This window comes from Lichenostomus cassidix, chromosome 8, assembly GCF_008360975.1.
Source record: "Lichenostomus cassidix isolate B80296 chromosome 8, HeHo_3.0, whole genome shotgun sequence".
Lineage (NCBI taxonomy): Eukaryota > Metazoa > Chordata > Aves > Passeriformes > Meliphagidae > Lichenostomus > Lichenostomus cassidix.
The window spans coordinates 1,511,582-1,635,390 of record NC_139489.1 but is presented as its reverse complement, the minus strand read 5'-3'; the positions used below and the strand labels follow the sequence as shown (position 1 = coordinate 1,635,390).

General features: G+C 45.6%; 1 protein-coding gene and 2 long non-coding RNA genes across 6 annotated transcripts; 2 read left to right on the top strand and 1 right to left on the bottom strand.

Annotated features, from left to right (window-relative positions):
* Positions 1 to 9,895: 9,895 nt before the first annotated feature.
* Positions 9,896 to 11,614, top strand: LOC146433616 (uncharacterized). 2 transcript variants are annotated; one of them, XR_014853598.1, is made up of 3 exons: positions 9,896 to 10,024; positions 10,946 to 11,055; positions 11,469 to 11,614. It is a non-coding gene; the product is annotated as an uncharacterized LOC146433616 (long non-coding RNA). The 2 variants fall into 2 exon arrangements; XR_014853597.1 differs by lacking the exon at positions 9,896 to 10,024 and adding an exon at positions 10,035 to 10,201.
* Positions 11,615 to 30,659: 19,045 nt separating this feature from the next.
* On the bottom strand, positions 30,660 to 32,234 carry LOC146433615 (uncharacterized). The gene is made up of 2 exons (XR_014853596.1): positions 31,990 to 32,234; positions 30,660 to 30,918 (listed from the first exon to the last, which is right to left on the bottom strand). It is a non-coding gene; the product is annotated as an uncharacterized LOC146433615 (long non-coding RNA).
* A 496-nt stretch (positions 32,235 to 32,730) lies between these two features.
* On the top strand, positions 32,731 to 115,474 carry CACHD1 (cache domain containing 1). 3 transcript variants are annotated; one of them, XR_014853651.1, is made up of 28 exons: positions 32,734 to 33,093; positions 60,117 to 60,179; positions 67,931 to 68,079; positions 79,503 to 79,609; positions 86,547 to 86,673; positions 88,750 to 88,894; positions 90,349 to 90,565; positions 92,731 to 92,880; positions 93,937 to 94,170; positions 95,097 to 95,246; positions 95,774 to 95,897; positions 96,371 to 96,488; positions 97,329 to 97,497; positions 99,838 to 99,980; positions 100,564 to 100,745; positions 102,005 to 102,115; positions 104,852 to 104,974; positions 106,792 to 106,891; positions 106,992 to 107,108; positions 108,268 to 108,428; positions 109,012 to 109,098; positions 109,278 to 109,394; positions 109,988 to 110,139; positions 110,487 to 110,648; positions 111,564 to 111,641; positions 112,430 to 112,531; positions 114,955 to 115,292; positions 115,334 to 115,474. XR_014853651.1 is itself a non-coding variant. In XM_085067398.1 (27 exons), exons 1-27 carry the CDS (start codon positions 32,887 to 32,889, stop codon positions 115,191 to 115,193), a joined length of 3,834 nt encoding a protein of 1,277 aa, XP_084923524.1. In that variant the 5' UTR covers positions 32,734 to 32,886; the 3' UTR covers positions 115,194 to 115,336. The 3 variants fall into 3 exon arrangements, 2 of the variants coding, with proteins under 2 accessions (XP_084923525.1, XP_084923524.1); XM_085067398.1 differs by having other exon boundaries at positions 114,955 to 115,336; XM_085067399.1 differs by lacking the exon at positions 111,564 to 111,641 and having other exon boundaries at positions 32,731 to 33,093; positions 114,955 to 115,337.
* Positions 115,475 to 123,809: the final 8,335 nt, after the last annotated feature.

Sequence of the window (123,809 nt, the reverse complement as noted above, 5' to 3'; positions counted from 1 at the left end):
TGCTGAACCCACAAATGTGAATGTTGAGTTCATTGTGATGAACAAGAAGTGGAGTTTTGAAAGCAGAAGTTGCAGTGGGGAATGAGACCCAGCATGCTGGAGGGATCCTAAAACTGAGACAAAACAGGGATTTGGGAAATGCTGAATTTCCTCCCTGACACCCCAGGGTTCTCCAGCCCAGCCCAGCACAGCCACTCCAGAAACCTGGCTGGATGTCAAGGGAACAAACACAAAATATATTTTTCATGTTCATGTTTCTTGCAACTTTTATTTTTGCTGTGGGGAAAACAGTCCCAGGGATCCTCTGCTGGGAAAGGAGGAAGTTCCTCCTGTGGGACAAAAGCAGCACAGCTCCTCTGAGCAGAACTCCTTCAAATCAGCAGGATCTGGGTGAGAAATCCTCCACAGCCCCTGGTTTAGCTATTTATAAATATTTATAAATATTTATAAATATTTTTATATATTTTTATATTAATATTTATATATATTGATATTGATATTTATTTTTATTTTTAATTTTATTTTTATTTATATTTAATTTATATTGTGGGGTTTCCTGGGATTGGCAAGGACTCTGCTTCTCCTCAAAGATCTCCTCCAGGGGCAAAATCCCAACAAAATTTCTGCTCCACATCAGAACCCCAGCCTGACTCCAGGAGCTTTGAGGCTCTTTGGTGCACCAAAGAGAGCAATTCTTTTCTTTCTCCTGCTAGTGAATATTCCCAATTATTTCATTTCCTACACAGACCTTTGGCAATATTCCCTCCCCAGCTCCTGCCAGCAGCTCTTGTTCCCAAAAGGAACAGTTCCTTGGCCTGGCAGGAGCACAGCCAGAGAATTTGTCATCATTGGGCAGAGTGAGATTTTCATTTGCCCTAATCAATGACATTTATTTTGGGCAGGAGAAAGATGTCATTTATTTAATTCCCCATTTCAGGGCTGTTTGTTAGATTAATGAGCAGCACTGGGGGAATTCAGTGGGAGAAAAACAAACCCCTGGGTCACTTTCTGCTGCATTTCTCTGTGAGAGCAGCAGGGAAATGTTCTTGGGGAATGAACTTCCCAAAGGAGCAAATGGAGTCAAATTCCCTGTCCTGGTTCAGCTGCCTTTGCTCCCCTCTGGACTGTGGCAATCCTGCCCTGCTGGCAGTTTGCTTTGGGACCACAATTTCCCAGCCCTTGCAAAGGGACATCTCTTCAAGAGCCTTTATGACATCCTGAGCTGCAGGGAGGACCTTCTGGCCACTGCAGAATTTATTAATTAGGCTCTTGGATAACTTGCACTGCAGATAACAATCAATGAAGCTGATCTAAAGCCCTAAACAATTTAAATATTAACATTATTAAGAGCTGAATAGTGGCAGAAAGAAAAAGGTGCACAAAACTCCCCAAACCCAAGGGGAATGGTTTCCCCAAGGAATTTCTCTCTGTTCATTGCTGCTGAGAAAAGCAAAAACAAAAATTATTTTAATATTCCTCCCTTCCCTCCTCCTCCAAGGAAAATCAAATTTTGGTTGGGAGGTTGAGGAGAACATCTTGGCCCTGCTGGAGCTAAATCCTAATTCCCACTGCTGGAAATGGGATTTCAGTGTAGGATTTTTGCTCAGGTGGGGAATGAGATTCAGTGCAAACCCCAAATAGCTCCAGTTTGTCCCCAAAGCTGCTTGGCCTCGGGTGGTTTTGGTGCTCAGGTGAAACTTCCAGAGCTTTCCTCACCAGTTCCAGAGGGAAATGGAGATCTGTGATGGAATTTTTTCTTTTTTTGGACTCAGCTTTCAATTTTGCTCAAAGCAAAGGCTTCTGCCTTTCCCTGGGAATTCCTTAGGGATGAGGGACAGCAAGGAGATCCCAGGGATTTTGGGACTCAGCCAGGGGTGATTCCAGGCTTTTTAGGGATCAAACAGAGTTGGCCCAAAATGTTTTCTTTGCACTTCAATCTGCCCCAAATCCGTGATTTTTACAGAGCAGGAGTGGTGAGGAGCAGACAGGCAGAGCCTCCATAAAATCCCTGCTGATTCCAAAGCTCATTTCCAAAAATATTTCAACAGCAATGCCACACACAAAAGGAAAGTTGTTCTCCCCCTTTTTAAATTCCCTCCAAAGACTGGAAAGAGCTCTAAAGTCACCCCAGAACTTCTCTTTTCTTCATTTATTTCCCATGCTTGTGCAGTCACTGAAAGCCAGGCCAAATCTCCTGCAAAAATACCAATTTGGATCTCACAAAACTCGACCTCATGGCAAAAATATGTCTTCCCTTGGCTCTGCTTGGCTTAATGAATGATTTTAAACAGTATTTGATTTTCCTTGGAGGAGGAGGGAAGGGTGGGATATTAAAATAATTTTTGTTTTTGCTTTTCATGGCAGCAATGAACAGACAGAGATTCCTTGGGGAAATCACTCCCCTTGCGTTTGGGGAGTTTTGTGCACCTTTTTCTTTCTGCCACTATTCAGCTCTTAATAATGTTAATATTTAAATTGTTTGGGGCTTTAGATCAGCTTCATTGATTGTTATCTGCAGTGCAAGTTATCCAAGAGCCTGTGTTAATGAATCAATTCTGCAGTGGCCAGAAGCTCCTCCCTCCAGCTCAGGATGTGATAAATGTTCTTCAATTTTCCTCCTGGAGTCTCCTGTGGCTCAGCAAGTGGGAAAAAAATGAGGGAATTTGCCAATCCAGGCTACTGCCTCGTGTTTCAGAGGAGTTTTCCTCCTTATTCCTTAGGTGCTAACAGTTTAAAAAGTCCTTTTCCCTCTGAATCCCATTGCTTTTCAGCATCCAGCAGGATGGGTTATTCCATTGGATTTCAAGGACAGCAAGCCCTGAGTCAAAACCCTCTCGAAAAATTGTGTTTTTCCCTCTGCCAAGGCAAAAGAGGGTTCAAATGCTCAGGTTAATTCCTTGGCTGTGTCCCTGAACAGAACCCTTGGTGAGATGTCTCTGGGATTGTTTCCTGCTGCAATTCCAGCACCCTCTGGGTGTCTCTCCTTGTGCTCAGCAGCTCGGGAATTCTGGATCTCCATCCTGGGTGCCTCAGGGGTTATCTGCTTCCCCCACTCGTTCATCTGAACCGCAGAGGAAATCACAACTTTCTGGATTTTGGGGAAAAAGCCATTCGCTGGTGCTGGGGATGGGAACATCCCGGAGCCACCTGGCGGCAGCAGATCCCGGGATTTGGGGGGTTTTGGGGGATTTGGGGGATTTTGGGGATTCCTGGGAGCACAGAGGGATCGCAGGCAGTGCAGGCTGAGGGTTCAAACCCGGGGGGAGTTTTGGGGTTGTTTTCAATCACAAACAGCTCCCAAAACCAGGCTGGGCTGCCCAAAGCTGCTCAAACTCCTGGCAGGGGATGGGAGAGCAGAGAGAGCAAAAATGTGCTGCCGGAAGAGCAGCAGCAGCAATGTGTGCTCAGGACTGCAGCGAGGAGGAGCTTTGAGCTCAGATGGGTTTTCCTCGGGAAATGAAAGCTCTAAATGCCATTATTTCTGCGAGAGATGTTGGAAATCCAGCGTGGTTTGGGGTAAAACACTCCTCACCTTCCTGAGAGCGCCAGGAGAGTTCACACCTTCATTAATTACACCAACTCCGGTTTTAATTAGTGCCAACCTTGTGCTGGTGGGAGTTTGTCAGCAGCTTGTTGCACATCATCCTCGGGAAAGGCTGTTAAAGGAATGATGGTGAAAGCAGGGAAATGAATGGGGATGTGGTTTTCACCTGGGGAGATCCCAAAACCCCGGGATGGGAAGGGCAGGAGGTGTGGGATCAGCACTGGGATCTCCCAGGGGAGAGGGGAGTTTGGGGTCTGATGGGAGTTTGGGGTTTGATGGGAGTTTGGGGTCTGATGGGAGTTTGGGGTCTGATGGGAGTTTGGGGTTTGATGGGAGTTTGGGGTCTGATGGGAGTTTGGGGTTTGATGGGAGTTTGGGGTTTGAAGGGACTTAGGGGTTTGATGGTGAGGAGCAGAAATGGGGATGAATTTCACATTTGCTGAGAGCTCCTTGAACACACGGAAGGCCTGCAGAGCCAGGAGGAGAGAATGGCTTTCCAGTGGCACAGGGCAGGGATGGGTGGGACGCTGGGCAGGAATTCCTGGCTGGGAAGGAGGTGACAAGGAGGTGACACCCTGGCACAGCTGCCCAGAGAAGCTGTGGCTGCCCTGAACCCCTGGAAGTGCCCAAACCACTTGCACTCTGAGCCATTCCCAGCTCCCGGATCTCCTCCCTGACCCCACGGAAATTCGGGAAGCACAGCCAGGTTGGATTTCCCGTGGGTTTGGAGCTCTCAGGCCCTGAGCTGCTGGGTTCTTCTGATGCTCGAAGCTCTTTTGCCATCTCGTGGCTGCCGAGGGAAGGAGAATCCTCCATCCCGAGCACTCCCTGCTTTCCTTCGGGAGATGGACTCAAACACCAGCGAACTTAAACATCAGGAACTGCTTCCCTCCGCTGGAAAAGTGAATATTCCAGGGAGCAGGAGCATGGGAAATACCCTCGGGAAGCTCAGGCAGGGACAGCCCTGCAATCTCAGGGTGGTTTGGGTTGGAATTTGGGATTTAAAGCCACCCAGTGGCACCCCAGGACACTTTCCCCTATCCCAAAATTCCCAAAATTCCAGCCTGGCCTGGGCACTGCCAGCAGCAGCTGGGGTGGCATTATGTAAAATTGCCTGGAAGAATTGTCTGCTGAAGGATTGGATCCACCAAGGCCTGGGTTTGTTGGCAGCTGCTCCCATTTTCCAGGAAAACTCGCAGGATTGCTGGAAATGAGGAGAACAGGATGGAGAAGCTCCATCCCCAGCAGAGCCAGAGCCACAGCAGCTCCTCTCTTCTAGGAACACAAATTACATTATTTCCCCTTTCCTTCACCACTGTAAATCTGCCACAACCTCATTGTCTTTCAGGGCTGTTGGGAGGTTTGAATCAAATATTTTAATGTTGTCATTGGTGGATTTTAATGTGCTTCACCCAGGGAAAAAATGCTGCTGGAAATGATGGAGAGATCCAGACACTGGAACAAAACTCAGAGTTGTTCCAAATCCCTGTGCAGCTCCCGGGATGTTCCTGATGGTCACAGGTTGTTTTCTGGGATATTCAGAAGGGAAAATGGGAACAATTCATTCCCTTTTCTGCAGGGAGAATTGCACTGCTCTGACCCAGGCACTGCATCTTGCTTTGGCTGCAGTTTGGATTTTTCCCTACTGACCAAAAGAAATTGGGATCAACTTGAAAATCTAGAAGTTTTGCCTAAACTGAAATTATCTCAATGGAAGAAGAATTGGGTTCTGCATGTCTCAAGTTGGAGGGTGATTTACACACTTTAATAATTTACTTTTAAATTTTATTTCATTTTTTTTTCTGAAGGAGAAGAAATAACAGATGCAAAGTCATGGAGAGAATCTGTTGGATCACAGCAGTTACACTTTGATTTTAAATATTCCTCACTTCCTGGGAGCACTGGAAATGCCTCCCTAAAATTTATCCTTGTCCCCAGAGAAGGGAATTCTCCTGGAATTCCTGCTGGGAGTTTACTTTGACCCAAACCAAAGGGTTATAAAATATAAACCCAAAGAGCATCATGTTGGTTTGCTTCAAATGATTCTGTGTCTAAATCAGGGAAGGAAAAATCTAAAAAAGGGAATTTTGGCAGCAGGTTTTCCCCTCGAGAGTTAGACCTGGAGGAGAACTTGAACCTCAACACAGTGAGGGGAAAATCTTCTTTTTTTTTTTTTTTTTTTTTTTGCCAAAACCATGGGGAATGTGGGATGTCTTTGGGAGATCCCAAGGGAGCAGAGCTGAGGTGGAACTGGGAGAACTGGAGGAAGCCCAGGAGGCACCAGAGAGCTGCAGCTTCTTATGTGATCTCCTGAAAAATGGAGCAGAAAGGCTGAAACGTGTGAAATCCTGGCCAGGAAATCCCTTCCTGCTCTGGAGCAGGAGCAGGGAGGCCAGCAGAGGGGAGGCTGGGCATGGACAGCTCACCACACTTGGTTTCACTGTCCTCCACTGCTTTTTCCCTTAAAATCTGGTTTTGTTGGGAACAGGTGACAATGAAAATGATTTGTCAGCACCTTAAGGAGAGACTTGGAACTAAATAATCTTTGAGGTCATTTCCACCCCAAACCTACAAAGCTCCCCACAACCCCTCAGGCTGTTGTTTCATAAGCTGAACCATTCCAGCCACATGTGAAAAATACAAATTTCCACAGTTCTTTTCTTTCCCCCTCACTGCAGTACACAAAGCAAGAGTTTGGTGGTTTGGAGAATTGGGATTTTCTGACATTCGAGGTCCATGACATCACCAACTGGCTGCCAATGAGTCAGAAACCCCATTTAAAAATAGCCCTATTTCCCCCACAGCTCTGTGCCCTGTTTGTGCTGCAGCATCTGGGCTCACTTAGCCCAAAAAACCCAAAAATTGCAGCTCTGTCAGCCACAGCCATAACAGAGCAAATGGGGATGCTGCTGGCAGGATGGGGAATATTGAGAATTGTGGATGTTGATAATGCTGGCAGGGAGATTTCATCCTTGTGGAGTGTCAGGCAGAGCCCTGGGAAGGGTAAAAATCAACCAGCCAGGGGAGTTTGGGAGAAAAGTTCAAATGGATTAATGTGCAGATTTGAGGCAGAACTGTCAGACAGATGAAAAACATAATTTATTACATTATTCTGCAACTTGTTATGCAAATATTTCCCTATTTATAGCCCGTGTGAGGCTGATGTTCCTCTGTGCTCCCAACAGCTGCAGCTCCGTGGATCATGACAAATTTGGGGCTGCATTTAAAATGGAAAAATGGTTTGGCTTGGTTTGGGATCCTTGGTTTAGGATCATCCATTCCCCTTTCCCCTGCTGATCCTCCTGGTTTCAAAGCACCACTGGGATGTGCCTGAGATCCTCTGGGGAAGGCAAAGATCCCACGAGGATCATGCAATGGGAATATTGCACTGCAGCCAAGCAGCAGCATCAGAATTTACCAAGAAATCCACTTTTCCAGGTGAATTCGGGAGGAGTTTTTGCATTTTGAGTGTTTTGTTGTCTCTGCTGGGTGGTGATGCCTTGGGTGGGGTGAGGAGCAGGGGGTGAGCTGCATCCTGAGCTGGATGGACACCTGGAAAATGGAATAACCTGTGCCTGGACACCTGGAAAAAGGAATAACCTCTGGATGGACACCTGGGAAATGGAATAACCTCTGGATGGATATCTGGAAAAGGGAAAAACCTCTGGATGGACACCTGGAAAAGGGAATAACTGCAGGGCAGGAGGGCAGCACCCCCTGGATAGGCTCTGGAAGGAATCCCAGCCGGGAGCACCAAGAACCCCCAGGCCAGGGGAGCTGGGCTGAGCTCAGCCTGGAGCAGGGCACATCCCTCCCTGCCATCCATGGGAATCATCCCCAGCTGGAAACTCCCAGCGGCTTTTCCAGGGATGGAACCCAGCTCCGGATTTTCCCGAGCGCAGGGAGATGGACACGGAGCTGAACTTTGGATTTCACACCTCTTTACGAGCTTTTATCTGTGCCCTTTGCTCTGCCGAGCCTGTCCCGGGCACAGCCGCTCCCTGGGAAGGGCTGTCCCCGGGTGACATCCAGGGACAATTCCCACCCCCGGTTAACCAATCCCTGTGGAAAAACCTCCCAGCCGCAGCTTCTCTCTGGACTTGGCTCTGCTTTTGTCGCTGGGGTTGAGGAGAGGTTTGGAACCTCTCCGGGTGCTGCAGGTGCCACTGGGGCTGCAGGGGTGGCTGAGAGAGCTCCTGACTTCTCCTTCTCCTTCTCCTTCTCCCTCTCTCCTTGTCCTTCTGCTTGTCCTTCTCATTCTCCTTCTCCCCTTTTCTTCTCTCCTCCTTCTCTCCTTTTCCTTCTCTCCTTCTCCTCTCCTCTTTCTCTGCTTTTCCTTCTGTCCTTTTCCTTCTCTCCTTCTCTCCTTCTCTCCTTCTCTCCTTCTCTCCTCTCTTTCTCTCCTTCTCTTCTTCTCCTCTTCTCCTTCGCCCTCTCCTTTCCCTTCTCCTCTCCTCCTCCTTCTCTCCTCCTCCTTCTCTCACTTTCCTTCGCTCCTTCTCTCTTCTCCATCTCTCCCCTTCTTCTCCTTTTCCTTCTCTCCTCCTCCTCCCCGTTCCCCTCTAGGTGGCCCTGTGTCCCTGCCGTGTCCCTGCCGTGTCCCTGCCGTGTGTCCCTGCCGTGTCCCTGCCGTGTCCCTGCCGTGTCCCTGCTGTGTGTCCCTGCTGTGTGTCCCTGCCGTGTCCCTGCCGTGTCCCTGCTGTGTCCCTGCTGTGTGTCCCTGCTGTGTCCCTGCCGTGTCCCTGCTGTGTGTCCCTGCCGTGTCCCTGCCGTGTCCCTGCCGTGTCCCTGCCCGGGTCTCGCCGCTGCAGGAGGGAAGGAGGGGAGGATGCTCTCTGCTCTCGGGAGATCATCCTCGGAAAAAGGTTTAGTTCTGCTTTGACCAGCCTGGGGAATGACAGAACCACGGAACTGTTTGGGTGGGAAAAGACCTTTATGGTCACCGAGTGTCCCCCAGCACTGCCAAGGCCAGCACTGCCCTGTGTCCCCAAGCGCCACATCCACAGGGATCTGAAACCCCTGCAGGCATAGGGACTCAGCACTGCCCTGGGCAGCTGGGACAGGGATGCACAGCCATTTCCATGACAAAATTCTCCCTAAAATCCTATTTAAGCCCCACCTAAACCTCCCCCCAGGAAAGCTCCTCGGCTTTTCACAGGGGAAGGTGAAGGAGAAGCTCATTCAAAAGACAGTGACATTTCCTATTAAAGACAGGTTTAAAAATCATTTGGAGGAGTTAATTAGGTAGAGCAGAGCTTGTTCACAGTGCAGGAAGGCAAGGAAAGGTTTGTTCAGCAGCTCCCAGGGCAGTGTTTGCCGCACAGGTGCCTCTGAGCTGCTCACCTTAACCTGCTCCTTCCCACATTCCTGATTTTCCCAGCACTGCGATGGAAAAGTTTCCAGCACTGGGATGGAAAAGCTGGCCACGAGCTCAGGTGACTTCAAAGCGCTTCCTGCAGCTCCTGTCCCCACCGGGTGTCCCTGTCCCTGTCCCCCCTAGGGTGTCTCTGTTCCCCCCGGGTGTCCCTGTCCCCAGAGGGTGTCCCTGTCCCCAGAGGGTGTCCCTGTCCCCAGAGGGTGTCCCTGTCCCCCCAGGGTGTCCCTGTCCCCAGAGGGTGTCCCTGTCCCCAGAGGGTGTCCCTGTCCCCACACCCCCCGGGAGGATCAAAGGGATGCAGGAGCAGCACCACCTCTGCCCCACCGAGGGGGAGAGAGATCACTTTTATCCAGGCTGTAACTGTAAAATATGTAAATAATTCAGAGCGTCCAAGGACAAAGAGATAGCGCTTGACAGGGAGGTGAGAGTACCGTGAGGGTTTTATGGGGCTGTTTGGGGAGCGAGGAAATCAAACAAACCTTTCGTTTGGCTCCAGCAGGAGAAAGAGGTGTGAAGCAATTCGGGATGAGATTGACGCCCAAGGCAAAGTGCTTTGTGCTGGAGTTGGGCTGCCTGCCTCTTTGGTCTTTGGCTTTCTTTTTTCCTTTTTTTTTTTTATTTTTTATTTATTTAATTTTAATTTTTTTATTTATTTAAATAAAAAATGAAACAAGGAATGACTGAATGATTTTGAAATCCCGGCACCAACTCCCTTGTTTGGCTGTGGAGGCTCTGCCAGCAGCCCTGAGCAGTGTCAGGGAGTTTAGAATCTCCTGCAGCTCTGAGAGAACCAGGAATTCTCCTGGGATGCTCCACAGGGATTTCTTGCAGAGCCCCAAATTTGGGGGCATGACAGGGAAGCAGTTTGCTGTTTGATTTTGTTTTCCTGAGAATAATTCCCTGTTCTCCTGACAGCAATAACTCACTGATGTCCCAGCTGGCATCCTAAATGGATTTTTTAGGTCCCCAGCCACCCCAACACCTCCCACAGGTGTCCCTTCTGCAGCAGATTGGCTCTGAGCCTTTAAATCTGACCAGCTGAGCAGCTCTGAGCACACAATGCAGAAGCACTTTTTACAAAATACCGTTTTTTGGTGTGCTGGGTGAGTTCAGAGCAATTTTACAATTTCTTTACCTTCTGCCTGTACTGAATCCTCCCCTGGGTGGAGACAGTGCTGTTCTCTCAGTGTATTCGAGTGCAGCAGTTTGCACAACCCCAAATCTGGATGGATTCCCTTCCCCTGGATCAGGAACAAGGAGCATCAGCAAATATCCCACAGGTACTTTGTCCTGAAGTTGGGATAACCCTGAATAAAGCAGGGAGAGGCTGTTGGATCAACCCCAGCCGGGCAGATGAGCCTCACAACTCCCTGGGAATGGCTAAATGGCAATTGATGTGGCAGGAAATGTGTGCTGGTGCCACATGAAAGCCCTGCTGATTCCCCACCGTTAATTGCAGCAGGAATAGCCAGTGAATTATTGACTGGGCTCCAGCAGCACAGCAGCTGGCTGTCATTACCCCTGGTGGGTCTGGTGACTCTTCCCCTTGTCATTCCCTGATGGATCACCAGCTACATTCCCACTGGGAGCAGAAAACAATTTTCCTGGTTTTAGGGGTTCCATGAGGAGGTGGGAAAGTTTAGAGGAGATTTGGACTAAATTATTGAGTAATATTTAGTATATTTTTGAGGATTGAGGAATTCGCCTGCCCTGGGAGGATGTTGGTCAGCACAGAGGGCACAAGCACAATTCCAGTTTTTATTTGCAGGTGAATGTGAATAAATGTGAATTGCCATTCCTGGTGCTCCTTGCCAATGGGCAGAGCTGTGGAGTCACCACAGAGACATTAAAGAGCAATTCCACTCCCTGGAATCTGATCAGCTGAGGGCCAGGGAGGAAGGAAAAGATAATGGGAAAAAAGGACAACACCTGGATCCCCTCCATGGCCATTCCCATTGATCCTGGGAACGATCCCAGTGCTGAATCTATCAGAGTTCACCATTGTAAATTGATTTTAATTGCAGCTTTATTAATTCCTGCGAGCCCCAAACGAAAGGGAAATCTGGAATTTCCAGTGGAAATGCACAGGGAAATGCTGGATGCTTCACTGAGGAAAATATCATCTCCAAAGGAGGTGAGTTAATTTATGGGGTCTGGAAAAAGAGATAGAATCCCAAAAATGCTGCAGAATGGGCTGTGCCAGCGATGGTGCCAAATTTGTCCTTGTAAAACCCAGAGGAACCTCTCAGGATTGCTTTTTGGGTGACAGAAAAGCTTAAAAACCCCTCAAAATTCAATGTTGTTACAAGAGGTAACATTCTGACCCGCAGTGAAAATAAAGGTGAAGGAAAATTCCCACACAAGTGATGATTTTGCTGGGAATTGCCATTGCAGCTGAACCCAGAGGGTTGGTAAATCTGCATTAAATAGGGATTGCAGCCACTTTGCTGTGGAGCTGCTGAGGAGCTGCCAGGCTGCCACACTCCAGCTGGGGATAAACAGAATAACATAATTTATTAATTATTATAAATGATATTATACCTTCAGCTCCAGCAGGGCTCTTGGTGGCAAATCCTCTCCAGGAAAGTTTGGCCACAGACACCAACCTGCTGCAAACTTTGTCATTCAGCTCTGCCCTGAGTGCAAGTTGATTTTATGAAGCATTTAATTAATGAAGATTTTGATTCACTTGTGACATCTCACTGGTTAATTCAGTGTATGTGGTTTTGATTTACCGTGACAGCTTAATTTAGTGAAGAAGAAAATCTCAGTCTCTCAGTAACTTTTCCCTTCCTGGGCAAGATTTAAAAAAAAAAAAAGGAGGAAATAAAATATTTAAATCTCTCCATCTTTTATACATTTTGTACATTTTACTGTGGTTTATTTTTAATTATGGATCAAAAAAAAATTAAAATTTGGAGATCTTATTTATTTTATTAAATCCTATTAATTTAAACAATAATTAAAGCCATCAGTTCTGGCAGTGAAGTTCTGCTCTGTAGCTCTGCCTTTTGGGTTTTACTGATTATACACTGAATTACCTGCGAAGCAAACTGACTTCTGTGGGTTTTCTCACTTGTGAATCAAAGTTTGTTGTGATAAATAGTGAAATATGACAAAATAAGTTGATAGCAGCTCATACAAAGGCAGATTAGGTCTGATATAATAGTTGGACCAAGTTGAGGTTATCAGTTTTATCTCACTGCCTCCACTGCTCACCCAACAGCAGCTATTCAAAATTTCATTATTTTATTCAAAATTTCTCTCTCTGATCCATTTCTATTCCTGAATGGATCTGTACACCTGGGGTATAAAGAATATTTTGGCTTTTTTTTTTTTCAGAAGAAACACAGAAATCACCCTTCAGTGAAGTTCCTCCTGCACTTTTGGATGAGTTCCTCCCTCCTTTGAATCCTGCACTGGCTGTGCAGAGAAATCCAACCAAAATCAGGAATATCTGAAGGGTTTGGTGCTGCAGGAGCTTTGTCCATGGATTACTGCTGGCATTGTCTGCCCTGCCAGCCCAGCCTGTGGCAGAGATATTAGGGGAAAAATGTCTGCAGTGAAAAACTGCCATTAGGCTGCTCGTCTGTGGAGCAGTTTCAACAGTATCATTCCAGGCTGAATGTGTAATTTGGCATTAAAATCTCCTAACAGGATTAGCCCATCACTCACTCACAGAGCCCTGCAAGAACAATTTCCAAGGAAGTTATTTATGTGGAGCAGCCAAGGCACTTGTGCTTTTTGCAGGCAGATAATGGGGGCTGCAGGATGATTTATGCCAAATGGAAACAATTCCTCATAATTGCTCCGAGGGCTTAATATTCCATCTCCGCCCCGCGAGCAGGAAACTGTCTGGCTTCCAATTGATGGTTAATTTGTAATAATCAGGCACTAAATCTATCATGTGGGGAATCAAATGGAGCCTTTTCCCCCCGGGAGTCTCCTTGCCAAGCCTTGCTCACTCCTTGCTGTCAGTAGCACGACTCCCTTTCCCCACTTGGTGTGTCTCTAGCCAGCCAGGAATTGTGCATTTAATTCTGATTATATTAGGAAATAAAATCCCTGCATTCCCATCCCCAGCAGCACGAGAATTCCTGGATACTCACAGCCCAGGAGGGGAAAATATTTTGTGTTTCAAGCTGGGAATAGCAGCAAATACAGAGCAGGGCAACAGGATCCTCTGCCAGTGGGATTTTGGGGTTTTGTCAGAGCAGGAGGGGCTGGATGTGGAGCACAAAGAGCCTGGAAAGGTGCAACTTCCCCAAAAATCCACTCTGGAGAATTTCAGCTCTGGGAAGGTGCAGCTTCCCCAAAAATCCACCCTGGAGAATTCCAGCTCTGGGAAGGTGCAGCTTCCCCAAAAATCCACTGGGATTTCTGTCTGCAGCACTGCTGCCAGAGGAATTTCCCAGGGCATGGCTGAGGTTACAGGACATGTTGGTTTGCTGAAGCTCAAGGACTTGGCTTGGGCTCTGCCTGCAATCCCACAAGCTTTCATTCAGTGGGATGGCCTGCAGTGGGGACTGTGCCCTGGAGCAGCCCTGACATCAACCAGCTTCCCAACATTGTAATTTCGACCTGAATTGCTGCCCGAGAGGGTGAGGAGCTGATTTTGGAGGCTGCAGGAATGTAAATAGTCAGAAATAGCAGAGCTGGAAATGCACAGGTTGGGTTCATCCCTAGGGGGGAAAAAACCTCACAGGCTGGCAGTGAGGTCTGTGGATTTATCTTGATTTTCACCAGTGGAGGAAGGAAGGAAAAGCCAAGATTGTTGCAGTGAGATGTGACAATTCCAAGCCCTGGGAGCTCTGCAGAACCCAAACCCAACCTGCTGTGTCCCCAGGCTGCTCAGGGACTCGTGTGGGATATTCCTGCAGGCTCCAAACAAGACCCTGGGTGTTTATTCCAAACCAAGTCTGGAAAAACCAAAATTCCTCCCTCCCTGCAGAGCAGAGCTCAGTCCTGCCCAGGGAGGGTGCAGGGAAAGGGTTAAAGTGGAAGAGTTCAGGGGAAGGTCTGAGCAAACAACAAACCCTTTGTTCCCGGGCAGGAGAAACCCAAAGCTGCAGCAGGGCACTGGGCTGGTCCATCCTCCAGCACCTGGGGTGGGATCATCCTGGTGGGATCATCCTGGTGGGGAGGTGATGATCCATGGATGGAACAACTTGGGTTCTCATTTTTCCTCAAACAGCTGCTGGGAATGTCCTGATCATTGCTAAAATGCATGGAAATCAAATTAACCATCCATAGAGCCTGACGGATATATATATATATATAGATATAGATATCTATATAGAGATACATAATATTATATAGTATATTATCATACATTATTATATGATATCTTTTATATATTGTATTTATATATTTTTATATATTTATATACAGGTATGTGTTTATATATATATAAATTATATATCATTATATATATTATATATAGAATAGAGTATAATATAATATACTGTAGTATAGTATGAGTATAGTATAGTATAGTATGTTATATATATACTATATATAATAGTATAATATAGTATAGTATAATATAGTATAATATCGTATGGTATAATATAATTTTTTTTGGTGGAGTTTGGGAAGAAAAAGGGCAACTCTGAATAAACCACAATTTACAAGTGACTCTGGCAGAAGCCAGCACAAAACAACCCCAGAGTTCTGCTGCATAGCTAAATGTGACAAATCTCTGCCTTACCTTGGTTTTTCTAGGTCACACAAACACAGGCTGAGATCTGAAAGGTCATTCCTAAATATCCCTAGGAAACTCCAGGCAGGGAGAATGTGCTTGGCCACAGTCAGAGAAGTGATTTGGCTTTACCAGTGAGTTCTCTGAGCCCAAAAATGTCTGTATTATTCATAATCCCCGTGCAATCTAACTGGGTTGAGAAATATTCTCCTGTCATCTTTGGATTCTCCCCAGGAAGACACTTCCCAGCCGTTTGAGCAGATTTGGAGGATGCCAGCTAGCTGCAATCCAGGAGTCACTGCTAACTCTGCAGGGCTGCTTGATTTCAGGAAATATCCGAAGGAACTTTTTACAATCCAGCAAATCTCCTCGCTTTTTCTTGGATTGATGGAATACCTGGAAAAAGCAGCTTGGCAGCCATGAGCCCTGTGGCTGTCTGCAGTTTCTCCAGGCTTTTCCTGCATGCCAGCAGTGAGCTGGGGCTTGGGGCAGGATGTGTTTGATACTGGATTGCACTGGGATTGGCAAAGGCAAGAGTGGCAGAGGAATGTCATGGAAAAGAGCTGGAGATGCAGCTGGATTGAGCTCCATGGTTCTGTAGCTGCATGTTGTAATTCCATTTGCCAGGAGGCTGGGAGGAAGTTTCTCCCCAAGCACAGAAACAGTGGAAGAGGATGGTTTGCAGTGGGAGTGTGAGGATCAGGAATCAAACCCCAGGAGCCTGGCAGCTTCCTTTTATTATTTATTTTATTTCTTTCTCATTTTCTTTATTTATGTATTTTTTATTTTATTTATTTATGTATTATTTATTTTATTTCTCTGATCCCTGCAGCACTCCCCAGGCACAGCAGGGATGGATCTGCACTGCTGATCCCCTGGGGCACAGAGCCTCATCTGCACAGCCTGGATCCAGCAGGAATCCAGCAGGAATCACAAAATCCTCCTCCTTTTCCCTCTGCTGCTCCCTCAGTGATTTTCCAGCCGGGCTGATCCCAACTCCATCCATCTGTTTTTCCCAAAGGAGCCTCTCAGCCTGGCTGTCCCTGCAAGGGAAGAGCTGAACACAAGATCCAGCTGTTGGCAGCCACGAGGAATGGGAATTTAACTTCTCCCAGATGTTCTGCCATATTTCCCAGCTCCTGCCCTTTTTCAGATGTTCCTCCTCTTTCCCACTCTGCCCATTCCCCAGCCCTTCCACCCTGCTGCTGGGCTCTCCCCTCCTGGATGTGGACAGGGAATGGCAAAAGGAGAGATCCACCCCTGGGCTGGAATTTTAATGGTTCCAAGGCATGCAGACAGCCCTACACTAGGGGAGCATCTGGAAAAAATAATAATCTGAGGTTTGGGGGCTGCTCAGCATCTTCCAGGCAGGTGGGAGCACTGGTGGGATGGAGAAATTGGCCTTTCATTTTCAGCTGCTCTTGGAGGTTTTCTGGTAGAGCCTGGCTGGCCAAAGGGCCTCCCAAATAGCTGGGGAAGCTGCTGAGGGGTTTAGCTCCTCCTGAGGGAGTGAAAGGAAAGCTGGGAGTGGGAGTCAATCCTATTATTTTGCTGATTTATGTTTTTCCATAACGTGTGCAGGAGCAGTTGCTACAACAAAGGGCTGTGTTTATAAATGACGAAAATTGAATTATACAGGCATGCACATGTAGCTGATCATGTCATACATCGGGTTTGGATTAATGGATTAGGGGATATTATAGGCCAGCATGTCTGCAGGGATTTCTAGGAACAAATTCCACCCCGGGAGGGTTTGAGGCCCTGGCACAGGGTGCCCAGAGGGGCTGTGGTGCCCCTGGATCCCTGGAATGCCCCAGGCCAGGCTGGATGGAGCTTGGAGCAGCCTGGGATGGTGGGAGCAGGGACAGGACTGGGGAGGGAGAGGCTGGAGCTGGGCAGGGCAGGGTGAGGGTGGATTTTGGGAAAAGGTTCTTCCCCTGGGCACTGAACAGATGCCCAGGGAATGGGGACAGCCTGAGGCTGCCAGAGCTCCAGGAGGGTTTGGCCAGCACTGCCAGGGATGCCCAGGGTGGGATTGTTGGGGAATCTGCAGGGCAGCAGTTGGATCAATGATCCTGTGGGTCCATCCAGCTCAGGAGATTCTGTGATCCTTGCAGTGTTCCCTGAGCTCTCCTCACATTTCCCAGAGCTCCTGCCCTACCCCAGCAGGATCTCAGGGAGATCCCAGCTCAATCCCCCTGGCAATGCTCTGATTTCTCCACAGGCAGTACCACTGAGAGCTGGGATTGTGGAGCTTCCCTCACCCTCATCTCCTGGAGAAATTCTCTTCCCCACGAAGATCCTGGCTGATCCCATCCTGCCCCATCCCCAGCCTCCTCCCCAAGTGCAGCCAAACATCCCAGGGAGCTGCCCTGTGCTCCTCTCTGCAGCTTTTTGGCAGATGCAGCCAGCCCCCAATGTGAGCTCAATTCCTGGTGTCATCGTCCAGGACAGTTGTGATCCATCACCCAGAGCTGTTCTCCTGCACATCAGAACTCCTCCAGAGCAGGAAAGCTGCACATCTGGCAGCAGAGCAGGATCCTCACCCCAGCAAAAAACAGAGCTCAGTTCCTTCCCTCTAACAAAGCCATTTGCTAAAAGGGGCTGGGAGTGCTGGGAGGGAGTTGTGTTGCTGTGGGATTCCCCAAATATTCCTGTTTTTAGGGTCTGTGTTAGAGACTGGGCTGAAATACGAGCTGTGGCTCATATGCATAAATATATTTAATTTATTATTATATAGTAAATTAAATATAAAAGTGGCCTTAAAGTGTCACACAAGTGGCTTTAAGGGGACAAGTTGGAGCTTAAAGCCCTCCCTGGATGCAGAGGGTGATTTCTCTGGGCACAGTTTAAAACTCCAACAATTGCAGCTCGACTAGAACTGCTGTGAATCTACTTGGATAAATAACGACCATTTTAATGGATTTAAAAAAAAAAGACCTAAAAAATCCCAATGACCTAAAACCAAATCCCAGTCCTGGGCTGTTTTCTAAGAGCTGGAGTTTGTGAAGGTCTGGCTGGCCAAACTCAAGTTGTTTCCAGCCAGCTCCACGTTCCTTTCCTGCAGATCCTGAGATCCTTGGGAAGGGAAGGGAAGGGAAGGGAAGGGAAGGGAACAGAGCATCCAACAAAAATTCCTAACAATGGAGTTCAGAGCTGTGTGGGATTGCCTCTGTCAAAATTAAGATTTTGACCCAGGGACTTTCCTTGTTGTGGAGACCCAGCTGGGAAACCCCCAGCAGCCCTTTCCTCGTGGCATTGGGAAAAAAACCCTGAATATTATGGAGTAATCCTGGCTTTGTGGTGTCAGCTCAGATCCAGGGTTCAGAAATGGATTGGCTCTGCTTTCCAAAGGCATTTCTTAAAGAAGGTGTTGCCCCAGCTGACAAAACCCCAAATGAGCAGTTTGGAGCTCTGGGGAATAGGGCAGCCCAAAACAGAGCACCAACCCAGCCACAGCCAGACAGAAATAACCCCAGCCTCCTCCTCCACAGGCACTAACTCCCCCCAAAACCACCCCAAGCTCCTGCTTTCCTAAAGTTTGGACTTTCCAAAGTTCTCCACACCCCAGCTCTGCACTGGGCTTGCCTTGGGATAGTGCATGATTTTTAAAAAAATTTTTTTTTTGCATGATTTTCTTTGCATGTAGGATTTTATTTTCATTGTGTGAGTGATTTAATTTATTTGTGTGTATGATTTTTTTCTGTGCATGTATGTTGTTTTGGTTTTTTTTTGGTGCGTATGATTTTTATTTGTGTGTATAATTTTTTTATCTGGGTGTTTGGGGTTTTTTTTAATTTGTTGCAATGGAAACACAGGAATGGGGGTCTGGACCACAGGGGTTGAGGTTCCCTCAGCTCAGGGTTTTGCAAGGATCACCTCACCCAGCTTTTCTCACATTATCCATTATTTTGGGAGAATATTCCAAACCTCCTTGAGGTTTCTCCTCCTGCCCCAGCTGTCTTTGCCCATTTTTTCCCCAGGATCTTGGTGCCAGCCTTGTTCCCAAACACCAAGAGCTCTTCTCTCCTGCTCCTGATGCCTTCCTGGGGTGTCTCCTTCCAGATGTTCTCCCTATTTTTAATCTATTTTTATCTCCCTATTTTATAAAATCTTTTTATTTTTGGCCTCATGCAAGTCAGCACTGAGGATTTCCAATGCAATTCCAGCACCTGCCTGTGATGTTTGAGGAATTTCCAGGCTCTCCTGACCTGATCCTGATGGGAAGCACATCTGCAGCTTTTCTCCCTTCCCATGGCCCTATCAGCTCCTTGCCATCATTCCAACCTTGTGGGTTTTTTTTTTTCCATGTGAAAATGGCACCAGTTTGTCTGAGGCTGCAGTGCAGAACTGGCCAACCTGACCACAGCACGGAGGTGACCCCAGGGGGGCTTTTTCCTCCCCAAAACACAGCAGGGCCAGGGCTTTGAAGCTGCCAAACTCTCCAAACGCAGAGTTCATTTTAATGAAATTATATCATCCTCTGCTCTCCATCCCTCTAAAGGTTTGGGACTTTATTAATGTCGTTTTCAATGGATTTTTTCCCCCCCTGTGTGGGGCTGCTGACCTCCCCCAGCATATTGCCTCCAGATGTCCAGGAGGGAGCAGGGCAGGCAATCCTGGTGCATCCTGTCCCTCTGGAAAATGCTGGAAAAGCACTTTTCCTCTGGAAAAGTCCCTCTTGCTGTGCTGTATTTCCAGTGGGATTGAATGAGCATCACCACAGCCTCACAGGTCAGTGCTCCTTCCCCACCTCCCCTGAACCATCCTGGGGAACTGAGCAGGATTTAAATCCCTTTTCTCAAAAAGCTGAACCCAGAGGGGTTGTCTGATCAGGGTCTGGGTCCCCGAGTGGCCTCAGGGTGGTGGCAGCACCAGGAGCACACTGCCCCATGTCCTCATGGCCTCCAGAGCTGCAGGGAGCAGGAGAAATGCTGGCTGGGGGTCAGAAACTTTTCAAAAAGGTTTCAAAAAGCAAGGAAAACCTGCAGTCCAGCAGGTGGGAGAGCCCTGTGCAGCATCCCAGCTCTCCCCACCACATCCCAGCTTTTCCATGGGCTCTTTATCCACATCAGTATTCCTGGCTGCTTTCTGATTTCCTCCAGATGGGCTGCAATGGTTTCCTATCTTCCTTCCTTCTTTGGTCTTTTTTTATCTTTTATTTCAATCTAAACGGTTTTCCCCTCTGCTGCCAAGGTCTCTATTGTATCACATTCCTCTCTCCTTCAGACACAATACCCTCCTTGACCCAGCCTGGCCCATCTCCACCTGCCCCGTTGGGTTCCTTCCACAGATCCTAATTCCAGCCCTAAAAGCAAACCCAGAGGGCTGTGATATCCTCTTGTCCATTCTCCCAGTTATACAAAGCATCCCTCAGACAAATTCCCATTCCCTAAAGCTCTCCAGCTGCCCAGGAGGGCTGGATTTGGGAAGGTCCCTCCACTTTGGGTGCATATTTTTGGGAAGCAGCATCCCTTTTCCGTGACTCACCTGCTCGCAGGTACACCCAGCTCTCTGCCAGCTTGGCTCCTGCAGTTGTGTTCAGCTGCACGTGCCAAAAAGCACATTTCCAATTTCTAAATTGGGGCTGCTGAGCAAGTCAGGGCAGTGTTTAATTGCATGGCTGCACCTCTCTCTCCCTTGGCTGGAGAGAAAATGGCTGAAATATTTGGGTCTGTTTGTGTTTTCTCAGCTTTAATGGTTAGGAATGAAGATGGTTTTGGAGACCCTTTTGGGTATTTCTATGCATTTCTTCGATTTTTTTCAGTGTCACCTCTGCATAAGTCAGTGTTTTGGGGTAAAGCTGAGGATAAACTGCTAATTTAAGGGTGGAAGATTGGCTCTGGGCTCCCCTGGATCCCTGGCAGTGCCCAAGGCCAGGCTGGATGGGACTTGGAGCAGCCTGGGATAGTGGAAGAACAAAAGGAATAACCTGCTTTCTGTTGTTTTTTAAATGTATTTGACTTGGGAACCCCAAGACAGAAATTAAAAACAAGCAAAACATTCTAATAAATCCACCAAAAAAATAAAAAGAGAAATTTTTCTACTGCTGAGTTCAAACCAATTTGACCCATAAACCAAAACTGATGGAAGCAAATCACAGCTCTGGGGTAATTTAATCTAATTTAGAATAATTTCAAAGTGAGTGCAAAGTTGCCTTGGAGTAGCAGATCTGATCCACAGGCTTGTGAGGGCTTTTCTAGAGATAAATGAGGTGTGAGGAGGAAGATCCTGGTTTGATTCTTGATAAATATGCATATGAATGAGTTAGCACTGGTATAATTTGGCCAATGTAAAATAAAAATATATCCTTAATACAGAGATAGTTACTCTGGTTGAAAAAGCACTCAAACTATTCCTTTTTATATAATTATTTAAAATATTTTTACTTTGCACAAACTACAATTTTTCTTTTTTCTTTTCAGGGAAGAGCCTTTTTCACCTGGGATCATTTGGGTCTGTTCAGAATGAAGGGAAATATTTCCACACTGCTGTCTGAGCACCTTTGGCTCGAGGCTCCATTTGAACAGCAACTCTTCCCCCAAGAGAAAAGCAATTGCAATTTGCTTAATTGCTGCATAATAGATAAGAAAAGGGCAAGAACAAGTGCCTTTCTAGCGGCAGGCTCAGAGGGGAGGCAGCTGAAGGATGGGCTGTGATGTGAGGCTGGGCAATCTGTGCCCCATCTCCACTTGTCACTCCCAGCAAGGCCACCAAAGGCTCTGCTGGGAGATTTCCCATCACTGCTGCTCCCAAAGGCCTTTTTCCTGGCAGGCTGGTGGTCTCTGCCTTGCTGCTGGCAGGTTGGGAATATCCACTTGGATCAAAGCAGGGCAGAATCCCTGCAGAGCTCGAGTGTGGATCCACCCAGGGCAGTGAGCAGAGCACTCTGAGCTCCCAATTTGAGCTGCAGGGGTTTGTAACAGGCTGCTGGGCTCACACAGGCTCTGCAGGGCTTGGGGTTTGGCTGATAAGGCTATCAGAACATTCTATCCCCGACAGGGATTGCTCATGGCTTTGATGAATCATTAGCAAGAGGCTCTCTGGGGCAAGTCCCCACCAGTTCCCACACTGCAGGGATATTTATTTGCTGGTTTCTGTTGGGAGGCAGAGGCAGGCCCTGGACACTGCCCACTCCTCGTGACTCACAGCAGAGAAATCCCTTTTTTTTGGTTGGATTGGGATGAAAATCACCTCCAGGAATGGATGGAGAGTGCTGCCTCATTCAGCTCATCATTCCCTGCATGGAATCAGGTGATTTTCCAGGAGACAAACCCACAGCCATTCTGCACCTCGTGGTTGCCACAAGGCCACTCCACACCTGTGGTGGCCACACTCTGCAGATGGACCCTCGGGGCTGCAAAATGTGCAATGTTGGCACTGGGATTGACCAAATGCTCCAGGGGTTGCTGGAAATGCTGAGCCTGTGGAGAATTGCAGGATGGGTTGGGATGGAAATGACATTGAAAAGTCCATGGCAGAGACACCTTCCACTGTCCCAGGCTGCTCCAAGTGTCCAGCCTGGCCTTGGACACTGCCAGGGATCCAGGGGCAGCCACAGCTTCTCTGGGAATTCCATCCCAGCCAGGAATTCCTCCCCAATCTCCCATCCATCCCTGCCCTCTGGCAGTGGGAAGCCATTCCCTGTGTTCTGTCCCTCCATGCCTTGTCCCCAGTCCCTCTCCAGCTCTCCTGGAGCTCCTTTAGGCCCTGGCAGGAGCTCTGAGCTCTCCCTGGAGCTTCTCCTCTCCAGGTGAACATTCCCAGCTCTCCCAGCCTGGCTCCAGCCCTGCAGCAGCTCCAGGATCTCCTTTGGTCTCATTCCATCACTTCCACGTCCTCCCTGTGCTGAGGATCCCAGAGCAGGTGGATATTCCCAGAGGATCCCCTGCAGGAATGCCAAAGGTTCTCCTAAACAACAGCAAACCAGGGAAGCACTCCCTGTGGATTTTGACCTCGTTATTCCTTGTGCAACATTCCTTTAAACTTCCTCTTGCTGCAACAAAGGCATGGAAAATCTGTAGATGAATTCAGTCACTTATTAACTGAGGATTCCTTATAAAGGCTCAGTTTTCTCCTCAATGCCACGGAGGACCTTTGCATTTTCACCAGGATTTTTTTCCAACCTCCACGATGAATAACTGGGGAAAAAAAAGAAGTTCTATTTCTTCACCACATCCAGCTGTTTGTTAGGTGGTGGAGCAGAAATCTGTGATAAGAATCAGAAGGCAGAGCCAAACTGATAAATATTGTAATCCTGATGATGGAGAAAGAAAAGCAGCTGGGATTTTTCTCTCCTCGTTTCTTTAATTAAGTCTAGACTACACGTGCTGTGCAGCTCGGAAATAGCTGGAAATATTTCCCAAATTGCATTCTGATTATGATGTCAATGATCAAGTGAAAAGAATGAGCAGAGATTTAATTCTGGATGGAAAAGAAATATCTGATTTGCAGCTCCACGTTGCTTAAGAGAACAGCACTGAACTTCAAAGACAGAAATGTTGTTTGCTCCCAGTTGGTAAAATTTAATCTCACCAGAACCACTTGTGGTTGCCATGAAATGAGAATTTTACATCCCCAACTCCAGGACAGTGATGGGGGTGAGGAGATTTCACTTCTTGCCCTCTTGGCTTTCCATTTAAAAACCAGAACACCCATCTCAGCCTTCCAAAGGATTTCTCCAGCAAACCTCAAAGAGTGCAAGAAAAAAAATCAACTCACAAGTTGTATGGTCTCTGCTCTGGGATTTTAATCTTCAAGGATTGTCCACAATTTCAGTTTATTCCTACATTTTTTCTTTTAAATCCCATCTTTAATGAGACAACTGAGGCTTCAAGCCTCTAATGACTTCTGGCTGTGCCTAAATTTGGTTTGGAGGAGAATTCCAGGTGAGGATCTCAGGGTTTGCTCCTCTCTCCACTCCCTGCTTGGCTGCAGCATTTCAAACAACACCCAGAGGAGCAGGAGCCAAATTCCAGAGCAGGATGGCTGGGAGTCCTGTCTGCCATCAGAGCTAATTAAAATATCAGGGACATTTTCTGCCTCTTCAGGGAAATGTTTGAGGAGCAGGGAAGGGACTGGATCCCCTGGATTCATCCCAGAGAGGCATGTTGGGGCTGTTGTTTAACCAGCCTGCAAATGAGCTGCTTAATTAGCAGGTAGGCCAAGCAATTTAGGAGAGACAATTATATTTTGAATACAGACGTCAAAACCACTTTCTCCTGTGGCTGGGTTTGTTTGGGGGTTTTTTTCAGTTCAGGGATACTTATTTATTTGATCCGTCTAAATTAAGAATGTTCTTATCTCTTATTTTCCATCAAATCTGGAAAATCCAGATTGGAAAAATATCTCTATTTTTTTTTAACCTTGTAACATTACAAAAATCACAGATTCAGGTGCATTCCCACCTTTCCATTGGCAGATCTCGCTGTTACTTTAAAACATAACAAAAATCACAGATTCAGGTGCATTCCAACCTTTCTCTTGGCAGATCTCGCTGTTACTGGCAATAAAATTAATTACTGTGTTTAAAAGTGGTCCTGATTCCACAGAGTTCTTGCCACAGGAGAGTTTGGAGGGATAACACAGGACTAAAAAATTGCAGGAATAAATTCAACTAAGGAAAGTATGTGTCTAAAAAAATGACAAAAAAAGAGATAAATATATTGATTTTTTTAGTTTGGGTATTTGTTTACAGCCTGTCACTGATCCACTCTGATAGCATCCCCCAGAATAAGGCAAATCCTACCTTTACAGTCAGATCTTGCAAGATAAAAATATTCAAAACAGTGCTTTTTTTTTGGCTAATATGCATTTTATTTCCTTCTGCAGGTCCTAATGAGTGGTGAAATTCCAAACCACCGAGCTGGATACACTGAGAAGGTAACTACCTGCAGATTGTGTCACTCAAGCATTCATTTAGGTGCACATTAGGTATTCTTAAAAATGTAATAAAAGGAAATTCCACTCGCTGGCTGCCTAATTTCAGAGGCTGTAACCAGCTCAAGGTGTTCCCCAGGCTCTGCTGTGGATCCTGTTGCAGCCTGGCTGCTGAAGGCTAAGGAATTCCAGATGTGCTGGGGCAGGGAGGAGGAGGAGGATGGGGAGGATGTGATGCCAGGAGGGTGTTCATGGGGCAGGGAAGAGCCCTGGATTGTGGCCTTGGGTTTGGGATTGTGGCCTTGGGTTTGGGATTGTGGCCTTGGGTTTGGGATTGTGGCCTTGGGTTTGGGATTGTGGCCTTGGTTTTGGGACTGTGGCCTTGGTTTTGGGACTGTGGCCTTGGGTTTGGGATTGTGGCCTTGGGTTTGGGATTGTGTTTGGAGTGATGCTGAATGGGAAGTGCAGAGGAGGGGAGCAGGGCTTGCTGTCCAGGTTTGGGAATTTGGGCTTGCTGTCCAGGTTTGGGAATTTGGCTGCTGAGGGATGCACCCCATGGACAAAGGTGTGTCCTGGGGAGATGGTGATGCCCCAGTGTGGTGAGGGGAGCTGCAGAACTTCCCAAAGGACTTCCCAGGATGACTGAGATGGAAACAGAGGCTCAGGAGGTGCTGAACACACAACCCCAGGGCTCTCCTCACCAGCTCCTCCATGCTCAGCCCCATCCCCAGCCAGCCCGGCTGGTGGAACCTGTCAGACCACACGCTCTCCCTGCCTGCTCCCAGCTCTTCCCAAGCTTTGTTGCCGTGCTGGAGCTGCGAGTTTTGGATTCCAAGTGCGTGGGGAAGGCCAGGGCAGCTCTGGGGCACAGCCTGCTCTCCCAGGAACGCTCCATCCTCTGCCTCATTCCACAGCGTGCCCTGGGAGACAGGGATCTCTCCAGGCTGCCTCCAGAGTGCTCCTCAAGCCATATCAGGAGCTCCAGCAGGAGTCATTCCTGTCCCCACGCGGCAGGCCCTGGGTGACAGGGATATTAATAGCAGCAATATCGTGACTGGAGTGGCTGCTCAGCAAGGGGAGGACATTCAGCCCAGGCACCTCAAGGAATTCCCGTGCCGGGGACAGCTGGGATAGATTCAGTTTCCCAGGAGAGGGATGGGTGGCTCTCACGTCCTCCCTGTCACCACTGAAATGCCCAAAGGGACACTGCCAGGCTCCTGATGCCCTTAGAAGGTTCTGGTGGCTCTGCTGGTGTCCCATCCCCTGGCAGGACGTGGTCCCCAGCCCAGGAAAGGAGAAACACCTCACCCCACGTCCAGCATGGAAGGCACTCCAGGCTTTATCCCAATCACAAAAATGAAGCTGTTCCAATTTCCAGCGTGAAGCCAAAAGGAAAAAAGAAAAAGGGGGAAAAAAAAAATGGTGCCATGAATTCCATGGCATCAAGGTGAAGATGAAAGCAGAGATGCAGCAGGAAGATAAAGAGATTAGAGTATCAGAATTATTACAAATCTTGCCCGTAGCAGTGCCTGTTCCCAAGGCTGCCTGCCATTTCCCAACGATAAGATCCAGGGTTGCAGGCTGGGTAGTGTTTCTTTTTCCCCTATTTGTGCTGGAAAGCTCCGAGCTATTTTTCACTTCAGGCTCCAAGATGTTTGTGCTGAAAGGTTCAGCCGTTTCTACAACTGAGGTTATAGAAAACAAAACAAAACAACCGAAAAAAAGCCGAAGTTGTTTTGTTGAGAAAAGAGAAAAGCTGAGATTGGTTAAGTTTTGCCACACTGGCCAAGAAAGTGTCCTTTGAAACACCTGTGAAAATCCAAATATAGCCAAATTATGAGTTTCTGGACAGCTATTGCTCACATGTAATCAGGTTTCACGTGTGGTTCCTGAGTATCTGCTGCTGAGGGAGATGTGCCCTCAGTCCAGTGCAGGGTACAACATGACACTGGAATTGAAAACAAGTTTTATATTTAAAAAAAAAAGAAGGGATTTAATGCTATTTTTAGAAACATTTTACAAATTATCCTATAATTAAAGAAGTGCAAGTAACCAGTGTTTTGATTTGAGCAATAATCTCACTGACAGCATCTTCCTAATTGTGTTTGCTCTTTCCAGTACCTGTTTTTATGTCTGTACTCCTTATAAGTGCCCAGGAATAGCTAAAATATCACTCAGAATGAGAAGAACCATGGAAGAATGAAGAGATCAGGGAATGGGAATTAGAGATTTGTATTCTTTGTTTCACAGCATGGGCCTGTCCATTCACCCAAAAGCATGAAAATAGTGCTCAACAATCCATATGGTCTTGATTCAGGAAAGAAAATATGTTCTCTCGCAGGGAATTATGGCATTGCAGAAAGGTCAGGGCTTAGAAATTGCCAGGACTAGTGGTTTAAAAATCCCATCTGCTTTTAGGGTCATCAGAATCCCAAACTGCTGGGCTGCAGCTTTCCTATGCTGTGATAAATTGGGTCTGTTCTATGAATATATCCTTGTGCCATCCTGTGATTGTATCCTTCTGACATTCTGTGATTATTTTTTCATGAACTTCTGCTTTAACACCACTCTCCCACAGGGGTTTTATTTTTCCAGGAGAAAGAGATGTTCTTGTGCCCAGACCCCAAACAACTAACAGGTAAGAAAATGCCTTTCAATTCCTTACTGGAGCAGCAGAAATCTCTATGTTTTCTGGTTTTGTGTCTCACTTTCTCTCTCTGGGACCTGCAGGAGCAGCAATCCAAGACCCTCAGGCTCTTCCAGCAGCTTCCAGCACCCAACCCAGCCTTTCCTCATGGCAGGGATGCCTCTGCCTCTCCCTGTGTTTAACACTTCCTTCACCATTTCACCCCTGCAATGCCAAGACTTCAAACCCCACGAGTTTGTTTTCTCCCTCCCATCACCTCTGGCACATTTAGGATAAAATTCAGCATAAACCTGGAGCCCCCAGCAGCCATTCTGTGCTGCAGCCCTGCTGCTCCCACCAGGCTCTCCGTGCAGCTGGGCACAATGCTCACTTTGAAATCCCACACCACACACGTGATGGCTTTCATTAAATATATTATCTGGTGATGATGGGGCTGTGGAAAGAACGCTCTCACAGGCAAGCTGGCCGGGCAGGGAGGAGGCCTAGGAGTTTTTTCCATTTTCATTGCTGGTTGTAATCTGCAGGGGGATGACTGATTAAGTGGGCAGATGTTGCTCTATGAGATAAAACTTGGAGTTTGGAGTTTTAAAGGTCCTGGCACGTGGTACTTGTGAAAACGGGTGCTTAAAAGGGTGCAGATCTGAAAATAGAGTTATAGAAATGCTCTCCCCATCAGGAATTAATTAAATTCCCCCAAGGAACTGTTATTTCTGATGTGTAACACGGTTTGTCATCTGCATGGAAGAAAACAAGGTCTTCCAGATGCATAAATCCATTGCTACTCGAAAAATTCCACCCTAAATCCAAGAATGAGAGTTGCTACCCTTGGCTTAATGCAGAGTGCAACTTGTAACTCTCAGGAGGGAGCAAAGATCAAAACTTATTGGGAAGGCAAGAATTGCAGCCAAAACTAACACCAAACTGTAACTTCCAGAGGAAATATTTAGAGGCATAATGAGAGGGATGGGAAACTCAACATGAAAATCAACATGGGGAAATGAAGCCCTCAGACTTGGCCTGTGTGCTGATGACCACAATCAAATTAAGGCAAATTGAAAAAGTGTCATATGAGAAAATAAAATAAAATAAAGCACTTGAACTGGGAGATACAGGACAAGAATTGCAGCGAAGCAAAAAGGAGTAGCCTTATGCAAACTTCCATTTTCTCTATTTTTATTCTGGATTTATACCAAAAGATTAAATTTAGCCTCCGCTTTGTGGTTAGAGATGAGATCCACAAAGAGTTCCTCAGTTCCTGTCTTGGTGAGGCTCTGGGTGTTGCTCCATCCCTGCAGGGTTTCTGGATGTGCAGTTTGTAAATGAGCAGTCAGGGAAGGGCTATGAACTGGGAGAGAGGATTGGGCAGAAAGTAGAAGATTGGCCTTCCAAACTATTTTATTACTCCACACTATCTTGTTATTCCAAACTGTCTTATATTGCCTCATAACCCTTTGGAGTGTACATGGTATTGCTAGCAGGCCTGAAGATCAGTGTCATAAAAGGAGTGCCACTTTCAGGGGGATTTTCCAATGGTCAGACCATGTTTTTTTAATGTGTGGTGCTCCCAATTTTCTGGAACAGTGCAGGGATGTGCCAGGGAGTGAAGGAAGCACAGCAGAAGAGACCTCTGTATTTACAGTTAGCTTCCAGTTTTCAGAGCAGAAATGAAGTATTTCTCTGCAGAGCAACTGGAGAAGATCTATCAGCAATGTCCTGATCCCTGCAGAGGGGATACCCCATTAAGCAGCCCTGTTGAGTCATTCCCTACAGGAACAGGGCTTTTCTCCTGAGCCATCCCACTTGTTGAGTTTCCCCACTGACCTGCTAGGCATCTGCCCATGCTGCTGGCAGAGCAGCTTCACTCCCACCACGGGGCTGGGATTGATTTCTGACATGTGTTCCTCCTCTTCCCATCCTCCAGCACTGACCTCCAGCTCTCTCTTTCCATGCTCTCTGAAAGAAAAGGGAGGTTTTTCAACTGTGGTCTTGATTTTACAAATCAGAGGGGCTGCATTATTGATGCTTTCAGCAGAGCAGAACCTTCAGCTCTCCATCCTCCAGCTCCTTTCCCTCTCCACACACTCCAATTTTGGGTGCCACAATCCTAGCAAGGGTGATCCTCCTCTTCTCCAGGGCTTATTGCAAAGAAAAACAACAGGATGAGAGGAAATGGCTTCAGATTGCACCAGGGAAGGTTAGGTTAGATAGCAGGAAAAATTTCTTCATGGATTTCTTCTTCAGTGTTGGAGTCAGCATTCCTGGAATTGTCCAAAAAACACATGGATATGGCACTGGAGGACATGGTGCTGCTTGATGGTTGGACTTGATGATCTTAGAGGTCTTTTCCAGCCTTAACAATTCCATGATTCTATGATTTGAGGAGACAGATTTCATCCACAGACCTGAAAGACCAGCCCTGGTCATCATCAAATTGTTGGAATTGGCAGCTTTAATGCGTGTGTCCTGTGACTACAAAGATCATCTGAATTTTGGGGTCTTTTATTTACCTCTTTCCCCCATGGCATTTTGGAGAGAGATTTTTCTTCTCTTTCACTCCATATTTTGAAGCTGTGTAAAACCAATTTAGAAGCAGTCCCACTGGTGGATGCCTGGGTTGGAATTCTGCACCAGGGCTGATTCCCACATCCCAGAGCAGCTCCCCATGCAGGCTGGAGGGAAGGGCTGCTCCTGCTGCTGTGCTGGAGGCTGCACTGCTCCTCCAGGAGCCATTGGAGCAGGTAGGAAGCACATGGGAACTCCAGGAGGAGCCCAGCTTTGCCTCCAGGGCTGTGGAGTCAACGAGTTTTGGTTGTATGGGAAAATGGGAAACCTGTTCTGTCGGTTGCCTCACCACCAGCACGATCCTTTGGAAGCAGAAGGACAATTGCCTCGTTCATTTCCTGGGGCTGGTTTATGAAAAAAAGTCTATTTGTAGTGTTAACGTTGTGTTGGGGTGCAGGAATGGGATCACTTGGGAATCCTTGGAGCTCCCAATGCAAATGGTTACTGACTCAGCTGCAGCTGTGACCTTGATTTCATAATTAATTGTGTAACAAAGTTTAGAGATGTTAAACTCTGTAACCAGAGTTTAGAGATGATATTTTCAAACACGCAGCCATCATTAGAAATAAAATAAAATTTTTAAAAAGTGTGGTTTAGCTAAGGTATTGAAAAACCATTTGGCTTTTCACTGCAATTTAAAACCTTTCTGTCCTACACTGGTGAATCTAATAACATAAAATGTAATAAGAAAATGACCACTGCTAAGAGTGAATTTGGCTCCGGTTTGCCTCTCATTTGGGCCCAGGGAAAATATTCCAGCAGAATATTCCAACAAGTCCAGAGGCTTCACCATGATGGAAAGAAAAATCCTTGACTTTCAGGTAGCAAATGCTGCTTCAGCAATGGAAAAACAAGGTGCCAATTAGGGCAGCTTTGAGAGGCGTAATTGGGGTTTGGATTGCTTTAGCTAAACCAGAGTTCTCAGGAATATTGAGTAAAAATACATGCATATGTATAAATAAAATTATATTAGCCTCATAAATCACCTCAATCAACAAAAGCCAAGGATAAGCTGATGCAGCTTTTGCATAGTAAGAATTATATTTCATTTATTAAAATCAGATGAGAGAGAGTTTTGCTGATGTCCCTCGGAGATGCCACTGGGTGCTGCTGGACCACAGCACTGTCCTGCAGGAGGAGGATTTTGGGTCTGATCCACTTCCCATCCTTGACAAAGTGAGATGGGAAATTACTGCTGGCATCAGTGCCTGGGAGAAGTCAAAAAATCAACCATTGAAGCAGATAGAAACCACATTTCAAGCAAACAGGATGCGATTATAGTAAATAATACGTTGTATTAATGCTGGTAGTAAATAATACATTGCATTAATGCTTGGATGAATTGTTAACTCCTGGAATTTACTGCTGCAGGACACAAGTGACTCTGGTAGGACTCTGTTAGCAATTTAACAGTCAAGTGGGGTTTGAAGCCATTGTGTCTCTACAGGCCATATTTATTTAAACATTATCTACACCTCCACAATTATAGCATAAAGTGTTAATTAACGAAGAGGAGATCTAGAGGGTGTGTGTTTTGTGTGTGCATGGTGTTTGGCTTCTTGGGCTTGTTGATTGCTGGGCAGGAAAAGCTTCCAGGTGCTGCACAATGGGAATTCTGCTTTCACTCCCACCATTTATTCCTTGTTTGGGTTTTCCCAAGACAACCCAATATTGTAGCTTCTGTTCCCAATGGTCAGGAGGGAAGGTGTGAGGAAGGCAAGGGCAGCTATGGAATCCCATCACTGGAAGTGTTCAAAAGGGGTGTGGATGTGGCTCCTGGGGACATGGTTTGGTGGGGCTGCGTTAATGGGTGGATTTGATGCCCTTGGAGGTCTTTTCCAACTCAGTGATTCTGTGATTCTAGGATTTCAACCTGCTGCTATGTGTCACTGGGTGCAGGGATTTTGTGTGCTTGTCCACATGGCACCAACACGGCTTGTTACAAGGGCACAGGGATAAGAGGAAGGGGGAATGACTTTACACTGAAGGAGATAAGGTTTAGATTAGAAATGAGGAGTAAACTGTTCCCTGGGAGGGTTTGAGGCCCTGGCACAGGCTGCCCAGAGAAGCTGTGGCTGCCCCTGGATCCCTGGCAGTGTCCAAGGCCAGGCTGGATGGAGCTTGGAGCAGCCTGGGATAGTGCAAGGTGTCCCTGCCATGGCAGAGGATGGGACACGATGGATTTTAAGGTCTCTCCAACCAAAACCATTCTGTGATTCCTTGACCCTCCTGCCCCAAAGGGGATGATGCTTCTCCAGGTATCTTGGCTTGTGTCTCACCCGTGCTGCTCTTCCAGGGAGTGCAGCTGTGTGTGCCACGGGGTGGGTTCGGCTCTGCCGGCGCTCCTGCCACTCATTTATTTGTTTATTGCCCACGTCCGTTTCACTGCAAACATTTCCTCCAGGCTCGCTGCTCGACACGAGGCCGTGCTGGGCGGCGGCGGGTGGCTCCGCTCGGGGCTGCGGAAGGAGGCGTCCAACACTGATAAAACAAAATAAAATAAAATAAAACAAAATAAAATAAAATAAAATAAAACAAAATAAAATAAAATAAAATATAAAATAAAATAAATAAAATAAATAAAATAAAATTGTGGGGGGAGGAAAAGTTTTAAAATAGTTAAAAAAAAACCAAACAGGATGCGGCAGAGGGGTGACTTCTCGGAACGCGCGGAGGGCAGACCCAACCTGCCCGCTCCGTGTCCCCGCTCCGTGCCCCCGCTCCGTGTCCCGTGTCCCCGCTCCGTGTCCCCGCTCCGTGTCCCCGCTCCGTGTCCCGTGCCCCCGCTCCGTGTCCCCGCTCCGTGTCCCCGCTCCGTGTCCCCGCTCCGTATCCCCGCTCCGTGTCCCCGCTCTCCCCGCCCGCCGGGGGCACGGCTCTCCGCGGGGCGGGGCGGGGCTGGCTGGGTGCCCTGCCCGCCCCCTGCCCGCTCTCCCCGCCCGCAGCGCGGCCCCAGCGCCTCCCCCTGCCCGCGGCGCCTCCGCTCGGCCCGCCGCTCCCGCTCCTCCTCCGCGCCGCACTTTGCGTCTCTCCGCCGCCGCCGCTCGCCGCCAGCGCGGGGCCCGCGGAGCGCCGAGAGCGCGGAGCCGGGCAGGGGAGCGCCCGCCGCCGTCCCCTGCATGGCGGGCGGCCCGCGGCGCTGAGGGGCGGGCGCGGCCCGCGGCGCTGCCGGCAGCATGGCGAGGGGCGGCGGGCGGCTGCAGCCCCGCGCCGCCGCTGCCCCGGGCCGGGGGGAACGGGGGCCGCTCGGCCTCCTGTGCCTGGCGCTGCTGTGCGCGCTGGGCGCCGCCGAGGCGGAGTTCTCCATCCTGGACGAGGCGCAAGTCCTGGCCAGCCAGATGAGGAAACTCGCCACCGAGGAGCTGAGGGTCGTCACCATGCAGGTACGGCCCGGCCCGGCCCGCGCCTCGCCTGGTTTTCCCTCCTTCCCTCCCTCCTCCACACGCTCTTCCCGATTCCTGCCTTGCCCTTTCTCTCTCCGTTCCTTTCTTTCTTTCTTCCCCCTCCCTCCCTCGGTTCTTTTCTTCTTCGCAAACTTTCCCTCGCCCTGCCCGGCTCGCCCCGGCCGCGCTCCCTCAGCCGACCCCGCTTCCCTCACAGAGCCGCCCGCCCGCCGGGCAGCGGGGCACCGGCAGCCTCTTGTTTTATTTGCAATTTACACAATAGAAGCGGCCAAAACCGCCTCCCACCGCCGCGGAGGGGTCCGAGGCCGGGCTCGGGGCTGGGCTGGCCGTGCCCCGGGGCGGCTCCGGGCTGGGCTCGGCAGTGAGCCGGTGTCGCCGAGCATCCCGCGGGCAGAGCTGCGGGCAGCCCGGAGCTGCCGTCGGGGACAGCGCTGCTGCCCGGCCCCACGGGTTTATTCCCATGCCCGGTTCCCGGCGGGGCTCGGGGAAGGTTGTTCCCGTCGCCGGGAGCTGTGTGTTGTTGGCGGTGCTCTGCGGGGATCGCGGGCAGTGTTGGTACCTGCGCTCCAGCCCACCCTCTCCGGGGGGAAAAAGTGAAATCGGATCCCAGGCGGCTTTCAGGGCAAGGTATGGTCAGTAGCAAACGCAGTTTTAAAAGCCTCCCAAATTGAAAAGGAGACACTTTCATAGGATCAGCGGGGGTCTCTACCCAAATGGCCTTTTATCTTCTCTAAACTGGCTGCATTCTCTCACCTCTGGAGCATCATTGTGCCGGGCGGCCTCCTAGGGCTCGTTTTGTCCGGGAGAACACTGAGCTGCCTCTTGTCCTTGATGCTAAGAAGACGCGGATTTAAATGACTTCACTTAACAAGGTACATTATTGATGCACTGAATTCAAGGAAGTCACTTTTTTTTTTTCCTTCTGCCGTGCATATGCATGTATGTGTTTCCCCTCAAAAGATACCAGCATAATCCTTTGCTTTGGTGGAGTCTCTGTTAATGCAAATTAAGTCAGTGTAATTGCATGCTAAAGCCGTTTCTGGCATTAAAAAAAACTATAATACGATCACCTCGACGCATCTTGTGTTTAAAAAGCAGCTCATAAAAATATACGTTGTTACACGAATTAACCATAGGATGAGCCAGGTTTTCTTTCCAAGCATTGTACTGATGATCCGAGCTCGAGAACAATCTGGATGCCAGTGCATGGGGATGCAAATAATGTTAAAACTCTGTTTACTATTAATTGGATATTTAAGGCCCCGGAGTAGTTTAATGTGGTGAAACTGGTAGTTAAACTGAAACCTCTTTTCATAGTGAGCTCTATTTTTATATGCTTCAGATTTTGGCTGTCTCGACTCCCATCACGCTAATGCCCAGCCTGTCCTTTGCTCCCCCCTGGAGCATTATTACAGCTGTTTAAGATTAAAAACCGGTGGGAACAAAACCTCCCCAGATTTTAGGAGCTTCTCTGCTGACCTCCTACAGCAGAACAAAAAACGTTATGACATGTGTCACTGCAGCCCGTGCTTCGTACTTGGTTTTTAGGGCTGTAATTTCCAAAGCCTGCTCGGGCAGGGCCGGGTGTAGCTGGCACAGAATTCCCTTTTCCCCCTTGTTCAGGGCTGTTGGTGAGTGCTGGTGGCTCGGTGGGCACCCGGTGCCAGGTGAGGGGCGCTTGGGATGATGCAAACAGGTTGTGCCTGGCAGAAGAGAGAGCTGCGGCATTTTGGAAGGAGAGTGAGAACGCTTCTATGCTTTAAATGGATACAAATCCAAGGGTGCTGTCCTGGTTTAGAGGATGACATGGAGGCAGGCCCCAAATCAGGAGCAGCGAGGGGAAGCTGCGGTAGCAGGAGGAAGGGTTGATACCCAGCCATTAGCGAGCTGCGGTTTTATTTGGTTTCAAAAACCATAGAGGAGGAAGTGGCAGGATTTAATGTTTCCCTTGCGTGCTCTCCCATGCTCTGGTCCTTGCCAGCTGTGGCTCCCACATCTGCACATCCTGGCGATAGGCAGGAGGTGGTGTCACCAGAGGGCTTTGCAGGAAGGGTAGGTCTGAGCTGGAGGTGGGGAGGAACCATCCAATGAGCAGGTGGAAATGCTTCAGTAGAGGGAAGGTGAGAGGTTGGTTGGGTGTGTTTTGAGTCTGGGAAAAGAGGAAAATGTGGACGGAGCCTCCAGAAGTGCAGGAAGGCAGGATGAGATGGAATCTCCAGAGCGGACACTCGAGGAGCAAGTGGAAGAGGTAAGAGGAGAACCACGGAATCTGTGAGCCTGAAATGCCTGTGAGAAGGGGCAGGGAGTGATGAACGTGGAAGTTGTGTGATAGGAAATACATGGGATTTCTGTGGGAGCACTGTCAGCGCTCCAAACGAGCTCTGTCTCCTTCCTGGGAATCATTCTCCTTCTACCTGTGCTTCGTGGCATTGCTCCAACAGCAGCGAGGACCCAGTGTTTTCTCAGAAAATCCCATTATTTTGCACTGTTGAGAGGAGCAAGGTACAGCTGGAATAGAGGCTGAAGCTACAGGCAGACTAAGGGGGAGAGAGGTTGCTGGTGGCAGCATCAGTGTGACAGTTGATTCTGGCTCTGACACCACGGCTTTCTATTTACAGAGACTTGCATGAGGGCAGCATCTGACTGTTACCTTTGGGCAGTGCTTTGTTTCCTCGCCCATGCAAGTGCTCTGGTTTCATTTATAAATTTATTCCTTCAATGGTGCTGTGCAGAGCAGCTGAGGATCATGTAGTGTAGGTGACAACTCGTGAGTTGCATCATTTGCTGAGCGTGTTGAGCAGCAGTTTAATAGTTTCTGATTTAAATTTCCGATTGGAATTTACATGTTTGTGCCATACCAAGGATTCCCTTAGTGAGAGCACGTGTTGGGCTCTGCAGTGTGTATGGGTTCCTGTGTGTTATCATCCTGTGTGTTATTTCTCCAGGAGTGGTTAAATATAGAAAGTTCATCAGTTGTCTGATTTTTTTTCTGTTGCTCTGATTAATTATTGTTCTCTGTTTGACAGTTCTGCCAAACCCCCTGTTAATGACATTGCTGTGTCTTAATATTCTGTGTATTTCCACACATTGGGGTATGGGTGGTGTGTACATACACATCCTTACAGGGATTCTTGCCCTGAGCAGCAGAGCTGGTCTGTTTATGGTTCTCCCCAAGGTGATTTCCCAAATCAACCCGGAACAGCCTCACCACAATCTCTTCTCTTCCCTCTCCCTCCTGCAGGACGGAGGATGCTGGAGAAGCCTCTGGATTGTGGGTTGTGCTGCACCTACAGCCACCTGAACCGTTCCCTTGTTTTTTCAGTAGCCAGAGCACATGTTGGCAGCTCCCCTGGCATTCCAGGGAACACTTCTGGCATCCTTGGGAGGCAGTGTGCAATCCCAGCTCCACTTGCTGCTCCGTGTTCCTTGTCATTCCTCAGCAACTGCATCCTAAATAGCCCATGGCATCTCTTGCCAAGGGCTGCAGCTTGGTCAATGAGTAGCTTGTGTGACAGTCCTGTAATGTATTCTCCCGGGCAGAGCTGCCACTCTGCACTAATGAAAAGTTAAGAGCCCTTTTATACTAAAATTATAACTAAATTGGTGGTGGTGGCAGGAGCTGATCTGCGGGTGGAGTTTTACCATCCCTGTTACCTGGCTGGTCTGATCCTGGCTGAAATTACAGGGTAGCTTGTTGGCTGAAACAACTGAAATTCTTTAGCTGGGAGGTGAAGGCAGGAAAAGAATAAATCAGAACTTTAGTGAGGGTTTTGGTTGGTTTTGGTGAGGTTTAACCCTCTAAATCTGCACGGGGTGCCCAAGCTGAGAGATGTTTTTTGGTAGTGTGGGTCAAGGTAACGTTTCCATCTCCAAACCAGGGATATAATGCTTGCAGCCAGAGCTGAAAGGAATAAGAAATGCTTTGAAGATGAAAAGCATTAAATGCCTCTGTAACTCTCAAAATGCATGCTGATGTTTCCATCCAGACAGTAACAAAAGTTGTAGGCCCAGAGGGGCTCGAGTGTTTCTGAAGGCAGCTTTACCATCCTAATCCTTTACTCTCGCTCTGTGAAGGAAGCACAGCCCTTTCTCATTGTCTGTCACTGATTTGGGAGGCTGGAATCAAAAAAATGCATTTTGAGTCTGCAAAAAACGCAAAATGTTTTTTTTTTCAGTCATGTTTTTCCTGTTTATTTTTAATATTAATATTGTATATATTATAATATATTAATACATCAGGTGATGGCAGTGATGTGTAAAATAACAAACAGCTTAGTACAGGCTTCTCCTGGTTGATAGGAAAGCATATTATTTATTTATTTATCCACCTTCCTAATAGCTTGTCTGGCCATATGTTTTTCAAGAAAAACAGATTGTGCTCAGACAAGCACAACACAGAGACAGGGAGATGTCCAGGGGTTTAGATGGGCTGAAAATTCACATTCTTTGAGGATTTCTGGGTGATGGCAAAGAGCTGGAGTCACCAGAACTGTCCATTTATTTAATCTCTCTGAAAATGAGCGCTGACAGAATGCAGTATTATTTATTTTTTTCTAATGGGATTGTCTTGTGGCTAATGGATTTACTACTTAGAAGAGATAAATCCCATTCTGAGCTGGCCAATTGGAATGCCAGAACTGTGGTTCTCCATCTCTGAAATCAGGGGTTTCGCACATTTCTGCACTTATTTTGATGGATCTTTGTAAATAAATCTGTGGTGGCTGTGAGGTACTTGCACAGCAAGTGATGTAAAACTGCTTGCTTTTTTTTCCCTATTATTTTCAGCTTGTGAAGTTGAAATACCAAAAAAAAAAAAAAAAAGCATAAGTAGGGAAGGCTGTGAAGGCTGCTAAGTGTTTGATTGTACATTTTTGGGTTATTTTAATATTATTTGGCAGCAGTGTGTGCTGTAGTAATAATTACGGAGCAGAAACCAGTGGAGCAAAACCTCATCTGTTTTACATGATCATGCCTTAGTTTGAGTCCTGCTACAGCAGCTTTATTCGAGGCTCTCTGACAGCCAAGACTGCAGCAGTTTTTCATCCTTTTCCACACAGATTCCTTTTTTCCCCCAACATGAAACACTTCCAACAGACAGCGAGAGGTCCTGGTGGAAGGGCAGCAGCAATGCTGCTGGGGGGAGAGACCAAATCTGAATTTTTAATTAGCCTTTGAGTTGTTTCTTCAAAGGCTCAGGCCATCCTCAGTGCTGTGCCATCAGCACAGGCTGACATTGCACTTCAAACAGCAGGAAAGCAGCTGGCCAGGGCAGATAAAAGTTGGGAGTGTGGAGCAGCAAGGTGGGCTGGCAGATAATGAGCTGTGCCCAAAAATCCCAGCCTGGGTCACGGGGTTGGGACAGCAGGAATTCAAATACCCTGCGAAGGGATTGGGAATGTCAGCTGGGGCAGGGCTGATAACACAGGAAGGCACACGAGGAAATGCAGCTGTGGTTGCACAGCTTTCTCCCACTTTTTCTTGGAGTGGTTGGTGCCCGAGCTGAGCATGGCATAGAAGCTGCTCTGCTGCACTGGGGAGAAAAAACCGAATTTTTGTTGTCAAACAACGTGGATAAATTCCCTTCTTTCAGAGAGGCAAGTTGGAGAATGAAAAAAAATTTTTTTTTTTGTGTGTTTGTTTCCCAGTTATTCTTTTATATCTGTGTATTAAAAGGGAGAAATAAATATAAACAGATTTTTTTTTGTTGTTGTTTACAGTTGTTGATTTTGTTTGCCAGTTACTGGGGAGAAACTGGCTGAGAAATGCTTGGAGCCTTGTCAGTTCCACCCTCCTGTGTGGAAGTGCCCAGCTCTAGGGAAATGCTGCACATTTTGGTATTTCCAGTGTCAGGGCACTGCTCAGATGGAGCTGGGATTCAGGGCTACCTGAGCCTGAGCCTGGCTCTCTGTGAAACCTGGAAATGGCAACACTGATTTGTTTTTATGCAGTTGAATAGGAAAATACTATTTTTTTTCCCTACATGAATAATATAACTTAATAATCGAAATTTTAGTAACTTACCTGATATATCAGCCTTTGTTTTGTATGTCAGAACTTTTGCTGAGGCTTTGACTAATAGCTCTTGCACTGTAGGTTTAATGCAGAAAGCAGTGTAAAAATACAGAGAGCCTGCATTCCTCAGTCGTTATTTTCCTGGAGCTTATTGTTGTTCAGTACCATGTGGGGTTAATGAAATCTGAAAGGATATCCTTGTGTTCTCTTCTCCATGGAAAACAGAGTATAAAAACATCAGTGCTTATGCAACGTCTGTTGTGGAGACTTTTCCTTTCTGATACAAAATATAAGCCAAGTCATGGCTTGAATCTTGTGCTCCATGTGTTCTTCCCTGTGCAGAAATCTGGATGGAATTACGTGTCTGATTGAGCAGTGAAAATCTGAGCTGACTTTTGAAATAATCCTGGTGCCACAAATCAGTCCCACTCATTTCCAATCCCAGGAAAAGTGTTAATGGAGTCACTTTATCAACTGCCTCGAAGGACTCTAGAGAGTCTCCCAAGTGATTTTGCAAAAGTATATTTGCACAATTACAATAATTAGTAAAAGCAAACTATTACATCTCCCTTTAGCAGCTTCCCAGCCAGGAGCAGCTGATAAAAGCAGCTTTTTGTGGTGCTGTTTCCCCTTGAGCTCACGGATTTGCACAACTTGGACTGTGTGATTTGAACCCCATTCCACCTTTTGGGTAAAAAACTGTAATTTTCCTTTCAACATGTCTGCAGAACTGTCTAGCCAGTGCTCCCTGTCCGGTTTTGACCTTCTTTTGCACATATTCCTGTGATGCTGTAGGAATTTCTGGCTATATGTAGGATTGTCACAGGTGGGAATGAGGCCAGGGTGGGGAAAAAAAGCTTTAAAATAGACACATCTGGAAGTTGCTATAAAGGTTTCTGGGAGCTGGAACTCCTTAAGCAGAATTTCTTGTGTGTTCGCCCTGGTAGGGTTATTTTGGTGCTGGTTTTTTTTGTGGATTTCACACCAAATTGCACATGGAGATGAATTCAGCTTGACAGAGATGATGTGAAGGTGCCACACCAAAAGCTGAGGTGCTGCTGTGACCTCCCAGTCCTGGCTCAGTCCCTGCTCTTCTCCCTTTCAGCAAGGGAAGAATCAGAAACATTTCCTTTTGAGCTCTACTTTCACCTCAGGACTTGTATCAAACAAAACCTGGGGAGCTGTTTGTGGTGATGGGCTGGGGGGAGAGGGGACAAACTCCCAAAAATAGCTCTGGTGGGAGCCTGTTTGCCTGGAGCAGGAGCAGGCTCTGAGCCAGGCTTGGAAAGAGCTTCCAGGAGAGCCCTTTGCCTTTCATTTGTTGGAAAAGAAAGGAACCCCAAACGGTGTGGAGCAGCAGTGTCAGAGCAGCATCTGCCACTGAAATGGATGGTGAGCTAGCAAGAGGTCTGGGATTTACCCAAATCAGAACTTTGCCAGAAGCTGTGTGAGCACAGGGATCAGCTGTGTGATTCCCCCTGCCAGGGATTATTCCTTGTCCTTCCCTCTCCATGTGACACAGATGAGAGCACTGGAAATTGGTCAAGCAGTGCTGCAGCTGCAGGACAGGGGTGGGGTGACAGCAGAGCTGTTCCTGGCCAGAGACCATTCCTGCTGGGATTGCTCCAGCCTGGGATGGCTCAGCTCCTGATGATTCCCAAATCCCTGGGAACAGGAGGGAGCTCCAGTCCTCAACAGAATCTGCTCATGTTTGATGTGTTCTGGGAAGAGAAAAATGAGTGGTGTGGGGCTTTTTGGGCTGAAGGAGCTGCTGAGGTGTTGGATCTGGAAGCATCAGGCAAGGAGAGCTTTTTGGGAACACCCTACTCCTTGGTGTGGGCATGGAATTGTGCATTTTGTGGGAGCAGAAGGAAGTTTTCCCAAAATGTTTGCTTTCAGTGGGAGCCTGTGCATTGCAAAGCAGCACAGGGAAAGATGCTGATGGAAAATTGGTACAGAAGAAAGTCACATCCAGGATATTTTCATTGCCTTGTTCATGGTCAGTGAATTAGCACATTGTTTTTCCTCTTCTTTCTCAGTATTGAAATCACATGGGATTTCTGACTTTTGCTCCACACTGTTGGGAGGATAAGAAAGAAGCAGGATTTTTCATCATTGCAAGGAGTGTGAAATGAGGAGGAAAAGCCACTTCCACTCCATGGATCCTAAATTGCAGTTCTGATTTTGTTCAAGGAGGCTGAAGCTGGTCCATGACCTGCAGGTTCATCTTACAGCTGGCAACACTCCAGCCAAGCTTCATGGAAGGGTGTATTCCAGAGGGGCTAAACCAGCATTTTGGAGACAGGATTTTTCTGTTGTGCAGAAGGCATTGAAGGATAAAAATAGAAGGGTTTTTTAATTTGAGGATAATAGTTAGCAGTTTGAACAATGAAAGGATATTTCATTTAAATAAGCTACAGCTGCAGTGTAGGTAGTTCGACTTCTTGGGGTACATTGTTTGCCCAAGGAATTGTCTATAATACGAATTTCACAGTTGTCTTTCATTCCTTTTGCCAGTGGCTCTCCAGGACTGCCAGGTGTGATGTGGGATTTATTCCCTTGGTCTGGCTTGGTGGAGTCGAGCTGCACACAGCAGTTTGCAGGGAAAACTGCACTTTCTGGTGCAGGCAGGAGGGCAGGGATAAGCACTGAGGATGCTTGTTTGGCACATGATGCAGCTGTGGTCAGGAAGCTGGTTTTAAACTGTAAATTTTAGCCTTTGATCTGTTTGATTAAAATTAGAAAATGTTATTCCTGGGTACACAGTCTTGTGCATTCCTTGAAGGAGGTTGTGATTCAAAAAATGGAAGAAAATTAATATTCACATACGTTGCAGGAGGAGGATGAAAACTGCAAACTTGTCAGAGTTTTTAGCTCAAGGTGAGCTTCACCAAGGGGGAGGTTGAAAATACAACCCTGAGGGCACTCAGTAGCCACCCTTCTCTTGTAGTTACTGCTCAGTAGTGTAGTTAGGGGAAAAAGGAATCTTACTTCTCATTTTTTGTTTTTGACTGAAATGAAACTACAATTTAAAATTATATTTTAGCTCTTCCTTTTGAATTCTGCTGCTGTTTTGCAATCCCTAGATCATTTCAGTAGCTGCTCTGCTGGTCTTGAAGCTGTTAAATTCAGTTCACTGATGATCCAGCTGTTCTTGGCAGAGGAACCTCTGCTGTGCTGAGCTCACCGCTGGGAGCACAGGATTTGATTCCAAAAGTTATGTTTGGTTTCTAAAATTTTAAATACTGACATACTGGTGATGCTGTATTTCCATTAAAACTATTAAATGCAAAGCCAAAATTAAAATAAGCCCAACGCAGCCATGATAGGAGATAACTTGTGAAATAGAAATAGAAATGACCAGTTGTTTATTTCTGTTTGGTAAGAAATTCAATCTCATGAATTTTAAAATATTGACTTACTGTGATGTCACATAAATAGAATTTTGCCTCCCCCTTCATATTTATGTATTCATTCAACAAGTGGTTGGCTGAAAGGCTAGAAATACATTTTAAAAAAGTTCTGGTAATTGCAACCTCAGACTTTGAAACGCTGCTTTTTTCCTACATTTCCAAGAATAGCAACTCAGCCTCCAAAAATAAATGAAACCCAACATCCATCGCCATGGTTTTCAGTGCTTGGAATGGTGGGTTTCTCTTTGAGGAGCAAAGGTGCAGCAGCTATTTTGGGAAGGGAAGATGTGGAGCTGGGATGAAATGAATGCAGAGCTGCTCTGGGGAGGCTCGTTTGAAACGTCAGAGCTGCTGAGCACTTTCTCTGCTTCGTGTGTGTCGTCTGGAGGCCTGAAAAGTCATGGTAAAGAAGAGGAAAAAGCAGCAGATCAAAAGGGATAATAGTCATTAAGATATTTAGGGAAGGAATGCGTTAATCTGGGATTCTTTGGAATTGCAGAGAAAGCTGTTGTTCTCCACGTTCATATAGTGCAGGTGCACACTGTGTAGGTGAGCCTCATTCCAGGCTCTTCCCTGGTTTTTATTAATCCACATCTCCCTGCACCTTTGATGCAGAAATGTCACTGCTTGATGGAGCCCTTTGATCCCAAGCCGTGGCTCCTCGGGAAACTCTGTGGAGTTGTACATCAAACTCCTGTGCAGGGGGAAGGAGCAGCAGGGCTGCATTCCTGCTCTCTCCCCGTGTCACTCCACCATCTCCTGGCCTCTCCTTTGCTTGGCTCGTGTGGTTTTTGCCAATCCCTGTTTGCCATTCCCTGTCTCCTTGCTTGCCAGGTGCACAGCAGGGCTGAGGTGGCCTGGTGGCACCTCTGGGGTGGCAGGGACCTCTCCAACAGTGCAGGGGATAAGGTGATTGCAACAGATCCCCTGGAATTCTGTGCGTGATGGGAGATATCCCTGAGGGACTTTTGATAAGGGCATGGAGTGATAGGAGAGGGGGGAATGGCTTGAGGCTGAAAGAGAGCAGGGATGGCTGGGATGTTGGGAAGGAATTGTTCCCTGTGAGGGGGGGAGGCCCTGGGATGGATTTTCCAGAGAAGCTGTATCTGCCCCTGGATCCCTGGAAGTGCACACGGTTGGACAGGGCTTGGAGCAGCCTGAGATGGTGGAAGCTGTCCTTGCCATGGCAAGGAGTGGAATGGGATGGGCTTTAAATCCTTCCAAACCAAACAAGTCTGGGGTGCTCTATGCTGGCAGGAGTCTGGATGGATGGATGTGCAGAGCTGCCATGGTCTGCAGAACAAACCCCAGCAGTTCTGCACCCATCTGCTCTTCCTCCCTGTCCACAAGGAGCTCAACTGGAGTTCTGCTGCTGAGAGAGGATGTTTCACTTCAGCCCTGAAAATAGATTCACAGCCTGGTTGGGATCCTTTCTGGGATCCTTGCTCAGAAACGAAGTTAGAGCCAGTGTCAGCATTGGGCCCTAAGTCTAAAAATATATTTAAAATATGGAAACCTTGGTATAGCAAGGCTGTGGTTTGCACAGGCCGGAATGCAGAGCTGGCCCACAGCCATACCCACACTGGGGAGGATTCTCAACTTCTGGCCTTGCTTTGATGATGCAAAAAGAAAAAAGACAGATTTTTTGGTTAATTTTTAATTTTTTTTTTTTGGTGGACAGAAGGTAACTCGCTTTCTCACAGGGCTGGCAGTCTATACCTGCCTTAGTTATTCAAAATCTCAGGAAATGCTGAGCCCCTGTGGGCAAAGGAAAGGGAGGGGAAAGATGGAGAAAGAGGATAAAAGGGGCTGTTTACTGCCTTGGTGCTGATAAGAGCAGGCGTGGCAGCTCCCCAGTTCATCCTGATCATGGCCTCAGAGCAGGATCTGACCTATTATTTGTATTATTTATTAACTTTCTGTTTCCAGCCTGTCAGAGCAGCAGTTCCACTGTCCTCTGAGCATCATGTTTGGTGCAGCAACACTGTCAGGGCTTGAATCCTCCTTTCCATGTCATCCTGAACAGTGTGAGGAGCCTGGGTGTCACCAAATAAAGAAATGAAAGCATTAAAACACGGAAAATCCACATTCAGCTGTCGCAGTGGTACCAAACCCGAGTGTTACTCCCAGGAGTTGTGCAGCATTCCCAGCTCATTCCACATCCCAGTTTTCCAGTGACAGACTTAAAAATCTCATTGTGCAGCTGAGTTAGTGAGTGAGCTTCACTTTATAATCACTTTATAAACCGTATGCACATTACCAGGCCGTGTTTAATGGACACACGGCCCAGATGAAAGGGCTCTTTGTGGCAGGAGCCTTTTGTGCCTTCCTGGATCTCTCAGCAATTCCTGCCGAGCTTCCCAAGTCTGGCTGCCACGGAGGAAAAGCCCTTGTGGCTTTCAGCTTGAGTGGAGAATAATGGGGAGCAGGATGGCAGTGGGGGAGGGCTCTGAGCTCTGCAGTTCCTCCCAGCCCAGCTGGGGCTTTGCATTCCCAATGAGCTCAGCCTGCCTGGGGAGGGATTGGGGCAGCAGCAGCACCTTCCACACCTGGGCACTCTGGGACAACTTTTCTCAGTCCCTTTATCTCTCAGGTCTACCACAACAGCATCTGATTTATTTATTATTTTTTAGATTGAGATCCGGTGTTGTCTTTCATCTTCTGTTTAATCTCTCAGATACATTTTGTTTCCTGCCTGTGGTTCTTAAAAAAAGCTTTTTCTAACCTTGCCTTTTTTCCTGAAGAAAGTAAGGCTCCAGGGTCATGGATGTGTTCAGTTTGACCTGGCAATAATCTTCACAAGAATGAGAATTTAGTGGACATGTATTTAACTTTCCATTAGCAAAAAGAGCAAAACTTCAGGAGAAAAAAAAAAAAAATCCTGGAGTTGTCTGATAAAGACATCTCCTTTTGCGTTGTTGCTAATTCATGTGGTGCTCTGTGGGGTTACAAGCAGAGAAAGCTTCAGCTCCTGCAAAGACCTCAGGAAATTTATTCCAGTATGGAAATTGCTGAGTAAAAGAGAAGAGAAGACTATTAATGCAAAAAAAAAAAAAAAAAAAAAGGTGGGGGAACATACAGAAGAGAAGCCACATATTTAATTAAATTATAAATTGGAGAGATGTGATTGGGGTCCTTTGGAGTGGGGTTTCTGGTTTGGTCAGATCCCAGAATAATTAAGGTTGGAAAAGCCCTCCAAGCCCATGGAGTCCAAGCTGTGCCCAGTGCCCTCCTTGTCCCCACCCAGAGCACTGAGTGCCACCGCCAGGGATGGGGACTGCAAACCTCCCTGGGCAGCTCCTGCCAATCCTGACCACCCTTTCCATGAGGAAATTCCTGCTGATACCCACCCTGAGCCTGCCCTGCTGTGTCCCTGGTGGGAAAGGTTGGTATCCTCTGTAGGTGTGCAAGCACTGCTCCTGTATTCCCAAGAAAACATCCTGGTGAGGAAGATCTGGGGGCTGCTGGTGCTTGGGCAGCTCCAGCCTGATATGTGTGCTTGTGATGAACCTCACCTTGCTGCTTGCCTGGGGCATCCATCTCCATCTGATTCCAGGTGTTTGCCCATGCTTTTCCAGCTGGAGACTCCATCAGGAGAGAGACAGAGTTGGTCCATGTCTGGCTAGATTGAGCATCTGCAGGTTCTCTAAGGTTGTGTGGTGGCTGAGGATGAAAGCTGAAGGGTGGCTACACCCAGGGACCTGCAAAGGGATGGGAAGGGAATTCAGCTGGAAAATGCTGCCAGAGGAATGTGCATGGCTGAGGTGAACAGGGATGGTGAAAGGGCTGGGCTGTGTGCTCACCTGGGACTTGAAAGCACTGCTTGTCTCTGGATCAACCAAGGTGTTCTGCATTGATGTCATGGAGCTGAGCAAGAACTGCATTCATAATAGGGAAAAGCTTCAGCCAAGATGTTCTGCATTGATGGCATGGAGCTGAGCAAGAATTGCAGCTTCAGAATTGGGAAAAGCTTCCACCAAGATGTTCTGCATTGATGGCACTGAGCTGAGTGAGAATTGCATTCAGAACTGGGAAAAGCTTCCACCAAGGTGTTCTGCATTGATGGCACTGAGCTCAGTGAGAATTGCATTCAGAACTGGGAAGAGCTTCAGCCAAGATGTTGTGCATTGATGGCATGGAGCTGAGCAAGAGTTGCATTCATAATTGGGAAAAGCTTCCACCAAGGTGTTCTGCATTGATGTCATGGAGCTGAGCTAGAATTGCAGCTTCAGAATTGGGAAAAGCTTCCATCAAGGTGTTCTGCATAGATGGCACTGAGCTGAGTGAGAATTGCAGCTTCATAACTGGGAAATGCTTTCAGAGACAAAGCACTCAAAGCCTTTTTGCCAACATGAGCTTGCAGGACTTTTTGTATAAACCAAATGAGGACCTTTGAAGGTGGGATCATAAATGGATGTGTTCCAGGTGTTCCTCAATCTCCTCTCACAGAAGTGAGATCTGTGATTGAATTCCTCCTCTAAAAGGAGCTCTCTCCCTTTCCCTGTTATCCCCCCACTTAACTCTGTGGTTAAAAAAATCTGTTATCTGGGAATGTGTGCAAATTTATGGTGTCTTTTGTCTCTCTCTCTTTTTTTCCTCAAAATAGAAGAAAATCTGGCAAAGGACTAAGGTGTTCTTAAGCCACAGAGTGATTTTTATATATTTTTAATTACCTCTATTTATGACTCATCATAAATACAAAAGCTCCTGCTTCGTGAACCTTTGCATTTTTTATTTTTGATTTTATTTTTTAGTTTTGAGTACTGTCCTTAGTTCATTAGCTGGAATCTCCTATATAATTATCTATACTTTTCTATCCCACTTGCTCAGTGAAATACTGAGAGAAACACACACTCTCTGGATGTACTGTGAGCTGGGCTTTTAATTTTAAATTCTTCATTAATTTCACTGCAAGTTTTGTCTTCTGCACATGTAATCTTCAGGTTTTTAGGAGAAAGTTGAACATGAATTGAAATCACTTTCTGCTTTGTCAGATGAAGATTTCTCATGAAAAATAATGAATTTTTCCTTTTCACGCAGCTACTGCTTTGCAAGCTGGGATAACAAATATAGATTTTTTTATAATCAGAAAAAAATCCCACTCTTATTGTTACTGCAATTTTATATTTTCGGTGCCTGAAAAAACTGCAACAGGAAGTGACCCCAGCCACAGTTTCCATGACACCCTCTCACTCGAATCCAGTTTTCAAGCAGATGAAAGGCCCAAGCAGCCTTTTGATAGTGAGCAGCTAATTGGGTGCCTGATAGAGGCAGGTTGTTCTCTGGGAAAAAAATAAAGGAGCAAAGAAGTGGAACAGCTGTGTTTTGGTACATATGTATAATCCCAGATAAAACTCCCCAAGGACAAGGAAATACAGTAATACCTCGCTGAAAGGAAAATGAAGAATCTTTGGAAGCCTAAATGTGGGGATTTTTGGGGGAGCTTGTGTTTAAAATAAAAATCTGCTGGAATGGATGTGTTTATAAATAATGGAGTTGTAAAATCAGAGCAGAACCTCTCATTCTGTGAGATGTGGTGCAGGTTTTTTTGTTTCTGTCTAGGCAAGAAAATGGCAATTTGGGGATGTTTTTTGTGTGTTTGCTTTGCTCAGTGAGTTCCTACCTGAACAAAGGAGTGGTTGGAGGCTGTTTGCAGCTCTTGTGCTCTCAGATGAGCTGCAGCTCATGGACTCCTCACCTCTGACCATGGCTGGGGCTCCTCCTCCACCAGGGTGTGTAAAAAAATGCCTCTGTGGAGAGGGACAAGGTAGAAATTGCTCTTTTGGGTGGGTAAATTGAAATATCTGAGCAGCCTCTTCTGGTGGGATGTTAACCTGCATGTAACCTCTGTGGTGAACAATCTTCCAAGGCTTGGCAAAGGAGAGAAATATTTCAAATAGAGAGAAATACTTACCATCAGGACTTTTTCTGGATAAAGGCTTTGAATCTCAGGTCTGGCTTTGATTTAAAGGATAAATCCAGAAGGAATCCTCTGAAGGGGAGTTGTAGAGTGAGCTGTGACTTTTTGAGTCAGGTGTTTGCTCCTGCTGGAGCTTTGGGTTTTGTCTGATGTGTTTCTTGTCACTGTGTTTGGATTCCCTTGGTTTGCCTGGCAAAACCAGGAATTTTGTTTTCCCAAATTTTCAGGGTTTGGAAACCCTGGAGGGGAAGGTTGTAGGAACAGTCTGAGCTGGGGACTTCGTGTGCTCTCCATGAGTGGTTCCAGCTGCTCAGTGCTATTTCCATGTTGTGTTTTCTCCTCCTGAAGTTTCCATGGAGAATATTTCATCTTCAAACTAAGTGAAATAGTCTGGGTTTTATCTCCTGAATATGGCTTGGAGCAACCTGGTCTGGTGGAAGATGTTCTGCCCATGGCAGGGGGTGGAACTGGATTAATTTTAAGGTCTGTTCCACCCCAAACCAGTCTGGGATTCCAGGAATATCAAACAAGCTTTTTTTTTATTGAATGCAGAGGTGTAAAAGCAATGTGAAATGAATCTTCAGAGCAGGTGGAACAATAAGTGCTTAATGGTGTTCAATGCAGCTTTGGGGTTTTTTTTAAACCAGGATTTGTGTTTTCATTAGGATTTTGTCAGCAGGTGAACCTTGCAGGTTGGATTTTGTTGTTTTGTCTGGGGATGGTTTGGTTTTGTCTTTTAGTGCTTGAACAGGACATGGCAAACTTTTAAAGTAAAACTAATTTTTTACCTTGTGAACTTGAAACGGCATTGACATTGTAAAAACCACTTGTCGCATTTTGAGGGTATCAGCAATTTATTAAAGTTAAAATTTCTGCCTTAATTTGTGAAGATAAATTATCACTATCAGCATAATGAAAATTTTTCAGCCCATTAAATCTTTTTTTTCTTTCCCCCTCCACTTCCTGACAGTCAAATCCTGATACCAGTGTAGGAGTAACTGAGACAACAGGAATATTCACTCCCTGAGTAGCATTAATCTACTTCCATTCTCCATTCAAAGCAGTGTTAATGCCTTTATTTCTCCTTGGAGCCTGAACTGGCTAATCCCGATCCCAAAGTGGATTATGGTGTCGTTGCTGCGTGTTCAGACCGACGTGCAACACTCAGATAATTGCACAGAAAGGCAAAAGAAAGGGAATTTCTTTAGTTGCTGAGCTGGAGGTGGTCTCTATCCAGCCTTAAATCCTTAATTCAATTTCAGGTTTGCCACTCAGGCCTGTTGGCCTCGTGCTCTGAGTGATTTCTAATTGGAAAACTGCTTGAACTGATCCATGTTTTATGTGCATTGAAGCATCCTCGAGAATTAAATATGAATGAATGTTAGGAAACGTTGAAATCTTATGGAACATCTTAATTTCAAGTGCAAATATCTGCCTAGGGATTCTTGATTATTTTTAATGAAGGTGACACTGATCAGCACAAGTGCTTCTCAAATAAGAGAGTTCATAAAAGTGGCATCACTGAAGGAAATCACAGCAGAGATTTGTTTGGAGTAAACGAGCAGCCTTCTCTCCAGAGATTCCAAAATATTTTATTTAGACAAAGTTAAACATGACTCGAGATGAAAAAAGAGGTCAAATAATTCTCTCCTGTTTTGAGAGAGAAATTGATTTAATTGTGTTCATTTACCAGGAGCGGTGGAGTTTGCTTCGTAGTTTGTAAATGTTTTGTGAAAAAGCAGCTTGTAATAATATTTATAGAGGGAGTGAAAAATAGTAATTGCCTCTGTCACTGCTTGAACTTGAACAATGTGAGTGCACATGAGGCCTTTTTGATCTTTTTAATGGGTACAGCCCTACTGGCAATGACATCACATCAGGAAAGGAATTAATACTACCACTGTCAGCTTCCTGGATTGGGTTGTTTTCTTCTGAAAAGCTGCTTCTCTCCAATTTAAATTCCTTTTTTTACAGTGGAAATCTGCTCCCACATCTTGCTGTCTGCCCTGTCCTCGTGATGTTGTGCTCTGTTGGCCAGAAATTACAATGCAGTGTGGATGGGCAGGGACCCAGGACTGGGCTTGGAGGTTTGTAGCAATATCTGGTGTGATTTAGGTTGCAAAACATCAATCTGATATCAATTTGAGAGATTATTTCTGTCCTCCACAGCTGGCATTGTGCAGTTGGCAGTCCAGTCTGTTCCTGGACTTGGAAGGTTGCACTGGGGAGGTAAAAACAACTCAGAATAGAGGAAAAAACAATCTTCCAAATGAACCCAGGCTGTTTCTAAACATCCTGAAAGCTGTTTTCTTTTTCCTCTTTTCTCTTTGCTCTGCAGCTCTTTCACATTGATTTTCCTCACATGTTTTCCTGTATCTTTGATTAGCAACACCAACCTTATAAAAAGCCCCAAATGGGCAGTTTTTCCAGGCAGAGCTGCAGCTGCAGGTAATGCATTTCTCCCATGAAAACTTGCAGATAACCAGTGAGAAATCTGGGATAACCCAGCAGAACTCTCCTCCTGCAGTGACTCCAGGGATGCATGGCTTGAATTTGTGGCAATCTGGAGCCAAGAGCATCTCTGGCATTGAAATAGCTGCAAAAAGCTCCTCCCCTGGCTGAGGAGGAGATGCCTGAGTGGAAACTGAAAAAATCCTGCGTTGTAACCTGAGGGGTTGTGTTTGCACAGGTGAAATGCCTTTAGGGAGATTTTTGGGGGGGGCAGTTCTTACAAATTTCAGCTGCTCATTTGAGGCATCGATGTTCAGACTCACAGATCATTCCAAGTTGTTCATCACAGCTCCTCAGAAGAGCACACTCTTTGATTTGTAAATCCCAGTCGAGTGTAACTTCTTGCTGCTTAGTGTTTGAAAGGTAAATGTATTTATCATCGTTTCAGCTAATTTTTAGAAGGCTGGGATCGTGATCTTTCTTTAGGATAAACCATATTTCAGCAAACCCTCTCCATCCCAGAGCCAGGACCCTGAAGCTCCCACCCCTGGCTTGTTTGGAAAACAATGAGGGGGCAGCAGTAAAGGGCTCTGCTTTGCACAACATCTGATGATTTTTTGCTCCCAAAGGCTGGATGTAGAAATTCCTGTGGGATGGCTTGGCAGGAGTGCTGCAGAATGCACTGAGGCGAGTTCTGCTGCTCTCCAGCGCCTTCCCTCATTAAATCTGCAGCTTTCTCTCCCTTTGCTGGGTTGGAATCCACTCTGTGCTTGATTAACACTGGAGGTTTTGTTGGAGTTTTGGTTGTTGGTTGTTTTTTGGTTTTTTTTACTCCCCCCTCTTTCATGTAAATGATGTCTTGCTATTTTGCTTGCTTTTCCCCTTTTTTAATTAGAAGAATAAATGCTTGCATTCATGCACAAATTGCTTTGAAGTGCTGTAAGAATTCAATTCATGAGCTTCCTCCAGTCTCAATCTTTTTATTTTTTTTTTTTTTTTGCCAACTGATAACATCTAATGGCTGTGCTCTTTCCAGAAGATTACATTTGTTTTCTGCAGGCTGCTCTGCCTCCTCCTGTGTCCCGAGATAACGAGTTCAACACGAGGGAGAAGTTAATCAGCCAGCTAACTCCCAGCCAGCATTCCCAAGCTTTTGTGACTTGTGCTGAGCTGCAGCTCCCTGAGAAAATGAGGGAAAAACAGTTCTGGGGGCTAAGTGGGACCTCTGGATGCCGTGGGGCAGCTCAGCTCCCTGCAAAAGTGAGATTTCCTTCCAGAGATTACCTTCTTTGCTTTGCTGACATAGGAAAGATTTTCTGCTTTGCACCTGTCTGGTATTTTTTGGGCTGCAGGACAAACTTTGCTGGTGCTGTTGGTGTATTTAGTGGTGTTGGTGGCTCCAGGTGGAATTCTGGCTCATGGAATACCAAGCTGTCAGATCCATCACTGTGCTCACTGTCTTGAGTTCATTCCAGCCCTGTTTTGGGAGCAGAGGGAAAATATCCATTTCCAGTGCTGCTGGATGAGTAATTCTCTTTTCATTAGCACTGAAGTGTGGCAAAATGGTGTTTCCTGAGGCCCACAGAGACTCCAGGGGATTGCCAGTCCCAAGGTCAGATGAGTGCAGCTTGAATGGACTTTTCTGAGCTTCTGTGTGTGTTTGGTGAGTGACCCCCTGGGAAATGGGGGGTCACAGCCCTGGGCTGGCCTGGTGTCCCCAGCTGAGGTGGGACAACTCCTCCTGAGCTCCTCTTGGCCAGAGCACCTCTGCTGCTGTGTCTGCAGTCAGCTTGGAATGGAACAGCTGCTTGAAAATAACTTTACACCCAGCTTGGAGGGAATCATTGATGTAATTAATGCAAATTGTTTCTCTTCTGGAGTTATCTTCTTTAAGTTCTTGTAAAATTCAAGTGAGAAATTAAGAACTTAAAATGGCACAGAATTGCTCCCACTCCTTTCTGCTCAAATGTAAACAATATACAAATAATCATATAAAAATGATGCAGATGAGGTATTTAAACAGACAACCTTAAAACTTCTGTACTTACTAATTAATACAACTAATACTATAAATGAGAGCAACCTTGTAGTGTTTATTACAGACACTGACTCACAGGTCTGTAATTATGTACTGCCAGTCTTTTTCAGGTTACTACTCATCCATGATTCATCTCTTGACAAAAGTGGGGCTGTTTTGGTGGAATCACCAGCAACATGGACTGCACTCTGTGTTAAACTTTAAATTTGGGTGTCTCTGAGTGCAGGCTCTGGGAGAGAGCTCCAGTTCCAAAGAGGTTGTAGGGAAGGCTTTTGGGATATTTATCCTGTGTATGCTGATGGGTCCTGCTGAGAGATCCTGAAAAATGAGACTCTTGGACATTTAAAGCAAACAGTTCTGTAATTAGGTTGCCATCAGCTCATTCATTTAGTGCACAGAAGTTCAGTGCAGTGATTTATGACCTTTAAATCCCTGGATTTAAGATCCTCTTCTTGGGTATTGTTTTTTTCTGATTCAAATAAAGTTCCTGTGCTGCAGCATTTCTCCAAGCAAACCCCATCAGCCTCTGCCTCAATTCTGTAAAACTGATCAGGAAACAAGCACATCTCTTGCTGTGCGTGTTTCCCTTTGCACTTTGGGTTTTTTCCCTGACTTTACTGTAAAATTACACAATCCTGGCTGCAATGTTATATAAATTGATCCATGGTTTTTCTGCATTCTTGCTGTACATTGAATTCATGGCCAAATTGGACAAGCACAGTAATTACACTGAAGTGATATCAAGCCCCTCTGGCTCTAGGATTGCAGCTATTTACCAGTCTTGGGCTGCTGCTTAAATTTTTCCCAATTTTTAGTCAATGAGCTTGAAAGCAAATAGAAAAATGAAATGTCCCAGAGATCTCCCAACAGAAAGAAGGCTCAGGTCAATTTTGCTGCTGGTAAATGCTCAATTTTAGGTTCTCTTAATGAGAAAAGGACCAATAAAATGCAGCAAGGTGAAAGCAGTTCACTAATCAAAAAGTTCTCGACCTGAAAAAAAAATAGAAGTATTTTAAATTTTACATCCTAGAGGCTGGAAGGCGGAATAAGTGCAGGGAGGAAAAATGCAATGCCATTGAGAAGCCCATCTGCTTTGTGTTTCAGGGTTGGGCAGCATGACTTTCTTTTTTCCTGCCATATACATTGTCAGGAGAATAACCTTAGTCAGGTTACATTGGCTAAATGAATAATCTCTTTAACATGTGGAACTCATTTTCTTGGGGTATTTTCCCCTCTCACTCTTTCCCCTTCCTCTTCTCTGGTCCCTTGAAAAAGAAGACCAAAAAACCTGCTGGTTCCTGATTGCATTTTTGGCAGTTGCTCAGTTTTCCATCGCTTTCTCTCCTTGCAAATGCCTGGAGTTTACCAAGGAAACAAATTCATAAGAATTGTGCTCTGCTTTGCTCCTTTTCTGTGTTGTGCCTTCTCAGCATCTCCCCTCTGAGGGCTGGAATGACCCCATGGGCTTTGACCTCCCCCAGTTGATCTGGAAATGTTAACTGAGATGATTTCTGCCATCAAAATTAAAATGGAGCTCAAATCCCAGTTCTCCTGTGTTGTCCAAAATATGTTGCAGTGCTGGTGGAAGGTGGTGGGAGCTTGAGTCTTAAATAGGGAGCTGGTGAGCAATCTTCATTAAGAGAAAAATGGGGAAGTGAGATTTTTTCCCACTTAAAACCTAAAATAATGGGGAATTTGTGCACCATGGAGGTGTGTTATGAGCATGTGGAGATTCTGCAGTATTCATTGGTTTTTAACTTGCATAATTCTCTCAATATTCTATCCTCTATTGGTTATTGATTTCTTAAGTCTCATAATTAGTCCACATTTTTCAGTCTTTTTAATATCTTTTTTCCCAGACAGGAAGTTTCCAGCATGTGCTGATTGTCTTTGTTAGGTTCTACTTTACCTTCTGCTTTCTGCAACATTTCCTTGGAGGACCATAAATTCTGCATTCTGGGTATTCAGCTTTATCTCCCCTAGGTCTTATTAATTGAAGTTTATCAAGGTTAGTTCAGCAAAACTTGAAATTTCAGTGATTTTCCAATCAAACTCCAATAATACCAGTCTGAGAAGAAAGGTAGCTAAAGTGGAAATCACACTGCTTAAGATTCATACAGTGCTTGTGATAAATGAAAACAAGTGATTTAAAAAGTGAATGAAAGGCATTAATTAGAAAAATGGATTAGGAGAATTGTGTCATTTCCAAGAACCTGCAAAGCACTGCCTCACCTGAGCTCAGCATCACTTTGCTCTCTGATTCAGGTGTGTGTTGCTGCTCTCCAAATAATGGAATGAGAAATTAATTAGTTAAATCCCTTCTGAAAACATGTTTGGGTCTCAAACCCACAGGAAGAGAAAGGCATTTGCAGGGAGGTGTTGGGATATTCCTTTCAGACCTGTAGCTGCTGCCATCAGTTCTCCCATCCCCCTGGATTTGCCTTTCCCTGTGTTTTCCTCCAATTTACCTCACCTTCCTCCATGTCTTTATTGTAAATTCCCAGAGGCAAACACGGAGCATGTCCCTGATCTCCTGGGAAGCCACTATTTAATGTTCCTTGGTTTTAGAAAATGGTAACAAAACAGAACCTGATCTGGCTTCAGACACTGCAAAAATAAACTCCAGGCAGAAGCCCCAAGTTCCCTCGAAAACAACCAGAAAAAGGATTTCTTGGGTTTGCTCACCACTTTTTAAAACATTACCCTTTCAACTAGGAACCTGGTTAGTGGCTGCTTGAAGTTTAGAAAGTATCACAGCCCTGCTGAGCTAATTCTGTATTTTATACACTTAATATACATTTTGCTGTTCTGCATAACCTTTTAAATATTATTTTTTGTCATCGAGTCCTTACCCAGATATGACAGGTAACTGCAGTCCATACCCTAAACCTGCTGAAAGCTGGTTTTTTTTGTCTTTTTTAATTGGCTTAGAGTATAGATGGCAGAGCAGCTTCAATGTATTTACAGCTCAGTGGCTGTTTTACTAATCCTGTGTTTGTTTTCCCTCATTCTGTTGGTCTCCAAAAATGTTATTTTTGTTGTCAGGGAGATGGATTCGTGTCTTGTCTGGCAGATAAAGTGATGTGCAAATGGGTGAGTGCTCTGCAGAGCAGTTGGTGCTCGTGTTTGGCTGGGGACCTCAGAGATTTGGGGTTGGTGGCTTTTTCTGTTGGTTTTGATGCTGTGCTGACAGACTGGGGCTTCTGCAAGGGTTTTTCTCACCACAATGCATTTTAATCTCGAGGAACTAAGGGAATGAGCCAGTTAATATTTTACTTTTTGTACTGTCCTTGGTGTAGAGTGTTCTCTCAGATTTAAACCAGAGTTGCCTTCAGTTTCAGATGAATAAAAGTCTCTTGAGCCCTGTTTTGGGACACCACAAAGCTAAACTCAAGCTTATCTCTGGCTTGGTGGGAAACCTGACTCCATCCTGCCGAGATGTGGTTTGTGTGTTTGGCTCATCCATCACTGTCAGACCCTCCATCACTGTCAGACCCCACCTGTGCCAGGCAGGAGACAATGGTGGCCCAAATCCTCCCTGTCCCTGGATCCTCTCATTGCTTCCTGATTTATCTCACTGTCACATATTTGTCCTGATAAAAGCCAAAAGTCAGGCAGTTCAGGTCATTAAAGGATGTATGGAGGTACCTCAGAAGAATCTTCCCCAGGAAGTTGCAATTGCTTGGACTCAGCCAGGTCATTAAAGAGCTTAAGAAAGCAAGAAGTTGATGCTTTGGAAATGTGTGTTTGGAAAACAAACACAGCTTTCTCAGCCTCCATCCAGGGCATCCCCTGCAGGCTCCCAGGGCTCACCTCCCAGCTTTCCTGAGGAGCTGTCATGGATCCCCAGGAGTCCTGCAGTGCTCCCTGCAGATACCACGAGTTTCTCAGTCTGGGCTGGTGTTTGTGTAGCTGAGCAGGAGGATTGGGAGCAGCAGTGATGTGCCCAGGATTTGGGTGTTGCTGGAGGCCCCAGGGAGGGTTCAGGGTCACCACTGAGCCTCAGCCTGAGCAGAGAGCTGCAGGTACAGCCAGGCAGTGCTATTGCTCCCCAAGGTTTGAATCATCCCAAAAGAATCTTTGCAAAGATTATAAGTTTTGAAATGGTAGAATAAAGAATTGTCAAAGATGGAAAAGACTTTTAAGATCAGTGAGGCCAACTGTCAAACCACCATCACTGATATCACTAAACCACATATCCCAGCTCCAGATCCAGAACACCTCCAGGGATGGGGACTCCACCACCTCCCTGAACAACCTATTCCAATGCCTGACCTCCCAAAAACAGTGAGACTTTTTTACTACTATCTAATATGAATTTCCCATCTCAGCTTAAGACCATTTCCACTTGTTCTCTCACTGCTGTGGAAAGTGTCATGATAAATCAAACTCTCCAACACTGTAATTTTAGTAAAAAAAATTGGAAAAATTTTGCCTACTTTGGAAGAATTTGGAAAAAAATGCCTACTATTGGAAAGTAGGCATTGCTTCAGTCACAATGCTGGGATGGCTCCACTGGGATGTAGAAGTAAAGGGATTTTTCCCAGTTAATTACTACCTACAAAGGCAAATGAAAGAAAATAAGATGAGATACTGTTTGAGGGCTTGAGGTGGTGTGTGATGAGATGTTGGGAGTGATGGTGGGGATGGAGAACCTTCGTGGGGAAGGGATGGATGCTGATCCAGAGGAAAGGATGGATGCTGAGCTAGGAAGGGGATGGATGCTGATGCAGAGAAAGGGATGGATGCTGATCCAGAGGAAAGGATGGATGCTGATGCAGAGAAAGGGATGGATGCTGATGCAGAGAAAGGGATGGATGCTGATCCAGAGAAAGGGATGGATGCTGACCCAGCACAGCATTCCCGCGCTGGGAGAGCGAGTGGTGATGGCTTATGGCAAATAATCCCAGGCAAGCATCTCATTAAGCACGTGTGTGATTGTTGTGTGCAGGGAGCTGAGCCTGCTGCCATCTGCTCCACAGATCCAATTAAACCAGAGGGGTGGGAAGAATAAAGTACAGATGCTAATGGGCTGTGTAAACTGCAGGGCAAGCTCTCCTAAATATTTGGACTGTTTTTCTGAGGTGGTGTGTGGAGCTGATTTTCTCTCTGCTCTGTGAAGTTCCCTAAACTTCATTTGAGGTTCCCACTTAGTTCTGATTTTCATCTTAAAGTTAGGTCCCTTTTTAAGTGAGTGAAATTAGCTTAAAGAGGGACTGGACCCAGGCAGGGGCTGAGCAGTTCATGTGTAGCCTCGAGGCTGGATCCTCAATCCTTACTCAGTTTTTACTGTTGGTTTACTCATTATCTCTGCTTAGTTTGACTGAGAAACTCCTGCTCCCCCCCTCTGCCATGCACAGTCCTTTCAACTCAAACAATAGAATATACCAGAGCATTTTAAAAAAACCCAGTTTATTCAAAATCAAGCAAAAATAGGTTAAAAACCAAGGCAAATACCTGCTGGCCCCGTGACTCTTACATAAGCGTGGATGATGTTCTCTGGCATTATTGTGAAGTTCATAAACAGGCTACGTGTGAAAGGGGTGCCAGAAAGGTCAGCTTTGTGTTCAGGACAGAAAGCTCCATTCTCAGGAGCTGACAGTCTATTTCCTCCTCGTTCCTTTTGATGTCTGCAGACTAAATGCTGCGTGGACAGAAAAATTCAATTCATTTAAAACATTTTGCATCAAAAAGACATGCTTTAATGTATTTTCTTCTGATGTTTAAATTATCTTTTCATCTCACGAGGGAGGGAAAAAAAAAACCACCAACATGTTTGTAGTTAAAGTACCCGAGCAGAACTTTAAACAAAGGTCTGGATGAAGAGGAAGTCTCAATGTTCAGGCAGCTTTTAAGAGTAGATGCCTTTTTTTTTTTTTTTTTCCCATCCCCTGCCCCCCTTCTTGGCTCTCTGAGCCTTGTAAACCAAGGAGATTTATTGCTGCCCTTCCAAATGCTTCTTGAGAATGAAGAGTTTGCATTTTTGGAATTCCTCAAGTCCTCAGGAGGGAGAGGGATGAGGGGAAGTGATGATGGCAAGTGGAGCAGAGCACACCAAAGGATTTTCCAGGCTGCTTTTGCCAGTCATAGCTGCCTCTAGCTTTGCTGGGAGGAAACCAGCTGAACCTGCACCAAAAAAACTCTTGGAGCTGTGGAGTGCAGCGGGTTTGGATGAAATTTAGACTTCTTCAGTAATTGCAGTTGTTACTGCTAATGATACAGTACAGGGTCTGTAGGAATTCCTGTGCTCTGCCAGATGCAGTGTCATGTGTGTGACAGCACTGAGAGATGTGGAATCCATTCCCTCTGTGAAACCCCAGCTCCCCTGGAGAAATGTCTTAACAACCTAAATAACCTCCATTTGTTACTATTACAGTTATTGATGCCACTTACTGCTGTTAAGAGAGCAAAGGGGTATTTTAGGGATATTGTACATTTTCCTGCAGGGATGGCCTCACTGTCTGCAAGGGGAAAGCTGCCCTTGGAAATGAGAAATCCTGGAAGAGAAACAGAGGTGATCAGGCAAACTTCTTAGAAATGCTGTTGGTGTAACTCCAAATCCTCCCAATCTTATTTTTCAGTCTGGAGGTAGAATATTAACCAGGTGTTGAGTGTTTTTTCCTCTGTGTGTGTAAGCAGGGATGGCACTGTGCTGTCACCTGTCCCCTGGGAGCTGCTGGGAAGCTTTCCCAGGGGAGGACACAGCTCTCTCTTCCATCTCCTGATACATCTTATTTTGCCATTAATGAAGTTGATCTGGTTGTGGTCAAACTTGGGTCCCACTTGGCTCTTTTCCAGATATTAAATTTGTCTAAATTTGGCTCACAGCCTCTCGTGTTTTAGTTGGAAACAAGTGCTTTTAAAAGTAGTTACTTCGGGTTCAATGTTTAGCAAGAGGAGGGTCATAGTTTGCACGTGGAACTATTTTTAGCACCTTCTGTCAGTTTGGTAAATAAACAAATGTTTTGAAAAAAACCCTTTTATGTCTTTGTTTTCCAAAGTCAGCCTCTCCATGGAGACTTGGTTCCCCTTGGGAAGCCTGGCACTGGGAGACTCCCCAGCTCCTTTTCTGACCCCATTTCCTCACCCATCCACCTTCTGGAGCTCCTTTCATGAGACATTTAAGACAAAAAAGCCTCTCACACATCTCTTCTGCTTTTTCTTGCAGAGGATATTCAACTCCTTTGTGTACACGGAGAAAATATCGAATGGAGAGAGTGAAGTTCAACAGGTGAGTCCTGATGATGCTTTTGGGAGTTTTGCATTGCTGTGAAAAGCTTTTCCATCTGCTTGCTGTGGGGCTGTCCTTGGAAACAAAAGGCTCCTCATGGAGTAGCTCCCATTAATTAACAGGCTTTCATGTTGGAAATGTCTCTTTTAAAATTTAAAATTCAGAGCAAACCCATTAATATTGCTATGATGTGGAAATGGTGTTTTGTGGAAATTTGGGGCAGCTACAGCCTGGTGCATCACAGGTGTGGCTGAGGGGTGCTTGTAGTTCTGTGGAGTGTTTATAGGAACATTTCAACATTTAACTCTTCAATTTAACATTGAGATAATGCATGGGCAGTTTGCATTTAATACATGTGGGTATTTTAAAAATTCATTTTGGATCCCTTTTCAAACAGATCAAATTGGTCACATTTTATTCTTTTAAGAAATTAAGGTACCAATTCTGTTTGTGGTAAAGGCAATGGGTTTGGGTCAAAGAAATGGGACAAAGAACCAGCTTTTCTCCCCAGTTTAAGCATGGATTTGCACAACCTTCAGCGAGTAACCTGACCTTCCTAGACCCCTATCAAACCAGTTTTAATGTTCAGGAAAAACACACAGAGTGGGGCTTTCCCTGAGGAAAAGGGAATTGCTGTTCAGCCCCATTGTGCTGTTTCCCAGAGCAGCTCAGTGCATGGCATCTTCATGTGCATTAAAACTGGGCATGTGATGTGGAAAAAAATTAACATTCCAAGTTGTGCTTCCTGGAAATGGTGACATTTGCAGTCTTTTAAAATTTTTTTACCGAGGTAAATACCAAGCAGAGCTGGTTCATGTGGGATTGTGAGGAGTGTTTAGGATGGGAAAGATCTTTAACACCATCAAGTCCAACCATCCCCAGCACTGCCAAGGCCACCACTGCTCCATGTCCCCAGGTGCCACATCCACAGGGATTTGAAATCCCTCCAGAAATGGGGACTCTGCACTGCTCTAGGCATCTGTGCCAGGGTTGGACAATGTGAAGAGGTATTTCCAATATCCAACCAATATATGCCTGGCCCAGCCTGAGGCTGTTCCCTCTCCTCCTGTCCCTGTTCCCTGGAGCACAGCCTGACCCCCTGGCTGTCCCCTCCTGTCAGCAGCTGTGCAGAGCCTCAAGGTCCCCCTGATCCCCTTTTCTCCAGGCTCAGCTCCTTTCCAGCTCCCTCAGGGATTCTCCTGGTGCTCCAGACCTTCCCAGTTCCGTTTCCTTTCGGAGGCTTTGGCTTCCCTGGAAGCATTCACAGGTGGGTGCTTGCAAGCAGAGGAACCCTGAGAGTGTAATTGTCACCTGATTTAACAATTTCAATCCCAAACCATCCTTTACACCATGCAGGGCAGCATTTTCTGCAGTGTTTCTGGGTGGTCTGTGCACCACAGAAGGGCCGTGTGGGTTGGATCAGACGTATCAGATGGCTTCTGAAAGGCAAAAGTGTTTTTGGGAGACCAAGAAACTGGATTAGAACAGTCACTACTTTCTTTGAAGTCCTGACTGTGGATTCTCCAGTGAGGAAAGGACAGTCCTCCTTTCCCAGAGCAGATGTCTGTGTTCATCCCAAGTGGATTTAAAGAGCTGTCCAAACACTGGAGGAGGGGTGATGGATTGGGAGCTGTCAGGGGAGAAAACAGGGCCCTGCTGAAGTGTAATTCCCGTGCTTAAAAGCTCCACAGTGAAGTGGATGCAAGAATAATTGAGCACTTCTGTTTCATTAATAACCACATCTTTTAGCCCTAATGAATCCCCAGCAACAGAACCTGAATTTTCCAAGAGTAAGGCATTCAGTGGGATCATCTTGAGCAAAGGCAAACAAATGTAAGCAAATGAAATCCTCTCATTCCTGCTTTGGTCATTCATGAACATTTTCTTAGCAACTGATATCCAAAGGCAATTAATGATGGTTTATGTCAGCTGGGATTTTTTTTTCTGGCAGAGCACCGAATTGTTGTGGGGGTGGTGGATTTTTTTATACCCAGTCATGTAAATAATGACTTTCAGTTTATTGAAAAAGTGAAGAATCCCAGCTGTTGGCCTTCAGGCCTAACTGTTCAATACCTTTGGCTTTCTTTATGCCACACAAGGAGCAGTTTTACCTCTCAGCATTGAGTTCGTTACACTTTTAATGTCTGCAGTTACAGAGTTACTGTTGTACCTGACAGATAAAACCCTTTTTGCTTTGAATGGGTTATTAAAAATCGGATGGCAATGGCCAAAAATAACTTGGATTCCTTCCCTGGGAGTTATTTCATTATCAGAGAGCTCTCGTAGGATATGAGAGTAGTGTGAGTTGGTGATGTAAATAAAGTGGGAGAGGAGGAGTTTTATGAGGGGAAAATCTCCATTAGCTGATTTCAAGGAAGTCAGTGTGTGTTCAGTGTCCTGCCAGACATCTGCTGGCTGTGATGTGGAGAGAAGGGATCTGAGGAGAGAGGGTGAAATGCTCTCCAGCAGGAGTAGATTCACCAGCTTGGAGGGGAAAAGTCTTGAAAAGCTCAGACCATGCTGCTGTTGGGTTGGATTGCTTGTTTGGTTGGTTTTGGACTGGGCAAAGAGGACTTTGGAGAGGAAATAAGTTTGAAATATGCTGGAAAAATCATATTTGGCTGTCGAGCACAACCTCTTCCCTGGCTGTGAAAAGTGGTGTGTTCACACCCATGGATGAATTGTGAGCCTCACAATAAAAGGCAATTATCGTGTGTTTAATGTACTTCCAGAATGATTCAGGAACTGTGGCCCTTTCACTAGGTTTTGTGTTTAATATCTTCCTTGGAATAAGACTTGGGAAGCTTTGCCAAAGGTCCTGGCCAGTAGAAACCCTCAAATGAGTGCTGGTTTCCTTGACAAAATGCACTTTGGAGAGTGGTTTCCTGCATCCTGATTGAAATAATAGAATATATTTTCTGTGTCATCCAGAGAAGTAGGAATGGGCAGTTCTTCCCACAAGGGGGAATGGACTGAAGTTGAAGGAGGGGAGGTTTAGATGGGATATTGGGAAGGAATTGTTCCCTGTGAGGGTGGTGAGAGGCTGGGATGGAATTCCCAGAGAAGCTGTGGCTGCCCCTGGATCCTGGAAGTGTCCAAAGCCAGGCTGGACAGAGCTTGGAGCAACCTGGGAGAGCAGAAGGTGTCCCTGCCATGGTAGGGATGGAATGGGATGATCCTTATGATCCCTTTGAACCCAAACCATTCCAGGATTCTATAAATGCTTTGAATCCATTAAATCAGAGGTGTGGGAAGAAGCTGGAGGTGATTCTCTGATCCTTCTTGAGCAATGTCCCTGCTGACCTCTGGCTCTTCAGAACCAGTGGTTTCTTCAAGAGCCACGTAGATAAAAAATAAATACATTACAATTTCTCTAGGATAGGAATCTGAGGGTGCAAACAGCTGTAATACAGCAGGAATGGTGCCTGGCGGGTGTTGGAGAGAGGTACTTTTTTCCAGATTTTTCTGGTTGACAGAGGGTATTTAAACCTCAAAATTATAACTCAGCTCTTCCATGTGTAAGCAATCCTTTCCAAGGAGGCTGACAGTGTTAAATCCCTGGCTGTGAGTCCATACTGGCACCCCTGCCTGTCAACCCCACTGATGCATATTTTATACACAGGCTTGAAAACATGAAAAATACCTTGGCTTTCAAGCTGCAGCCAGAAATAAAACCTAACCTTGGAGCTCTGCTTTCCCTCAGAGCTCCCTGCAAAGGGAAGACTTCAGAGCTGTGGAGCTTTGAGGGGGAAGAAGCTTTAAAAAAAAGCTCGAGGGAGCGATGCAAATGAGGGAAATGTCTCTGGGAAAATTAGAGGAGCTCAGTGATGTTGTGATGAAAGGTTGTCAGTGGAGATGGTGACAATTGAAGTGCATTACCCAGGGGTGCTGCAGTAATAGAAACAGGTGTTACAGTCCAACCTGTCTGCAAACCCAAGGGCTTTGGCTGCATGTCAGCTGCCAGAGGAAATCCAGGGAAAGCAGGGCTAATGGCTGCATTGTTCCCAGAGAGCACTCACTGCACATTGTTCTGTTTATTAAAATTAAGGGGAAAACACGGAAATCTGAAAAATGCCGAAGGAGGCTTCCCCCTGCTGTTGTTTGTAAGATGAGGTGAAGAGCACTTCGTGTATCAGCCCAGGGATAATCATATTTTATGTCAGTCTCAAGGTATCCAGATTTATTTCAGTCTCCATGAAAATGGGTGAATTGAAGCATTTCTGTGGGAGCAGGAAATGTCTGTCCCACTTGGTACCCACCTAGTGTGGGATACCCACACCCCTTCTGTGTGCCTGACTGGGGGCAAAATTCTCCATTTTGCCTTCAAAATGCTTCAACAATTCTGCAAGGATGGTTTAGCAGTTCAGTGTTCTGTCCTTCCATTATTTGTTATCTCTCTTTCTGTACTTTTTGTAACCAGTGTGGCTCTGGCATCCGTCAGGATCCAGCAGCTCTCCAGCGCCGGGCAGGTTAAAAAAAGCAGAGTATGTGTTGGATAAAAACCTCAGGTTTTTATTTAGAAAGAGGAGAAGGTGATTTAAGCCTGCAGCTTGGACTGTGGCAGCAGCTGAGTGCATCACTCTGCAAAGGGAATAAATAAAGTTTGGGTGGAATGATGGGAGTGTGCACAGGGCACGGGCACTGCAGGCAGTGCTGAGGCGCTGGGAAGGAGGGATTATTCCTTGCTGTTGGTTTATGAATGCCTGCTCACTGCCATGGATTTGTGCTCTCCGGTGAAGCTCAGCTATAGAAGAAAAATTAAGTTAATTTTGTTGGGGTTCATCTGGATGATACTTCCCAATGTGATGGATTAGAAGCATTTGTTTCTAGGACTTGATCGGTGTGTTACCCTCAGTTTCTTAACACCGTTGATTCATTTGAAGAAATTTTCAACGGAAAATCATTTTTGGATCATCTTGCCATGGGTGACTTCACTGAGTTCCCTGGTTTTGAAGTGGTTTGGATTGTTGGGAGCATTGTCTTGCTGTCAGAGGGCAATATTTTTAGAGTTCTTTAGATTAGACAAAGTCAGTTCTTGCAGCCATGGGCAGGGAATGGTGTCTGGAGCTCTGGGAGGCTTCAGATCCCTCATTGCTGACATGGACTTGACTCCCTGCCCCGACCGAAGCGTCAGATCCCATTTCATAAAAATAACAGAATGACTTTGAGCCATTCAGAGGTTTTTCCATGGGAGATGCAGTTTGGGAGCAAAGCATTTGCTTTTTGTCAGCTTCTGAAGTACAGGATCCTCTGAAAAACAGATTTGTCAGATCTTTAGACTTTCACAGCAGGGTGAAATTCAAAGGCTGTGGGGTGCTTTTATCGTTCAACCTAGAAGGTGAAAACTCATCAACACCGAAGCCTCAGCTTGTGCAGCATTCATTTATCAGAGAGCAGCCCTGATTCCAAAGCAGAGCCCTTTTGTTCTGGGGCCCTCTGATGGTTTTATTGCTGCTAATGATGCTCAGCAAACTTCAGCTCTCTCCCCTCATCCTGATTTCAGGTAGGGAAACCAAGAGAGAAATCTCAGGCTCAAGTATCTGGTTTACCTTGGCATTTCATTTGCCCAGACTGAGAGGAGAACTTTGTACCTCCCAAACTTGAGTGCTTTGATGTGGGAAATTCGGTTTGTGTTTGTTTGAGATCCTCCAGAAGAATACATTTGAGGGGTACAGCCAGACAAAAAGAAACTTTACTGGAAAAAAGAAAAGCATCTCCCCAACAGCTTACTATCTGAACAACTGGGAGCAATTTATTAGTGCTGGGTGTCTAACATGGAGGAGCCCATTAGCAGTCCTCTGGTGCCTTGGCAATAAATCATTCCCCAGGACTAATTAGGTATAATTCTGCAAGTCATTTGAGCGAGGTGCTGTTCAAACCTGTGCTCCTTGGAGACCTGTCACGGAGCTGCAGCATTCCCTGGGAACAATGGGGGCTGTGCTGCTATCAGTGAGGCCTCCTTGCTCACATCACGGAGTAAATCATGACAAAATAGCCTGTTGGTAAGAGTTAGGAAAGACATTTGTTAGTCCAGGGGATCTGGAAAATCCAGTGGTGTTTCTCAGCACACAAAAGCAGCAGCATTAAATCATCCCCTTAGAGTTTGGGGTGTGCAGGGGGCAGGAGAGAGGAGTGCTGTGCATGAAGGAGCTGCTTTAGCACTGGAGAAGTTTACAGAAATGGAAAACACAGTATTGCTGATTATTCAGCACCTCAGTCTGTTCCTTAGGGGTTATTCTTTCATTTGAGAGGTGTGTGGCTGATGGTTACATATAATGGATGTGTTGGTGTGAAAAGGATGCAGAATACACACAGCAAAAAAAACCCTGAACCATTTCATTAACTCCTCCCTTTGATGAACAACCAGGAGTGAAAGTCTCAGTAAATGTTCCTTGTAAACCCCAATGCTTCCTGGTAACTATTTACTGTCACATTTGCTCCAAGAGCAAGCACAGATTTTTCCCTTCCCGTTTTGCCTGGCAGAGTCATTAGTCAGGCTGGCTGTGAAGTGCCTAATGAAGGAGACACAAACGAGCTCTTGTGTGACAGCACTGTCACTTCAGCAGCCCGGGATGTGTCCAGCAGGCTCAGCCCTTGAGAACACCCTCAAGTCACACCAGCTTGGAGGGACTTGCTGGCAGAAATTAGACCTAATTATTTTTACTTTAATTTTTAAGAAGCATTTAAAAAGAAGGGCTGAAGTACTCAATGTGCTGTTTCTAAAGTGAGGCACTCTTAATTTTTTTTAATGCTCTGAGAATTGCAGGGGAGGGGCCACAGTGTGTTTGTTTTCACTTTGGGAAGGGAGAGAAATTGGCTCTTCAAAATGACAGTGTAACCTCTAAACCTTGTCCTGATTTATAAGGATTGCCTTCCTTAGAGGGACCTCTGACAACAAAAGGCCTCAGGAGGAATTTCAGCGGTGTGAGACTTTTGTCACTGTTTTCTTCCTGTTATATGATAAGATCAATTAGAGATTTTTCAGTCTGTACTTGAAGCTGTTGTAGGCTGAGTAGCACAGTGAGCTTTAGATCGATGAGGAAAATCACACAGGCAATGCTCAGCCTGTGGAGCCACCCAGGAAAGCAGCAGGGAATACAGTGAAAAAACCAAATCAGGGATGGCTGGTTTTGCCCAAATCTACATGAAAGAAGTGCTGAAATACTTGTGCACAGATCCACCTGATGAGGAGGCTGCTGAGGAACAGAGAAATATTCCTGGCAGTGTTTGGGGTTATTTGGGGCTCCTTGGATCCTGGGGTTGCTCCCATCAGTGGGAGATTTACTCTTGGCGCTTCGCTCCTGGAGCAGTGGGAGAGTTCTGTGTAGGACAAGGCAGCTCTAAACCATTATTTGGTTTTTCTGAAATACAGAATTCCATGGAATGGACTTGTGGTCTGCTTTAGTCTCCATCACAGCCTTGTCAGGCCTGGGAGCACCTCATGCTGCAGGCACAGCAGAGCCACATCCAGCTGTCAGTTCTTCATGAAAGGAAAGTTTGATCTGATGGAAATCATACTTTCCATACATGCAAAACCCTGTTGAAGCACCCATTGCTAGCTGGGAAATGTATTTTATCTTCTTGTATAGCCTTCTTGCTGCAGCCAATATTCAGTACTTGACTTCTTGCTTAAGCCAAAGAAATAAAAGTACAGTGAGCAAATCAGAAAGCAGTTATCTTTAACACAGCTTTTACTTGCTTGTTAAGGAATGGGGTTACACAGAGGAACTTTCTTCTTATTTCTTTTTCAGTTGGCAAAAAAAATCCGTGAGAAATTCAACCGATACTTGGACGTTGTGAATCGCAACAAGCAGGTAGTGGAAGCATCCTACACTGCTCACCTCACCTCACCCCTGACTGCCATCCAGGACTGCTGTACCATCCCACCATCCATGATGGAGTGAGTATCAGCTTCTGGAATTCCTCATTCCTCATTTCACCTGTGAAGAAAATGAGGATTTCTTTGTGTTTTCTGCTGGTTTGGATAAAAATGGAGAAGGCAGAACCCCAAAGGTGCCTCTTATCTTCTCCTCATGTTCTTTTACATTTCTGCCCCACCAGTGTTTAATGTGGGCTTGAAACAAGAACTGGGAGTCAGCTGGAAGCAATCAAAGGGGAAAGGTTTGTTCATAGTGTTCTGTACAAAAGGAGTCTGTCTAGCTCCAGGACACTGTTTTTGCACTGAGACACTGCTTGTCCTCAATAACTCTCCTCGAGTTGGTCATGGGACCTTTTCCTCTCCTTTGAAGTCACCAGGATCACGGGTTGGTCAGTCCATCACATGCTAAAAGCACTGTGTTCCACTTTAATCAGGTTGACATGCTGCTGGTTGATGCTGAGGTTTAATGAAATGGAGTCCATTGCTTGGAAACCGGATTTATTCATGTTCAATTTGGTTTGGGTTTAAACACAGGAGTTTGGAGTCAGCTAAATCCAGGCAGTTGGTTGTCTTTAATAATTTCTGTTGTGATGCAGATTTGCAGAAACTTCTTTGAGTTTTCTGACTGTAGAAATGTGTGATGGAAGCTCAGATTTTTCCAATAAAAGAGGGATAATTTTCTTGAAATGCTGAGCATATCAAACATTTACTTCCATGTGGGCTTGAGAAGAGCAAGAGTCGCTTTCTGTTTATGCAAAGCTTGATTACAGACTGATTTTCATTGCTTATATCTCAGTCTGATTTAAAACCATTGGAGAGGAGGAAGGTAATCTGGGTCACCAGGTGACTGCAAGGACAGGGCTTTGGAGGTCTCTGTGCAGCTCCTGCAGGACATGGGAAATGCTGGGACATCCTGTGCTCAATGCCAGCCTGTTGGCAGTGTGAGCAAAAGGGCTAAAAATTCTTTGAGGATGAAACCTTTCTGCCCTCTGGTCACAAAATCCATGCAGGAATCACCAGGCAGCAGGAACACCTTCCAAGCAAAGCCTGAGGGGAAGAGAAATAGGATTTATATTGTCAGTGTGGCCTAATTTTTCATTTAAAAGAGATGTCTGCTTTTAGTCTGGAAACTTACTGAATTCCCTTTCACTTTGTCCTCCAAAATGATGTAGCTTGGAAGTCCTTTAGAAGTTTCTTCATCTGTGGTGGATTTACATAAGTCTTACATTTCCAGTAAGTGGTTTAAAACTCGAACTGCTGGCAAAGCAGAGAGGTGAATTTGCTGTTTGCACAGCTCCTCATTCAGGCTCTGCAATATAATTGTCATGATTTGATTGCTTGAATCGGGAATTAAATGGTTCCCAGAGCAGTTTATCTGCTGCAGGTTGTTCTGGACCTTGGCAAAACCTGGTTGAGGTTTACCTCACCATTGGACCCAGTGCTGTCTGCAGGAAATCATCTGCAAGTCAAAAAAAGAATGTAAAAATGCATTTTGTATGTGAAACTTCCAAGTTTCAGCTCCATGCTTTGTTAATTGCCTGGCGTGTCTAAATGCTTCTGCCATCATTTCAGTTTTTCTCTCCTTTCTGCCTCTCCCATCTGCTGCTTTTTCCTTTCATTTTCCTTCCCTGTGGCATTGCCTTTCTGGGAGATTCCTCATTTTGGTTAAAATATCAGGGGAAAGAAGCTGATCCACCTGGAGATTGTGATCAGATTTTGAATTCTGCCATGTTTAATTCATGGGCTAACTCCAGCTCTGAAGAGAGCTGCACTTGGGGGAAGTTAAATTGGATGTGCTACTGCTGCTAACAGCTTATCCTTGCTGTTTAAAGTGCATTTTAGTGCTGGTGTTGGAGCAACAATAATTACAACATTTTGGTTGAAGCATTTATGGACTGCTGTTGCAGAAGAGGTCACATGGAAAAACACCCAGATTTGTCTGTGAAAATTGCTTTTTCCATGAGATCCTTTGCCTTAGATTGTGCCTTGGCCATGTCTGTGTCCTCAGGGCTGTGGTTTTCCTTCTGGAGAGTTGTGAAATGTTTGTGTTACACCTCCTGAACTCTGTGTGTTCTTTTTCTCGCTGTTTCCTCATGTGGCCTCTTTATTTGAGCAAACATTTGGGGCAAGAACAGTGTCAGAAGTGCATTATCTTCAGGGTGTATTTTTTGGGCAGATTTGAAGGTTTGTCCCACAGTGTTTAAGGCTGTTTATCAGGTGGTGTTCAACCTCTTATTGTCCAAGTTATTGACATGGTGTTGGGAATGCTGCAAGTTTGGATTGGTTTGGGGAAAATTAACTTGGGAATGATAAGCTATTCTGTAGAGAAAGAATTTTATTATCATTATTATTATTTTCTTTGTGGTTTGCTGACTTCAGTTTGTATTTGTTTTTACCATTAACAAAATTATCCATGGATTTGTGTGTATTTATCCTGAAAATCCAAGCATTGGCTTTGAGGATGGTTTGGCATGTTGCTTGTAACTGAGATTTCCACACCTGGTGACTCTAAATAAATGATAGAAAATAGGGACTCTAAATAAATGATAGAAAATAGGACCCAACAAAGCACAAACTGTGTTATAAAACAAACCTGGCATTTAAATTGCTTGTTCAGCTGAGTAGTGAGATACGACAGGGAAAGCAATATTTATTTTATTGCCATTACATGCTGTTGGCTTTTGCAGAGAAGAGCCCAAATGAGTGAGTTTCCATGTGATTCCAGTGTGGATTAAAATTCCCAGCCTGGCTGTGCTCTTGGTTGCTGTTTTGTACCCAACACACTCTGATTTCGGTGTAAGAGCAGCAGCTGTGTGTTTGTGCCCCAGCAAGGCCAGGCTGTGCAGTGGAAGCACCTTGGTTTGGAAAGTGGTGAAAAGAAATAAATGGGAACATGCAAACCCAGCTGGATGAGGCAGCACAGTCAGTGGCTATCGAGTGGGTTTGGCAAGGGACTCTTCCCTAAGCCTTAATTCAACAAACATTTCATCATAAAATTACACTCAGCTGGTTTACCAGAGGCTCTAAATATGTGCTTGGGCACAGGGCAATAATCCCACACCTAAATATATGTGCAGGGACTGCTGAGGAGGGCTGAACAGGGCAGGGACTTGTGTTCCCCTCTGGCTTTTGCTGATTCCTTCTCCAGATACCTCTGTTACATTTCCAGCTCTGCCCAGGCAGAGTTTGGGGATTGCACACAGGGAGCAGGGCAGGCAGAGCTCTGCAAGCTCCCAGGGGTTGGTGTGGAGATGTGCTCCTGCCAGCAGCCAGGCTGTTAGTGTCCCTGGGGCACAGCCTGGGGAGCAGCGAGCAAAGCCTTTTCCCAGGCACTGGGGAAGCACCCAGAGCACTGGGGGAGAGGCTGTCCAACCAGAGTTCACATGGATAAAGAGCTCCAGGCTCTCAGCAAAAGAGAGACTGAACTGATGGGAGATAAGGCAAATGGATGTCAAGTGAATGCATCTTCTAATCCTGGAAGGAATCCCTGCTGGAAAAATGAGGCTTTGTGTTTCCTCACCAACAAAGGCTGCTGAGGAAGCCATGGGAAACTGATTTCATGCTGTCTCCAGACATTCCCTCTCCTGATTGAATTGGGTGGTTATTTCCTAGGCAGTGTTTTAATTAAAGTGCTTTTCTCCTGAAGAGGATAAATACCTTTGGGTACACGTTGGAGTCTCCTGGTTGTCATGGCTGGAAGCCCTCAGTAGGTGTTGAGGGAGTCTTGGATTGTCTGAGGGGCAGCAAGAGGGGAGGGAAGGAATAAACAGGGTTTTTTTATCAGAAGTCCTGAGTACCTGCAGTGGGAGTTTATGGGATTTGTGTCCATTGTGAGAAGTGTCTAAATAGGGATTTAAGAAATGAGTTTTGGGAAGCATTAGATTTGCTTGGGGTTCTACCTTTGCAGGTCTGCATGGGCTGAATTGTGAGTGATGACTGAAAGAACTTTATTCATTTGTTCATTTATTTATGCCTGGATAGTAGCAGGCAGCTAAAGAGGTGGTTTATATCGAATATTTGCAGATGAAAGGAAATCATATTCCTTCCAATCTAAGAATAAGTTGGATATGTGGGTAATGTCTGAGTATTTGTCTTCTACCCATTACACAAAATATCTTTTTCTGGAGAAGTTGTGGTTGATGCTGTCCTGTGCGAAACTTCCAGAAGCAGCTTTTTGTAGTTGCAGTTTCCAGGTAAGTTGGTTGTGTTAGGAGCCATAGAGCACCTGCCCTGCCAGTGGTTTCTCAACACAGCAATGGCTTTGGCAGTGGGATCACTTCCCAAAAAAAGAGTTATTATTCAGATGCATTTGTAAGCTGTTCTGCAGCTTTTCCAACAAAAAAACAGATTCTGCTTTTAAAGGGAGACAACAAATCTTCCCTAAGCTGATCTCGATCCTCCTCTCTGCCCTGCTGTAAGACCCACCACTGATCTGCTTCAGCATTTCATGTCCTCAGGTGTCTGGGAGAGAAGGGAAATGCAGTTTTCTCAGGATCTGAGCAGCGAGGGAAGCAGCAGCTCCAGGAAGCTGCCCTGAGTGCCCTCACTGCACCTCCCTTTGCACTTGGATCACATGCCCTGCTGGCATCACCCCCTTCCTTCGCTTCCACCCCGAGGCCACAAACGAATTTCCCTGCTGGCTCTTCACGGGAAGTTGCCCCAGGTCTGCAAATCCATCTGTTCAGGGGCACTGCTCTTCATTAATGCTCCCACTCTGCCTGCTTCACATCGCCTTTCAAGGCAGCTGGAAATCTATTTTTGCTCTTTATTTAACTATGCTGATAAGAGCTTAGGGAATGCATTTATCCAAATTTGTGGAAGGAGCTGGAATGGAGAAATATTTGTTGGTAAAACACCCTACTTGGCAGTGGTGCATTGCAAACATTACCGGAGCTGTTTGACTAAGGGAGTTTACGAACCTCTATTTGAAAATCATTTACTCCCTGACTGTGATACTGCCTTCAGTAGTGGTCTGGTTTTTCTTTTTTGAAGGAGGTGGTTAAATATTTGCTAATGCAGTTCAGTTTTATCACAGCTCTTTCTGTGTTTATCTTCCTTCTCCGGGGCAGTTAAGTGGCAGATAACGGGAATCCCATTCAGTTCCTTGGCTCGCCGCAATATCTGAAGAGCTGCACTTCCAGAGGAGGAGTGGGGGAGCCACAAGAAAGGAAATTTAATATGTATTTGCTGTTCTGACAGAGTTTCAGGCTGCAGCAAAGCACAGGGGATCCTAGGAGGTGTAGAGAGTGTGCACAGTGCTGGGCTTGGCAGCTTTTGTCCATAAACTGCAGCAGGTATTTAGGAAATTTCTCTCCTGGCCTCTTGCTTTTACTTCTAATATGGCCAAATTCCCTCATGGAAAAAGTGGGGTTTGGAACAGAAATTCCTCATGGGAAAAATGGAGTTTGGAACAGAAATTCCTCATGGGAAAAATGGGGTTTGGAACAGAAATTCCTCATGGAAAAATGGGGTTTGGAACAGAAATTCCTCATGGGAAAAATGGGATTTGGAACAGAAATTCCTTATGGAAAAAGTGGGGTTTGGAGCAGAAATTCCTCATGAAAAGCGAGGTTTGGAATAGTTTGCATTCCTGGGTTGAATCCTCCTTCCAATAGTACATTCTCTTTACATCTGAGAGCAACTGCACTTGGACTTTTTCAAGAATACTTGAAATAATTGGAACAACTTTGGTGCCTTGCCAGAAGAAATTGGGTAACTGAACCATCAGTAGCTTTTTTTTTTTTTTTAAATTGAATTTATTCATAAAAACATTGTTTTCCAGCATTTTGTTTCAATGCAGTGGGAACCCTATATTTAAGTATTTATGTAAAATATGAGTTAAAATCTCGCCTTGCAATCAAGCCAACAAGGCCTAGTTGGGAATTTCAAAGGCAACGCTGAATTTCGAGTGAACTTATGTAATTTCATTTGCATATTAATGTCAGCTCGAATTTGCATGAACGGAGAGGAAAAGGGGAAAAAAACCCAATGTTTTAAAACAAAGTGAAGCCCTGAGCAGCTGCTCGAGTGCCATTTTTATCCACGGCTCCCTCATTTCTCCCCTCAACTCCACCAGCACAAAAGAAGTTGATTCACACTGTAAATTCAGGCCGAGCAAAATCCAATTGGATCTCACTCGAGCGCCGGTTTGATGTCAGATTCAAAGCTGCTGCAAATTCATTTTATCTCCCCCAGCCGCCGATGCGCCGCTCGTAAATCCCGTTGAAGGAGGATGAAAACCCAGCGCGGCCTGATGGGAATTTCACGTCTGAAGTTCAAAGCAGCTCCTACATCAGAGCCAACGTCAATCAAGGGCAGGGCTGGGGAGGCAGGCAGGCAGCGCGGAGCTCCGTGGGGAGCGGATCAAAGTGGGAGTCGCGGCTCTGTTGGCTCCCGCGGGATGAACCTTCCAGCCCTTCTTCATTAAAGGGAATCCAGAAGGAAGAGCCTGGGAGAAGGGATGAGCTCGGGGGGCTGCCCTGGAGGGGAGTCTCAGCCAGTGGCTTTTGCTCCCTTTAAATAATTTTAAAAAACCCCAAAATTATAGCTAAATACTATAATTTAGCTATTATAATTATTATTATAATTATTAATTGGTGCGGGGTTTTTGGTAGGAGTCTGGAGGGCTTCCCAAATGTTGGTTGTGGTGTTGTCACCTGGAATGTTTTGGGTCAAATCTCGGGAGAAAAACTTCTCCCAAGTTTTTATCTGCCTTGAAGTGGTGCTCCTGGCAAAGGTGGGAGGCATTGGTGAAAATCAATAGGTGAATCTCAGCCAATGGCTTTTGCTCCCTTTAAATAATTTTAAAAAACCCCAAAGTTATAGCTAAATACTAGGTTTGGTGAGGGGTTTTTGGTGAGAGTCTGGAGGGCTTCCCGAATGTTGGTTATGGTGTTGTCACCTGGACGATTTTGGGTCAAATCTCAGGAGAAAAACTTCTCTCAAGTTTTTATCCACCCTGAAATGGTGCTCTTGGCAAAGGTGAGAGGCACTGGGGAAAATCAATGGAGGCGCTGGTAAAAATGAGGGGAGATGCTAGCAAAAATTAAGGATACACAGGTTGAAGTTAGGGGAAATGCTGGTAAAAAATAAGGATACGCAGGTTAAAATTAGGGGAGATGCTGGTAAAAAATTAAAGGAGATACCCATAAAAATTAAGGGAGACACTGGTTAAAATTAGGGCAGTTGCTGGCAAAAATTAAGCATACACAGGTAAAAGTTAGGGGAGATGCTGATAAAAAATAAGGGAGACACAGGTAAGAATTGAAGGAGACACACATAAAAAATAAGGGAGATGCTGGTAAAAAATAAGGGAGATACCCATAAAAATTAAAGGAGATACCCATAAAAATTAAGGGACACACTGGTTAAAGTTAGGGGAGATGCTGGCAAAAATTAAGGATACACAGGTAAATATTAAGGGAGGCATTGGTAAAAATTAAGGGGGACACAGGTAAGAATTAAAGGAGATGAATTCATGGATGCCTAAATAATCTGCAGCAGAGCTGGAGAAGGAAACAAAAAAATTCCTGCAGCCAATTCCCATCCCTCCTTCTTGCTACAGCACACAAGTGGCAAAAAGGAAATACAGTTCATGGGAGAAAAAGTCTAAATAAAAGATGAATAATTATTTTCAATCCCATAAATTAAAGACCAGAGCTGCCAGCCTGGAGAAAGGGCTGCCCAGACTGGGCTTTTTGGGATGTCTGCCTCCAATCTCTTTGCTGGTGCAGTTTGCCTTAAAATTGACATTTTGCACCTTGCAAGGGAGGATGTTTGTCAAATGTCACTGATTCCATGGTGGGACCCAGAGAAAAAATCAGCTCCCATCACCAGTAAAAACCAGGAACTGGGCAGAGGCAGCACTGTGGCAAATCTACACTGCAATATTTGTAATAATTTTAATTACACTGGAGAATTTCCTACATGCTTCTGAGTCGGTTTAATCAAATGTTAGTTACCACATTGGCTTCCTGAGAAAAGCTGAGGCCTTGGATGATTTTTGGAGCATGTTGAAGCATTTTAATGCAATAAATGAATAATGCTGGTTGCTAACAAGGTATCCTGTTGCCATCACTAATAGGTTTTGATGGGAGCCCTGGGACAATTAGTTTACATCCTGAAAAGTCATTCTTTTTCACTGTGGGGTTGTTCTTCAGCATTGCTGGGAAATATTTCTTTAGGATGGAGACGTTTGATGTGCAGCTTTTTGGGTTTGCCCCAAGAGAAACATGATTTTGGTGGAACCCATCCGTTATCAATCAATCTCAGGCTGGAGATTCTTCCGCCAACAAAAAATCAATAACAGTTTCGCTCTCTTGGAAAGAGCTGTGACTTTTTTGAAGTGGTTACATTTTCATGGTGATAAGAGAAGTCACAGCCTTCATCAGAGCTGCATTGCTGGGAAATGTTGAGGATTTTCCTCGATGGAGAGAGCTCGGGAAGTTCTCGGGAGCAGATTGCCAGTAATGTCAGCAGCAGAGGGGATGAGCCTGAGCAGAGCTCCAGGCTGGGCTGCTTTGGGGTCTGACACAGCATTCCAGCCTGGAACTGACCCCGAGGATGGTAGGGAGGGAGGGAGACCTTTGTGTCCATCTGTCTGTCTGTTTTTGTGTCCATCTGTCCATTTTTCCATTTTCAGTATTTTCTTCCTGGCTGTGGAGAGTGAGGAGAATGCAGGAGATGAAAGGGACAGGATAAGGGCAGGATGGCTTAAAGGCAAAGGAGGGCAGGTTAGATGGGATTTTGGGAAGGAATTCCTGGCTGGGAGAGATGGGATGGAATTCCCAGAGAAGCTGTGCTGCCCCTGGATCCCTGGAGTGTCCAAGGCCAGGCTGGAGCAGCCTGGGGTGGTGGAAGGTGTCCCTGCCATGGGATGGGATGGGATGAGTTTTAAGGTACTTTCCAACCCTTCTGTGATTCCATTATCATCTTTTTCCCTGAGTTTGGATCAAAGCCCCAACCTATGGAGAGCTGTGATTGTGTTGTTGCGGCTGAAATACCAAAAACCCCAAATTTCTGAGTCCTACAAGGAACCCACAGTGCTTCTGTAGAACAGAAATAGAGCAGTTGCCTCAACTGAAGATATTTCTCTAGTGATGAGCAAGTTGTTAATTGTGTGTGTGAGGTGAAGGGCAAGAGCATTAAACACTGGTGTTTATGTAGGATAATTCAACTGTGGGAAATATTTGTCCAGGGATGAGAGAGGGAAGTTGTGCACAGACTGCTCTGGGACTCCCTGATGCCAAAACTTGTACTCTTCATCTACGTTTGCATCTCTATGGTAGAAACTTTGCAACTTAAAAATATATTTCCCCCCAGTATTTATATATTTATATTTAAAATACTGACCAAAATGGGTCGAGCTGTGTTGAAATTGCATTTATTCTGTGTAATTTTGAAAGTGTATGGGGAGCAAACCATGATTTCCAAATAGACTTTTTTTTGTTTGTTTTTTTAATTTTTCCTTAAATCTTGGTTTGACATGGAATCAAAAAATGCTGATTTCTCAGTAACTAACTGTTCACTGGTAGTTTCATTTATGTCCTTTAGGAATAACACCATTTAAAATGCACACAGTGTTTCTGGCCATAAATTAGACTCATTTTCAAGCCTGCCAGTTTAAGGAGACATTGTTGTTATTAATATTTCCATGTGGCAGTGATGATATTAAAATTAAGGAGTGGATAATAAATAATGATCACATTCTGCATATTCCAAAATTCAGTTTGGTTAGAACTTCTTCAGGTGGAACTGATGTGCTCTAACTGTACAAAAAAGAGATTTCTGTGACTCTACAGGAACCAGAAAATTTCATCTGATGTTAAGACCAAAGGATTCATTGGCTGAGGTTTGGTTAGGAGTTTGCATAAAAGATAATTTCACTTACTTGTAATTCAGCAAATCATTAAGGAATTCACTAGGAAGTTCTCAGGAAGTGGCTTTTCTATTTAAAGACCAAATTTCTCAGCTTGTGAGGAGAATCTGCCTGATTTTGTGAGGCTAAAATTTCTGGAATTGGATCCAGTCACCTTAGTTATTTTTCCCTAGTAAACCAAGGTTTTTAGGTTTCCCAATTCCTGCATGCAAAGACCCCACAAACCAACCTCAGCTCATTCTGCATCCCTGCGGAATGAAATGATTTCGAGCTGGGCTGGAAGAAACTCTATTGATTTAGGAGAGGTTGGGTTTGCTTCAAAAGCCTCTCTTCCTGTGGTCAGGAGCTGAAATTTCCTGGTGGTAAGCAGTTCCAGCTGGCTGTGGGGTTTGTTTTTGCTAATTGTTCTGGAAGGGGATGGTTTGGAAGGGAATTGGTTTATTGTCTGGGACTCCAAAGCAGCCCTTAAAACAAGAGCAGGGCCAGAAAATCAGTGTTTCCCAACCCTGCCAGGCACCAAATTGGTTTCAGGAGTTGGAATTTCCTGGTTTTGTGTTTTTATTTTAGGAATAGAGTGATGGTAGAAAAACTCTTTGATAGGAAGTAAATAGTTTTTTGAATTCCAAGAGTAATCACGCTGTCAAATGTCACCCAAATATTCGAGATCACAAAAATGTTATTGAATAAAATTGGCCTATATAAGTGATACAAAACTGCATTTAAGTCCTCAAAAGTTTCAGGAGTGTTCACAGTTATTTATAACCCTCTAAAATATTTTTATTTAAATACTAAGGCATTGGTTTAATGATATTTTATAGTTTTATCCTTAGAACTAGAGTACTTTTTAGAGCTATGAATGTGTTTGAATTATTCAAGCTAATCAAAGTAACAAAATTTTGGACTGTCAGATTCCTTCTGCTGCTCGGAGTGTAAATCCTCCAGTTTTGGTAAACAGGTTAAAAAAGAATTTCAGTTTAAAATATGTTGTAAATAATTAAACAAATGAGCTTTCTCCCCCTCTATGTTTGGGTTTCACAATTTCTCCGTGACCATGAAAATATTGGAGTTTCCAAAATAATTATTTACACTGAAACATTAAAAAGCTGTGTTCCATTGTAAATGTCAGTTTAATAAATCATGTTGATTCTGTTGTCATCTTCCCAGATTTGATGGGAATTTCAACAAAAATGTGGTTTTTTAAATAATTATTTACATTGGAATGTGAAAAAGCTGTGTTCCATTGTAAATGTAGCTTTAATAAATCGTGTTTGATTGCTGATCCTGTTGTCATCTTCCCAGATTTGATGGGAATTTCAACCCCATGTTACTGTAAATAATTATTTACATTGGAATGTTAAAAAGCTGTGTTTCCATTGTAAATGTCAGTTTAATAAATCATGTTTAATTGCTGATCTTGTTGTCATCTCCCCAGATTTGAAGGGAATTTCAACACCGACGTATTATTATAAATAATCATTTACATTAAAACATTAAAAAGCTGTGTTCCATTGTAAATGCAGCTTTAATAAATCAAGTTTGATTGCTGATCCTGTTGTCATCTCCCCAGGTTTGATGGGAATTTCAACACCAACGTTTCCAGAACCATCAGCTGCGATCGACTCTCGACCACTGTCAACAGCAGAGCCTTCAATCCTGGACGTGACTTAAATTCTGGTGAGCAGCACAGCTCTACTTTGGGCTTTTTTTTCCTTCTGTTGTAGGGGTTTTTTTCCCATTAGGCTCGAACATTTCCTTGGCACAGAGAATTTGCATTGATTGCCATAGCAACAAGCTTTTATTTCTCCTTGCAACTGTCACAGTGCTCTTAATTTGAGATTTCATGATTGAAAGCTGATACCTCAAGTAATGCCCTTAGTCTAAGTACTTCATAAAAGTGTCATGAGGGTTTTATTCCAGCCTACCATGGATAATTTTGTTGTGCTTGCTGCACTTTTTACTTCTTTTTTATTTTTTTTTTATCATTTTCCTTCCTAGCTCTGTCTGCTTTGGCATCAGCAGTGTCAGCTGCTTCAGGGGCCACACAGGGAAGTTTCTCTGATCTCCTTAGCTGAGTTCAGCTCAAGTGAGGCTGCCTTTGCACTGATATGCAAAAACTACCAAATATGAGGGCATCTTCAAATATTTCCTTTCTTTGTCTTGTCAGGGCATTTTCTCGACACGTTTAAGGACTTAGCAATGTGCTTAGAGCCAAAATACACACTGCTTAGCTCTGAAAAATTCTGCTTTTGGGCCTCTGGTGCAGCGAGATTTTCTTTTTTTTTTTTTTTGCATCCTAATCAGTGTGGATTAATCCAGGGATTTCGTTTGGGTTTAGTCAGACTTTTGTTCAGCTGTCCCATCTGACTTCTCAACTTTTTATGGTGCTCAGTGTTGTAAATTAGAGAATGTTGATAGACTTTGGTTGGGGAGTTCATTTTGGGGGGTTTTGGTTGTTAATTTGTTGGGGGGAATAATGCAGACTTGGGCTTTATTTTATTTTATTTTCATTTTCAGAGGCCTTTTGGAATAAAATGCTGATTTATTTTATGAACTTGACTGATGGAGTAGCAGAGCTGCCATTCACCCTCACCATCCTGCAAGCCACAGGGGAAAGAACCCCAAATTTTTCATAACCTCCCTTCCTGTTCCTCTTCATCCAGCTTTGCTTTCTGGATTTCTAATGAAATACAAAACCCAAAAGCCAAATGAAGAGTCCCCACAGATTCCTTTCCATCCCATCATTGTATCCCACATCTTGGCTGCAGGTGCTGGCCAGGCTGATTTCCTGACATGCCATGATTTGTGGGGTGTTTGCTGTCCCAAAGCCAGGCTCTCTTTGTTCACTCACTGGGATTTGCTGGGCTGTGTTTTACTCATCTCTTTATTAGGAAAAAAAACAAACCCAAACAACTCATTAAAATAATGAGTTTAAATCACATGCAGTTGTTAATTAATCGAAATAATTTTTGAAAGCAAGTTTGCAGATACTGTTGTAATAGCAAAGTGAATGAATCACTTAATGTTTTTTATTTAAATTAAACAAAAATCTCTTTCCTGCTGCAGAAGTTGCAGGTTCAAAAAGCATTCAAGAAATATTCCTTGGTTTTGAGTGGTGAAAGACAAATAAGTTGCAATTTCTTGTAAACATTTTTTTGTATTTTGGGTTTGAATTCTCAGAGAAATAAAGTGAGTGGGTGTTGAGGGTTCCTGCTGTCCTGGCTCAGCAGTGAGGCTCAAGTGCCTCCTCTCCACTTGCCTCTGGCTTGGAAGATTCCTGGTGAAAGAACCTTCAAAAGGTGGCATTGGCAGGAAAGGGCAGCAGGAGGAAGAGGGAATTGGAGGGAGAGCAAGAACAGGGATTTATTGACAGCAGACTCTCCTCTGGCCTCCCTGCTACAGACACAGCCCTGGGGGGAGGATTTGATCAGGGAGGAAATGCTGGGAGAGGAAATGGCATGGAAAGAGTGGACTGAGGCAGGAAAATGGGATGGAGACAGTTAATTTGAGGAACAGAAGTTGCTACTGGGTGCACACGTGGTGAAGAGAGAAGTTTTGTGTGCATGAGGCATAAGGAATATCCTTGTTGTGTTTGAAGGTCTGTGAGACATCCCAGAATGGTTTGGGTTTGGAGAGACCTTAAAGCTCCTCCAGAACAGAGCTGGGGAGGAATATCTGTAGCACTTTGGGTTTAGCCTCACTTATTTTGATGCTTTAAAAAGCCCCAAAACTGCGGGTAGATCTGGGTATTCTCATCATTGTCTTCCTGAATGGGTTCATCATTTCATTCTTCTCATCAAAGACAGAATTGCTGTGAGTTCTCCCTCTTTTCCCACGTGGGTTCTGCAGGTTAAATAATCCTGCCTCTAAAAAGCTCCTGGTGAAACACAAATTTCTGCTCTGCTCTGCTCGACCTCGATCTCAGATTTGGAAATGTTAATCTTGGCCCAACTCTGCTCGGTGGAAAAAGTGGGATTGGAGTGGTGAAGTTGGAGTTGTTGGGAGGGAATGGAATTTGCACTGCAGACTCCAGCAGAGAGCCTGGGAGAGCCCTTGGTGTGGGCAGAACCCCAAATTCCACCCTGAGCAGCCTGGTGAGCAGGGTGATGGAAATCATGAAACTTCCCAATCTGTTTTTCCCAGTATTACTGGATTTTTTATTATACAAAAATAAAAGAAATCCTAATCAGAGGGAAGGGAGAAAGAAATAGATCTGACACTTCCCAGCCTTTAAAAAATAACTCTCTTACCACTGTTTTTTCTTGATATTAGGTGGCTTTTTAATTTTTTTTGATGTCTTAAAAAGATTTTGTTTTATCTTGCATATATTTTTGCATCTGGGTTACTTTAGCCCTCACTACAAACTAGATAAGGAGAAAGTCTTTATTCTCCAGATGGAATCACAAGCTTTGGGTAGTTAGATGAAGAGATCTGTCCTCACCACTCTGAATAGTCCTTTATTTATTGATGACAAAATCTTCCCCAGAGCCAGTGCATTATGTTATCAGACTCCTTTGGAGTTTTTCCCCTTTGGAATAAACAGGGAACCAGTAAATCTTTCTCCTTCTCATCCTTCAAAGTGCTGAAATGTCTGTTCCAAGTCAGGCAGCTCTGGCAGAGTGCTCCTCCCCAGAAATATGCAGAGATGGCACCAAGCTGCCCAATAAATTTTGTCTGTTCTATTTGAGGTGTTGATCACTTAAAACCTTAAAATCATGAAATATCCAGAATTGGAAGGGACACCCAGGGATCATGGATTCCAGAATGTGGAATGCCTTGGTCATGTTCCTTAGTATTTTAAACTGATTTTTTGGCTGAGTCAAAATGGTTAGGAGGTATTTGAGCAGAAGAGTCAATGCTTCTCCTTCTAAACTCCTTTAATCGAGGAATCTGGTCCCATTCTCTAAAATGAAAAGGTTTTTTCCCTTCTTTTCCCTTCAGAGTCCTAAGGATTTAGCAGAACTCTGTCCCGGCTTGTGCCACCAGCAGAATGTTAATTGTGGTTGAGCTGCAGAGCTTTTATTGCTGGTGACAGCACAGGAGCTGGAAAGGCTTGGCTTGGAAAATCCTGCAGCAGATCTGTCTGGAGAGTTAGAGAATGTCTTTACTTGTGCAATGAACACATTTCTTTGTGCTGCTTCTGGGGAACTCTAAAGTATCTTCACCAGGATGGGTTTTAATGGAGAGCCTTGTCAGAGGAGAGCTGAAAATTAAACTTCCCTGGGTTTTTTGGGATGAGAACCGAGGTCAGCAGCTCAGCAAATGTAATGCTAAAGAGGAGGGCTGTAAGAAGCCCTTTTATAATGAGCAATTATGTTCAGTAGTTCCTTTTTTTTTTCCCTGACTGTTTGTGCTGTTCTTTGAAGATTAATTAGTTAATGATTTGACTGTGCTTTGAAGATGTAAAGTGGTATCTAGAAGTGCTAAGTGTTATCATATCTCATTCCCTTTGAAGTTTCATAAACTCTATCACACAGGGCTTTCTTCCTAAAAGTCCTTTTTGCCTTGTGAGATATTTATAATTAGAGTGATCATTTCAAATGCTGCCATGTGAATGCTTTCCAACTTTCCCAGTCTGCAGCAGGATTTGGGGTCAGACAGTGGCAGTGGAGGGGACAGAGGTTTTGGGGTGACTTGGCAATGCCAGCTTGTTGGCAGCTCCCAGTTGGCCACTTTTATTCCCAGTCTGTGGCTGGAATTAAAGGGATTCCACTAAGATTTCTGGGGCTCTTTGCTTCTTCCATGTAATGTGGGATCAAGGCTGGGTGTGTATTTAGTGGTGATGCTCACTTTAGGAAAGCAAAATCATTACATCTGTTCATTCATACAGAATTACATAATCAGAATCCCAGAATGGGTTGGGTTGGGAGGAACCTCCAAGCTCATCCCATTCCACCTCCCACTGTCCCAGGCTGCTCCAGCCAGCCCTTGGACACTGCCAGGGATCCAGGGAATTCTCTGGGAATTCCATCTCATCCCTCCCCACCCTCCCAGGGAGCAATTCCTTCCCAAGATCCCATCCATCCCTGTCCTCTGGCAGTGGGAAGCCATTCCCTGTGTCCTGTCCCTCCAGCCCTTGTCCCCAGTCCCTCTCCAGCTCTCCTGGAGCTCCTTTAGGCTAAAAAAAAATCATCAAAAAATCATCTCCTGTGTGCCCTGGCAAGGAGCAAGAATGGAGGAATATCTGCAGGGCATTCTTACAGCCTGACTGGATGGAAAATAAGAACTTGTTTAAAAAGTCTGGATTTTTCAGCCATGGCTTATCTGCTGGGAGATTGTCTGCTGTGGTCATAGGAAAAAGAAAAAAAGGGGGGAAAAGGCAGAGTTGGGATAAAATTGGTGGTCCCTGGAGAGGGTGTTACTGAGCTAACAGTCGCTGGAGGAAATATGAGCACAACTGTGTGAAAAGGAAGAACAGCAGAGTTTGAGTTTCAAAACCAATTGTTTTGTGGGGAGAATGAGCACTTGTAAATCCACATATTCTCCTGGGGAAATAAATACAGCTTGTGGCCTTGCAGGAATGAGAAGTTTATCTTTAATATAGCAAGGATTAAAAAAAGCCAAACCCTTTAAATTATAAACTCCTTTATTGTAATGTTGTTGGTAAAATGAAACTGGGCAATTCCTTTCATCCAGGCTTTAACTGAGTATTCACATGTCAGTTTGAAAATACTTTTTTGGAGTTCTGTAACTCACAACAAAAACTTCAATACCAGAATTTCAGCCCTTTTATTCAAAACAACTTCACCCCCTGAATGATGAAATTCTGGTGGCTGGACATAAAAAGAAGGATTTAGATGTTTTATAGTCTCGTGGCCCTCCTGCCTGCAGGAGGAAGCAGCAGTTCAGAGGAAAACTTGATTTTGGAGGGGAATGAGGAGATGAGTCTCTGCTAGTCCTTGGTCCATCAAGGCAGGGAATTCTTCTCATGAGGAGCTGCATTTTTGCACAGAGCTCAGCAGTCCCAGCCAGGATCCCAGTGGGATTTGGAGGCACTGTGGAAAGTGCAAAACCCTGTGGCAGAGAGGAGTGAGGAAAGCCCAGGATGGTGGTTTTTGCAGGGGAATTACACAGAGCTGGATGTGGAGAGAGCATCGTGGTCACACCAGTGTGGGAAACCTGAGGAAGTGCCAAAGTGTGGAGGATGTGAGCTCAGGCTGCCCTCAGTGGGGTGTTTGGGGTAGTGTCTGGCTGAGGTCTGAAATGTGTCCTGCGCTGCTTTCCAACCCTAAATTGGCATATTTGGTAATGCAGGAGATGCAATTGGCCTGTTTCCAGTGCCAGTCCTGAGGGAATGCTGAAAGGAAATGCTGAGCAAAAGGTGAAGCCCTGGAAATCAGAGCTCCCCTCTGCCCTTTCTCCGAGTTCTGCTGTCAGATTCAAAAGGAGAAATGGCAAGGAAATATTTTCCTTTTTTTCATCCATTTGAAGCTGATGTGATCCACTTGAACTGCTAAGTAAAAACTAAAGATTTCAAACATTCAGGTTTTATTTTCAGTCTGCTGCAAGCAGAGAGGATGTTCTGCCCTGAGTGGAAAATAATGCTGTTGCTGCCTGGTGGTGAGAGTTTTGTGTCTGCCATGCTAACCATTTCCCATTCCCTCTGGATTTCCATGATACCTGAGAACACTCCATTGGTTTCCCTTGGTGCATTAAACACTTTTTTGGATTTGGGAATGTTTTGTGTTTTTACCAAGCTTTTTACCAGTTAATCAGTTAGTTTTGGTCATCTTGCAAAGAGGTAGTTTTTTAATTGCTTTCATTGCTCCTGTTAATTGGTGCTTCCCCAGAGATAATTTTAATAAAGCAGCACATTTTAAAGATAATGAGTGTGGCCTGTGAGCTCCAGGAGGGTTTGAGCTCTGCACCCTGTGATGTATCCTGAGCTCAGGTCCTGCTAGGAAACTTGGAGAAATTCTTGGCTCCTGGGAGTGGGAGCTGTCCCTATCCACCCTGACACAAACAGGAGAGCATGATGAGCAAAAAAGAAAGATTCTCCCTATATTTTTTAACCTTTTCATCTATATCTGCACTGTGACATTTTCCTTGATGCTCATTTGCATGTAAAACTATTTTTGCCAAATGTTCACACAGAGATTTTTAAACAGAAATCAGAATAGGTGATTGCAACAGGTTGGATTATGGAGCTGTGAGCACCAAGCCTGTTTAATACTTTGGAGTTATTTCAGCACAAAGAAGAGGATTTTTTAACATGAAGGTTTTTCCTTTAGGGAAGTAATGTTGACAATGTATTTATTATTCCATGTAGATGTAGGGGTGTATATATATTATACATAATTACCTTAATCTCTTCCTTCCTTGCTCTGGCTTTGCCTTCCCAGGACCTGTGTGTATTTCAGACCTTCAGGAACTGTCATCACACATTAAACAAAACCTGTCAAATCCAGAGTTGAGTTCCCAACAGCCTGGAACTGTTTGCAGCTCGGTGAAGTTTTACCAGTGGATTTTACCAGTCCTGAGCAGAGCAGTTTGTGTTTCATATTGAGCCTTGGTTGTTCTTCTCCAAACACCTCCAGAGAGGCTGTGAGCAACAAAACCTCTGAGTGTGATCTGCTGTCATAACTCTGCTTTATTCTCCCTCTCCATCCTGCAGTCCTTGCTGATAACCTGAAGTCCAACCCAGGGATTAAGTGGCAATATTTCAGCTCAGAAGAAGGGATTTTCACCGTGTTCCCAGCCCACAAGTTCCGCTGCAAAGGCAGCTATGAGCACCGCAGCAGGTAGGATTTGCCTCCTTCCAATTTCCTGGGAAAAGCACTAACATTGGATTCCCCAAGCCCTGATTGCATTCAGTGTTGTGCTTTGCCAAGCTGACAACATTCATGAGGAACTTCTAATGGAGTCCCTTGGGTTTTCCTTAGGGTTGTTTTTTTAAAAAAAACAGTTTTCACTGCTAAGAAACTAAACTAAAATTCCATACAGGTTCTTCACCTCTCCCAAATGAAATCAGCTGTAAATAGCAGGGACTTGGAAATTGTTGGTCAGCCTGCAGGCAAAATTTGACTTGAATTTGACTCCTACTTGACCCCTGGTAATAGAGCAGTGAACACATACTCTGCTGATTGGGCAGGTGCACCACTGTGGGAAGAACACATAGGTAGGAGCATTTTTTCCTAGGTTCAGGTGGCACATCATGGATAGCAGGGAAGCAGCAGTGAAAATTTAAATTTCCTTCCACTAAAAAAAAGAGAAAGAATAAAAAAGGGTCAGCTGACAGCAGGGTTTCCTGCACAGAGATTTCTGTTCCACAGACATGAAACCAAGCAGTTGAGGCACAGTATTTTTCCCTGTTTTTTTTCTGTCAGTACCATGGGATTGATGAAGGCTGAAGGGTGGGAAGATGCAGTTTGGTGTCTCTGGTCACACATTAATGAATTATACCAGTTAATCAGTCAGTGCAGGAGGAGCAGCAGCACATCCAGGAACCTTTTGGAGACACTCAGGAGGGTTTGGTTTCCTGTCAGGGTTGAGCAATCAGAAGTTTACTGATGGGATCTCCTGTGGGTCATCAAAGCACAAAGTTCTGAGCTGCACTGAGTTTTCTGTGGCCTTGGAAAGGTGTGGTGAGGAGGTGAGAGCTGGGCTGCCCCAGTCCTGCCCAGAATTGTGACACTAAAACCATCAGTGATTTTATCCAAATCAGTGTGGGCCCTAGTTCCTCCATGGCAAAGTCAGGGATATCTATTTGGTGATGTTTACTTCAGAGGGTACTTTGGGTGCATTAATTAGTCAATGCTTCAGTGCTTTGAAGATCAAAGGCCCTGTTTGAGTTGCAGGTATGAATCCAGTGAAGAGCTGCAGGCTGTTCTGCAGCTAAGAGCTGATTTGTGCCAGTTGTTTGCTGCACTGCCTTGTCTCAAATCTTCTGCATTTTCTCTCCTCTTCATAAGATTTCTGTGCCTTCCTTCGATTTAATAAAATTTAGATCCCAAAACTCTCACTTGACTGTAACTAGTTTTGGGTCTGACCTAAAGAGGAAAGAGAGACTTGACCTTTTTTTTTTTTTTTTAAATCCTTCCTCCATGCTGAGGATCTTCCTAATTTATTCCAGGTTGAACCCTTGGCGTGAGAGCTTGTGGGCTCTTTCACACATCTCTCAGTATTGAGCTGGATGTCAAAACACTTCCCTGAAAACATCTTTTTTGGTGTTAGCACAGACACATGGCAGCACTGAGAGTCCTCACTGGTTAATTCACTCTGGGATGTAAAACTGGGCAGATCCAAGGGTGAGAGTCATCCCAGGTCACCAGGGAAAGCCCTGCCTTGGCCAGCAGCCTTCTTACAGCACCCCAAACCCCCTGGGCTGATCAGCTCCTGCAGCTGCACAGGTCTTTACTTGCCATGGCACCAGCACTGCCTGCTATTGCACTCAGTTCAGTGTGAGTGAAGTTCTCAGCACCCAGCATTTACCAGGAGGCATTTCTTGCTTGTCAAAGCTTCATTCAGACCTCGGTGTGAGCTGCTGCAGTGATCCCAAGCACTGCTGCTGTGTAAAGAAAAGGGTTTATTCCTCCCTGAAAGCACTTGCTGGGACAGAGAGAGAGAACAACCTGATTTAGGTTAAAAAATTCAGAAAGTGAAGGGTATTTCTGTACGTTCAGATTCTCAGCTGGCCTTTCCCGGCACAAGTTTTCCTAAGGGCAGAAATTCCTGTCAGAATTCATTGTTTCTCTGTGGCTGTTTGCTTGGGTTTGTGAATTCCTGCCTGCTTTCCCCTGTGAGCATCTCAGCAGGGCTGAGGAGCTGCGTGGTGAGGGTGGTTTGGCTGATGGTGGTTTGGCTGTGTTCCTCCCCAGGCCTGTGTACGTCTCGACCGTTCGCCCTCAGTCCAAGCACATCGTTGTCATCATGGACCACGGTGCTTCTGTCACTGACACCCAGCTGCAGATTGCCAAGGACGCTGCCCAGGTGATCCTCAGCTCCATCGATGAGCACGACAAGGTGAGCTTCCTCCAGGCAAGGAGCAGCTTTGCCTCGCTTGGCAGTTCTTCCCCTAAGTGGTGTTTTCAGCCCATGCATTCAGTTGTCTCTGAGGGTGACAGAGCCTTGGGGTCACTCCTGGAACCTTTCTGCTGCAGGGAGACATTGGGGGATCTGCAGCCTGGGGAAAAAATGAAACCCCACTGATCTAAGGCAAAATCTTGTACCTGAGGAATCTTTAGAGGCTCCTCCATCTCAGCAGAGACTTCAGTGATGGTCAACAGGAAGAAGAACCATGCTCCAAGCATGACACCTTCTCACATTCTGGACTGCTCTGAGCAGCTCATTTCACCTCTGAGCCTCTCTTTTTGCCTTGTGAAAGTGGAAATTTTTTATTCTCTTGCAATACGGGGGTGAGCTGAAACATAATTAATGTTTGGAAGATTCACAGATAATTATGGTACTGAGAACTCTGGGTTTGATTTCCAGCTCTGTCACTGGTACTCATTTGACAGTGAGAAAGTCACTTCACCTGTCATTTTTTTCAGTACAAACAACCCATAAAATGCTTCTGTAAGAAGTCTTCAGTTTGGTCTCTACTTTTAGTAACTCTCTGCTGGTGGGACCTTGATCATTCTTTCTGCTTGGGTTTTCTTTTGTGAGTAGGAAGAGTTTCAGGTAAATCAAACTGAAGAACAACTGATGATAATCTTTGCCTTAAGTCTTCTCGTGAACAGTAAGGGAAAACCACTTGTAACTCTGTGCTTTTAGAGAGATTCAGTATGGTAAAGTAGTCTTACAGTTCAGCAGAATTAAAAGCACTTAAATTGAGCTGTCAGAAGTGTTTGTGTTAATATAGGGAATGGAATACATTTAAGGCACATATTCCTTGGCCTCAGTGGTTATAAAACCTGTTACACAGGTATCTCATTACTGCTTAATTCTGTGCCAGTCTTGCCTCAGCCATGCTCCCTAATGAAGTTTGTCACTCAATTAATGAGCCTGCTGTGTTAGATGTCATTAAGGCACAGTGGTAATGCTTGCATTAACTTATTTACAGGAAAAGCTGATGGGACAGTTTCCTTGCTTTGACTGAAACGTGGAAACAGCAAAATGCTTTGCTGGCAGAAGTCCTTAGAGGGGTTGTTTATTTTTTTTCATTTCTCTGGGCACTCCAGGCTTTCCTGGAAATGCACTCTGCTGGCTTCCCTCTCAGTTCTCCATGCCTCACTCAGGCTCTGCCCAGAGCAATGTGGGAGCAGAGTGGAGCTTCCTCTGCTGAGAAACAAATCTCTTTTCCTTGAATTCCCATAATCCTTTTGAAAGCCAACAGATTGATGCCTCAAGCATTTCTTTTCCACCAACCAAGTTCTAAAGGATTCCACCAGCATGGAATCTGCTCTGCTGGCTCCTCCCTGTGTCTGGCTGTGCAGGGACCCTCTGTGGGCAGGTGGTGACAGAGCTGTTCCCCGCAGATCTCAGTGCTGACGGTGGCAGACGCGGTCAGGACCTGCTCCCTGGATCAGTGCTACAAGACATTCCTGTCCCCTGCCACCAGTGAGACCAAGAGGAAGATGTCCACCTTTGTCAGCAGCATCAAGGCGTCCGACAGCTCCACGCAGCACGCCCTGGGCTTCCAGAAGGCTTTCCAGCTGCTGCGCAACACCAACAACGGCACCAGGCTGCAAGGAAGTAAGGCAGCCTCTTGTTGGGCAATCCTGGCTATTGCTGGGCCTTGCCACTGTTTTCTTGTTTCACATTCACACTTTGGCACGGGCCAAGGGGGTGGAGTGGGTTGAATATTAAAATAAAAAGAGGGGAGGGAGCACATTGTTGGTAAGGAGCATTTCCTTCCTCCACACGAGGATCTGAGGAGTCACTTGCTGCCTTGCCTTTCCTTTGACCCAAAATGTGAAAATGCAGGATTGCTCTGATACTGAGTTATTTCCCAAATCTGAAGGGGGGGAAGGAGGCTTTCCAAGGAAAATTGCTGTTTCTCTAGGTTCATTTAATTACTGCTGGGACATTTCCATATGGATAATGTGCCTGGCTGGAATCTTGTGGAAGTGGCCCTTCCTTCTCAAGGAATGAGTTTTTTGAGAATACCAATTATGGGTGATATTTTATGGGACACAAAGCTATCCTGGCTAAATTTTCCTTCATCTCAGAATACCCTCCTGAACTTTGCATATTCATTATGAGCTCTCCCCTTCCCAAAATCGGGTTTTTTCTGGGTGTTTTTTTGTAACGAGGATGTGGTGAAAGACCTGGAAAAGATGGATGTGAAATGGAGTGGCACTTCTGCATGCCAGGCAGCTGTGGAAGGCAAATTCTGTGCTCTGAGTGCTCCTTGGATTGAGTAACTGATTTGTGGCAGTGCCATGGCAGGGTGGAGGGAACAGCCCAGGAATTATTCCAAGAACATCATCTGAGGAGTCTTGCAGCATCCTCCTGCATATTCCCCATCCCTGGCAGTGTCCAAGGCCAGGTTGGATGGGGCTTGGAGCAGCCTGGGATAGTGGAAGTTGTCCCTGCCATGGCTGGGGTGGAAGAAGATTTAAGGCCTTTAAGGACCCACCCAACCCAAACCATTCCATATATCAATGATTTTAGATTTGCACTATTTGTGTATTAGGATTAGAAGTTTTGGCATAGTCATACTTCACTAGGTTTCAAATCAAGCAACTATTTTGGGGCACAAGCACAGAAAGTTAAAATACAAATGCTTTGGGTTTAGATTTTCTCTCCATGTGAAAGATTGTGAAGGCCTAATGTGTGTCTAACAAATTTCAGAATTCCTGGGGTGAGACACAATAGGTTTGAGAAGAGGATGTTTATAAAACATGTCTCATTTTCTTGTAAATAATATTTTCATCTTTTTGTAAAAGAAAAATAAACCCACACACAAGAAAAAAAAATCCTTCATTTCACTGTTAATTTTCTAACATCCTATTCCCAGAGAACAATGTGTGGGTGTGTCAGGGAAGCTGTTGAGATGCAACCTCAATCCCAAATCCACACTGCAGAGCCAGAAGGGAGGTGTGAGACAGAGCTGTGCTGCTGAACACATCTGGATTTCCTGCTTCAGTTCTTACTGTGGTCCTCAGCAGATCCTCATCCAAAAGTGGGACAAAATGCCCCAAAAGCTGCTTGCTCTGGACCCTAATGCAGATTTAGGACAAAATGCCCCAAAAGCTGCTTGCTGTGGACCCTAATGCAGATTTAGGACTGGCTCAATTTTCTCCTGGTAGCAAAGCTTTAGGCTGCAGCACCATGCCTGGCTGCAGATAGAATATCTGTGTTGTGGCTTAGGAAACACAGCAACAATTTTCCTTAAACTCCACCCAAAGCTGCTTTAATACTTGGTTTTGCTTTTCTTCCTAGTTTTAGCCCTGAAAAAAAAAATAAGGTAGAAGTTCCCCCAAATTAACAGCACCTCTTGTTTGTGTCCAGATCCAGTTCTAGCTGAAATTCCATTCAAGTCCTGATGTGCAAGTCAAGCATTGATACCTATTTAACAAGCAGCACAGCAATCATACAAAAATCCAGGTGGAACAAGAAAGCTGGGATGTGTCCACTCAGCCCAGTGCTTTGGGATACCTGTGGATGATCCCAATCCATGTCTTTATTATAAATACAAAGCACTTCCAATAGTGAGATAAATGGGATGGAACAGGTTGGGCAGTAAGGAGAACAAGCCCTGGACACCAAATCAAACAGAAGTTTGGTAATATAATACCAAAGGCTGTAATCCATGAGGCTGCAGTGTGTTCATCCTCTGGAGGTGGCTCTGGATCCCTGGATGAAGCTGCTGTGAGCAGATTTCTGATGCACTTTGTGCTGTGCTTCTGTTTCAGATACTGACATGGTCATCATTTATCTCTCGGCTGGGATCACATCCAAAGATTCCTCTGAAGATGACAAAAAAGCCACTCTGCGTGTCATCAACGAAGAAAACAGCTTCCTCAATAACTCAGTGATGATCCTCACTTATGCCCTCATGAATGGTGAGAGATGGCTGTGCTTTGTGCTTCCCAGGGCATGGAATTCCCTTTCCTAGCACAGCACAGCTCGTTTATTAAGCTCATTCCAGGGGAATTCCAGGCCTTACTGAGAGCAGTTTGTTAATGGATTTTGGCACATTTAATCCAGAAACTGCATCCAGATGCTGCTGCTTTGGTATTTATAACTGTGCCACTGTATCCTTGTGTATCCCAGTGCAGCTGCAGGGACAGGAAGGATTGTGGCCTGGATTGTCCAGACTGAGTTAAATTTGATAATTATTGCAACTGGAAACCTTCCTGCCACTTTCTGGGGTTCCTGGGGCAGCAGACTGGGAGTAAGTGGGACTTCATTGCCAGGGAGGGTGAATGGGAGATCAAACCTCACCTGAAATGATTGAGAACCTGGGAGCCAACCTCAGAGTGAAGTTAAACACGAAGATCTCCCATCCATCTTCCAAGAAAGCATTTTCAGGATGAAGGCAGTTTGTTGTATTACTGCGAATAGCCAAGGAAATGAATGCTTAACCTCGGGAACGATTTGGTTGTAAATTTAAATACTCATTTGAGACTCGGGCATGCAAAAGGCTTTGATTTGCCTGCAGGAGTTGAGCCTGGGCCTTGTGTGAAGTGTGAAACTGGAATGTTTGAGCTGGAGAACAAAGCCTGTTATCTGCAGGGGAGGAGGATTCGCTCCTGGTCCTGTCTGTGGCGAACCTCCTGGGGAGAACAAAGGGCTGTCCTGTGGATTTATGGGGCACACAAGGCTTTGTTCCAAGGGCTTTGGTTAAAGTGGGGATGTGAACAGCATGGCAGATTTTTGCACTGTGCAACAGCATGGGAGAGGCAACCTTATTAAATTTTGTGTTAGGTAATCCATTTTCCTCAAACCAATCTTAAAGCAATTTATCACTTAAATAAGAATATAGAATTTTCCAGAGGAAAAGAAGATGGATCATTTTGTTTTTATTTGCATTCCTTTGGAGTAGAATACAGAAGCCTTGATGGCAGTGCAGTTGTTTTAGCTGTCCCCTTGTGTTTTGTGCCCCTGGCGTGGTGCAGAGGGGGTGACAGGGCTGAAGGAGCTGGCGTTCCTGCGGGACCTGGCGGAGCAGAACTCGGCCAAGTACGGCGTGCCCGACCGCAGTGCCCTGCCTGTCACCAAGGGCAGCATGATGGTCCTCAACCAGCTCAGCAACCTGGAGACCACCGTGGGCAGGTTCTACACCAACCTGCCCAACAGGATGATCGATGAGGCCGTGTTCAGCCTGCCCTTCTCGGATGAGATGGGCGATGGTGAGTGCTTGTGTTGGGCTCAGTGTCAAACCGTCACAGAGCAGGTTCCCTTTGCTTTCATAGCCCCAAATACACTGTGAGCACACAAGGGTTTGGGTTCATGTGTGGGGATTTAAGTTCCAAGCCTTTCTGCCTGTAGGATTTTCATCTGCTGAAGGTCTAGTTAGGAAAAATGTTGTAACAAGACAAGGATTTGACAGAGTTAATTTGGATTCTTAGGGTGAAATTTATTTTTATATATGAGTAAATTCACAATATCCATCATTCAGTCTTTTGGAGAGAAATTCCTTGTACTGAAGGGAAACAGCTTGGAGCTGCTGAGTCTCCAAACAGTGGTGGAGAAAATAAGGGTAAGAAGGTATTGCAGAGTTCTCACCTCAGGCCTGAGTTACATCCCAGACTGCTGGGTAATTATGGCTGTGATTCCCAGGGCAGTGGCAATACTGGGATTTAGTTGAGCAGAGATTTAATATTCTGATTATGTAATTAGGTGAGCAACAATTCATCCCAGTTGTTGCTGTACAAGGACAACTTCACTTCCTTTTCCATCCTATTTTTAATGGTCTTGAATTCTGTTAAAGGAATAAAATACTCTGTTGGCTTCTCAGACAAATGTGTTTGTTATCTGTAAGGAATCCACTTGGAGACTGACAACCCTCCAAACATTGATGGTGGTGTGTGTTTTAATACGTTGATTAATATAATTTAGTATAATTTAGGTCACTATCAGAAACACAGATAAGTTAGGGAGAGTGGCTGACAACAGCCAGACACAACTGAAACCCTTCTGAGCTTCCCTGGCCACATTCCAGCATGGAATAAATATAAAATTTAATTGTGTAACATTTGAAAGCACTCTGATTCCTCTAGAAATAACTAACCAGATAATTTTGCTGCTGGTTTGATGGTATTTCTCTCCTTGCAAGGCCTGATAATGACTGTCAGTAAACCCTGTTACTTCGGGAACCTCCTGTTGGGAATTGTTGGAGTCGATGTCAATCTTGCCTATATCTTGGAAGATGTGACCTATTACCAGGACTCCTTGGGATCCTACACCTTCCTCATTGACAATAAAGGTAATTTGGGCTCAGATAATCCCCTCTGGTCCCACTGAGCTCATGAATCACCAGTTCTGATTTCTCACGTTTCTGAGTAGTCTCTCAGTAATGAATGATTATATTTATTAAAAGTTTCTTTGCATGTTGTTGGTTAGTTTTGCCTGAGAGTTGCTGGAGACTTTAGATGGATTCATGACTTGGAATTCCTGTCCTGGAGTTCTGATTTGGAAACTCTTGCTGTGGGGATTTCCTACACCTGTGACATCCAAGGTTTTCTGGGAAGGAGGGAAAACTGGTGTAAATGTGTGTGTCCAGCTATTTTCCTCTGATCTTTTCCTCCTATTTTATTACTTAATTTTTCAAGCTGCTTTTCATTTGCAACCCCTTTGATGACAAGGTCACTGCCATCTTTACCAAAATTATATGTAATCACTGTGTATTAATAATATATAATCACTGTATATTCCTTTTTCCCCTACAAATATCCACCCTGGGCTCAGTTCTTCAATGCCCCCCACGTCTGGGGCTGTGTGTTTATTTTTTAGGATACACTCTGATGCACCCCTCCCTGACCAGACCCTACCTGCTGTCAGAACCTCCTCTCCACACAGACATCATCCACTATGAGAACATCCCCAAATTCGAGCTGGTGCGCCAGAACATCCTCAGGTGAGCAGCTGGGATGCAGCTCCCAGCATGAGCAAATATTTCCAGAGGACTTTTAGGAGAATATAAGGTAAAATTCCTTTTTCCTGCAACATCTGGATACTTGGATGAGTTTTTTTCCCCTGGTTTGGTTTTACCTCCAACTTCCTTTAATTGTTAGGTAGTGTTTCCCAGCTGATCTGGGGAAAATTCCTTCTAATCTCTCTCCTCCCTGTCAGGAAGATTTCCCTCTATTTGGTCTGGGTTTTTTTTTTTTAATCCTTTGCCTTATCTGAGTATTTTTGAGCTCAAAATGTGGGGGTGCACAAGTGCATTTTCAACAAACACACACTTCCCTTCACCAAGCACAAACTACAGTTAAATCCTTCCATTTTCATGCTAATTTCATAAACACACAATAGAAGGATTTTGCTTAGGTCCTAATAATTTTTTCTGAGTGTTTACTAAACTGCTGGCTGTTTTATCTCCCACTGCAGCATTCCCTTGGGCAGCCAGATCATCACAGTTCCTGTGAACTCCTCGCTGTCCTGGCATGTCAACAAGCTGAGGGAGATTGGGAAAGAAGCCTACAATGTCAGCTATGCCTGGAAAATGGTGAGGAGAACAAGTGGGGGATGGCAGACAGGAAACTCGTGGCTCTGCTGCTCTCCTTTCTTCAGTTTGGAAATACCTGAGCAGTAATCTTGACCCAGGGATTAAGAGGGAATCTAAGGTTAAACATAATCCAGGTGAATTCACTGGTGCCAGAAATAATTGGTTACTTTGTGCCAACAAACTCAAGAAGGTACTTGTGACTCATTTCGTAGTATGAAGTTAAATCCAAGCTAAAAGATTAGGCTGAGCTGTTTGAAGAGATTAAATCTGTCATTGTTTAACAGAAATTCACACAGAAGGGTGTCTGGAGCTGATTTGCTAACGTTGTAATGCTGCATTTAAAATCAAACACCCTTTGCAGAGCAGCTGGGACACTCCAAGGTTTGCTGGTCTGGTTTGTCAGAGGGTCCTTAAAACACCCAAACCAGTGAAACATGTGGCACAGGCAGCACACCATTCAGAGTGGAAATAATAAAACCTTGTATTTGAGAGTGGATTTGTTTGTACTCCCCATAAAGGGAACACCAGCTGGGAACCTGCAGCCTCTCCTCTGTAATGGCAAAAAATATCCATGGAACAGTGTTAGAGTTATTAGTGTTAGATTAATCTAACACTAATAATTAGCAGTGTTAGATAACAATAGATAACAATAACAGTGTTAGAAATTACTGCTGATTGAGCAACAAAATGAAGGTCTTGTTTTGTTTTCAGGAAAAACAATTGCAATATTTTTATTTGGTGTATTAACTATGGAAAAGTGGTTTTTGCACAATTCAGCAGCTCTGATAGACAGAAATTGTGTCCATCCTCCCCATTTTGGTTGTGTCTGGTGTCTTGCAGGTGCAGGACACATCCTTCATCCTGTGTGTGGTGGTGATCCAGCCAGAGATCCCCGTGAAGCAGCTCAAGAACCTCAACACAGTGCCCAGCAGCAAGCTGCTCTACCACCGGCTGGACCTGCTGGGCCAGCCCAACGCCTGCCTGCACTTCAAGCAGCTGGCCACCCTGGGTAAGGCCTGGGGCAGCCTGGCTGCCACCTCAGGGACACAGGAGCACCTAGGCTGGGGGGAAAAACCTCCAGGATTGAGTCCAAGCTGTGCCCAATGCCCACCTTGTCCCCAGCCCAGAGCTCTGAGTGCCACAGCCAGGCCTTCCTTGGACACCTCCAGTGATGGGGACTGCAAACCAGTTCTGATATCTGACCATCCTTTCCATGGAGAAATTCCTCCTGATGTCCACCCTGAGCCTCCCTCAGCACAGTCACACCTCCTGCCTGTTTCTGGCAGCACAAAGGAAAGCTCATCTCACAAAACATGGGAAATATCTTCCCTTGAGAAGCTTTGATTTCCAGGGCTGATTTTCTAATCAGCTCTTTGTGGTCCCAGTGATGTGCTCAGTGCTGAGCACTTCCACAGGATCACAGGAGAGTCTGAGCTGGATCCCACAAGGATCACAAGTCCAGCTGTGCAGTGAATGGCTCTTCCAGGGGTTCAATCCATTATTTTGTTATCATCAGCACTGGGGTTTAACCAACAAATTCACTCTTGCAGGATGAGTGAGTGAGGCTGCTCATCAAAACACAGGGATTTTCCTTTCTTTAATGTGGTGGCTAGTCCTGATTATTTTATATCCAGAGCAGGACAAAAATGCCCTGTGAGTCCAGCAGGGTCCCTGACAGTGCAGTGGGGGATTGAAAGATGTCTCACCAAGCTCAAACCAAGTCCTCTCCTGACTCTAAGCACCTCCCTGACCAGTAACAGAGTAGGATGAAGTCCCAGCCAGTCATGCAGGACTCTGCTGCTCTTTTTGCTTTGGATTTATAGGACTTTTTCACTGTCAAAAGCATTTAATACCATCAGAGTCAGAGGTTAAACCTGTTGGGGAGAAGGAGAACTCCAATGCTGGGATGGTTTCCAGACCCTCCTCACCTGCTAAAAAATTCTCAGATTTTGATAAGCTAAAGGGGTTCTGCTCTTCCTGACTAATTTCAAACACTGCTGGAAAAAAAGGAAGTCTCCATGGCAGTTCTAGTGTCTGGAAAAGATGGAGAACTTAAAACCCAGAGCATATCCCAAGAACAGAGGGGTTTTGCATAAACACCCTACATTGCAAGCTGTCATATTTAGGTGTAATCTTGGGAGGTCCCTAAAATGATAAGCAGTATTATATGATAAGAAATTCTGAATTAAATACTTCTGTTTTTCATGGGGTTTGGAGGTCTCAGGGTGGATTAGTTGCACAGTTGTGAAATTTTTAGTAGCTCTTTGTGGCCCTGCAGTTTAACTCAGTGAGATCAGACCTGAGGAGGGACCTGACAAACCTATGGAAATTGCTTTGCCAGTTGTGTAAAACACAGGGATTTTTCTTTAATGTGCTGGCTAGTCCTGATTATCTTATATCCAGAAAGATACAAACGGAAAATATCCCAAAAATGCAGTACTAAGCTGTCAAGTGGAAAAACTTCACGCAAAGCAAAATCAGAATATTTGGTCTGGGAAGCAGATGAAGGACTGCAGTGGAAGTTTGGAATTGGGGAGTGCAGCACATGTGTGGGGATGTGTTACAGAGGAATGGGACTAAAAGCAGAACACTTCACAAACTGCTCTGCAATTTTTCCTCTGGAGACCATTCCACCCAGGGAATTCTGGTTCTGTGGGTCAAATACTCAGTGAAGATCTTCTCAACCTTCAGCCCTGCATCTTCATAATCATTTCTCTTTTTAAAAAGAAAAGGCTGTCTGGTTTGGTGGATTTTGCATGATGAAAGTTTACTTAGTTTGTTCTGAAAATCACTCCAGACAGCTGCACTTCTATTGGGGAGCTCCCCTTCTGCACTTGGAATTCTCCAGATGTTCATTCTGTGGAACTGAAAATGCTCATTTTCATTTTCCTCTGGGATATCCAACCTAAACAGGGATACTTAATTTCTTTTTTAGTCCCTCTTAAGGGAAAACAGCTTCTGTAATCTCATGAAAAGTAGTAATTCAGAAATGATTGAGACTTTGAGAACGAGGGCATTAAGTACCAAATGACACACAGAGATCAGAGGAAGTGAACTGATACTGTGATGAGCTGATACTTCTTGTGATGAGCTGACTTCTGTGTTTTGAAGCAAGAAGGGGAGGATTTCCTGTGCAGCCTGAGTTCAGGCAGTGCCTGGGTGGAAAAATCCATGTTTCCAGTGCAGAGTGTCCTGAAGGAGTTGGGCACTTTGGGGAGAGTGGGGAAGAGGATCAGAGTCATTCCTTCCACAAGGGCAACATGTCAGGAACCCTACTGTGCTCCAAATGTCCTCACTGTGCAAAATGTCCAGTTGCTTACCCTCCCCTGCTGGTGTTTGGGTGTTACAGAGAGCCCCACGGTGATGCTGTCTGCAGGCAGCTTCTCCTCCCCCTACGAGCACCTGAGCCAGCCCGAGACCAAGCGGATGGTGGAGCACTACACAGCCTACCTGAGCGACAACACGCGCCTCATCGCCAACCCCGGCCTCAAGGTGAGCCCACAGCACACCAGCACAACTCCTCCTGCCCCACTCCTGCCCAGGATCCCAAAAGGGACCTTAAAGCCCACCTCACCCCACCCCTGCCATGGCAGGGACACCTTGCCCTACCCAAGGCTGCTCCAAGCCACATCCAGCCTGGCCTTGGACACTCCAGGGATCCAGGGACAGCCACAGCAACCTCACCCTCCCAGCCAGGAATTCCTTCCCACCATCTAACCTAGGAGCAGGACATAATTCGATAAGCAGCTGTTGAAATAAACACTAGAAAAACTAAAGCTGCACTAAATTCTTAGCAGAAATACCATTACGTTCTTAGGCACATAAATGAGAAATCTCTATTTGATGTGCAAGCAGCACGTCACTTACATTTACACCAAACAAAAAAACAAACTAAAAACCACAGATCTAACACCACCAATACTCCCTTCTACCAATCTGCTGGGGATGTGTGGTGTGAGAAGCCCCTGAACCAACTAATTGAGTTGGGATGCTCCCCGATGGCTGGGGGGGAAGCTTTGTGATGTCCCCAGGCGAGGGCTGCAGGAACCCTGCCAGCCCTGCCTTTGTTGTGCAGTTCTCTGTGAGGAACGAGGTGATGGCGACCAGTCACGGCACGGATGAATGGATGACCCAGATGGAGATCAGTGGCCTCAACAGCTACATTGTCAGGCGTTACATAGCAACCCCCAATGGGGTGCTGCGCATCTACCCCGGCTCCCTCATGGACAAAGCCTTTGATCCCACCAGGAGACAATGGTGAGTTTGTAGGGTCCCTTTAGCAAAGCTTTGAATCATCTCTGAGGGGCAGGAAGGAAAATACTTGGTGTTGGTTTTGTAGCCTGACAGAATTTTTTTTAAATTTTTTTTTTTAATTTTTTTTTTTAATTTAATTTTTTTTTGTTAAAAAAGTTTCCATCGTTGGGAAAAGGCTCAGAGCTTCAATACATCCATTTCAAACATTTACTGGTTCTAATTTCAAGCCTTTTTTCATTTAGTGGGGTGGTTGGTGTTTCATAGCCCAGCTATGGCAGATGGGAACATAAATATTCAGAAAATGAGCATCCCCTTCAGGGATTAGCTAATTCACAAGTGTTTGAGCTCCTCAGGCCCTTTTTGGTTGTTAATATTGGAGCCTTTTTGTTTGTTTACAGTGGATTTCCTCACTGCTTTCAAGGAGGGATTAATTATGCACCAGCATCTGATCTGGGCAAAGAGCTGGGGACATTCCAGATGGGAGCCTGAGACCTGAGCAGGCTCTGAGTGTGTTCCAAAGGGTGGGATCTGTGGGAAGGAGCCAGCCAGGGGCTGCCACCCTGGGAAAAGCACACATCCCAGCCTGGCAGCTCTCCTGACATGTGTATTCCCTGAAATTTGTAGAGTTAGAGGAAGAAGATGCAAGTAGCACCCTGGGAGTAAAGCACAAGTGGGTTAAGCTGCTCTTGGGTTGGTGCTCTGGGGCAGGGAGGAGCAAAGTGATCACTTTTTCTTACAGAAAAGCCTTTCCAAAAGTTTTACAAACTTTCCTGTTTCCAGTAAGAAGGTATTTGACAAGATTGTGGCTTATTTTATGCTGATGGAAGTTTTAAGAGGTTATAATTTATATTCACTGCCTGATACTTCTGCATTTTCTTGCCTCAGTTCTGTCTTTTCTCCTCAGCTTGCAATGTAATCATTTTGCCAGTGTTTGCTTTGAGTTTGAGGCTCTGCTGGCACCAAGTCCTGTATTGTTCTGAAATGTCTAAAATTACATTAAATGTGTTCTGTGCAGAAGTAAACTGAGCTTTTTCCATGCAGTTTGATGTACTGGGAGACCATTTATTGAGCCAGTCTGGGTTAGATTGCAGTCCCAGTCCTGCTTAGGTCCTTGTTTGATATTAAAAACCATTACTTTGGTGGCCTGTTTTTCACAGGGTGCAGAATTCAGTGTTTGTTATTTTGGGAAAGTCAAGGATTCTGTCTTAGCAAAGTCCCAGAATTTTGTCCTAATTCTGAACATTTCTTTTGGCTTCCCTTAGGTATCTGCATGCAGTGGCCAATCCAGGACTAATCACCTTTACTGGGCCCTACCTGGATGTGGGAGGGGCTGGGTATGTGGTGACCATCAGCCACACTGTCCATTCCTCCAGGTAAGGGGCTTGGAGCTTTGGGGCAGGCAAGAAGACTCTCAGTTATCAGAGAGAAAAATGTTGGGTGGCTTTGTGTGCTCAAGAGCTGAAAAGCAAAGCTGGTTTTCAAGTGCTTTTGGTGAAATGTGATCTGACCTGGTGGAAATGGTGCATTGAAACACAGGGAGAAATCCATTTTATAGGAATGTGTGAGTTCTGTAGCTTTATTGGGACAGGAGTAATAACAGCTATTAAAAAAAAAAAAAAGATTGATTGGTGAGAATGTGCTCCTGGAGGAAGATGAGGAGCAAGGAATTGGGAGGAGGAGAGGGATTGCTTTCCTCAGGCAGGCTGGGATGTGTTCCCTCCCTGCTGGAAGTTCAATCCTCCTCCTTCAGGACTGCTAAGCTCCAAATCTCCTGAAATTCCCCACCTTACACCTCTGGGGTTGTGAGGAGCAGGGAGGTGTTGGGAAGGGAACTGGAAGCTGACCCAAGGGCACAGAGAGGCCAGGCCACCAGTGGGGTCAAGGACAGAGCTGGCCATGCTCCAGAAACTGGGGAGCTCCTCTCCTGGGCTGGTGAAATCCCAGGAACTCCCAGGAGGGAGAAGATGAAAAGCCTGTGAAGCTCCAAGTGCCCTTGCAGGATGAGTGGGAGCAGCAAGGCCAGCAGTTGGGCTGGATGATCCTTGGGAGTCTCTTCCAGCTCAGGATATTCCATGATTCTGTGAAACGACTTTTTCCTGGAGAGCCACTCTGTGTCTGTTCCAGCTCCCTCCTGGCCAGACCCCAGCCTGAGGCTGACTTTTGGGATGCAGGGTGTTTAAAGGAGCCCACTTTATAAATCATGGACCAAACCTTGCTGTCTCCCAAATTTCCCAAACAGCAGTTACCTGTCCTGGTTTTTACCTGGAATCTCTTCCAAGCTCCCTACCCAACAGCCCAAACTCCAAAGGTACTGGGAAACAGGGACCCCAAATCCAGCAGAGAGCAGGACATGGCTCCTCAGCCCTTCCCAGAGATTGCCCTGCTCGGTGGGATTTCCCACCCAGGGACATCTGCCTGGCTGTTTTGGCAGGAACATGATCAGCCCCATTCCCTGCCTGGTGCTTCTCACACAGGAATTCACTTCGGGGAAATGAGCCCTTCTGGAAGGAGAGAAGTGCAATTCATCAAAATTCTGATTTTTATCTAGCAAGGGATGGTTTACTCAGCTCTAAGAACTTAAAGCTCCTGTGGGTTATTAGAACATGATTAAAGAACAGTTAAACAAAGTTTGGCAGATGTGAGTGTGATCCCTGGGTAAATATGACCTCTGGAGCTCATAGTCACATGTGGTTATAATCCCAAAAGAGGCCTGAGCTCAAAATCCAGAGGGGTGGGGAGGAATCTGTGGAGTTGACAGGAATTCTGGCATTAGAGACTGCTGGGAGGATTTAAATACCCACATCAGTGCAGCCAGAGCTGACACCTCTCACTGCCATTTTGTGGAGATCTTATTTCTTCTTTTGGAGGCTGGGAAGGGAAGATTTATACCTGATGTGGTTTAATGCAGTTGGCATCAGCAAAGCAGAAGGATTTAATGCTTCCAAATGAAGCTAAAATATTTGCAGTGTTCTGATGGCTTTATGTCTGTTAGGGTAGAGCAGAACTTCAGGGTTTGATGCCTTGTCACAGATGAAATGTGTCTGTGCTGCTTCCCTGCCATCCTTCCTCCCATTCCTTCCCCATGAAATGGCAACAATCAGTTAAATGCAGGTTTTTATAATCTATATTTATCTACTTACCATTGAGATTTGACTGCATCTCCACTGCACCTCTTGAAAGCAAACAAACCTCAGGCCAGGAAACAGAGCTGGGTTTCCATGGAGAAGGGTGGCCAGAGCTGTTTGAATAGCCCAGCTGTGTCTTCCAGCATCTTCTATTTCTAGCTGGTTTTTTTTCCTGTCTTCAGAGATAAAATAATGCAGAGAAGTAACTTCTGGAGAGCAGCAAGTCAGAGGTGTGAGGTGCAGTGGGTGCAAATCCCAGCCCTGTGATTGGAGCTGATCCTTCTGTGTCCTGCAGGGCTGAGAGGGGACTGGGCTGGGCTGGCTGTGCCCCTCAGGGGTGCAGGGAGCAAACTGGGAGCAAACTGGGAGAACTGGGGTGTTAGGAATGCAGGAAGGACAAAGTGCAGCCTCAGGCTGCTGCACACCACCACGGCACAGGATCCTTTTCACAGCCCACCCTGAGAAATCTTCTTTTCTTCTAATTTTCTGCCTGCCATTCATAATCACTCCCACACTCTGGAGTTTTAGGGATTTAGCACAAAGTCTGGCACCTTCCTGTCCATTCCTCACACTGGGGATGGGCTGAGCACAGGAGGGGGTGCAGGTAACTCATTCCAGCTGCTGGAAATGCAGGAGCTGCATCCTGGGTTTGCTTGTGTGGGTGGGGAATTTGGAATGCTAGTTTCTGTTGCTCAGGATTCAATGTCTGTAGGTGGTGATGGTGTGTGTAGGAGTGCAGGGAGAGGGTGGGATCCTCTCTTGGGCTGTCTCTGTGCTGCTTGTACAAGGGACAAACTAAAATATGAAATAAATAAAAATTTTTATTTTGTTTCATTTTATTTCATTTTATTTTTACTACTACTATTAGTATCACTATTATTACCATTATTACCATTATTACTATTATACTAGTCATATTATATATTACTATTATTACTGTTATAATTATTATTACCCTGAATTTCCCTTTTCCCCTGTCTGCAGTGCCCAGATGTCCTCAGGACACTCCGTGGCTGTGATGGGCATCGACTTCACCCTCAGATATTTCTACAAAGTCCTCATGGATCTGCTGCCAGTTTGTAACCAAGATGGGGGGAACAAAATCAGGTAAAGCTGCTCCTGCCAGGCATGAAAGAAATCAAATATTTATTGTCTTTACCCAGATGACCCAGAGGTTGTTTCCAGCTTCGTTTATCCAAGGATTCTGTGACATTAGTGGTGTTCTCTGATTTCCAGCAGAACTTGTGCTTGTCCTTCTCATAAAGATTATGTAGATGTTTTTGTTATTCCAGATCAAACTGCCATCAGCTAAATAAACAGTCTGCAGGATTACAAAAGCAGAAGAGAACAGATTTGATTTGATTTCTTTGGTTATATTTAGACGTCTTTGAAATTCTGGGTTAAAAAACCATTCTTCATTAAATGAACACACTTCCCAGTTCTTCTGTTTGTTTTCATTTTACCTATTTAGTTCCTGCAAGCATGTAAGAATGATACAGGATCTCAGTTATTTTAACTCCAATTATTAAAATACACTTTGGGGATGTTTTTCTCAGAAATCCAGAGCACAGCCTAGGCAGAAGAAGTCTGGTTTCATTTGGAGTATCCAATTTCAGTCAGACCCCTGGGTATCTCAATTGTTCTTTTTTTGAAAAATCACGTGGGGGTGGGATAAATTCTGGTTTGGATCTGGAGTAACTTGATAATGTGCTTTGGGCATTGCTGTTGCTTCTTTGTTTGTTTTTAAACCTTAAATTTGGGAAGGGAAGTGGTTTTTTGTCACCCTTCATTCTTTTCTGGTTTGGGTGTTTTTCTATATAGTTTATGGTGCATAAAGGAAAATAAACAAATCAGGATTTCTGGTTTGGCATTGCTCAATCCCAGTAAAAACTGCTGCTGATCAACAAGGTCAAATGCTTTATTCTGTTCTACATTGTCTAAATGAGGAATTTTGAGGATATTGTTCAATGTTGGACCATTCTGATTAGAAGTTGGATCCAATGCTTCCAGTCTGTGCATAAATGCAGGTATTTGGGGGTTTTAGTGTATCTCTCCTAAGGTTTTTGTGTCAGGAAAAGGAGCAAACACCACATCCCTATGTGTATTTCCAATGCAAAAGCCCCCCAAAAAAATCCAAGTTTTCCTCTGAAGGGCACAGAGGCTTTCCCTGCTCTCTGCTCCCCCTGAGCTGCTGTGGGTACCTGACACATCCCATGGGAATCCCATGGGAATCCCTGGATCCAGCTGGATTCCTGCTGTGCCAGGGCTGTGGCTGCCACCCTGCTGAGCTTTTGGGAACATCCAGTGGGGTTGGAATGTCCCCCAGGTCCCTTCTGTGGCCACCAAGTCCCTGATGTCAGTGCCATCCTGTGCTGCTGTCTGTGGCCATGGAAACAGGAGAGGAAAAAGGCATGGATTGAACTGCCTGGATTCTGGATTGGGACACAGATCCCACATCGCATCCCTGAGATCACACAGCAAGAGCTCAGAGTGGAACAACAGTGATTTATTCCCCCCTAAAATTGAATTCTGAACGGGGAGGGCATTAAAGGAGAGTGTGAAATCTCTCTTTAATTAGGCACGTAGTAAATTAATAAACTATTAAAGCTTTCCAAGATCATTAGGCTCTGTTCATTCCTGGATCTTTCCCAATCAGACAATGCACTGATGGCTTTTCCTTTCTGCTTTTAATCAGCTCTGTTTTCAGCTCCTTGATGGCCCAGGCTCTCTGGAGCAGTAACAGATGGAAAAACTTCAGGGAAATACCCAACACATCCTTTAAAGGCATTTTGCAGTGGATTTGTTTCATAGCCCTGCTAAATGGAAACCTTTAAAACTCCTTTAGGACCCCATTTGATTTCACCCCATTTCCCTGAATCCTAAGGAGGTCTAACAGGAGGTTCTTGCTGTGGTTTTGGGTGCAGGTGCTTCATCATGGAGGACAGGGGGTACCTGGTGGCACATCCGACCCTCATTGACCCCAAGGGCCACGCGCCCGTGGAGCAGCAGCACATCACACACAAGGTCTGCCTGCTTCCCCTTGCCTCACTCCTGCAATCCCTGCTTGCTCAGCTGCTCTTTGGGGCTGATTCCAAAGGCATCACATCCTGCCTTTCCCACCTAGGAGCCTCTGGTAGCAAACGACATCCTGAACCACCCGAACTTCGTGAAGAAAAACCTCTGCAACAGCTTCAGCGACAGAACCGTGCAGCGCTTCTACAAGTTCAACACCAGCTTAGTGGTGAGGCTGTTGTTCTGTCTGATTTTGCTTTTGAGTGTGCTTTGGTTGGGTTGGGTTTCTCCTGGTGGAAACACAAGTGCCTGCCAGGATCAGCAGACAGGGCTGGGAGCCAGCCTTGTGTGGGTTGGACTCTGTTCCCCCTCTCCAAACACAAACCCAGCGATCCAGGCTGCCCAGACAGAGCCCACTGACATGCAGGGATTAGGGATGGGATCCTGGCTGAGTGTGGCTGCTGCCTGCAGGGTCTCAGCCAGCAGTTTGCTGTCACTGGGTGAGGATTTTCCAGCTATGCTTGGGATGTTTGGCTTTGGATCTGACCAGCGTCACATCCTCCTGTGAGGTCTCTAACAACTTGTCCTTAGGTGTCCAAAGAAATCCATTTCCTGGTGAGCATTCATTCCCAGGCTGCCATTTGTGGGACTGAAATCTTCAGTGTCCTGCATGCTCTGTGCTCCCCATGGATCCCATGTGAGCTTCCTCTTGTGAGGAGTCTAAACCAGGGTCTGTCATCCCTCACAGCCACAGATCCACCCTGGCAAAATCCCTCCAGAATTACTCCAAAGCTGTTACACTCTGTGGGAGAAGCTGCTCTTGAAATACTACTTTTCAATTATTACTGGGAGGAGAAGGGGGAAGTGGTTTGAAAATATTTGCAAGTCATGTCAGAATCCATTGATTTATGTCAGGTTGGCTTAAACATTTTCCCCACACTTGGAATGCCAAGTGGGAAGTGTTTTATTGGGAAGGAAATGGTGTAGGAGAGAACAGAAGCTGTAAAAAGGAATCAGGAAGGAGTCTGCAGGAGCTGGGCAGTGCTGTGGTGGCTTTTTTAAGGCTCAGGAGGTTTCAGCACATGGTGGTGACTCCCATCAGAGCCTCTGTGGAGGTCACTGATGGCTGGCACAGTGGGAAGAAGGGAAATGTCACTTCTGCTGCCACATCTCATTTTCACAAGCTAATCCTGTTCTTCTCTATCTTCAGCAAAGTCTTTTCACCCAGAAATATCTTGGAAGCAGAACTCACCCACCCCTTCATCAGCCTCTCCTTTGTGAGGGCGGCACTCCCACGAATTCATGTCCCCACAGCTCTGCAGGATCCCTTGGGAAGGGAAGACTCCTCAGCTCCCTAAAACAACATTTAACACTTTGTTTCTGCCCAGGGTGACCTGACCAACCTGGTGCACGGCAGCCACTGCTCCAAGTACAGGCTGACCAGGATCCCAGGCACCAATGCCTTCGTGGGAATCGTCAACGAGACCTGCGACTCGCTGGCCTTCTGTGCCTGCAGCATGGTGGACAGGCTGTGCCTCAACTGCCACAGGTGACACGGCTGGCCCTGGGCTGGGACACTCCTTCCCTCTTCCTTGAGCTGAGATTTGTAAGAACACAATTGGTTCATGAGTTAAATCAGTGCAAAATGAGGGCAAACAAAGGAGTTGCTCTGCCTGTGCTCCCTGTAAGAGGTGCAGGGATTTGGGGTATCTCTGCTAGGATGGCAGAGAATTGAACCCAAGGAGTTTGGGTAGATGGAAGTCCCTGGGAAATTCAGTGTCCTAAGGGAAACTCCCTGTGGATCAGTCCTTTTCTTCTGGCACATAAATTCCCATGTGGATTGGCAGTTCTTCATGGAGGGGATTGGGGAGGTTTTGCCCACACCATCCTGCTGTGTTTGTGGCACTGCCAGGAAGGATCCTCACATCCCAATCTGAGGGACTGCCTGCTTTTGGAATTCAGGGCTGGGTAACAGAGGCTCTGACATGTCACCCTCAGTCCTGGTGCAGAGCAGAGCAACCCCTGTTCCTGGAGAAGGAGTCACTGGACAATCTTTTCCCTGGGAGCTGCTGCAGCCCAGGGTTAAAATCCCAATGGTGTCTGATGGTTTTTCCATGTTTGCTGCCCTGCAGGATGGAGCAGAACGAGTGTGAGTGTCCCTGTGAGTGCCCACTGGAGGTGAACGAGTGCACTGGCAACCTGACCAACGCTGAGAGCAGGTGAGGGCTGGGACCTGCAGGAACAAGCCCCTCCCTTGTCCTGCTCACCTGCAGGGCATCCCAGAGGCAGAGATTTTAATACAGTTTAGCAGATGACACACAATAGGTAAAGATTATTTTAACTGATGGTGCTTTGAGTGCTTTGGTAACTCAAGGCTTCACTCCTTGCTCCACTGCAGGAATCCCAGCTGTGAGGTGCATCAGGAGCCCATGACTTTCACAGCCATCGATCCCAACCTGCAGGATGCACTGCCACAGTGCATCAACACCCAGTGCAACCAGAGGACAGAGAGTGGGTAAGGTGGCCTTCCCCACCCCTCAGAATATGCTCCTGTGGAAGTAATCCAGCGGAAACAGTTCTTTCTTACATGTTTTAAAGAAAAAAAGAAATACAGGAATGAAAAATTAGGGCAAAATGAGGTTCTACTCCTGGCATTGAGGGCTCATTTTTGCTCATTATGAGCAATCTGCAGGGACCTGAGATGGGTCAAACACACCATGCTCTGAGCAGACTTCCCAAATCCTTTCTTTCATCTTGCAAAGGCTGCAGGGAAAGGGTGGAACTGCAGCCAGACCTCACCACACTGAGAAATGTGCTATTGGAGGAATTACAAGTAGGATTCTCCCTCTGCTCAGGCTGAGTGCTGCAGGAAAAAGCCAAAGCAGACAGACTTGGAAAATGAATGCTGGAGATGCAGCTTCCCTATATAACTTCCCTTGTGGTACTTCGGCACTTCCATGGAGTCTTTTTTGGCTAAACTCATGTACTTGAGGCTTTACAGATGATTTTGGCTTCGCTCTGTCTCGTGGTGCTACACCAGACTGAGCTCTGCAAAGGAGAGCTGTTGAATTGGAAGGTAATTGGGCTTTCCTTGGATCTTCTGTGCAGGGATTGCTTTGGAGTGCTGGACTGCGAGTGGTGCATGGTGGACAGCGATGGGAAAACCCACCTGGACAAGTCCTACTGTGCCCCTCAGAAGGAGTGCTTTGGTGGCATTGTGGGAGCCAAGAGTCCCTACGTTGATGACTTGGGAGCAATAGGTAACTCAGCCTTTCTGAGCAGCTGCTGCCCTTGGCTGTTCGTGTTCCAGACATGCAGGAGCTTCTTCACATAACATTTCCCTCTTAGCCCAGTGCTAAACCAGCACACAGAGTGCACCAGGCAGGAAACACATGGTGAATATCACCTTTTTGAAAATCCTGATGTGGAGCTGAGTGTAACTCCACATTCCTGTCTTTAAGATGCATCCTCTCTGAATTCCTATTCCTATTCCCATTGTACACAGCCAAGCACCCAGAAACCCTCACAGAGCTTCTCCACGTTCCAAGCTGTTGATTTAACACACTGATGGTGTTGTTCTCCCTCTGCTTTGTCCCTGTTGCTTTAGGAGACGAGGTGATCACCCTGAACATGATCAAGAGTGCCCCGGTGGGCCCTGTGGCTGGAGGCATCATGGGCTGCATCATGGTGCTGGTGCTGGCCGTGTATGCCTACCGCCACCAGATCCACCGCCGCAGCCACCAGCACATGTCCCCGCTGGCAGCACAGGGTGAGCAACCAGCTCGGGGATGAGGGACAGGGTGGGGATAAAAACCCAAAGAGAGCAGGAATGCCAAAGCTCTCCCCGTGGTGTTGTTGTGGTGTTTATTCCCCGGGTTTGTTCCGTTCGGAGCTGCAGGGCCTGGCGCAGGGCTGTGTCTTGCTGCCCTCTCCTGGGTACAGCCAGAGCTGCTGCTGCTGCCCAGGGAGCCTGCCCAGACCCAACGGGAGATAAGCTGAGCTTGGCCAGAGCTCAGACACTAATCTCAGCTTTCTGCAGCTCGGCCCAGCAGACCCATGGCATGTGGTTGTTCTGTGCAGCTTCTGGCAGTGACACGCTTTTCACACCCTTTTGCTTTGGGTTTGGGATGTGGCTTTTTTCACTTGGGTTTCCTGGTTTTGGTCCATGTGATGTTCATGGAATGTCAGTGCATAGAGAGATAAAACCACTGAAGCCTGAGAGGCAGAACTGGGCTGGGAGAAGGGACACTGGTAGAAAGATAAAGATGCAGAGGTGAGAACACCTGGCAGTGTCCAAGACCAGGTTGGACAGGGCTTGGAGCAGCCTGGGACAGTGGAAGGTGTCCCTGCCCATGGCAGGGGTGGCACTGGGTGGGCTTTAAGGTCCTTCCAACCCAAATCACTCTGGAAATTGAAATGTGATCAGAGCTAATTACCTCTAAATCTGATCATCCCCCAGCTCTGTTTTAAATCAGTTCACTACAGAACTGTGCAGCAAGTCCCTTTCAGGGGAGGTGGGATGTGGCATTTCCCTGCTGTCTCAACCCCATCCATGCTGGAAGAAGAGCACCCCCAGTCCAGACCAGACCAGACCCCACTCTGTTCCTGGGGTGACAGCTGGCAGGAAAACAGTGCAGAACTTTTCTCTGACCAGTTGTGTTTTTCTGTTTGTAACGGTGTGTAGAAATGTCAGTGCGTATGTCCAACCTGGAAAATGATAGGGACGAGAGGGACGATGACAGCCATGAAGACAGAGGAATCAGTAAGTACCAAACCACTGTGCTGTGAAAAACTGTGACATTAAATCAGTTTTTTAATACACTGGATTTGAATATGTGAGGAGATCCTGTGCTGATCAGCAGTAGAAAATGACAGAACAATGTTTTAATTCAAACATCCAGTGCACCTTTAGTGTCATGCTGAAAAATCCCATTTTTCACTTTTAAAAGATAATTCTCCATTAGGTGTGGAGGAGTTTTGTCCCTTACAACCCCCTGTCATGAGCACTTCCAGAAATAGCTCTGATCAGCTTAAAAATTGCCACTTTGACAGCACAGGTATGGAAAACTCTTCCCTTTGTTCAGCCTTGGAAAGCAGAAGCCAAGTTTGGCAAGTGTGGTCAGCAAACATGGCAGGAAATCTTCTTTGCCATTCAGTCAGAACGGCACTTTGCATGGTGCTGGGTGCTGTAGTGGAGCTGGTGCACCCAAACTCCAGGAGAGCTCCAGTGTCTGACCACATCCCTGGCTCCAGGCCCTCACTAAAACAATGCCCAAGATCTGATGCTGTGTCAACACTCAAAGATGAATAAATAAGCATATCTGAGCTTCATGGCTTGCATCTACTGCTTCTCCACATCCCTGTTTGTTTCCTTTGGAGTCAGCTTGCAGTGCTGCACAGGTTCCTCAGCACTGACACAGCCCAGGGGATGGAGTTTGGCTGGATGTTGAGCTGCTCCCCATTGAAAGGCCAGCTCTGCTCCCCCGTGGCTGGGCAGTGTGTGCTGGTGTCAGTGCAGCCTGCCCTGAGCTGTGTTTGGTGTCTCCGCAGTCAGCAACACGCGGTTCATCGCGGCCGTCATCGAGCGCCACGCGCACAGCCCGGAGCGCCGCCGCCGCTACTGGGGCCGCTCGGGCACCGAGAGTGACCACGGTGAGTGCTGGGCTCTGGGATCCCTGCAGGGATCAGGGGGCTCTCGGGCTTGGTGGGGATAAGGCAGCCAAAATTAAATCCAGATAAAAAGCTTTGCTTCGCTGTTGGGCAGTTCTGACACTCGGTTTGCTCTGAGGGGAGACCTCCCTGGGGGTTTCAGCATCTTGCTGAGGGGCAGCTCTGATCTCTGCTCCCTGTGACCAGGGACAGCATCCCAGAGAATGGCTGGAGCTGTGCTGGGGAGGGTCAGGTTGGATATTGGGAAAAGATTCTTCCCCCAGAGGGAACTGGAGTGACAGGATGAGGGGAATGGCTTCACACTGAAAGGGAATTAGATCAGATATTAGAAATTCTCTGTGAGGGTTTGAGGCCCTGGAATAGAATTCCCAGAGAAGCTGTGGCTGCCCCTGAATCCCTAGAAGTGTCCAAGGCCAGGCTGGACAGGGCTTGGAGCAGCCTGGGACAGTGGAAGGTGTCCCTGCCATGGCAGGGGGTTGGAATGAGATGATCTTCAATGTCCCTTCCAACCCAAACCATTTGGGATTCTATGCTCTTCCAGCACTTTTAAACAACTACTGCTCACCATGAGGTTCAGGGGGTTGGGATGTGTCTCTCCTGCCCTGAGACTAAATCTCCTTAAATCTGGAAAGCTGCTAGAAGGGTGTAATGCTGTTGACTCATGAGGAGGCTTAATTTATTAGGAAATGAAGAGGAGGAGGGTTAGACAAGGCAGTCTGCAAGCTGTCAGCTCTGTAAGGCTGGCACCTTACAGCAGACCTAGGCCAGCATTAGGACAATGGCTGCACTAATGGAATTGGGACAGGAAACCCAAAGCCAAACCCTTGGAATGTGGATGAACAGATGTCTCCTAGACAATCTTGCTCTAGGAGGAATTACCCTGGATTTGGGGCCAGATTACCTGTGCTGAGGCAGATTTGCCAGATTAATGCTCCCTTTGCTCATTTTGCAGTCCCAACAAATCCTTCCCATCTTTTAGTCATCCTGGGTTAGCAGTGGAGCTCTCTACCTCCATCTGGAATGGGCACTGCTATTTTTAGTTTCTGTAATTCCATCTTCTTCAAAGGGCTGCCCAGGCTTCTTCCCCAATTCCTCCCTGCTAGCTCTGAGCCATGACTCAGAGCATGGGAAATGGGAGCCAGCTTTGGGGACTCAGCTGCTATTTTTACCACCCTCCTTTTAGGTGTCTCCAGCTGAAAACCTGACCAAGATGCTCAGGAGCACCAATGCTTCCTCAGCCTTTAGTCCATTATTTTTGAGAAGCATTTATTTCCTGTTAAAGCAAGATTTTTCTCCTTTTAAATTCCATCTGTGTTGTTGCATTTAAAAATGATGAGGTGAAGTTTTTTGTTCTGGTCTGAGTGGGAACAGCTGGTTTGGATAAATGCAAATCTGCCAGGAACTGGAGCACCTGCTCCAAAGAAAGGGACAGAACATCTCCAAGGGACCTGTTAGGAGATGGATTGTCTCTGGGAAAGCAAGGGCTGCTAGCTGTCTTCCCAGTGACATCATTTCCCTAGGCTATCCCAGGGAGTGTTATGTCTCATCACTCCTGATCTGGATTTTAACTTCTCAGACTCCAGTAGCAGATATTTTAGCCATCAGAGAGCCTGGAGTTAATTGCTCCATGTGTGTGAGCCCAGCTGGAAGTGTGAGTACCTCATGGCCTGCAGTGTGAATCCTTCCCAGGTGCATTCTGTAGATTTTGTTAACTATGGAAAGCTGACCAGCGTTAAACACAAGTGCTTGGGTTTTGCAAACAGGTGAAAAGTGCTCTCATCCTTTTCAAAATAAAACACAACAGGATGAGGTGAAGAAATTCTGCTGCTTTGCAGATAAAATAAGTGGGAATCCTTCCCAGGAGAGATGTGGATGGTAGAGGTAGAAGTACTGGGAGTGGATCACACCTTTTTATTGTTTGTTTAAAAATCCAGCTTCTATCTTAACAGATTTTTTGGGGGTGGTACCTTTTATGTTTTGGTGTGAAATCAGTGCCAGCAATTCTGTTGTTACAAACTGTTGAACCATGTGGGTGTTGTTACTGTTTGGGGTGGCATAAATCACAGATTCCCAGCAGTGGTGGCAGGGAAAGAGATCCACTGTGGACTTAGAGGATGAGTTCGTTGGGTTTTGTTGTGCTAATTAAGAAAATAGTTTTATTCCCTCTCTAAGCACCCTGTGTGTGATTCCATAAAGAGTACACAGCCAGCTCTGAGTGGCAGGGAAAGGGATCCATTATGGACTCAGGAGAGGATGAGTTGGTTAGGGTTTGTTCTATTAAGTAAGAAAATTATTTCCTACCCTTTATAATCCCTCTGTATGTGATTCCATGAAGGATGCCCAGCCAGCCCTGGGCATTCTGAGCACCCAGCCTTGCTGATCCTCCATCCTGCTGTGCATTCCAGGCTACAGCACCATGAGCCCCCAGGAGGACAGCGAGAACCCTCCCTGCAACAACGACCCGCTGTCGGCCGGCGTGGACGTGGGGACACACGACGAGGACCTGGAGCTGGACACGCCACCCCAGACAGCTGCTCTGCTGAGCCACAAATTCCACCACTACCGACTGCACCACCCTCCCCTGCACCACAGCCACCACCTGCAGGCTGCTGTCACCGTGCACACCGTGGATGCTGAGTGCTGAGGACACCGCAGCCATCACCTGCAGGGAGGACAGCACAGCTACCACCTGCAGGGAGGACAGCACAGCCACCACCTGCAGGGAGGACACCACAGCCACCACCTGCAGGCTGCTGGCACCAGTGAGGACACCACAGCCACCACCTGCAGGGAGGACAGCACAGCCACCACCTGCAGGCTGCTGGCACCATGCTGAGGACACCGCAGCCACCACCTGCAGGGGGACAGCACAGCCACCACCTGCAGGGAGGACAGCACAGCGACCACCTGCAGGCTGCTGGCACCATGCTGAGGACTCCACAGCCACCACCTGCAGGCTGCTGGCACCATGCTGAGGACACCCCAGCCACCACCTGCAGGCTGCTGGCACCATGCTGAGGACACCACAGCCACCACTCCAGAGCCACGAGGCCCTGCTGCTCCCCAGGGACAGCCTCACGGAGTTCCCCACTGAACTGAGGTCCTGCTGCTCCCCAGGGACAACTTCACAGGCTTCTCCACCAAACTGAGGCATCAGAGCTTTGCATTTTGAGGAGTGTAAGGTTGGCTCCAGCCTGGAAAACGTGCTTGATGAATGGACCTGCCAAAACATGGAGACAGATGGAGCAGGAGGCACGTTGGACCTCCAGGAACAGGGCTGGGAGTTTATCCAGCAGCTGGAGTTTGGAGCCCTGTTGTGCTGAGCCAAGAGAAGAGAGAGAGAGTTTAAAGAGCCAGAGCTGATTTGGTTTCCTTAACTGGAAGAGCAGGAATCTGCAGCTGGAGAGTACAGGAGTGCCAGCCAGAGCTGGGGAAGGCTGCTGGCTTCTCTGCAGGTGGAAAACTCCCTGCTCTCACCTTGCTGTGCAGGACCTGGACAATGCATCTCAAGATTTTTAAGTAAAGGATTATTTTTCTACTATTTATTGAACTTGAAACTTTGGGGGGAGGGAGGGGAGAAAACCTGTTAGCAATTCTCAACGAGTACCACGTACAGTCTGTGCTGGGGAAGTGCTTCTTCCCAGGAAAACAGCTGTTCCTAGGAGCTGATCTGCATCCAGTGCCCCACTCTGCAAAGGGAAAATGAAGAAGCCCTCTCTGCCTCGGTGTTTACATTAGGAATGCTTTCTTTTCCACACTTGTTTCCTGTAAATATTACAGCCTGATTTCTATTCCAGTATTGTCTTCCTATTTGCAGAGGAGAAATCCTGTACTCTGTTACTAAAATTCTGAGAATTCTGCCCAGAAACCTCTCCATCTTTATCTCTTCGATCATCCTTAAAGGATTCCTGTGTGGAAGTAATAAAGAATTTCTTTAGCATTAGTTGCCAGATAATCCCAGATGGAATCTGTGCCATTCTTCTGTTTCCTTAGACCACAAGTAGGGATAAACCAGTGTTTTGTAAAACTTGGGTTACTGTGGAAGAAACCTTGAAACCATAATGAGAAGCTGCTGCTGTTTGTCTGGAAATTTAACATTGCTTGGTAATTCAAAGAAAGATTAATCAATGTCTGCAACACAGGGCATCATAATTATCAATTAGTTTTTAATCACAGTGTTGTATTTTAGATTCACATTTTGTGATTACAATGATATCAAACCATTCTTGCACTGTGCATATGATAAACAACCATTTATATGTAGGTTTTTTTTTAAAAAAACACTTGTTTTAATTAATATGGTACTTAATACTGTATTATGTAAAAAATTGGTTCTTAAACAGTACAGTAAAATAACTATATGTGTGATACCAGGATACCCCTTTATACTATGTATAAAATTAAAATCTCTAGTGAAATAAACTGTATATAAGTATAGATCTGTGGAGAAGTGGCTGCACTGAAGTGATTCTGCCTCAGTTTCCTTCTCTGGCTGAACAGGACTGAAAATTCACTCCAGTTTTATCAACAACCATGAGAGATCTGAACTTAAGTATAAATGACAGCATTGATGTAAGTTTTAAAGGCTGTTTTTAGCTTGTTGGTCATTATTTGGGAAATGACTTTTCTGGAAGTGGTCAGCCACTGCTTAGAGTCACCAAAGCCAATAATTTCAGGGTTTTATTTTCCTGATCCTCTTCCGAAACCTCAGTGGCTCTGGATTTGCTGTTCTGCTGTGTTTGTGCAGGATTAGGTGGAGGCTTTTTGCTGAGCAGGCAGTGCAGGAATCCCCTGAGCCTCTGCTTTGTGCTCCCAGAGCTCTGCAGCTGATGCTCTCTGGATCAGCCTTGCTGGGATTCCTCTGGGATTTGAAATCCAAAGTCCTGCTGGTGGTTGGATACCATGGGATAAATAATTTTGGGTTAAAATGTATCAAAAATGTTATCAATAAGCTCATACATTGGAAAATGGCATAATGTTCATTACTTTAAACAGTATTATTTCAAAGGAGAAGGTTTTTTTGTGGTTCTTCACCTCCCATGCCAGCAGAAGGTGCTTGCAGGGTTCTGTTGCAGCTCTGCCAGTAACACAGCACATTCCAGAACCTCTTGGAAGTCCCAGCAATCAAACCCCTCTTGCTTTTGCTTCAAAGCTTTTCTAGAGCTCCTTCTCACTGCTGCTTTGTCAATTTTTTTCCTGGGCCATGCAAACTGTTCTTGATTTGAGAGGTCTGGACAGCCCTGCTTAACTTGAAGTGAGGGGAAGAGCCAGAGCTCTTGCTGTTAAAAAACAATTATGGGAAAACTCTTGATTCTGAGGTGTGCCAAATCCCAGCTCCCAGTGCTGACACTGACCTTGTCCCAGCAGGAGTCAGTGGGCTGCTGGGAAAGATAGCATTGCTGATAATGGATGGGATTGGGGTTTCATAAGGAGCTCTTCATTTTTATTGTCTGTGCTCTGCCAAGGCCTTCCCTCCCCAGCATTATTGTACTGTGGTGACTGAGGAGCAAGATCATAAAAGGAGCAGTTAAACCCTGCATCCTTCTTCCCTAGAACTGATAAGACTTTATGGCCATTAATTTTCCACTTTTATTTTTCCAACGTAGTTGTATTAATTTACTGTAGGTTTTCTTCCATTCTCCCAACCAAAAAAGGTTCTTTTGAAATGAAAATGAGCATTGCCTTTGGTTTGTGTTCATAAATGTTAAATTGACTCCATGCTTGGAGTACCTGAGATCTGCTAAGTGCATGGATTTTTCCTCTATCCAAGGAACCTGCCCACAGAGAAGCTGTTTCTATGGGCAGAATATATTGATTGAAAATACATTAAGATGATTTTATTTTTATTTATTTATGCTATTGCCTGGCTAAAAAGTGTGATGTGCAGAGACAAGCTTGGTACAATTTGCCTATGAACATTTCATAAGGCCACTTAAGCCAGGAAATATTATCTTTATCCTTGCCCTTGGCAAGGGCAGAGAGGATGGATGGGAATTCAGGACTTGTGACTATAACTGGGCAAAGGGAGATCTCTCAAAGGCTTTATTCTGTGAAGTGACCCAGAAATGGGCAAGAGGAGAGAAAGTGGATTTGTCAGAGGAAAAACTATGAGAGCAAGCTGGCAGCAAATATGGAAAAGGGAGAAAAAAATAAGATGCAGAAGTCCTGGATCTGAGGGAGTGCAGGTAATCCAAAAGGCTGTTGGCAAGTTCCAAGATTAATTTGCAGCGTTCCCAGCTCTTGGCTGCCCATTGCAGTTGTTTGTAAAAGAGATTCCCAGCTATGGCTGGGATTTTCAAAGGAGCCTGCACTGGGCTGTCAGTGATGTTTGGAATATTAATTCCTGCAGCAGTTAACTCGGGCACCATTGGATTGTTGTGCTGTACAAACTCCCCTTTGCCAGGCAGCCTAACTGGGAAAAAGGAACATCAGTGCCACGGAATATTTCATATTCCTGACTTGCAGCCCTTGGCCTTGATGAGAGGTGATGATTTTCTGCTTTGTGCTCTGAGCTGAGCACGGAAGGACCTTGGCCCAGGAGGGCTGGAGTTCCTGGAGCCAAGGCTGCAGTGGAATTTGGACACTCCAGTGAAGTTCTCCAAGCCCTGCCTCGTTAGTGAGGTGCCAAATCCAGCCAGGGACAGTGCCAGCCCTTGAGCAGAAGTACTGCTGGTTCCACCTCGGGAGAAGATCCCATGGGATCATTGATGTCCCTTTGGAACAGCAGCCATGTGAGCAGAGGAGCAGCAATGGGATGGCAGAGGCAGAACACGTCTTGGATCTGCAGGTTTTCTTCAGCTCACAGTGGCCTTGTCTGAATAGTGTGGAAAAACTGATTGCTGGGTTGGTTTCTGTGGTGGGAGCAGTGGCTGGAGCTGCTCTGGGATGGAGCAGTCGTGGTTTGTTGTGGGTTTTTGGAGCTAACACAGGCAAATCCACCAGTTCAGCACTGCCTGAGCCAGTGCTCTCCCCTGGGATTGCCTCTCCTGGGACAACAGCACTGCCAGCAGGGAAGGGAATGTGTTGGCCAAAGGCACAGTGCAGAAGGAATCCTATCCCACCTTCACCTGGAACTGGAACAACTCCATGGATAAAGGGAGCAGCCTCCAAACCTGTCAAGCCAGCACTTTTCACAGGCACTCTGCAGGAAAAAATGTGCAGGAAGAGGTGTTGGCAGCCAAGGTCCTGCCAAAAGTTTTGGTCTGTCCTTAAATCCAGTTGAACCATCAGGCTGCCGAGGATTTCCAGCTTGGCCAACACTGATGGATTTTTCTGATTTTAAAAGTCTTCCACTGCACTCAGAGGTAATGAAATGGGACAGACACCCCAAGATGGGCTGGCAGCAGCAACAGGAAACTGGGAATGCAGACAAGAGTTTTATATCCTTTTCACTTTTCCAACATTGCAACACTTCCAGGAAGTTGCTCCCACTGTCCATTCTCGTGGCATAATGTGTGCAAATCACATGCAAGATAAAAGGTTGAGTAATCAAACAACATGATCTAGTTGCTGCAAATTAATTTTAACTCCTTTAATAGTGGGTTTATTTCCTTTGCAGCTGGACCAAGGAAAACTCCGTAAAAAAGGCAAAAAACCTCAGCCAGGAAACCTGGAAAACAGGAAGGGGATGGATTTTTTCACTCTCCATGAACATGGAGAAGTCAGGCACAGAACACTGGTGACAGTTCCTATGGAAACCTCTTTACAACTGAGTGGCAGAACATCTGAAAGCCTCATAAATTTTTTGGGAAAGTTTCTCTTGCATTACCTGCTTTTAGGCCAGTTTTCCGTATTGGACGAGTTTTTTCCGTGTGTAACAAGTTACAGCATTTTTAAGGATGAAATATTGTGGGGGTGTTGGAAATTCCAGGCTCTGCTGGCAGGGAGCAACCACAGACTGGTTTATCATATCCAAACAAATTGCCTGTGCTGTGCCTTTTCCCTCCCAGTACATCCCAGCTCCTCACCTAATCCCTGCAAATTTCCTCCAGGTTTATAATTAGCCAGATCCAAGGAGCTGGAAATGGAGATGTATGGATTTACCCTATGGAAAGCTTTCACCCAGCATTATGATTTCCCTATTTTTTGATGGGAAATGATTTTATAACTCCCTGTGAGCTCTTGCTATCAGTTTCCACTTCCTAGAAAATTGGTCTTTTTAGGGAATCTGAGACAGAATGATTTGGAATTAGTAATTTTCAGCACATTCATGGGCTGGCCAATAAAAATACTCCTGGTAGGAATGTGGGGCTGGAGCTGCTTTTGCCAGGAATCCAAGGAGCCATTTGAATGGTTTTTAATACTAAAATTGCCAAAATGCACTTTGTGCCAATAAGTAATGACTAAATCTGAAGCTGAATGAGGAAAAATAAAGCCTGTGTGGGAAGAACGGTGATTTAAAGCAGGGAGGGCATTGATTCAGGAGAAAGTGTTACAGAGGTTCCCCTGTGAATATCTGGGCCATTTATTGAGGAGAACTGTACTTGTATTTTTTTTTAATCTTATTTTCCTTTGTTCTCAGTTATTATTCAAGAACTTGGCTTTGCTTTGTGGTGTTTATTTTAATATTTACTCGATTTTTTTGCTGCCTTTAAACACAACCACACCGATCTGGTAATGATGCATTAGGCAACAAAGGTTGGAGATTCTACTGCAGAGACCACAGGTCCCAAAATAGCCCATGACAGCACAGCCCAGTCATGATTTCCTTGGAGGAGTTACTCACTTTGTAAGTTATAGCTCTGAACTCTCCCACCTTTTTGCTGTTTATTTGCAGGCCACTGAGTTAAAGAGCCAAGGAGAAGCTGCTAACCAGGCTGATCTTGAGATAATCCATCTTTCCTAACCCTCAGGAGCAGGGTTACAGCAAAATCACAGCCAGCAGGTTCCACTTGGAAAGAAAATGTTTGGCAAAGAGGTTTTGTGCCTGGATGGGAGAACAGGAGTAAAGAAAGATCCCATGTTTGGGCATGTCATGGAATGGTGCACAGGGAATGCCAAAAGTGCTGAGATTTGTAGGAAAATATAGGGTAAAGGAACTCCTTTTGGCACCTCTGGTGTATTTAGGACTCAGTGTGTATTTGTGAGGTGATTCAGCATCTGGGTGATGATCACCAAACCAATGATGGGTGTTGAAAACTAAATCGGCATCTTTGGGATTCAGAATCTCCATGACTTAACGAAACCAAAGGAGCAGCTGGAGCAGGAAGCAGTGGGAACAGCAGGGACAAAAGGGAATGGTATTGTTTGTGTGTTGTTGACATGAAGTGGTGATGGTAATCTGGGATTTTTATGGAATATGCAGCTGCTGATGGGATCCACATCCTCCCCCCTGCAGGAAACACGTCATCGTTTCATTGCTCTTACATTAAACAGTCACTTACCTAAGAGCTCCCAGCCATTCCCAGCATCTCAAATCCCTGGGAATATCAGGTGGGTCTTGCATCCTGCAGACGGTCTCAGTCTTGGCTTTCACTTCATCTGCAGGGATCTGAATTTGTTTGTACTTTTGGATGTAGAATTCCAGAATCCTGGGCTGGTTTGGGTTGGGAGGGACCTTAAATCCAATCTCATTCCCAGGGACACTTTCCACCAGCCCAGCCTGGGCAGTTATGCCTGACTGCAGCTGTAATTCCAAAAGAATATTTGTGACACAATTCTGGGCACTCATTCCATAAAAATTAATATATATATGGCTGGTATGACTTCAAAGCTGCAGAAGCACAGGGAAATTAATCTTCAGTTTGGGAAGGCTACAAAAATAACTGCTGTAACTACTCTTAATTAACCAAAAAGTACTTTTGATTATTTTAGTTTTTAAATTCATTTTAGAAGTAATGAAAGTCCAAGATACTTAGTACTCTTAAATTGGTTTGGTTTGGGCTAAAGCAATTTCTAAAATCACATATTTGGTGGAATTTTTTTAATCTGTAACGGGTAATCTTATCTTTATAATGGCACCTTAAACCTAGTCAAGAATTATCCATTACAGTTAGATTTTCTTGATAAGAACTTAGTCACATACACCCAACTTGACTCCAAGTGTTCTTCCAATTTCCCTTTTAAGACTATTATGTTTCAGGTCTGGATTCTCTTTTGGCTTTTCTTTGTGGCTGGCCTTGTGTCTAAAAATGGCGACAAATATTTAAATTATTCTTCACTCATTTATAGCAATGATGACAACATTAAGAGCTAAATTTACTGTGTTGTAAATGACACTGCAAGGAACTATGCTAGAGGAGAAATTGATTTTCCAAGGGAACAACCTGTTTAATTTTTCAAAGTGGGTGCTGACTAACAGAGTGAAATGTTTTTATGGACGGAGACTTTATGGAAGGGGAAATTTATTTTGTATTGATTCCCAGAAATATTGTCCTGTTGTGATATTTCCCAGAAATATTGTCCTGTTTTTATGGCAGGTCACATCCCTGTGCCCGTCCCCCATGTCACCAGTGCAGCACCCAGGTGCTGTTCTGCTGTTCTACACATTTTCATGGGTTTTAATTAGTTTGCCACATTTCTGATGAGGAATAAAATTAGAACAAGATCATCCTGGGCCATTGTGCCTGCTGACCTCCCAAGGAGCTCTTGGGTTCACTCGGGATTATAGCTTGGACTCGATGATCTCAGAGGTCTTTTCCAGCCTCATTGATTCTCTGCAGGATCTGCTTTATTTTGCTGTTGTTCTGTATTTCAGTATCCTTGGATTTCAGTCCCTGTATTTCGGTATTCCTTGGATTTCAGTACCTGTATTTCAGTATTCCTTGGATTTCAGTGCCTGTATTTCAGTATTCCTTGGATCTGTATCCAAGGAAGGTGTCAGTGATGGGGATTTGGGGAATGATTCCTGCTGGGGGAGGGAGAGGGATGTGCCCTGGCCTTGGCCTCCATCAGGATGGATCCTGGGGCGATTCCCTGCAAAACAGAGCCCCAGGTCTCCTCCAGAGTGCTTGAGTCCTTCCCGAAAATCCACCGGGAGATGCATTACCATGGGCATGAAGTGAGGAGGAGCTGGGGGTGCTGGTGGGCAAGGAGCTGTCGCTGCCCATCAGTGCCCTGGGGAAAAAGGCTAATGGGATCCTGGGGTGCATTGGGAAGAGCATTCCCAGCAGTCAGGGAGTGATGCTCCCTCTGCTCAGCCCTGCAGTGCTGTGTGCAGCTCCGGATCCTCACACAGCAGCACAGCAGCTCCCTGCAGGGCCAGCAGAGATGAGGAAGGCCTGGAGCACCTCGGTGCCCAGGGAAGGCTGAGGGATCTGGG

Bases quoted from the DNA above. Each gene is read 5' to 3' on its own strand.
- CACHD1 (XM_085067398.1), top strand. From the start codon at position 32,887: ATGGCGAGGGGCGGCGGGCGGCTGCAGCCCCGCGCCGCCGCTGCCCCG. The intron at 102,116-104,851 runs GTAAGGGGCTTG...CCCTGTCTGCAG, and splicing joins CACACTGTCCATTCCTCCAG to TGCCCAGATGTCCTCAGGAC. The intron at 104,975-106,791 runs GTAAAGCTGCTC...TTTTGGGTGCAG, and splicing joins GATGGGGGGAACAAAATCAG to GTGCTTCATCATGGAGGACA.